This window comes from Hemiscyllium ocellatum, chromosome 3 (assembly GCF_020745735.1).
Source record: "Hemiscyllium ocellatum isolate sHemOce1 chromosome 3, sHemOce1.pat.X.cur, whole genome shotgun sequence".
NCBI lineage: Eukaryota > Metazoa > Chordata > Chondrichthyes > Orectolobiformes > Hemiscylliidae > Hemiscyllium > Hemiscyllium ocellatum.
The window spans coordinates 135,896,234-136,040,412 of NC_083403.1; positions in this window are offsets into that span (position 1 = coordinate 135,896,234).

Genomic DNA, 144,179 nt, shown 5'->3' on the forward strand with positions numbered 1-144,179 from the left:
GGTTCATAGTTTCTTAAAAGTAGAGTCGCGGGTAGATAGGATAGTGAAGAAGGTGTTTGGTATGCTTTTCTTTATTGTTCAGAGCATTGAGTTTAGGAGTTGGGTGGTCATGTTGTGCCTGTACAGGACATTGAGTAGGCCACTTTTGGAATACAGTCAGCAATACTGGTCTTCCTGCTAAAAGGAAGGATGTTGTGATACTTGAAAGGGTTCAGACAGGATTTACGAGGATGTTGCCAGGGTTGGAGGATTTCAGCTATAGGGAGAGGCTGAATAGGTTGGGGCTGTTGGCCCTATCCACAATTGATATCCTTCACTATCCTATTAAGGACCATATCACTGCCTCCACTTACCAATCTGGGATTGCAACATAGAAAGCTAAATGAAATATGTTGCAAAATCTATGCATATAAAGATTTTCCAGTGCAGACATTTTAAGCAGTATCGAACATTGCTATTCTGGTATAACTGTTGGGCAGTGAAAGGATGTAGTCGATGTGTCTGAATTTTCTCACATTCACATCTGTTTTTCTGGCAGATTGCTAAGTTAAAAATGGAAACTGAGTCACAGTACCACGTAAATCACAACATAAAGCTGAAAGAAATATAGTCTTTTAAAATGGTCTGGACTGGCAACACATCAACAAGTTAGCTTTCAAAATTAAGTTCAATTGCAATGTTCCAGACTGGTTATTTTTATTTCACCGGTGACCTTAGCTATGAAAATATCATGGAAAATAACACTCATTTCAAATTGATTTTCAAGGAATCTTTTCAGAATCACATTTCAGTATTTTCAAAAGCTGCTTGTTTCCCTTTAAGCAAAATAACATTTTCAACAGTACTGCTGACAAATATTGTGCCAGTATTTTGTATAAAACTATCAAATGGAACATAATAGAAAAATATATTCATATAGAATATGGTTGGAAGGTTGTTTTTAAAAAATCAATCTATTTTAACATTATGAAACTCAGCACAATGCCTGAATTATCTGACGTCCTGACTTTAGTGAAATGCCTCCATCAATGTAATTTTCAAGGAGAGAAGATTAAAAGCATTGATGGACAAGAAAGATAAATTAGTAAGTCTGTATTCAAGTGTTTCATTCCTCTGCAGTTTGCCAATGTGCAGTGGGTGATATAAAGTTGTACGTACAGTGAGAAAACTATATGCAGGTTCTTTGTTTACCACTGTACTGGCTTCACAGCACAGGTCAGACCAGACACTGGAAAAGTTTAGCCAATAAGCTTCATCTTTTTTAAAAAATCCACTTGTGATTATCATTGCTAGACAATCCTGAATTGTTATGTACTTTTAATTTAGCAAACTACATTTGCTGTGTCTTAAATGGGAAATTGATTGACCAGAAACAAAATCAGAAATTGCTGGAAAAACTCAACGAGCCTGGCATCACCTGTGGAGAGAAAGCGGCATTAATGTTTCGGGTCCTGTGAACCTTCTTCAGAAGTACCTGTAGCTGGGAAAAGGTAGTATGTATGCTAGAGAAGATGTGAGAGGCAGGGGAAGGAGGAGATGGTGGATGGAGATGAAGGTGGAGCTGAGAGATAGTAAAACAACTGGGTAGACAAAAGAATAAGTAAGGGTGAACCTGAGAGAATGAATAGCTGCTAATGGGGACCATTAGTGGATGTAGGTTTGCTCACTGAGCTGGAAGATTCATTTTCAGCCATTTCGTCACCATACTAGGTAACATCTTTAGTGAGCTTCCAGACGCTGATTAGTGGCTGACAATTGCTTGTCCCATCAGACCTAACATAATTATCACAGACATTAACCTGAGTGATTACCTCCGCTGTTGTGATTTCTGTCAATAAATTCATTTTCTTTGTGAGAGCAGAAATTTTTGGCAGTTTTAGAGAGTGTGAATCCTCGCGTCAATGGCGTAATAGAGTCATAGAGTCATAGAGATGTACAGCATGAGAACAGATCCTTCGGTCCAATCCGTCCATGCCGACCAGATATCCCAACCCAATCTAGTCCCACCTGCCAGCACCCGGCCCATATCCCTTCAAACCCTTCCTATTCATATACCCATCCAAATGCCTCCTAAATGTTGCAATTGTACCAGCCTCCACCATATCCTCTAGCAGCTCATTCCATACACGTACCACCCTCTGTGTGAAAAGGTTGCCCCTTAGGTGTCTCTTTTATATCTTTCCCCTCTCATCCTAAACCTATGCCCTCTAGTTCTGGACTCCCCGACCCCAGGGAAAAGACTTTGTCTATTTATCCTATCCATGCCCCTCATAATTTTGTAAATCTCTATAAGGTCACCCCTCAGCCTCCGACGCTCCAGGGGAAACAGCCCCAGCCTGTTCAGCCTCTCCCTGTAGCTCAGATTCTCCAACCCTGGCAACATCCTTGTAAATCTTTTCTGAATCCTTTCAAGTTTCACAACATCTTTCCGATAGGAAGGAGACCAGAATTGCACACAATATTCCAACCAATGTCCTGTACAGCCGCAACATGACCTCCCAACTCCTGTACTCAATACTCTGACCAATAAGATTAGTTTCATATTTCTTTGGAAAGAAGAGGTAGTATGGACATGATAGGCTGACTGTCCTTGTTCTATGCTGTAAAATCTGATGATTCCTTGGCCCAAGTTTACCTACATGGAGGTCCTGGGCCTCCTTCACCGCCACTCCCTCACCACCAGACACCTGGAGGAAGAACGCCTCATCTTCCGCCTCTGAACCCTTCAACCCCAGGGCATCAATGTGGACTTCAACAGTTTCCTCGTTTCCCCTTCCCCCACCTCATCCTAGTTTCAAACTTCCAGCTCAGCACTGTCCCCATGACTTGTCTGGAATTGTCTGACCTGCCTAGCTCCTTTTCCACATATCCACTCCACCCTCTCCTCCCTGACCTATCACCTTCCTCTCCTCCCCCACTCACCTATTGTACTCTATGCTACTCTCTCCCCAGCTCCACCCTCCTCTAGCTTATCTCTCCACGCTTCAGGCTCACTGCCTTTATTCCTGATGAAGGGCTTTTGCACGAAATGTTGATTTCGCTGCTCGTTGGATGCTGCCTGAACTGCTGTGCTCTTCCAGCACCACTGATCCAGAATTTGGTTTCCAGCATCTGCAGTCATTGTTTTTACCTATGTGAAAACCTCCCCACTTAAGGAATTGGTAAAGAGAGACATTTAAAACTAGTACTCAAAGCCTCTCCAGAATCAACCTAAAATTTTAAAATGATATTTCAAATTTGATCTTGATCAAATGGGCCAGTGGACTGAGGATAAGCAGATGGAGTTCCATTTTGATAAATGCGAGGTGCTGCATTTTGGAAAAGCAAATCAGAGCAGGACTTAAATACTTAATGGTAAGGTCCTGGCAAGTGTAGCTGAACAAAGAGACTTTGGAGTGCTGATTCATAGTTCCTTGAAAGTAGAGTCGCAGGTAGATAGGATAGTCAAGAAGGCATTTGGTATGCTTTCCTTTACTGGTCAGAGTATTGAGTATAGGAGTTGGGAGAGCATGTTGCAGCTATACAGCACATTAGTTAGGCCACCTTTGGATTATTGTGTGGAATTCTGGTCTCCCTCCTATTGGAAAGATGTTGTGAAACTTGCAAGGGTTCAGAAAATATTTTCAAGGATGTTGCCAGGGTTGGAGGATTTGAGCTATAGGGAGAGGCTGAATAGGCTGGGGCGATTCTCCGTGGAGCATCAGAGGCTGAGGTGACCTTATAGAGGTTTATAAAGTCATGAAGGGCATGGATAGGCTAAACAGACAATGTCTTTTCACTGGGGTGGGGAACTAAAGGGCATAGATATAGAGTGAGAGGAGAAAAATAAGGAACCTAAGGGGCAGCTTTTCACGCAGAGGGTGGTACGTATATGGAATGAGCTGTAAGAGGAAGTGGTGGAGGCTTGTACAATTGCAACATTTAAAAGGCATCTAGATGGGTAAATGAATAGGAAGGGTTTGGAAGGATATCTGGTCAGTATGGATGAGTTGAACCAAAGGGTCTCTTTCTGTGCTGTACAGCTCTATGACTGTGTGACTATGTCTCTGCCATTGAGAGCTCTAATGCAGATGTCACTGGGAGATTTCACAGGCTCCTTGCTAGTCTGTGATACAAACACCCATCAGCTGTTACTGTTCAAGTGGAATAATGCCCTTTTTTTATTCTGTTACCCAGCTCTTGTAGATTATTGAGGACAGATACAAACACATGGTTTAGCTCACTGGAGGGTCAAGTGCGAAGGATGGTGAGTCAGACTACTTGTCAGAGTAATATGGTTCAAAATGGTGACAGCACTGTAGCTTTGATTATCATTCCAGCTAAGGTGGACTCAGGGACCTGTCTCATTGTCCTGCCCTGAGAGTGGAAGACAATAATCCAATATCGTTTCCACTGATACCTTAAAACAGCATGACCAGCCAGCTAACAAAGGACCTGTCTTTAGGAACCGTGCATGTGAATAAGTGGAAGACAGAAACGGTGAGGTGTGAATCTTTACACACTGCAACTGGGCTGAATGCTCGTCCTTCATTAGTTGCTCTTACTGATGCTCTACACTGTACATTGTGATTCACTGTGTTGCACATTCTTAACCCTGCAATCCACGTTCACCAGCATATTTATAACAGTGCTGGTGTAATTATGATCTTCTCACTTGCTTGGAGCTAACAGCTGTCTGTGTTCCCTACGTTCACAGCACCAAATGCTTAGGTTCCCACCTGTCTGGAATAATGTCCCCATTCCTTTCCTCCATTCTTCAAGGAAGCCTGATCAATTTGGCTTCCCTCTGCCTGGCTGATATATGCAACTCTGGGTGGCACAGTGGCTTAGTGGTTAGCGTGGCTGCCTCACAGCATCAGGGTCCTGGGCTCAATTCCACTCTCAGGCAACTGACTGTGTGTGGAGTTTGCACATTTTCACAGTGCTTGTGTGAGTTTCCTCCCACAGTCCAAAGATGTGCAGGTTAGGGTGGACTGGCTAAATTGCCCATAGTGTCCAGGGGTGTACAGGCTCTGTGGATTAGCTATGGGGAATCCAGGGTTACAGGGAGATGATAGGGGGTTGAGTCGATGTGGAATGCCCTTCAGAGGGTTGGTGTGGACTTGATGGGCTGAATAGCCTTCTTCCGCACTGTAGGGATTCTATGATTGTGCCTTTACAGATTCCTCATCATTCCCTTTTAATAAGGCCTTGTCTGAGGGAATTGATATGGTTCCTCAATGGATGGACCACTGTGGGTGTTTTAACAGGATTGCCAAAGAAGTGAAATTAGATGTTAAAGCACGTTTTATGCAGCTCTCAGTAAGAAGTGGGACATTAAGTCAATCCTTCAGTAGCACAGCAATAACAATTTCTCAGACCCTATCTATCTTTCGCAGAGCAGATCCCTGCTTATCAGTAATGGTGATGCAATTTTTCGATTAAAGGCTCAGTTATGAAGCCCCTTCTGGAATGTGTAATTCGTGTGATGCCAAAGAATTTAACTATCTAACTCTAGTTTATTGGTTACATATCCCTGTATTGAGTTTCTGTTCGTGCTATTCAACATTTATTTTAAATGAACAATGACTGCGTTAAAATAATGCAGACAGACATACAAAGCAAATGCATTAATCAATGCAGTAAAAATGTCATGCAGAGGAAGCAAATCCTGTGAAATGTAAGTCTCTGTCTGCAAACGTCATTGTGAGTCTTCGCTTTACAACACCTCCAGAAGTAATATCGCCCGTAGTTCAGCCTCAAGCACGCATGGCCATTCATTTCCAGAATTGCAGAAATGGGATGTATTAAATATATTTGTTTCATTGTCATACTCCAAAAATACTCTGATATCTGCAATACAAATAGAAGTTGATGGAGGAATTCAGCAGGTCTGGCAGGATCTGCGGAGAGAAAACAGAGTTAACGTTTCCAGTTTCTTGTTCGGAACTCAAAGAAGGATCACTAGACTGGAAATGTTAATTCTGTTTCCCTCTCCACAGATGCTGCCAGACTTAATGAGTTTCTCCTAGGAGAAAGTGAGGACTGCAGATGCTACAGAGTCAGAGTTGATGAAGTATGGTGCTGGAAAAGGTACAGAAGGTCAGGGAAGCATCTGAGGAGCAGGAGAGTCAATGTTTCAGGCATAAACCTTCTTCAGGACTGGTGAGTTTTTTCAAGTAGTGAGTTTCTCAAGCAATTTCTGTTTTTGCTTCAGATTTCCAGCATCCACAGTTTTTTGTTTTACTCTAATATCTGCAATTTCTGGTGTATCTAATTAAGTGGGAATTTCAAGCTTTATGGACTTGACAACATTAATGTTAAGCTCTGTAATCAAAAACAAGTTAGTTTCATTAATCTTTCTGCTAAACATGGCAAAAATATTTCTGGAAACTCTCCATATTATCCTGCCCGCACAATGTTTTGTGACTGTTTTGTAACCAGGCTCTATTATTGGTAGCATGACTTTCCGTTTATTATAGGTACTTTTATTGAAAGATAAAAATAATTTTTTTTAGCATTTTTTACAAAATTACAAAATAATACAAACAAGTATAAACACTAATATACAATTAAATGTATATATAAAATGAGAAATAAATAATAACCAAAACACAATAAAAGAAAAAAAGGAGAGAAAAAAAACCTCAGGTAACTACTAATCTTTCTTACAAACAACCAAAGCATAAAGTAGGATATCACACATTACTAGTGAAAAATAACAGAATAATTAAGTACATACTCTGATTAAGTACATAGTCATCATAAAACCTGTATTTATATGGGATTCTACTTCCCGGGGGGCCAGAACCACTACCACAGCTAGACAAAAGCCCTTGACAATATGGCCAAAATATCTGTGTCTATATAGTTCAGAAAGGGCTGCCATATTTTATAGAATAATTCAGTTTTTTGGTGCGCCATAATTGTGAGGAAGTCAAGGGGATATATTCCATGATTAATCTGTGCCAGGTGTAAAGAGTGGCTGATGTCACCTGGAGTAAAGGACTAACAGAAATCTGCTCCTCTGCATGTTGTCAGTAACTGTTGTAAATATTGAAATCCTGATGACAACGCCTAGAATCCAACTAGAAATCCTCAAGGAATAAAATGAATGGTTCACTGGTTTACAATTTACCTAAATGTTTGGGCAATCTGACAGCATCATGTTACATGGAAGAAAATGATACCTTTTGGATGGGGGAGAATGGAAGAAGGCTCTCAGCAGCAGAGTGCTGGTGAATTTAAAATGAAGAGGGAACAAAGTGCTGCTATGAACTGGGATTGCTGAACACGATAGAGAAGTCCTGCTGAATTTTTCTGATCATCTGTAGTAATACTGGTTGGAGAACTGCAAAAAAAATGCAATAAAGTATATCATCTAATGAATCTTTCATTGATGTTACAGTTTTCAAGTGGGAGAACTTGTAGTAATTCAATCCCAGTGTTGCCGAGGTCTGGACTAACAAATCTGATTACATTTTTTGAGGAGGTGATCAAGTGTGTGGATGAGGTTAGAGCAGTTGATGTAGTCTACATGGATTTCAACAAGACCTTTGACAAAGTTCCACATGGGAAACTGAAAGAAAGTAAAAGCTTATTCCTTTTTTCCATTCTTCAAGGAAGCCTGACCAATTTGGCTTCCCCCTGCCTGGCTGATATATACATCTGTGGGCGGCACACTGGCTTAGTGGTTAGCTTGGCTGGGTTCAGAATTGGTTTAGTAGTAAGAGACAGGGTAGTAATAGAAGGCTGTTTATGTGACTGGAACCACAGGAATCAGTAATGGATCTCTTATTGTTTGTGATTTATAAATGACATCAATGACAATGTGGGAGCGATGATGAGTAAGTTTGCATATGACACAAAGATTGGCCAGATGATTGACTGTGAGGACAAAGGTTTCAGAAGGAATTAACTGGGTTGGTCAGATGAACAGATCAATGGCAGATGGCATGTAACCCTGATAACTGTGAGGTGATGCACTTTCGAAGAAGCAAAAAGACAAAGGAGTACTCAATGAATGATCTTGAGGAAATTTGATAGAATTTGTTCATGATTAAATATGCATGGTTAAGAGAGGTATATGGGGATATGTGGAACATGTGTTTAAGCTATGTTAGGTAACATGTAGGGTTCTAGAAAAAGGCTTCTTTTACAATCCCTTATATACAGTTATATTTAACAAAGAGCGCAAATGTTCACTTACCTGAGTGTAGATCTGATCTTACTGCAATTATTTAAAACACAGAGCCATATCTTCAGTTAGCTGCTCCCTGGGGATTTTTTGTGACAGCTTTTTTGAAGCAGATGGTGAACTTTTGCTCGTTTCTAACTTGGCTTTTGGAAATTTTCCTTTTCTCCTGGTTAAATTATTACTTTATTGTGAGGATGGCTATGGAAGATTTTCCTGCAGCCAACATTAATACCTTGTTATTGAGCAATTTGCTACATTATTTCTACTTCATGAATATTCCTATTAGCTTCAGCAACTTTTTTTTTGTTTGTGGAAGTGAATCCTTCACACCAATCCGTTCTTTATCATCCCCTCCCCCCTTATTGTTTCCCATCTCTGGGTCTTTCATTCATATTTATATTGATCAATTAAAACGGTGATTGAAACTAAACTATCAAAGGGTATTGATTAGATTAGATTCCCTACAGTATGGAAACAGGCCCTTCGCCCAACAAGTCCACACCAACCCTCCAAAGAGTAACCCATCCAGACCCATTACTTATCCCTGATTAATGCTCCTAACACTATGGGCAATGGGCATAGCCAATTCACCTGAACTGCACATCTTTGGATTGTGAGAGAAAACTGGAACGCTTGGAGGAAACCCATGTAGACACTGGGAGAATGTGCAAACTCCACATAGGCAGGAATTCTACCCGCATCCCTGGCACTGTGAGGCTGCAGTGTTAACCACTGCATAGCCACTGTACCACCCGTTTAGTCTGTCTGTCTATCAGGTTAATGTTCTGGCATACTGAAGCTGAATATAGAATTGATGATGTATATCAATTGTATAATAATCATTTATAAAAGTGCCCTAGGACAACAGTAACAACAGAAATTGTGAAAGAAACTCAGAGGACTGGCAGAATCTGTGGAGAGAAAGCAGTTAACATCTCAAGTTCAGTGACCCTAACCTCAGGGTTAAACTGTTGCATTTCAGATTTCTGGCATTCACAGTTATTGTGTATTCTTGGGAAATAAACCACAGCTCCTGCATTTAAAAGAGAATAAAATTGAAGGGTATCTTTTTATTCATTGTCATGAAGACCAATAATGCCAGTTGTGCCCGAAGATCTTTGAAGAATGGAATGATGGGTGGGATAAATCTAGAAGAATTTCACTGGGACTAAAAGCCAATGGACCTGGACTGATTGGACACACTTTGTCAGTACATGCAGAGGCAATCTAACAGATCATGGGGTTAGATTCACCAACACTTAACTCATTGTTAGATGAGCATCCTGGGAAAAAGTTGTAGAAGGGCAAATCATTAAATCAGCTCCACAACCCATTGAACTTCTGCCAGTACAGCTCACATGAAATACAATTTAATCATTTACAGAATGGTTTATGGCTGTTTGTTAGAAATTAAACTTGGAAATAAACCAGAACATTTAAAAAACACTTTCCCAGCTTCAGATCACTGCTGTTACCTTTAATTATTTATTCTGACCCAGATATTTAATTACATTTCAGAACAGAACTGTAATAAAAAAAACAATGCTCTCAAGATGGTAAATAAAAAAATTGAAGAAAGAAAATTGGTTCAACTTCTCCACAACAATAATAAACTTTAATTTTAAAAAGCTGTCATCATAAAAAGAAACATCTCAGGGAGTTTTATCCCACAGAGAAATAAAAGCATGGAAACAAATGGGTGATAAACCTTCATAGGCTTTTGCAGATCTTTCAGTAGAACCATAGAGTCAGATTGTACAGAAAGCAGCCATTCGGCCCATTACTATAGCCCATGCTATCTCTTTGAAGAAGATTTCCAATTAATTTAATTCTCCTTCACTTTCCCATTCAAACCCTGCAAATCTTCCCTTTCCAGGTAAAAGATAATTTAAGTATTTGCCAAAAGAAAAAGAGGCCAAATCAGAAGCAAAGTGAAAGCATAGTTGTGGGAAAGGATTATTTAAAAAGTGCTTGAAAGAGGGGGCAAAGTTAAAAATCACACAACAGCAGGTAGCTCTCCAGAAAACTAAAAAGGGAGTGCAAACGCCCACACCCAATATACACATGGTCCACGGGATCCATGGACTCCACAGAACAAGCAGTTGGGCTGGGAGTCCGTGAACGCCCGCTATCTGTGGTTGCAGGGGACCGCTGCATGCAGCACCCTTCACCCCAGATCCCCGAGAGAAAGGGGGAGGACGCCCGGGTAGTGAGCCCTCCACTGGGGATCCCCACCACCCAGTGGCAAATGGGCACACCAAGGCATGTCAGGGTAGTGGATGACAGTGAAGAGGTGGACGGTGTGCAGCAGCAGTCGATACAGGGCCCGCAGTGATATGTCCCTGAAGGGGACAAAACTAAAGTTCCAGAGGTGGCACAGGTTGTGGGGCACAGGCTCCCGCGGGAAGTACGGGACTTTGGGGCCAATGTGAAATTCCGACCAGGTAGGGGTGAGCGCGGACGGGATTCCACCGCACACCTGAGCATCCTCCAACTGGTGCACTATCTCGGGACCGAGCAACGCTGTGCTAAAGCGTCGAATGGCAGTGGCCACGTACCGGACGTCTACCGCTGCCCTGCTCGCTATGTCCTGTGGCAGCGTCCAGCACAGGCCCCCAGCACCCAGCACGTCCCCGACCCTGGTCACCCTCAACGCCGCAATCCTCCCCTCCGACAGCCACTTGAACTCGCAGTACGGAGATGTGGATTCCTGAGCAACGGCTCCCTGACGACAGCTGCTACTCCTGCCGGAGGGTAGGCGTGACGCGATTCGACCATGATCCAGACAGTAATCAGTCCTAGTGAAAGACAGGCAGCATCTTGAGGGCGACCTCCAAACTGTCACGGTCGACGAACAGGAGCTGCGTGTTGGAGTTGAGGTTTGCACCTGATGGAAAAAATACGTTGCCAGGGCGCAACACCTAGGAGGAGGCTCGATGTAAAGGTATCGGTGAAAGGTCTGAAGGTAGATGTCGCGACCTGGGTGCGGACGCACACGAGCGACTGACCGCCCTCCTCAATAGGGAGACTCAGGATCTGCGCAGCGACCCAGTGCATCTTTTTGTCCCAGAAGAAGTGAACCAACGTTCTCTGGATGTCAGCGACAAAGCCAGCAGGAGGACCAAAGGGAACAGCCGATACCACAGCATGACAGCCACCAGCTGGTTTATGACCAACACTCGACTCCTGTAAGATAGCACTCAGGGCAGTCCTGTCCAGTGGCCTAGGCGAGCCAAGACCTTGGCCTCTAGCTCCTGCCAGTTCTCCAGCCAGGAATCCTCAGCTGGACAGAGGTAGACCCCCAGGTAGAGGAGATGGGTGGTACTCCAGCCGAACCCCTGTGACTCCTCCGGCAGAAAGTCCATCCACCACTGACCGACCAGTCGTCTGGAACATTTGGCCCAGTTGATCCTGATTGGACCAGGTTAACAAACCCAATCAAAGACCATGAGGTCTGGATAGTCCCAATGTGGTTTCACTGGGAATAGCACACATAAATTTGGAGAAATAAAGATTTATCACACAATACTGCAAGTTCAGTCCATATCAGTATTTCAAAGACTCTCTAACAATGTTTAAGGAGCTCGAGAGGAGTAGAATATTCAGCAGAAACAGCAAGTGAAGAATTGCTAATTTGTCAGGCAGTGTTGCACTAAGCCCTTATTGTAGGGTTGACCACCGGAGAGCTCATCAGATATGGACACAATGGCAACTTTCCCCTTAAAGAAGTGAGGGCTGTCAGACGTACACAATCACAGAATCTCAGAGACATTATGATGCAGAAGGAGGCCATTTGGCCCATCATGCCTGCGCCGGTCCATTAATTGAGCATCATTACTTCGTGTCAATCTCCTACCTTCTCCCTTACCCCTGCACACAATTTCTATCCAAATCACCATCCAATGCCCCTCTTAAATGTACCAAGAAAAACCGGCCTCCACCACATTTCCAGGCAGTGCTAACCATACCCCTACCAATCACTGATGGAAAAAGTCTTTATTCCCTTAATTATTGCTTCTTTTGCACGCTTTAAATCGATGGCCTTTTTTCTCTGTCCTTTTATGAGCCAGAATATTTTCTCCTCATCTACTCTACTCAACCTGTTCATAATTTTGAAAACCTCTATCAGATCTCATCCTAGTCTTTCGCCCTCCGAGGAGAACATTCCCAACCTCTTTGATCTATCCTCATCACCGAAGTTCCTTATCACTGAGTCCATTCTTGTAAACTTCTTCTGCACTCTCTCCAAGGTGTTTGCATTTTTTTGTATAATGTGGCACCCAGATCTGTACATTATACTCCAGTTGAGGTCTATCAAGTGTCAAACGAATTCAATAACATCTGCTTGCTCTTGTAATCGATGTCCCTGTTAATAAAGCTGAAGGTATTGAATGTGGTGCTGGAAAAGCACAGCAGGTCAGGCAGCATTCAAGTAGCAGACAGCATCTCCTGCTCCTCGGATGCTGCATGACCTGTTGTGCTTTCTAGCACCACACTCTCTACTCTGAGCTCCAGAATCTGCAGTCCTCACTTTCTCCTAAAGATATTGAATGCCCTACTTAGTGCTCACTCTACTTGTTCTACCACTTTCAATAATTTGTGCAGATATTTACCCAGGTCCCTCTGAACCTGTATCCCCTGTTTTATATTGTCTTTCAATGTCCTTCACATCAAAATGTATTGACTCATACTTCTCTCCGTTAACAGTATTCTGCCAGCCATTTGCCCACTCCAACAATTTGTTTTTACCTTTTGGGAGTTCTCCACTGTTCTCCTCGTTGGTTACAATTCTTTAAGTCTTGTGTCTTCTGAAACCTTTGAAATTGCCCCCTGAACACCAAAGTCCAGAGTATTAATATTTATCAAGAAAAGCAAAAATCCATGTATTGACCTCTGGAACTCCACTGCAAGCCCTCCTCCAGCCCCAAAAAATATCCACTGGCCATTACTATCTGTTTCTTAGCACTCAGTCAATTCTGTATTTATGTTGTTGCTGACCCTTTTATTCAAAAACCTATAATTTCTATCAAATCTGCTGTGCATTAATTGTCTTCTGAAAACAATTGGGCAGTTTGCAAAATAGTAACCTTGTTCGGTTGATTGATTTGATGAGCAAATGCTGCAGTTTTATTATGGGGAAGCGGTCTGATTTACCCAATATTTGGAGGGTCATGCTGGAACAGTTTGCAAAGATGATTCCAGGGTATAGACTCTCTTGCTACTTCCTCAGGGATTGGTATTCCTCACTTTGTACACAGAATAAGCTTTTAGGATCACTATTTCGGAATCTCAATGCAAGAACACTTTCACTACAGGACAGAAAATTAAGGCTAAAGATGTCATTGTACTTAAGAGTCTTTACACTCCCTGGATTTTTCATTGGAATTTGAACAGAATTTCCTGTATTCCACCATTATAATTCTGAAATAATTATGAGGAGATCCAGTTTATCCACACTGGATGGGGTTCAGTTAACATCTTTGGCAAACTATGTCAGTATTGTGACAGAATCTCTGCTTTTTGGGCTTACTCTACTTATCTTGCTTCCCACTTCAGAAACATTGCAATGACTGAGAAATTTGTGATTGGTGTGCCTATCAGACAGACCTCCACAAGCATACCCAAAGCTCAGAATCATACTTCCCTCCCAACCTGCCCAACAAATCAACATTGTGTGGCATTTGTGTTGTATTCCTTCAACAGTGAGTTCATCCTGTATTTGGTTGGGATGGAGGTACCACTGCTACATTAATAGACAGGCATTCTAGAATGAGACTGAAAGAAGATTGAATTGGAAAATCTCAAGCAACAGTGGAGATTTTGATGTGTGATTCACTCAGTGAAATGCAGACAACATAACATCTCAACAAACAAAAAACAAAGAACTGCAGATGATGAAAATCAGAAACAAAAACAGAAATTGCTGGAAAAACTCAGCAGGTCTTCCAGCATTTTTGCAGAGAAGGCAGTGTTAATGTTTCAGGCTCCAGTGACACTTCTTCAGAATTAAGTGTTCTGCTAGACATGTTCTAGATTTCCCCACAAGAGGAAACATCCTCTCAGCATCTACAAGTGCCTTTAGAACAGAATATGACTCTATAGCTCATGTCTTGTCCTCGAAATTCCAATGAGTATCAATGATATCCTCCTCAGTGAAGGGCAGATGTCCCAACCATTAGTTTTTTCTGAGGTTCAGCTGGAAGAAATGCTCCCTGAGTAGTCTGGGCATCTATTAACTCCTGCTAAGAGCCATTCTTGACCCTCACTAACCACCCTTTCTATGCACTCTGTTTATTTTTCCAATACAAAGGAGAGGGCTTATTCATGCAACCAAGTCTGGGAACATATGGTTTGTTTCAGAAGTCTCAAAAACAGTAAATAGTCTTCCATCCCTTTGCACTTTTGAAACAACTTTGGGAAGCATCGTAGGTGTGTAGAATTGTAGCAACAGCCAGAATAAATCAACCAGTGTTTTTTTAAATATAAGTATATAACAAACTGCTTTATTCACATTGATTGAGGTCATAGAAGTGTTCTTCATACTGTTTCCTTTCCATTTGTTCTTGGGATGTGGCTGTTGCTGAGTAGGCCAGCACTTCTTGCCCATCCCTAACTGCCTTTTGTACATAACTGTGCAAGACTAAAAGAGAGTATTGACTAAGGACTGGGGCTCAAACATAACGTCAAATTACCAATCATTATACAGTGATTAATGGTACAATGTCATTCCTGATGAAGGGCTTTTGCCCAAAATGTCGATTTTCCTGCTCCTCGGATGCTGCTTGACCAGCTGTGCTTTCCCAAGACTGGACACTCGACTCTGATCTCCAGCATCTGCAGTCCTCATTTTTGCCTGATGGTACGAAGTGCCCACTCTACAAAAATCTGGCCAATGTCACCTGTCCCCTTTTACCAATGTGCTGTTTGGTATCATTCCTGTCAGAATCTTGAACACATTTCTGATCCTACCAGTGGGTGTAAGCCCAAAATCCTACATTTCAATTTCCTGAATTAATATTGATGTCCAAAATGAGCTAGAATGGAATGTTTGCATTTTATCTTTTTCTAATCAGACTGAAGTTTTCCTTGTGCCTCTCTCACGACCTCTTTCATGTGGCTTGGTGGCTTTGTGCAAGTGTGGGTTTGTCAGAATAAACGCGCAGTACAAGGTGGATGTACCAGTGAGGTTTTTCTGTACGTTGAATCTGCATGTTTCTCTCACACTTTGTATCAATGCTGCTGAGGCCCTGTTTGAGAAAATCGAACAAAATTCAGCATCCTCGTTACATTAGTTCCGCTGGAAGCTGGATGCACTGGAAATGCAGGATGGCTACATCTTGTCAGACTCCCAATGAATAATTTATGTGGTTTAAATGTAGTAAAAGCGCACGAACACAGAATGTTTTCATGCCTTTTGTGATGAATATTGGCAAAGGGATTAAGGATGATTCTACAACAGAGCAATTGTTTATCAGAAACTTGCTTACCAGAGAGTATCTGCTTTAAGGGAATATAGGACTGGGAATTTCTTTTCTTGTTGTTAGTTAGTGGGAATTAGTGGGAGGACTGATGATACATGTACTCTGCTGCTAAAACCATACAGTGTTTCATCTGGATTTACTAACTTTATGTGTGGTGAAGAATGACCATGCCACTCAATGGGAATTAAGAGAAAAGAACATTGATTTAAAACACTGTAGTGATTTAGAGATGGGTATGCATTTCAGGAAAGCAGATGCCAGAATGTCTGTAGGAACATCATCAGAAAAAGCTTACTGCGTTTCAGATACATTAACAGAAGCCTTACTGGCTGAGGTAAGGATAGGAAGGAATATCTGTTGATGACTGAGCAGAATGTCTCACAGGAGGTTGAATGTGGAGAGGATGCTGTAATTGCAAATTCTACCAGCCCTAGTCATTCAACAGCTTCACAAAATAGCCTATATGATGAAGCATTGTTCCTAATATATGTTTTGGGTTTCACACAATACCTTAGCTCTTTGGCTTTTTCTATGTCACCACCTAATTGTCCAGGAAAGTCAACAATGCAAAGAACATCACTGGTGGTGAGCCATATTACCCCCAAGCACTTCAATTGCTTCAAGCATTCTGGTAGCCTTGAGGGTTAGTTGATTGACAGAACAATGTGTTTGCCAGTTAAATCATCATGGAATAACACATTCATGTGAGTTAAGAGGTTTCACACTTAACAGCAAAGAAGGTTACCTCAGATTACAACAGGATCTTGACCAGGTGGGCCACTGAGCCGAGCAGTAGCAGATAGAGTTTAATTCAGATAAATGAGAGGTGCTGCATTTTGGGAAAGCAAATCTTAGCAGGAATTATACACTTAATGGTAAGGTCGTAGAGAGTGTTGCTGAACAAAGAGACCTTGGAGTGCAGGTTCATAGCTCCTTGAAAATGGAGTCGCAGGTAGATAGGATAGTGAAGATGGTGTTTCGTATTCTTTCTTTTATTGGTCAGAGTATTGAGTACAGGAGTTGAGAGATCATGTTGTGGTTGTACAGGACATTGGTTAGATCACTGTTGGAATATTGCGTGCAATTCTGGTCTCCTTCCTATCAGAAAAATGTTGTGAAACTTGAAAGGTTTCAGAAAAGATTTACCAGGATGTTGCCAGGGTTGGAGGATTTGAGCTGTAGGGAGAGGCTGAACAGGCTGGGGCTGTTTTCCCTGGAGCAGAGGCTGAGAGTGTAATAGATGGATGGAGGTGGGGGTAAAGGTGATAGATTGGAGTGCTTAAATGGGAAGGAAGATGGACAGGTCTGACAGGTCATGAGGACAGTGCTGAACTGGAAGGTTGGAACTGGGGTTAGGTGAGGGGAGGGGAAATGAGGAAACTGTTAAAATCCACATTGATGCCATGGGGTTGGAGAGTCCCGAGGTGTCAGGTAGTGAGGGAGTGACAATGGAGGAGGCCCAGGACTTGCATGTCCTTGGCGGAGTGGGAGGGGGGAGTTGAAGTGTTCAGCCACAGGGCAGTGAGGTTGATTGGTGCGGGTGTCTCATGGATGTTCTCTGAAGCGCTCTGCGAGGAGATGTCCTGTCTCCCCAATATAGAGGAAACTGTATCAGGAGCAACAGGTACAGGAAATGACATGTCAGTACAAATCATAACACAACTGGCATTCGTTGAACATTATCTTCTGTCCCAGCAAATGAAAAGGCCATTGATAACCAACACTACAATAATACAACTGGAGGAGAATCATTATCACTGAAAATCCTGAGGCCGGTATGTCAAAAGCTGAGCAAGAAATAGGCAAGCAGAAATAATGAGGTGTAGGTGATGATAAGGCAGTGACAAGGTAAGATTGATAAAAGCTGGAGATGGCTCATCAATGGAAGAATCAGCTCTCCTTCTGCCTGACTTCTCCATTTCAGCTTCTCGAGCACGCTCCTCCTCTTTATCCCTATATATATATATGTATCATAGAATCTATCACAGCCCACAAGTCTGCGCCAACTATCCAAATAGCATCCCAACTCCCCATCCCTGCAATCCCACATTTTCCATGGCTAATCCATCTAGAGTGCACATCCTAGCCACATATCTTGGAATTCCCTAACTCAATCCCTGTTCTTTTATATCTCTCCTTAATATCTACCTTCCTGACTCACTCCTTCAATATCTTCTATTTTAACATAGTATCTTTTCCTTACAATTGTATAGGTTTATTTGAGATATTTTCTCTGTGTAAATCCAAGTCATTGTCATTTGGTGTTTCTTGGAGCCCTTATACTCAGGCTTCTTTATTTCAACGGGAACCGTCCCATCATGTGTATACCTGTAAAGCTACATAACTTCTGCTGCTAACCAATATGAAATGGAATAGTATTTGCTAATACCAATCGAGAGCATTGAATGGGATTTTGACCAGAATACCAGGAGTTGGGTGACAGACGGGAATCTTAATCTCTTTTTAAAAATCTATTTTGATTTTTTTTTATTGAGCACTTAAATGAAATTGAATGCTCCAATTCGAAATTTCGCCCATGCTTAAGCAGGGGTTTATAAACTCTCTGCCGGAGGGAAAGTGATGTTCGTTAATTGAGGAAAGTAGCTGAAACTGAACTTTTCTGTATTTGGGACTGAGATACTTGATAACAGAATAATACTGGCATTTCAGTGTGACTCAGCACTGAGCGTGACTTTGGCAAAATTGTTGGCAAATGGGTGAATAAAGGAGTGAGGGGAAGAAGGAAGGAGGTATTCCTTACTTTTTGGTAACACTTTCACCTTGCAGGAACTATATATTTAAAAAATCAAACTAGAAATTAAAACAAAAAAGGCAAAAATTAAAAGTCCTGTACCTGAGCACACATTGCATTCAGAGTAAACAAAATCACAGAAGTGTTGCAGCAGAAAGGAGGCCATTCAGTCCATTGGCTATACTAGCTATCCGAATGAGCATCATTACTGAGTTGTCCATAACCATACCATTGCACATTGCTTCCATTTAATCTAATGGTCTCATGAATGGCTCAAGTGAACCTCCTTTGGTGAAACCATACCTGGGGTACTGTGTACAGTATTGGCCTCTTTATTTTAGCAAGGATATAATTGCGCTGGAAACAGTTCAGAGGAGGTTTGCTAGTCTAATATCTTGAATAGACAGGTTGTCTTCTGAGGAACAGTTGGACAGGCCATGTTTGGATCTAGTAGAGTTTATTGGGGTTTGAGATGACTTGATTGAAAGCATACAAGGTTGTAGACTACTAGATCCTTGGGTGGGTGTGGAAAAATCATTTCCTTATGAGAGATAATTAGAACTAGACGTCACAGTTTAAAAATAAGAGGTCACTCATTTAACACAGAAAGAATTTTTAGTTCCCATAGAAGGTTATAAGTTTTTTGAATTTTCTTCTTCAAAGGCTATGGAAGCGGAATCTATGAATAATTTTAAGGCGAAGTTGATAGATTCTTAATAAGCAAGGGTGTGAAAGATGAATGGAGAAAATATTAACTCAGATGGCAATACCAGGCTCAGTCTTGAGAAGAGCAATGTTTCAGCAGCACATGGAGATAGTGGAGGTGATGAGTAAACTTATCAGGGAGATAATATGGAACGGGGAGCAGTCCACCCTGCTGAACACATTCCAGCCACATTCACATGACCTGCAAAACTCCCAGGATGGAGTCAGGAGATTTATTCAGCACCAAGGCACCAGGGAAAACTGGGAGGGACAAGTTAGCTTTTGAAGGGTCATCTATCATAGATCTATTGAATGCTTTTCGGGGTCTGCCTGAACGTGACATCTCCACAGAATTCCCAAGACTTGCTTGGATTCAATAACATTTGTGTGGCAATAACATTTAAGGTGGCAAGGTGGCTCAGTGGTTAGCAGTGCTGTCTCATAGTGCCAGGGACCTGGGTTCGATTCCTGCCTTGGGTGACTGTCTGTGTGGAGTTTGCACATTCTCCCCGTGTCTGTGTGGGTTTCCTCCAGGTGCTCTGGTTTCCTCTCACAATCCAAAGATGCCTAGGTCAGGTGAATTGGCCGTGCTAAATTGCCAATAGTGTTCAGTGCATTTAGTCAGGGGTATAGGGAGAGGGTATGGCTCTGAGTCTAGGGTAGGTATCAAAGGAGGTTTCTTTGTGGGCAGGGTGGTGGCACAGTGGTCAGCACTGCTGCCTCACAGCGCCAGAGACCCGGGTTCAATTCCCGCCTCAGGCAACTGTCTGTGTGGAGTTTGCACGTTCTCTTTGTGTTTGCCTCCGGGTGCTCCGGTTTTGTCCCACAGTCCAAAGATATGCTGGTCAGGTGAATTGGCCATGCTAAATTGCCCATAGTGTTAGATGAAGGATAAATGTAGGGGAATGGGTCGGGGTTGCGCTTCAGCGAGTCGGTGTGGACTTGTTGGGCCGAAGGGCCTGTTTCCACACTGTAAGTAATCTAATCTAATCTAAAATCTATAACACTGGCATTACCAAACATGAGGGAACTGCACAGATCGGTTATGGGTGCTGCTGTCTTGCTGGAGAACATAAGCCTGCTTCCTTAAGGTCTTCACCAGGTAATGGAGTTTTAAAAGCACTGACTCTTCAAAACCAGTACCCATGGCAGTTTGAGTACCCAACTGTGCCATGTCCTCAGTGACTGGCAAGCCCAGTCATGACTGCCACCTCCCTTTTCAAAGGACCCCCTTGGGACCTTTGTCCCTGGAGCATCGGAGATTGAGGTATGACCTCATAGAAGTTTATAAAATCATGAGGGGCATAGATAAGGTGAATTGCCAAGGTCCTTTTCTCAGGGTAGGGGAGGCAAAATCTAGGGGGCATAGGTTTACAGTGAGAGGGGAACAACTTAAAAAGGGCATGAGGAGCAACGTTTTCACACAGCGGGTGGTGGGTAAATGGAATGAGCTGCCAGAGGAAGTGATGGAGGCTGGTACAATTCCAACATTCACAGTCTGCAAATTAAATATGCTTGACCTTTGCTTTTCATATTTTGCTGTTCACACCAACCAGAGAAAGCTTCATATTCATTTTGGCTACTCATCATTATTTACCAAGGAGAGAGTATCTCTTCTGGTTAGTTGTCCCCAGTGGTAAATTAAGGTTCATATACATAGCACTCTACACTGACATTAAGTCATTGAACTTACTGTCACAGAATAGTGAATCAAGGATAAATAAAATGGCAAGAGAAGGACAGGAGAGAATTCATTTTACTTTCAATGCCAATTACTAGCCTTGCGGGCATCTAATCACTGAAACAAAGAGTTACGATACTCCCAGCTCAGAAAGGAACAGCAGGAAATTGAAGCATGTTTGATCCCAGGAATTCTGACAACATCAGTCTGGGGTTCAGTGGGTGTGATAAATCACAGAAACGTATAGGTGTCGCAGGAACTCATTTAGCCCTTGGTCTGTGTGTTCTGCTCCAATAACAGAGCTGTTTGCCTATACCAGGGTGGCTCAATAGTTAGTACTGCTGCCTCACAGTAGTAGGGACCCAGGTTCGATCCCACCCTCGCATGACTGTCTATGCAGAGTTTTCCCCAAGTCTGCGTGGGGTTGCTCTAGTTTCCTTTCAGGGTCGAAAGATGTGCAGGTTAAGTGGGTTGGCCTTCCTAAATTGCCCATTGTGTCCAACAAACTGCAGGCTAGGGGATTAGCCATGGGAAGTGCAGGGATAGTGTGGAGCTTGGGTCTTGGAAGGTCAATGGGCTGAATGGCCTGCTTCCGCACTGTAGGGATTCTATGATACCTTGGCTGGAATTTTGGGACTGCCATTTATTTTTCCCTGATACATGGATGATTTCTGGGTGCCAGCTCTGTAATAGCAATGCTAATTTTAAATGTAAAACACATCATTGGCCTAGTGGTGAATTTGGACCCTGATCAGCCATGCCAAGGGGGTCCTTTGAAAAGAGAGGTGGCAGTCATGACTGGGCTTGCCAGTCACTGAGCACGTGACACAGTTGGTTACTCAAACTGGCGTGGGTGCAGATTTTGAAGATCCAGCCTCTCCTTATAACTCAAATCTTCCAGTCTTGGGAACATCTTTGTAATTCCTTTTTGCATCCTTTCCATTTTAATAGCATCCTCCCTATAAGCAAGGTGACCAGAATCAGATGCAGTATTCCAAAAGTGGTCTTACCAATGTCCTGTACAGCCACAACATGACATCCCAATACTCAATGCACCGACCAATGAAAGCAAGCGTACCAAGCGTCTTCAACAACACTCTGTCTATGTGCGACTCCACTTTAAAGGAACTATGTACTGTACCCCTTAGTCTCTCTGTTTGACACTATTCCCCAGGGCCCTACCATGAACTGTGTAAGTTCTGCCCAAAATGCAACACCTTGCACTTATCTGAACTAAACTCCATCTGACGTTGCTTGACTCACTGATCCAATTGATCGAGATCCTATTGTACTCCTGGACAACCTTCTTCACTGTCCACTATCCCACCAATTTTGGTGTTTTCTGCAAACTTATTAACCATTCCTCTTGCCTTCTCATCCAAGTTATTTATATAAATGACGAACAACAGTGCACCCAACACTGATCCTTGCAGCACACTGCTGGTCACAGGCCTCCAGTCTGAAAAACAACCCTGTACCACCTTCTGTCTTCTACTGTCGAGTTAATTTTGTATCCACTTGTTTAACTCTCCCCGGATTCCATGGCATCTAACCTTGCTGACCAGTCTACCACGCAGAACATTGTCAAAGGCCTTACTAAAGTGCATGTAGACAATGTCTACTGTTCTTTCATCATCTATATTCTTCATCACCTCTTCAAAAACTCAATCAAATTATATTGAAATACATGAGTGTTCAGTTAGTACAAACATAAGCCTTATAATTCATGTATCTTTTTGTAATGTTTGTGTAATCCTGGGTTGAAATTATACTTTTACACAATTTGGAATTATAAAATAATCAATAGATGTTTTCTAACAAACCTAGTCAGAACAAACCTGGAGCAAGTGTGACTTGAACCCAGACCTCCTGGTTCAGAGGGAGGAACATTACTGCTACATACAAGAGCTCCAAATCAGAATAAGAATACACTTCTTAATATCAAGAACCAATCAATCCACCACTCTCCTACTCTAGATGATTTGGCAGGATTCAAGCGCAGGTTCCCAGTGCATTACCTGGGTCACTGGATAAATAGCAATGTAAAACAGAAATTGCTGGAGAAATTCAGCAGGTCTGGCAGTATTGGGGGTGGGGGGGGGGGAACGGAGTTAACAGAACTAGTTCTGAAGGAGGGCTACTGGACTTGAAACGTTAACTCTATTTCTCTCTCCAATGATGTTTCCAGACCTGCTGGTTTTTTCCATTAATTTCTGTTTTTCTTTGTTTCAGATTTCCAGCATCCGTGACTTATTGTTTTTAATCTCTGGTTCAGTAGTCGTATAATAATTCCACCAGGCCATCTCCTCCCAAGAGATATTAGAAAGTAAATGTGAATTCTGATCATATGGAGCCCTAATATTGAGTCAATTGACTTTTTAATCTCCCCTCTTGATATTCTATTTGCAGCACGCACATTTGAGTCTATAAAAACATCATTTTATTTGTACATTTCATTACACCAAGCTTCTATCCATATTGCAATTAAAAATGTCCTTGAACTAAATCATTACAGCCAGGAATACCAGCACCAGTGTAGGATGTTCATCTCCTCATAAAATATATTCATTTCTTGTGCTGAAAGCATTGTTTAGTTTTTACAATTATACCTTTTGAGTGCTCATGGATTGGTTGTTCCAGTGTCTGTTGGCTATTGAGATCAGTTACAGAGTTTACAAAAGGCAGTGGGTTACACTGCAGCCATCTGCAATCCCGGCCACATTCTTAATTCAACAGAAATCTCAGACCAAATTTCAAATGCACTAGCTATTTTTGTATGTGTGCACAAGGTTCACCCATTTAAACATGGGCAGGTTTTCTGTCACTAGTGATCCCAATATAACTGAATTAAAGATTACAGCCTGCACTTGGCTTGGCAAAAGGTAATGAAAGCTTTTATTTGAAAATTGAAAATCATATGCTGAAGTTTTGAAGCTCTCTGAGATTTAAGTCATCAATCTATTCTGCAAGGAGCTGTGTCAGTTCCTGGTCAGGCTACAAGGCGGACAGCTTCACCTTACTCTTCAAAGACACTCAGGACCTCTCCCTGAAAATTTCCTGCACAGCTGCCTGTGGAATGCAAAATTGTGAAATGGTCTTCACAAAATGAATGGCACAAAATCTACTTTACACTCTCTCCGTAATTTGTCAAGGTCTACCTGGGACTGTGGCTAAGTCTTTGTCTTCAACAGAGGAAGAAAGAGAGAGACAGAGAGAGAGAGAGAGAAATGGTTATAGATTGGAGCATCACTCTGAATCAAATGTAGTTGACCTGGAATCTCTTTCTGTCTGCCATGGGCAATTTGAAAGGATTATTGGCTTAGTATCCAAGCATCATGTATACGCTGGTCAACAGGATGTGGAACTGCCGGTGTTACTCACTGAATCACAAGTCCTTCCCATGTGTTATAGTATCAGAGAGAAAACAGCAGTATGGTGCAAAGCATGCATCTTTCAGAATCACTGACAATGATTTCAAGCCTGAGACGAAGATTTGTGAAGAGTATCTTGTTTAGGAAATTCCTTTCCCTTTCGTTCTTCAGAAGGTTATTTGAGAAGGTGACTAAGGAAGTGGATGAGGGTAAAGCAGTAGATGTTGTGTATATGGATTTTAGTAAGGCGTTCGATAAGGTTCCCCATGGTAGGCTAATGCTAAAACTACGGAGGTATGGCATTGAGGATACATTAGAGGTTTGGATTAGGAATTGGCTGGCTGGAAGGAGACAGAGGGTAGTAGTTGATGGACTAAGTTCATCTTGGAGTGCAGTTACTAGTGGTGTACCACAAGGATCTGTTTTGGGACCATTGCTTTTTGTTATCTTTATAAATGATCTAGAGGAAGGGCTTGAAAGCTGGGTAAGCAAGTTTGCGGATGACACAAAAGTCGGTGGAGTTGTGGATAGTGAGGAAGGAAGTGGTAGGTTACAGCGGGATATAGATAAGTTGCAGAGCTGGGCAGAAAGGTGGCAAATGGAATTCAATGTAGCTAAGAGTGAAGTCATTCACTTTGGTAGGAGTAACAAGATGATGGATTACTGGGCTAATGGTAGGCTACTTGGTAGTGTGGATGAGCAGAGGGATCTTGGTGTCCATGTACACAGATCTCTGAAAGTTGCCACACAGGTAAATAGTGCTGTGAGGAAGGCATATGGTGTACTGGGCTTTATTGGTAGAGGAATTGAGTTCCGGAGTCCTGAGGTCATGTTGCAACTGTATAAGACTCTTGTGCGGCCTCATCTGGAGTATTGTGTGCAGTTTTGGTCGCCATACTATAGGAAGGATGTGGAGGCATTGGAACGAGTGCAGAGGAGGTTTACCAGGATGTTGCCTGGAATGGTAGGAAAATCTTATGAGGAAAGGCTGAGGCACTTGGGGCTGTTCTCATTGGAGAAGAGAAGGTTTAGGGGAGATTTGATAGAGGTGTATAAGATGATTAGGGGTTTAGATAGGGTCGACACTGAGAACCTTTTACCGCTAATGGAGTCAGGTGTTACTAGGGGACACAGCTTTAAATTAAGGGGTGGTAGGTATAGGACAGATGTTAGGGGTAGATTCTTTACACAGCGGGTTGTGAGTTCATGGAATGCCCTGCCAGTAGCAGTGGTGAACTCTCCTTCTTTATGGTCATTTAAGCGGGCATTGGATAGGCATTTGGAAGTTATTGGGCTAGTGTAGGTTAGGTAGGATTCGGTCGGCGCAACATCGAGGGCCGAAGGGCCTGTACTGCGCTGTATCTTTCTATGTTCTATGTTCTATGTTATTTACAACCTTCAATAAACAATTTTAATATTGAATCACAAACTTACTTTATTTTGTCTGGACTGTTAGAAGTTATAGCAATTTAAAAAAAACAGGTTTAGGAATATTACATTCCCCTCAATACTGTGGATAAAGAACCTATTTGACTGGGTGCCTCAGGCAATCTCACTATTTATCTGAATGAAAATCAGCTTTTATAAGCTCAAAACTGCCCAGTTAATAATGAAATCCATAATATTAGGACACTATAGTCATTTTAAACCTGATTAAATAGCCATTGAACATATTTTAGCATCTGACCTATGGCTCTTTGTCACTGTAAATATGACTATGTTCATTATTCTTGGTGCTTTTATAAATAACTTTGAGCCCATCTCCCTGTTTGCCTTTCATGAGAGATTGACGAAGCCAACATTGATTGTCCAATCTAATTGCCCTTGAAGTGATTGGCTTGCTAAGCCACTCAGAGGGCAGTTAAGAGTGAACCGCATTGCCGTTGGGTTTTGAATCACATGTATGTCAGCTCATGTCAGAATGGAATCTTAGAATCCCTACAGTGCAAGAGCAGGTCATTCAACCCTCAGTGGAGCATCCCAATCCCATACCCTATCTCCTTGTAATCTTGCATTCCCCATGACCCATCCACATAACCTACATATCCCTGCACACTCTGGGCAATTTAGCATGGCCAATCCACCTAACCTGCACATCTTTGGACTGTGGCGGGATGCCGGAGCAAACCCGCACAGACATAAGGAGATTGTGCAAATTCCACAGTTGCCCAAGGCTGGAATCGAACCCAGGTCCATGGTGCTGTGAGGCAGCAGTGCTAACCACTGAGTCACCATGCAGTGCTGTTTAGTAAACCAAAAGGCTTTTTAGAACAATCAATGGTAGTATGTCATGATTACCATTACTGAGTCTAGCTTTTAATTCCAGCCTTATTAATATAATTTAAATTCCATTTGCTGCCATAGCAACAGAACGTTAGTCTCTGTTTCCAGAGCGCGAGTTTGGTATTCAGATTTTGAGTCTGGTGATGTTACCACTGTTACACCATCTTCCTAAATTCCTTAGTGTGTTATAATAAATGGGTTAAAGCTTTAGTTAACGGTGATCGTGATGAAATTTGATGAATGGGTTAACCAATTTGTTAAAAATAAGATATTGGGTATTGGGAGTCTTAAGCTAAGAGTCGACATAAGATGTGTGTGTTTATGTACATATGATCGTGCACACAATAAAAAAAGTGTGGCTGTTTAATAGAAGGCATTGGGAATTTCTCTTGTTTGTAATATCCACCTTCCCAGATGGGAAATTTCAGGTACTTATATGCTGCAAAACACAGAACAAAATATGTTTTCACTTCATTCATATTTTCCCAGGACAGACGAGTCCTCTGACATTTTACTGTTATGGGTGTCTGCTAACAGCCTGTGCTCTTCAATGCAGAGCTTCTGGATAGAAATCTCGACAGATTTAAATTTCACTGCAACATTCCCATTTCCTTTCTGTGTGTTATTAGAACTAATTCGCTGACAATAAGGAATCTCAGCAAGACTTCTTTATTAACTGCTGTTTCCAGCACAATATCTGTTAATCACTCCAGTTGACTCTGTCAGAACTGTTTTAATCTTCCATGTTTTGAACGCCTCTTGCATGAACACAACTTTGTTCCAACTGAGCTTCAGTTCATCATCAAATTTCTCTCTATTCCCAATGCTGAAACTCTTCATAGCTTGTTATATTCAGGGTTCCAAGTGCCCTGAAGCTAACAGGTTTGAAAATGCTTAGTAACAAAGCAGTTTGGTTTTGGTACAATGCATTGACTCTGCTGGCAATATGAAAATAGCATCATCCAAGTTAGATTAATGTCTAAAATAAAGACAGAACTGGTAGATAGGGCTACACCCTAGCAGTAGCCTGAAAACACCTCAGGCCTTTAATTCAGGATTGCAATAGAAATGACAGTTCTCAAGACTTGCAATGGTGTTTATGTTGCTTGTTAACCCACTCATTATAGTCTGCTTGCAATCCCACACAAACTTACTTGTCAGTATATATCCACATAATGATACAAGTTTCAATGGTGTATGGCAGCAAAACAATGTGACTTAGCGCAAACTAATTGCTGGTTGGGCAATAGGATAAATGCAAAATATAGAGCAAAAATCATATCCTTCTTCCTCCTTGTCTCCTTTGGGGGACTAGCTGAAGATTATGCTCCACGATCTGACCTGTACAACTGAACGTTAATTCCAAAAGGATTGATAGACAATTGGAGATTTTCTCATTCTGGGTTCGAGGTGGTTGAGTTACAGTGCAGCCACCAGTCTCTACTGAGGGAGGATCTGGCTAACTACTTGTTTGAGAGGATAAAGCACAAATAAGTCTGAATATGAAGAAGTCACAAAGATGTGAAGGTCAGGTGAACTGGCCATGTTAAATTGCCCATAGTGTTAAGTGCATTAGTCAGAGGGAGTTGGTCTGGGTGGGGTGCTCTTCAGAAGGTTGGTGTGGACTGGTTGGGCTGAAGGCTCTGTTTCCACACTGTAGGGAATCTAATCTAATCTAAAGTTATTGATTTAAATAATAAAAGGCCATTTGTTGCATTATAACAGTAGGTTCAAGTTACATTGACAAGGCACAATAATTAAGGTTATCAGGAGACAGGTTTGTCACTCTTGACTCCATTGGTATTTTGCACAAGATTGTCTTTGAGTTGAAAATCAGGCAATCTATTGACAATACTGCACATTAATGAAACTTCAACAGTAACTTTTTCAGAATCACGACCATAAATATCTCCCCCTCATTTTTAAAAAAAATAACCTTAACAGCATTTATGTATATATGCATATGGTTTTCTTAATATTTGCCTCTACCCCATCTCTCCTCAAGTGTCTAGTTCCAAAAGTTCAGGTGGTCTGAATGTGTCAAAATGCGTTCTCTTTGAATGTGGAGGATTGGCACATTTTTGGCTTGAGAACTTTAATACTTTAATAGGGCGGCATGGTGGCACAGTGGTTAGCACTGCTGCCTCACAGCGCCAGGGACCTGGGTTCAATTCCCGCCTCAGGCGACTGACTGTGTGGAGTTTGCACGTTCTCCCCGTGTCTGCGTGGGTTTCCTCCGGGTGCTCCGGTTTCCTCCCACAGTCCAAACATGTGCAGGTCAGGTGAATTGGCCATGCTAAATTGCCTGTAGTGTTAGGTAAGGGGTAAATGTAGGGGTATGGGTGGGTTGCGGGTCGGTGTGGACTTGTTGGGCCGAAGGGCCTGTTTCCACACTGTAAGTAATCTAATCAAAATTAACCTTGATTTTCATCTTGACTGTGATTGACCTGCAAACCATTAACGTCATGACGTTCTACATCGAGTTCATTCCAGTCATGGATAAGTGGACAGATTGCTGTATGAGTCAATGACTCTAAGAATCTTGAGGTTCTTCCATACATCTCTTTCAACAGCCTGGACTCTATATGGTCACTGCTTGTTTACTGACTTTTGGATGACTGTACCATTCCTGTTGAGGTCCCTTGTCTGTAGTTGTTGATCTTGGTCCATGCATGGCAGTTGTCATGCTCGGTTGTGTTTATTATAATGATTACCTTCCCAATAAGACTACACTTTTTTTTATAGTTGCATGGACTCAACTATGGAGCCAACCTCTTTGGAAGAACAGGGAGTTGAGTCTTTGGTTTTCAGATGGGCAGCAATTTTGATGGCAACATATCATATTGGAGTAGAGTGGACCAGTAACAGGATTCTAAAACAGTCAATTTTTTTTTCAGAAGAGTTGTAACAATTTGAACTCCACACTCAGTCCTCCATTTGACTGTGTGTATCTCTGTGAACTGGCCACCTGTTAAAATTTGTAAGTGATCACAGATTGGCTGAGAGACATGTTAGCAGACTGTGGTCCATTGTCCAACACAAGCACATCTGTGATACCATGTATAGGGAACATTTCATGTAACAGCACAACTACATCTGTGGTGATGCTTCTCTACCCACTTTGAAAAATAGTTTATAGTGATAAGGTATGACCAAAGTTTGTGAGAAGATTTGTAGCTTGGGTGCTTGTTGTTGTGGTTCTGTTCGCCGAGCTGGGAATTTGTGTTGCAGACATTTCGTCTCCTGTCTCGGTGACATCCTCAGTGCTTGGGAGCCTCCTGTGAAGCACTTCTGTGATCTTTCCTCCGCCATTTGTAGTGGTTTGAATCTGCCGCTTCCGGTTGTCAGTTCTAGCTGTCCGCTGAAGTGGTCGGTATATTGGATCCAGGTCGATGTGCTTATTGATTGAATCTGTGGATGAGTGCCATGCCTCTAGGAATTCCTTGGCTGTTCTCTGTTTGGCTTGTCCGATAATAGTAATGTTGTCCCAGTCAAATTCATGTTGCTTGTTATCTGCGTGTGTGGCTACTAAGGATACTAAGGACAACACCACTATTATAGGGCAAGCCAAACAGAGAACAGCCAAGGAATTCCTAGAGGCATGGCACTCATCCACAGATTCAATCAATAAGCCCATCGACCTGGACCCAGTATACCGGCCACTGCAGCGGACAGCTGGAACTGACAACCGGAAGCGGCAGATTCAAATCACTATAAATGCCGGAGGAAAGATCACAGAAGCACTTCACAGGAGGCTCCCAAACACTGAGGATGTCACCTAGACAGGAGACGAAATGTCTGCAACACAAATTCCCAGCTTGGCGAACAGAACAACAACAATAAGGTAAGACCATCCATCAAACACGCTGAGATCAGCAGGATTCCTATGGTCAGCTGGGGAAACTAGGGGGGATCAGTGTTCTCTCTGTTCAAGTCTGTGAATAGAACAAGTTTCATAGTCAGACACAGGGTCCTCCATTTCCTTTGAGTTCCCAGGCCACTACACTGAACTACATCCTGTCGCTGCACATGGTCATTCCCAAGTGATCATGTTTAGAATGTTATTCTGCAGTGAAGTTGGAATGAAAAAGCTTTACTGAAGCACCAGAAAGTTGTCTGTAGCAACGAAATACTGTCAGTTGTTGGAAAGGTTCTTTGTAGCCACACTTTGAGCTTTTATCTGGCCACTGTTCAATACAAAACTAATTAACAGGGAGTCATTTTTCATTTCCGTCTGATGCAGCTGAGCGGGATGTGTTTGCTGGCTTCCATGGCCCAAGTACATGATTCCGTTTCACCAACAGGTTGCTCTTCATTTGTAACATTATCACAGGTCATTTCAGAGAGCACACCTACCATTGTTTGTAGCCTCCTCTATACATTTTTAGACTTGAATGCTAACCTTATAAGCCAGAATAAAGACTTCTGTATCAGTAGAGGCATCCGTGCTTTCTCATCTAATAGTGAGACCAACAGGTTATGGTTTGCTATTTTTGAGAAGATTTGTAGCTCAGGTTGAGATTCCATTTGTGGATTTGCTCGCTGAGTTGGTAGGTTTGTTGTCAGATGTTTCATCATCATGCGAGGTGACATCATCAGTGAGCCTCCGATGAAGCGCTGGTGTACTGTCCTGCTTTCTAGTTATGTGTCTGGGTCTGTTAAGGTGGATATCATTTCCGGTTCTTTTTTTCAGAAGTGGTAAATGGGGTTCAAATCGATGTGTTTATTGGTGGAGTTCCGGTTTGAATGCCAGGCCTCTAGGAATTCCTCTGTATGTCTCTGTTTAGCCTGTCCTAGGATAGATGTGTTGTCCCAGTCAAAGTAGTGTCCTTCTTTGGCTGTGTGTAACGATACTAATGTTAGCTGGTCATGTCTTTTGGTGGCTAGTTGGTGCTCATGTATCCTGGTGCCTAGTTTCTGCCTGTCTGTCCAATGTAGTGTTGGTTGCAGTCCTTGCATGGTATTTTGTGTATGACATTCGATTTGCTGTTGTTGGTATAAGGTTCTTTCGGTTCATCAGTAGCTGTTTCAGTGTGTTGCCAGGTTTGTAGACTACCATGATGCCAAGGGGTCAGAGTAGCCTGGTAGTCATCTTCGAGATGATATCTAGGAAGGGGAGTCTGTTATTGTTCTCAGATGTCACAGTGGAACGAACAGTCAAAGAAGGACTGTAGACAAGCATCTACAGGAAAGCAACACACATAATCCAGATATTCAACTACAGGAGCAATCATCCCAATACCCACAAATGGACTGCATCAGGACATTATTTAAATGATCAACAATACACTGCAGCAGTCAGGACCCACGAGCAGCAGAAGAAAAATAACAGTGTATTCAAGAACAGCAGGTGCCCGATATCACAGTCTGCTGATTCTTACACAACAAACCCAAACAAGAAGACCAACATGCCTAGAGACACTAGATCCCATTTACCAACCTCTGAGAAAAAGAACCAGAAATGATATGCCTCACTTTAACAGGCCAAGACACATAAATAGGAAGTGGGACATAATACCAGCACTCCATTGGTGGCTCATGGGTGATGTCACCTAGCACGGTGATGGAATGCCTGAGAACAAACCTACCAGCTCAGCGAGCAAACTTACAACCTGAGGGTATGGCTTGTTTTTGTGAGGACTTTGATGCCAGGTATGCACTCTGAAAGCTCTCACATGTTTATGTGAATGAGAGAACCTTTGACTATGACTGTGAAATGAGTCTCCAAGTTTAACAAAGGCCTGGTCACATAAAACATTGGTTTCTTCCACCATCTCATGCCTAGGACTGAAGCAACCTTAATTCCAATAGTTGGAAAGAATGGACTGCTGTGGGCATCAGCATGTTCTTGATTTTTTGGAATAGCGTACTCTTGAAGTAGGACCCGTGACCATCCTTGCATCTTCCTAAGTAATTGTCTCAAGGGTTTAGACATTGAGGGCTTATGCCTGAAGAAGGGCTTATGCCCGAAACGTCGATTCTCCTGTTACTTGGATGCTGCCTGACCTGCTGAGCTTTTCCAGCAACACATTTTCAGTTTAGACATTGTTGCCAATTGAGGCAAAAGGTCCACTAACTGGATTACTATGCTGAAAAATCTTTGCAAGTCATCAACAGAGCTTGGAGTTGGGAAATATCTGATCTTCAGTGTGTCTGACCTTCTCCCATCTTTTTCAATGCATCCCAAGAAGTAAAAGGATTCCTTGGAAGATTCATACCAAAGCCTGTAGGCATTTAGAAACTATATAGACCTTTTAGCTGTGTTCCTTCATTGTCTTCTTGTCTATCATATGCTATCCACGTGACATATGATACCTTCTAACATTTGGACCACATCAGACATGATCTAGCAAACATCTCTGTGGCCAAGGCAATCCAGAATGGAAGGGCTTATGCCCGAAACGTCGAATTTCCTATTCCTTGGATGCTGCCTAACCTGCTGTGCTTTAACCAGCAACACATTTTCAACTGTGATCTCCAGCATCTGCAGACCTCACTTTTTAATCCAGAATGGCAGCCTATTAATGCAATATCTCCAAAATTGGTTAATAAAGGTAAGCAGTTTTGACTCTCCGTCTAATGGCAGAACCTACCAGTGGCAAAAATGCTTGGAAAATATTCCATATTTAGGCAACTTGGTTGAATTCCCATCGTCTGTAGACCTGGGGTGGGGGATCTCCCTTTCTACCATTTTGCTGAGCTGTTTGAGGTCATTGGATATTCTGACAGATCCCTTGAGTTTTGATAGAGTAACATTTCCTGAAAACTGCTCAGTTAGTTTTATCACCAGAGGAATGATGTGAGTTCTGGTTACTCCCTCGAGCTGCTCCTACTGGACTTGATGCATTAACTGATGTGGAATCCTCCTGTGTGTATGGAGATGTAATGGCTTGCCATCCTTCTAGTACAAGATGCTATAATCAGTATTGAGTTTCCTTAAAATTCATTTATGAGATGTGGGCGTTGCTGACTGGTCAGCATTTATTGTCCATTGCTAGTTGCCCTTAAGAAGGTGGTGATGGCTTTGCATAATTCTCTGACTAATTTGATGTATCCCCTCTCAAAGGTACGTGCACTCCTGTGTTGGAGAACCTTATGTAGATGCACACTCTGGGCTGAATTTAGTACCCATGATTATGGGACAGTACAATAGTTGGAAAGCCACAGGAAACTTCAATATAACAATTTCTGGGAGTTTCGATCGGATTCAATCTCAAATGGGCACTCAGTTGCCTGCCGTTGGGATTCCTAAGTCTTTGGAAGTGAAGATGCTGTCTTCACAAGCTGACAGATAATTATGTGATTGACAGCTCTTCAGTTTGAGTCGGACCACACGAAGCATTGACCACAGCGAGTAGGCAGAAGACTGGGACCAGTGCTGGAAGCCAAGGGTAAAGTTAAATAGGGATGGCTTTCCAGAGCTGAACTGTTGATACAACAGAAGTCAGTTAACGGTGCTGATAAGGTTGACCAGTAAGGATACCTAGCCCCTCTGAAGATACACACTTGGCATTGGCTCTGGTTCATGGACATCGAAATACCTGTAAGCATCAATATCTGTAGTTATTGATGAGGTATAAATGAAGCAAATAATTTGTGTTTGCACAGTTCAGTCGGGTACAGAAGCAATGGAAGATTTTATCCCAATAATTCAAAAGTTCAATGAAATATTACGTCTCAATATTAAGACTACTTATGCATTAATAAAAGTGCTGAAAGCAAGGATCAGGAATATAGAAACTAAGTAAAATATTTTGTATATGTTGCTAATACAAAACCTAATTTCAACTTGGCTGAAGGCAAATGTCATTTTACTTAAATTTGGCTCAGTTCCAGTAAACCATCACTGTTCCATTTAGAAGCAGCTCAACACAGATTACTATCTAATGAACTGTTAAATTAATTGAAAATGTTTGTAGAGTAGTGCAATTATCCACAGAGTAATGACAGTCTTATGCTTTAGTTGCATCGGAATATCAGCACACGAGGAGACAATTTGACCTGTTGAGCCTGTTTGTTTCATTTATCTATTTATTCATTTTAGTGGGATCTGGGTGTCACGTCCTGGGCCAGCATTTATTGCCCATCCTTAGTTTCCCCTTGAGAACGTGGGGTTGAGCTGCCTTTTTGACCTACAATACTCTTAGGGGGGAAATTCCAGGATATTGGCCCAGCAGCGGTGAAGGAACAGCGATATATTTCCAAGTCAGGATATTGAGTAGCTTGGAGGGGAAATTGAAGGTGGTGATGTTCCAATGTATCTGCTGCCCTTACCCTTCTAGATGGAAGTGGTCATGGGTTTGGAACGTGCTGTCTGAGGATCTTTGGTGACCAATACAATTGTGGTTGATCATGTATTTCAATGCCTTTATTCCACACTAACCCCAACTAATTTTTGTCAGTGGTATTTAGAAATCTATCAGTCTCCATTTCAGATGCATTCACCGGATTGACTTGTACAGCCCTCTGGGATAAATAATCCAAGGTTCTTAACCCACTGAGTAAAATAATAATTCTTCTCATCTCGCTCTTACTCTGTTTGTGAAATTCTATCCCCGGCTCTAGACTGCACAACCAGGAGAAACATTAAACCTTCGCACATGGAGTCATAAGGACGTACTGTACAGAAACAAACCCTTTGATCCAACTCATCCAAGCTGACCAGATATTCAAAATAAATCTAATCCCATTTGCCAGCCTATGGCCACATCCCTCTCATCCTTCCTATTCGTATGCCCATCCAAATGCTTTTTAGGTTGTTGTAATTGCATCAGCCTCTACCACTTCCTCTGGTGGATCATTTTGTACATGCACCACACTTTGCATGAAAACGGTGCTCCTTAGGTCCATTTTAAATCTTTCCCCTCCCACTTTGAGCCTAACCCTCCTATTTTGGATTCCCCCAACCCCAGGGAAAAGACCTTGTCTACTAACCAATTATTTTATAAACCTCTATAAAGTCACCCCTCAGCCTCCAATGCTCCAGGGAAAATAGCTCCAGCCTATCCATCCATTGCAGTAGTTTGTAGCTTTGAGTACGGCCACCTCTCATGCTTCAAAGCTGTAAACAACATAGTTCTGAGGAAGGTCGGGTCACTCGACCCAAAACGTTAACTCTGATTTCTCTCCACAGATACTGCCCGACCTGCCGAGCCTTTCCAGCAATTTTGTTTTGTTTCTGTAAAGAATACATTTCTACTTTCTCAAATCTCTCTCCATTAAACAGCCCTGTCATCCCAGGAAGAAGTCTGGTAAACCTTTGTTGCATTTCTTCTGTGGAAACAATGTCCTTCTTAAGATAAGGATCCTAAGCTAACTGCACACAGTACTTCGGGTGTGATCTCACCAGGTTCAATAAAATTGAAGCAGGATTTTGTGACTTCTGTATTCAAATCCTCTTGCGATTAAGACTAACCTACTGTTAGCCTTCCTGATTGTCTGCTGCTTCTGCATGTTAGTCTTCAGTGATATTTTAACAAAGACATCTAGGCCCCTTTGTGCATTTATAACTCATCAAAGGCCTTTTGAAAATTCAAGTATATTGCATCAACTAACTAATTTTAATCAACTTTTTTATTAACACCCTCCAAAATTACCAACATAAATTTTTGCATTTACAAATCCAGGCTGACCATGTCCAATCAGATTAATTTTATCTAAGTATCCATTTATCACATATTTTAGATGACATTGCAGTTATTTCTCGATGACTAATGTATGGCTAACAGGTCCATAGTCCTCTGTTTTAGCTCACCTTCACTTTTCAAACAGTGGTGTGCCATTTGCTATCTTCCCGCCTGCAGAATCTAATTCAGAATCCATAGGGTTTCAGAAGGTGAACCCCAATGCCTCCATTATTGCTATCACTCTTCTTTCAACTCTCTGGGATGTGGAACACTAGCTCCTGATGGCTTTATCTACCAGGACCTTCTTGCTAATTTAGTTCTTAACTTATAATCTTTAACTGTCTTTGTTAGTCAGAGTTGATTGACATTGTTTTGGGTTTTTTTGTCTTGAGGGAATGATTAGTTGTTGTTGACTGTGTAATAATTCGTTAAACACTATCATTGACCTATCTATCATTAGGCTTTCTAAGGTATTTTCTCAATCCAGCTCAGCCAATTTGCTCTCATAGGTTCATAATTTCCTTTGTTCAAATTGAAACAGCATACTTCAGATTGAAGTACCTCGCGTTCAAGCCTAATATAAAATTCTATCATATCATGGTCAGTCATCTGGAAAGGTCCTTTAAGGCAAGATTATTCATGTTTTCTCTGACATAATATAAAATAGCCTATTCTGTTGTCGATTTCTCCACATACTGTTCCATAAACTATCCCTGACACATTCTAGAAAAAATGTCCTCTGCATTAGTGCTCATTAGATTTACCCATTCTATGTGGAGATTGAAGTCACCAGTGATTACTGTATGATCCATGCTCCTGATTAACACCATGTCCCACATTACCATGCCTGGAACAACTCCTACTCATATTTGCTGCTCATTTGTTCATTCTTATTTCTTTGCTCCATCCAAGTAGCTTCAACATTTTGCTTTTCATACTTGAGATCCTTCCTTGCTAATGGATATTCAATTCATAGTCCTGGTCACCTTCCAACCATGTTTCCACATTGGCACTGATTTCCTGCATGGTTACCTCTGTGTGTGCCTTTACATGTTGATCTTGTTGCGAATGCTTAAAGCTGTCCTTAATTTGTCTTTTTCACGTTATTTTGCATTGGTTGATTGGTTGACAAAATTGGTTAATTTTGTCTGCCTTTGGATTTTACTTGCCACTTTTCTACTTCCTGTTACTAGTGGTAAGTCCTATCAGTTTGAGCTACTCCCTGGGTTCCCACCTCCTGACAATCTAATTGAAACCCTACCCAACAGCACCAGCACCAGCACATCTCTCTGAGGAAATATCTGTTCCTGTCCTGTTAAGGTGCGAATGACCCAGCTTTTATAAGTCATATTTGCCCTAAAACTGACCCATTGTCTCAGAAATCTAATGCCCTCCCTATTATAGCAATTCTGAGCCTGTGATCACTAATGTGTTGCACTGGGAGTAATCATGAGGAGTTGATCTTCAGGATCTGATTTTTATTTTTTTCCTAACTCCCTAAGTAATGCTTTCAGGATGTCATCCCTGTTCCTGTCTGTGTTGCACCAATGTTGGTAGCCGTCCCCTACATGGATCTTCTCCAGTTGTCCTGTGACATCCTGTGAATTAAGAAGCAACGTATCATCTTGGAACTACTTCTATAAACACTGAAGTGACTGACCGAACCCCTGATGATGGAATTCCCCATCACTTCAATTCTTCTTCCTTCTTCCCCCGATAGCTGTTGGCATAAACCTGACTCTGGTTGCAGTTCTCTGAGGAACTATATCATAACTAAAATGGAAAATTTGAGGGAGAGGGGAAGGAAGTAGTTCCTTTCCACGTTTTAAGAACTCCAGTGATTTTGATTTAAAGAAGCTGATTAGCGATTGATCGCTTAGCTATTGCACCTACTCTGATTATAAGAAACTGTTTCTCAGGCTTCAGCTCAGGAGTGGTTACGTCACAAGTTTGGAGAGTACAGGTGCCAAGGGAATGGACAACCAGAAAGCAGTCGAAGAAAATAAGGCAGGCACTGTCGGACCCCCAAGTGAGGCTTCTTTTTAATCAATTTTCCATTTTAGTTAACAGACACACTGTGCACCCAAAATAGTATTCATTGTAGATGAGGAAGTATGAAAAAAGGTCACTTTTTATGCTCCCTGATAAATTGACTCTGAAAAGCCACTTAAACTAGCCACATCATTAACTCATTGCAGCTAATCTCAGAAAGCTCATATACCCCTAGTTTAAAGCTGAAATAAAACTTAATGTCTCTTACATTAAAGAATAATTTTTAGTTAATTACTGAGTTAAGGTAGAAAATCTAGACTGGAATCAGACCTGGACCCTGGTGCTGTGAGGCAGCAGTGCTAACCACTGAGCCACTGTGCCATCCCCTAGATTAGATTCCCTACAGTGTGGAAACACGCCTTTTGGCCCAACAAGTCCACACCGACCCTCCGAAGAGCAACCCACCCAGACTCGTTTCCCTCTGACTAATGCACCTAACTATGGGCACTTTAGCATGGCCGATTCACCTGAGCTGCACATCTTTGTGATGGTCGGAGCAAACCCACGCAGACACGGGGAAAACGTGCAAACTCCACAGACAGTCACCCGAGGCTGGAATTGAACCTGGGACCCTGGTGCTGTGAGGCTGCAGTGCTAATCATCGTGCTACCCCAATGCTCGGGAAACATCTATTCCTGAAATCTTTTGTGGACTTCACTTGGAATAAATGGATGCAACATTCTTCCTGCTTGTCATTGTAGGTGGTTGCTACCTACCATAATCATAGAATCCTTACAGTACAGAAAGAGACCATTCAGTCCATCAGGTCTGCACCAACTCTCCAAAGACCATCCCAATCAGGCCCATCACCCACCATATCCCTGTAATCCTGCATTTCCCATGGTTAATCCATCTAGCCTACATAAGCCTAGGTATTGCAGGGTAATTTAGCGTGACCAATCTATCTAACCTGCACATCATTTTTGACTGTGAGAGTAAGCCAGAGCACCCAGCGCAAACCCACGCAGACACGGGGAGAATGTGCAAACTCCACACAGACAGTAACCCAAGGCTGGAATCGAACCTGGATCCCTGGCGCTGTGAGGTAGCAGTGCTAACCACTGAGCCACCATGCCACTCAGAAGAAGGTGTGATCTGTCGTGGACCTGGTGGCTGTACTTTTCAATAGCTGTCAAAGGATCAGAACTTTGCCAAAGACATTTCCAGAATTTCCCAGTCAGCAGTGTGCAGGATTATACAATGGGAGACTGGCAGTTGTGTGAACCATACCTGAGATAATGTCAGTCATGGCTCTGTTTGGCTTCCCATACATGGAGAGTGTCATTAACTGCACTCGCCTGTTAATATGTGTTGCCGCAGATCAGTCATGAACTGAAACGGTTTCAGCTCCATTGGTGCACAACAGATATTTCTGCAGACACACTCAAGAGTCCCAGGAGGCTCTCATTCTGCAACAGTCCTTCTGAAAAGGTGAAGTTAATCCTTTGTTCCATCTTAGAGCAGATGAGACTCAGGTTTCCTTGTTAAAACATTTATTCATGCATGCGTGGGTGATGTACAAATCAAGACATGCTGTACAACTCAAATCTTTATTACAGATAATAAACTTCCTATCATCTATTTCTATATAATTTCCAATAACAAATAATTTTGAATGAAAAGATTGCACATTTACTCACCTGTATCTCTAACAGTGTACACATAATCTCCATTCCAGGTGAGTATGTATGACTATTTTATCCAATCATATTCAAACTAATACACGTGATTTTGTTATCCAGTCATATCAAAATATGTTCACATCTTTTAGCTGGAAGCTGAAAATCTACACTGTATATTTTTTCCCCTTTCACTCTATTCCCTGCTCCCTGGACCTGCAAACAGACTTAGAGTTTGCTGCTAGGACAGTCAACAGACAACCTCTTCAAACCTGGCTGGTGACACTCATCAGAAATCCAACCAGCAAAACCCAACATTACTACAATAAATGCCATATGGCCACCAGGTGTGCGATCAGTATATTGAAGATAAGGGTGTTTCAGGGGCTCTGGAAGTGTCCAACGGTCCGAAGGGTCGTGTTGTACTCTGCTCTGTGCTATATTGGACAGCATCAATCAGCAGGGAGAATAAGACGGAGAGCAATCAAAGATTTTTGGACAATCTTGAGGAGGAAGGCAAGGAAGAAGGAAGGCAAGCTGCAAATGCAACACCTTCTGAAGATTTTGTGTTTAATGCTTGTTGCTAACTTGAGTTAGAGAGCTTGTGGGTACCTAGATTGTTTTTATTTTTAACAGGTCAATGAAAGCATTGAATTTATTTTTAATCAAGGCGTTTCTTGTGGTCACATGGTTTATGATCGCTGTCTATTTACTGGAGACCAGGAGAAGGTGAGGACTGCAGGTGCTGGAGGGTCAGAGTCGAAAAGTGTGGCGCTGGAAAAGCACAGCAGGTCAGGCAGCATCCGAGGGGTAGGAGAGTCGACATTTCGGGCATAAGCCCTTTATCGGGAATGACCTGATGAAGGGCTTATGCCTGAAATGTTGACTTTCCAGCTCCTCGGATGCTGCCTGACCTGCTGTGCTTTTCCAGCGCCACACCTTTTGACTATTCACTGGAGATCCCACCCTGGGTTTATGACTGTCAGGTTGCTGTGTCAGTTGGATATTGTTTGGAGAGGTTAGCAATCAGCTTGAGCATCCCAGTGTAACTCTCTTTGTTGTGGTTCCACCTGAAGCCCTGAGCCAGCTGCCCTGGCATGTAAAGCCTCTGAATGAGTTTGTCAGTATTTCCTAGGTTACTGGATCTGCAAAGGTCCCCGACCACAGCATTCATTCAGCAACATCACCGGAAGGGCAGACTGACAGCTCTGTAAATATCTTAAGCCTTATCCTTCCTGTTTTTAAGAACAATGACTTATTGGCCAAGTACTATTTTTTCCGAAGCGAGTCTCTGCAAAGAAATCCTGTTGAAACACAGAAACAATAAGAGGCCATTTGACCCTTCAAGCCTGTTCTAGCATTTGACATCATCATGGCTGATCACCTTGTGTGATCTTATGGGTAAATGTGGCCATACAGTCGACAGTTGAAACTCAACAAGCATGATGGGAAATTATGCTAACTTCACATAAACACTAGATCAGCTTGCAGTGCAAGGAAGAAATAAAACCAGATCGTTGACTGAGTAAATGGTTGAAGCTAAAAGTTATTTGAGTTCTGTTATCACAAGAAGGGATGAAATAAGACTGATAATAGGAATGATGGAAACAAATATCTCTTGTTTACACAACTCTTGGACAAATGAGCTCAGAACCATGAGAGTCCTGAACAAGGGAGTATGAGATCAAGCAATCTGGGAGAAAACAGGCAAAAGAAGGCACACTGAAGACTTCTTTGGTGATAACTCGAGACCAACCATTGCAAAGAGATTATGTTATTCAGTCATATCAAAATATGTTCACATCTTTTAGGTGGAAGCAGAAATGGGTGGCATGGTGTCTCAGTGGTTAGAGCTGAAAATGTGTTGTTGGAAAAGCGCAGCAGGTCAGGCAGCATCCAAGGAACAGGAAATTCGACGTTTCGGGCATAAGCCCTTCATCAGGCTTATGTCCGAAACATTGAATTTCCTGTTCCTTGGATACTGCCTGACCTGCTGCGCTTTTCCAGCAACACATTTTCAGCTCTAATACTCCAGCATCTGTAGACCTTAGTTTCTCCTGTCTCAGTGGTTAGCACCTCTGTCTGACAGCGCCAGGGACCCGGGTTCGATTCCAGCCTCAAACGACTGTCTGTGTGGAGTTTGCACTTTCTCCTCGTGTCTGCGTGGGTTTCCTCCTGGTGCTCCAGTTTTCACCCACAATTCAAAGATGTGCAGGTTAGGTGAATTGGCCACGTTAAAATTGTCCATAGTGTTAGGTGCATTAGCCAGGGGTAAATATGGAGAATGGGTCTGATTGGGTTACTCTTCGGAGGATCAGTGTGGACTAGTTGGGCTGAAGGGCCTGTTTCCACACTGTATGGAATCTAATCTGTACGTTACTTTCCCCTTTTTGGAACTCAGAGAAGTATAGGCTTGTTGGAAAGAACCTGCCCAGTTTGCCACGAAGAACAAAGAAAAGAAAGAACAAAGAAAATTTACAGCTCAGGAACAGGGCCTTTGGCCCTCCAAGCCTGTGCTGATCCAAGTCCACTGTCTAAACCTATCATCCAATTCCTAAGATTCTCTATCCCTCTGTTCCCCACGGACTCATGCATTTGTCCAGATGCACCTTAAATGAATCTACGGTGCCTGCCTCTACTACTTCCTCTGCTGGTAATGCATTCCAGGCACCTACTGCCCTCTGTGTAAAGTACTTTCTGTGTGTATTCCCCTTAAACTTTCACCTCTTACCTTGAAGGTGTGACCTCTCGTTATTGAATCCCTCACCTGGGAAAAAGCTTATTTCTATCCACCCTATTATACCCTTCATGATTTTGTAAACCACAATCAGGTCCCCCCTTGATCTCCTTTTTTCTAATGAAAACAATCCTAACGTACTCAACCTCTCTTCATAGCTAGCACCTTCCATACCAGGCAACCTTCTCTGCACCCTCTCTAAAGCATCCACATCCTTTTGGTAATGTGGCGACCAGAACTGTACACAGTATTCTAAATGTGGCTGAACCAAAGTCTTGTACAATTTTAACATGACCTGCCAGCTCTTATACTCAATACCCTGTCCTGTGAAGGCAAGCATACCATATACTTTCTTGACCACTCTATCCACCTGTGCAGCCACCTTCAGGGTACAATGGACCTGAATTCTCAGATCTCTCTGCTCATCAACTTTCCCCAAAGCTCTTCTGTTTACAGTATAGTTCGTTTTAGAATTAGACCTCCCAAAATGCATCACCTCACATTTGCCTGGATTGAACTCCATCTGCCACTTCTCTGCACAACTCTACAGTCTATTTATATCCTCCTGTATTCTCTGACAGTCCGCTATGCTTCCTGCTACTCCACCAATCTTCATGTAATCTGCAAACTTATTGATCAGACCAACAGTGCCCTCTTCTAGATCATTTATGTATATCACAAACAACAGTGGCCCCAGCACTGATTCCTGTGGAACACCACTGATCACCTTTCTCCACTTCAAGAAACTCCCTTCAACTACTACTCTCTGCCTCCTGTTGCTCAACCAGTTCTTTATCCACCCAGCGAGAACACCCTGCACACCATGTGACTTCACTTTCTCCATTAGTTTACCATGGGGAATCTTATCATATGCCTTACTAAAATCCATGTATATGACATCTAAAGCCCTTCCTTCATCTATCAATTTGGTCACTCCCTCAAATAACTCTATTAAGTTGGTAAGGCATGATCTCCCCCGCACAAAATCATGCTGCCTATCACTGATAAGCCCATTCTTTTCCAAATATAAATAGATTTTATCCCTCAGTACCTTCTCCAGCAATTTTTCCACCATGACGTCAGGCTCACTGGTCTGTAGTTACCTGCAATATCCTTACTACCCTTCTTATACAGGGGGATAATATTAGCAACCCTCCAGTCCTCTGGCACTTCACCTGTGTTTGAAAGATGCTTCAAAGATATCTCTCACAAAATTCGAGACCTTCATGGAAAAGGGGTCAAAACCTAGTCCCGCTGTTGTCCCATAGCTTTTGATCCCTTTAGCCCCCAGCTCTAGATCTAGTCCCTTCTTGAAACCACTCAATATTTTGGCCTTAACTGATTTTTGTGAGAAAATTCCACAGGCTCCCCACTCCATGCGTGGAGAAATTTCTCCTCATCTCAGTCCCAAGTGATCAATCCGGTATCCTTAGAGTGTGATACCTAGTCTGAACTCTCTGGTCATTGAGAACATCCTTCCTGTGTTTGCCCTGTGAAGTCCTTTTAAGATTTTACTGGTTTCCAAGAGATCTCTTTCTTCCCTTTACCTGTTATACATGGGGGTGTTTTTGTGTGTGTTTTGAAATATTTAGCATTTATGCTTTCATATTTCAAGTTGTGTGTTAATTAGCTTTATATATTTGGCAAATAAAACTTACTTTAAATAATTCTGTGGTTTATTAACCAAACCCACTGAATGGATTTTTAAAATTCTACATGGAAAATAAATAGAACATTTAATTGGTCATGTCAAAAACCAGGTCATAAAAACCAAATTAATGTTGAGATCTGAGGAGAATAGAGACAGTAGAGGAAGAGAGTGCACTCCTACAGCTCCAGACATAACAATTACAGCTGATTAGATTGTTTCTCAAAATGCCAAGCATGCTTTTATTAAATCAAGATTTATTTATGGTGCATTAGGGGAACTATATCAGATGCTAAAGTAAAGAACACATTTATGGAGGCTCATACTATATTCTTATTGTTTGAGAACTAGGGTTCTAAGGGTAGAGAAAAAAGTGCTTTTCTGATTTTTTCCTCAGTTCTATGAAGATAGTCATTTTAAATATTGAACTCATAAGAGCATTTGCAAGATATTATGTAATTTCAGCTACCTGACCAGCAATTCATCTGGGGAGGGAATTGTTAGAGTGTTTGCTGACCTTAGTTGAATGATCTTCAGGAAGCGATAGAAGCAGAGGTAAAGGATTCATAGCAGCGAAGGTGCCATTTCCTGCAATCTCCAAATAGCAAGGGCTGGGGAGATGTCCAGAGACGTTTCAAAGTTGGTGAAAAGAAAGCTCCACAACAAAAGGTTGAGGAAATGTTTGAGAGCAAGACATTAGAGAGCGAGGCTATTACTGACATGAGTTCAGGGAACTCTTATTAAGTAATCTGTGAGCTGAATTAACAATTTGTCCACGTTTTCTTGGGGAGAGTCTCTAGCTTAAGAAAAGATGAGGAGAAATTTCTTCACCCAGAGAGTGGGGAGTCTGTGGAATTCTCAGCCACAGAAATCAGTTGAGGTCAAAGTATTGAATGTTTTCAAGAAGGAGCTAGATATAATGGTTAGGGCTAAAGGGAGTGCACAGAAATAGTTTATTTTTTGTTTTGTGCAATACGTTTTTATGTGCAACTGTGCATACGTTTCCTGACTAGGTCTTATTGTTAAAATGCTTCCTTGCTGAAACCATGAGTGTGCCAGAATGGTCCTGATACTGATTTTCTTCATCCATGCTTTCTTATAGATTAGATTAGATTCCTTACAGTGTGGAAACAGGCCCTTCAGCCCAACATGTCCACACTGACCCTCCGAAGAGTAATCCACCCAAGCCCATTTCCCTCTGACTAATGCACCTAACACTACAGACAATTCACCTAACTGCATATCTTTGGACTGTGGGAGGAAACCGGAGCAAACCCACGCAGACACGTGGAGAATGTGCAAACTCCACACAGACAGTCATCCAAGGCTGGCATCGAAGCTGGGACCCTGGCGCCGTGAGGCAGCAATGCTAACCACTGAGCCACCATGCCACATAGTGACAGTGGCCGGTTTCTGTTGGCCTTCTCTAAAGAAGGGTATCTCTCCTAGACCCAGTTGTATGTTAGTCATTGAAATGGGCTTTGAGAACCTTGAATTGATTGTGAAATTTTGCATCCAACTCCAAACTCCTCCAGATGTTACCTTCAGATTGGCCCTTTATTTATTTGACCTGAGATCACACTGGTCCCCATCAATCAACACCAAACCCAGAGTAAAAAGATAGTGAGATATTTGTGTTAAAATGCCACAGATATGTAGAATGCCATTTCTAACATGCCTCTACACCAAGGTCTTAATATTTCTGTCACTTGGAAACATTGGTGATGGTGAAAACTAATATGAAATATATTTTGTGCTATCTGTAGTGATGTACTGATGTAACATAAACTGAACACCCCCAATAATGTACTGCGTCAGCTTTAGTACTGCCAAAATGTGACGTGTCCTGGAATTCCACTTCATTTTCTGTAAACATCCAGTCATATCAGGTAAATTAATATCAGTTAATCTAAATTACCTGCTAAGTATATCTATATGCAGAAGCTGACAATAACTTTAAATGCTTCAGGAGTTCAACTTATCCATTATTCTAGCACTATTTTATATAAAGCCCAGTGTGTTCCACCATAAACAGCAATAGCCAGTAGATGTTTGAGTTGTCGTTTTCAGAATATCTTAACTGTTCTCAAACACTCACAGGGTAGTTATTTTTATATAACTAATGAATTGAGTAAAGGATGTTTTGTTTCTTTTCATATTGCAGCTCATACCACAGCAGGATACAGACAGACAGAACTATTTTAATGATGTTTATCCTCATACCCTTTCACATAACACCGTGATGTTTCGCAGTAAAAGCCAATAGATGTTACTTATAATTACTCATCTGAACCAATCCCTTTATTAAAAAAAAATCTCCACTCCATGGACCAGAGGTCATTCCTGTCATTGAGAAGGTGAGATGAAAATCATTAGTTAGGAGATAATTAGGAGGAAATAGCTACAGGCAGAGTAGACACGATAAGAGATTTGAGGCACTAAATTAAACAGCTAAGTTATTTGATTGTTTCAGTTTAATAACCTTGCTGCACTTAAGTACTTAGACAGCTACACAAGAGCAATACGAGAAAAGGAAGGTGGAAGTCATGGATGGAAAGAGATACAGGACTCGAAATTAGACTTCATTGCACTGTTGGAGCTGGCGCTATGGAAACGAACTATTTCCTTCAACCATACTGTGCCCCATGTTGGGAAAGGATGCTAATGTGGTGGTGACACGCATGCATTAGGAGCATTCTAAAAGGCCAGATCACACAGGTGCACCAACTGCTTCGATAGAGGATATACAGACATGGAAACATTGATCCACTCACATATTCACTGGTTGTATTTGAGAACATTCATTCAGCTGAGTGAGTGGTCCATTACTAGCGGTATTTGAAGGAACAGGTACCCAGCTTAATAAAAGCAAACTACTGAGGATGCTGGAATCTGAAACCAAAAGAGAAAATGCTGGAAAATCTCAGCAGGTCTGGCAGCATCTGTAAGGAGAGAAAAGAGCTGACGCTTCGAGTCCAACTGACCCTTTGTCAAAGCTCAGGTACCCAGCTTGCCTTCAATGGGATTAAGACCAACATCTGCTGTTGCAAATGTTTGGAACTGCTTTCGAGTGTTGGTGAAGTTGTTGTGATGTGTTGCTGGGTTTGGCAACATGCTCTGTCTCATCCTCACAGAAAGTGGGGACGGCTTGGTGACCTGTCTCGAAAGGAGACTGCAGCAGCTATGAGCTGCAGTGTGTCTGGCTCTACACATGGCAGACAGAGATGGAGCAGAGGCTGTGGAGAGGGATGGAGTCCTCTGCTAAAGGGGAACCAGGTCATTGACATAGGAGAGAGTCTGGCAGGTCTGCCATGAACCCAGTATTTGATGTAACTCCTTATCAGTGTCCTCTTTCATGCTGTTCCACTGAAATTTCCACTGAGTTCCTTGTTACGATATAGATTTGTCTGAATCCTCACTCTAATAGTTGACACTCAACTATGCTTTCCAGCTGGATTGAGCACAATGTGCTGATCGCAACTCTACATTAGCCTCTGATAGGTCTGTGTATCTCCAGTGGAGGTTGTAAGTATCAGATCAGGTTGTGGGATCTCCTCAGAGGTCGCAGAGATGTTCTTGCGGATCGTTTCAGAGAACATTTCTGGGACACCCGAATGAAACAACCCACCACCCCGTGGCTGAACACTTTAATTCCTCCTCCCACTCTGCCAAGGACATGCAAGTCCTGGGCCTCCTCCATCACCAAACCCTAACCACCTGATGCCTGGCAGAAGAACGCCTCATCTTCCGCCTTAGAACCTTCCAACCACACGGAATCAATGTGGATTTCACTAGTTTCCTCATTTTCCCCTCCCCCCCCACCTTATCCCAGCTCCAACTTTCCAACTCGCCGCCACCCTCATGACCTGTCCCATCAGTCCATCTTCCTTCCCATCTATCCGCTCCACCCACCTCTCTGACATATCACCTTTACTCCCACCTTCATCTACCTATCACATTCTCAGCTACCTTCCCCCCAGCCCCACCGCGTCCCATTTACCTCTCAGCCCCTTGGGCCACCTGAAGGGTTTATGCTCGAAATGTCGATTCTCCTGCTTCTCGAATGCTGCCTAACTGGCTGTGCTTTTCCAGCACCACACTCTTTGACACTGCAAGTTTAGTTCTTTTTCACAATTTAAGTGAAATGAGTGTAGAGAATTGTAAAAAAATGGGAAATGAAATCATAAATTTGATGTATGATAATGGAAAAAAATGGATTAAATATGTTTTCACAAGTTGCATATTTATAATTTTATTAAAAATAACATACAGAGCAAAGTATTGTGGCCAGGAAATAAAGCAAGAGCAATAAACTTGTTGGTAACAGAATACTTGAGCTTCACTGTTCTTGGGGTAATTAAATCTGATCTCTGCACAGAAGACAAAGCAAAAGATAATAAAATTAATGTACCAGATTTTACGAGAGCTAATTTTAAGGCAATTAAGCAAATTAGCCTGATATTATGAAATAAAAGTGGTTATAAATGATAATAGTTATGACAGGTAGCTATGACTAAAGGAATACTCCGGGTTGGTTGAGAAGACCTCAATAATTCATAGCACCTGATGTTTTTCAAGATATTACAAGCAGAGCAGTTGTATTTGACAATGACACGTCACTGGGTGGGGGACACGATGGTTAAAATGAGACTATAATCAAGTCTAAAGAAATTGTCTTGTTAATATTTGTGGTAAAAACATAAACACATATAACAATGGATTTGTTTCTTATAATTGGACAGAAATGAGGCAGATTCTCAAATGGATGGGCAATCTATTAACCTTGTGTTGTAAGAATGACAATTACCTCAAAGATTTGTAATTGCATTTTGAACAGATGTGAAAATGTATTGGTCTTGTGGGAGTGGGGTGTGGAATGCTCGGTGGGGTGTGAGAACAGTCATAGTCGTTTCATCATGCAGTACAGCTAAGGATAGGGTGAAAAGGAAACGAAAATAGGAGATATTTAGAGAATGTTAAGTAAGATCCAACTATTTGACTTGAGTAGATAGACTTGAAAGGTTTGAAGTTTACGCATGTCTATTTCCTAATGACTGAGGGAAATAAACAGTGATTAATTAGAGAATTGGAGTTGTTAGGGAAGAGAGGTATAATCTTCCAGGTCTGCCTGGAGCCTTCAGTACAGGCAGACAACCTTCATTGGGTGGAAGGCCCAGCACCAGTTTCCTGATGATGGGTTAAAGATTTGATGTTAAGTTTTTGGAACCCTACAGGTGGGTGCTGTGAAGTGAAAGGTGAGCAAATGCCCCTTGACTAAATTGACCAGTTTGCAGTAATCTGTTTTAAATCAGTTGAGTTATCCTATGAGACAGACCAAGGGGACAAGACTCTGAGAACTTTATTGGACCAGTTATCAAGGAAAAACAATATTTATCTGACTCTACTATTGTTCTTTAATTACACTGTATCAACCCTAACAATCTCTTCACATTCAGTAAAATATCTTAAATCTGTAAACAGTCTGAACTTTACACTAGCTATCTACTTCTGAAATGCTTCCATGATTCACTACATCCCATCCACCAGCCCCTCCTGCTGTAGTTGAACTGCTTGTCAGAAAGAACTGGCTATGTCCATTCAATAAGGCTGGGACAAGCTGTCATAGAGTCATAGGATCATACAGCATGGTTCAACACATCTGTCCAGACCAGATATCCCAATCTGATCTAATCCCATCTGACAGCATTTGGCCCATATCTCTTTAAACCCTCCCTATTAATGTACCCGACCAGATGCTTTTTAAATGTTGCAATTGTACCAGCCTCCACCACTTCCTCTGGCAGCTCATTCCATACATGTACCACCCTCTGTGTGAAAAGGTTGCTCCTTAGGTCCCTTTTATATCTTTCCACTCTCACCCAAAACTTATGCTCTCTGGTTCTGGATTCCCTCACCCCAGGGAGAAGACCTTGTCTATTTATCCTATCCATGACCCTCGTGATTTTATAAACCTCTATAAGGTCACCTCTCAGCCTCCGCACCAGGGAAAACAGCCCCCGTTTATTCAACCTCTCTCAGTCTTTGAGGGTTGGCTGATGTTTCAGGGTCTGCAGTTATTGATTTCGGCTGTCCCTCTCGTTCTTGGTCTGGTCATCAGATTATCTCTGGGTCTAGTCAGTCTGATGATAGTCCATAAGGTTCAAGATGCTGGAGATGCTGTGAAACTCGGCTGCCACTAGGAGGTGCTCTATGGGGATGCTGTTGAATATAGTGAAAAGATAGTGAAAAAGCAGAGTGATTGGAGGGTCCAGGCTGCTCATATTATCCAGCTCTTTGCACTCTTTTGTGGCTGTCTTCAATACTGCCATCAGGAGGGTCATGAAGATCCAATGAGGTCACTACTTGCCATATTTAGAAGTCACAGAACATAGTTTTGAACCTTCAACAGTTAAGTAGTATCCTTGTCCTTCCATGCCTTTGGCCTCCTTCTGAGCTCGGAGCCATTACGTCTGTGTAATGTTCTTCCAACAAAGCAGCTTCACTGCAAATATAAACAATGGTTTGTTCTGAAACAATATGGCCTTTAGCACCTGGTCAAGCAGTTCCCAGGTTTCTCTGATTACGACAGGAAGTTGATTGTCAAAAGGCTGGCCGCAGAAATGCTGCCTGTTCTAGCTCTGAAGTTTGCAAATTGTAACATCTGGCTAGGTTTAATCTTGGTTTCCACAATTGAAAAAGAATTCTCATGGAAAATTGTCAATATTTCTGGAAAATCCTGGAGGTCATGGGTTACCTGACCACATGGGCCAGCTTTCTGGATATTTTGTATTCATTAGGAGAAAGTGAGGACTGCAGATGCTGGAGTACCAGAGTTGAAAAATGTGGTGCTGGAAAAACACAGCAAGCCAGGCAGCATCCGAGGAGCAGGAGAATCGACGTTTCGAGCATAAGCCCTTCTTCAGGAGTGAGGCTGGTGTGCCAAGTGGCTGAGATAAAAGGTAGGGGGGAGGGAATTTGGGGGAGGGGCATTGGGAATACGATAGGTGGAAGGAGGTTAAGGTGAGGGTGATAGGCCGGAGAGGGGGTGAGGCGGAGAGGTTGGGAAGAAGATTGCAGGTCAAGAGGGTGGTGCTGAATCCGAGGGTTGGGGCTGAGATAAGATGGTGGGAGGGGAAATGAGGAAGCTGGAGAAATCTACATTCATCCCGTGTGATTGGAAGGTCCTATGCGGGAGAGGAGGCGCTCTTCCTTCAGGCGTTGTATAGTCAGGGTCTGGCGATGGAGGAGTCCAAGGATCTGCATGTCCTTGGCGGAGTGGAAGGGGGAATTGAAGTGTTCAGCCACAGGGCGGTTGGGTTGGTTGGTCTGGGTGTCCCAGAGGAGTTCTCTGAAATGTTCGGCAAGTAGGCGGCCTGTCTCCCCAATGTAGAGGAGACACACATCGGGTGCAGCGGATACAGTAAATGATGTGTGTGGAGGTGCAGGTGAATTTGTGACGGATATGGAAGGATCCATTGGGGCCCCTTGCATGCAAGGAATACTCTTAACACCTGACTCATGGGATATATGTTCACAGGTGCAAACTTATCGTGAAAAAGTAGGAAGTACGTTCGTTCAAAAACCCAGAAGATTTATGAGGCATGTACCAGATGGGGTTGACTTCTTCCTCCAAGCTCCAGTGAGTAAAAATTTTTTCATTAACTTGGCTTCTTTATAACCAACATATTTCTTTGAGATACATTTTCAAAGGAAGTAGTGAAGCCTGACTGGGTCACTTGATAAACATTTTGCCATCAGCAGGATATCTTTCCTTGGTGTGGCAATTCTTGATGTGGGACTGGAAAAGCTAGAGGTGGGAAGCATGTTCCTGATGTTGGAGGAGTCCAAAACTCGTGGTCACAGTCTAAGAATAAGGAGGAAGAATTTCTTCACTCAGAGAGATGTGAACCTGTGGAAGCCTCTCCCACAGGAAGCTGTTGGGACTAGTTCATTAGATAGATTCAAGAGGGCGTGGCCCTTGCGGCTAAAGGGATCAAGAGGTTTGGAGAGAAACTGGGAATGGGATGCTGAGATTGTGTGATCAGTCGTGATCATATTGAATGGTGGGCTGAATGGCCTACTCCTGCACCTATTTTCTATGTTTCTATTTGCGATTATCACAGCCTTAGCAATGCAGTTGACTATTAACTTTCCAATGAAATAACTTAACAAAATGCCTAGTTTAAGGGCAATTCACAGATGCTGACCTTGCCAGCAATGCTCACATCCAATGAATGAGACAAAAATACAATTATTTGAACAAGTATATAAAGTTCACCATTATTACTTCTCCCCACTTGTCTCTGACTTTCCAAATGTAATCATTCTGGAATTTTTTTTCAGAATGTCTTATTGTTGGAGTCAGAGAATTGGTTTGATAATGATTGACTCAAATTTTGATCCCAGCCTGGAGATGATTGTGAACAATTGTCATCTTAATGTTCATCCCTGGGCTTATTGTATTGCAGCAATAAGGCACAATGGTTGTTCAATGATACAAGGTTTCTACATTTTCCACATAGACTCCCTCTGATGTGCAGGCAAGGTATCAATGTTGCTAGACTGTTAAGTCATTGAAGTATCATTTCTGTTGAGATCTCCTATTTGTATTGGTTGAGCTCAGTTCAATCTTGCAAACTGTTCAGTGTAGTGATGTTCTGGTTGTCTTGATGCTGTTGATAATGCTCTTGTTTGCAGTAAACATTCTTATAGTCTTTGGGATTCAGCTGGAGTCAAATGTTTTGGAAGACTGTGAACTATCTTTCCCCTGCTTTGGGCCAGAACAGACCCCCAGCAAATATTTTTAAGAAGTAACCTAGAACCTAATTCTTTCTTATTTTTAAGGCAAATGTGAAGTGCTGTGTTCCAGATGCAATTCCACTGGACCCACTACTCGACTTTAAGCAAAACATAATTTATTCAAACACTACAGGTAAAATACAACAAAAGAAAGAGAAATTTCGAATACATTGGCTCTACTGGAAAACTGAACAGAATAAAAGATACAGTAACTATTACGAATTAGCTGTTCCAGTATTGTAACACCCCGCGGCATAAAGGCAAATTCAGATATCAATTTTTCTTACATGCAACACCTGCAGTCGAAAGAGAAACTCCAGCTTCTAGATGTAACTGACAGAAAGGGGAAAAATAGCTAACATCTGAATCTGAGAGTTAAAAAAAGGATTAAAGATCCTGGTCTATGAGAGCTGGCCACACCCACTCAAGTTGCTTCTATTGTTCCAATTTTTTTAAAAAACCCAAAGTCTCACAAGTTGCTTACCTTACCCTCGGCAGTTCAGGGCATCTTGTTCAATTTCTCTCTTAAAAGAAACCAGGACAAAATACACCTCTTAAAGCCATCCAACCCCCAGATATTAATTCTGATGGTGATGCCTGGAGCAGAGTGCATCATTATTTAGCAAAGATTTGCAGAAGTCAGAATTCCTTTCCAAGAGGATTTGAACAGTTTGTACCCCTGGAGTGGTGCCTCATTTGACTCTCAGTATCTCAATGAGCTGGCTATGTGTTGAAATCCAGAAACGGTTGCAAACTTGTGTTAGACATGTCAATTATCTTGATTCACCACCGAATATGGCTTGTAGGCAGTCAATTAATGGCCATTTAAAGGTGTCAGCTCACCTTCCCCCTAATTACCTGACTCGCTGACTGGAAAGAAAGGTGGTGGCTTCCCATATTGAAAGAACTGCAGTGATCTGCTAATCAAGTTAGGAAAAGGGCTCCCACATTCGAGTCTGCAGGCAATTGGTGAAACAATTGGCTGGGAAGCAGGTGGCATTAGAATAATACCCAGTCTTACTCCTGACTCCCTCAAATCTCTCTCCCTGTGACTCTCATCTAGTGAGAAGATGTTATAAAAGCTTACCTTTGCATTGCTAGATCCCCAAAGGTTTAGATCTCAATGAGCAAAGATTAAAACCCAGAAGCTGGCTTCTGATGCTCTAATCACAAGAGTGAAGGTCACCAGAAGGTGAGACACTCAGCTTTGCTCGCATTTCAGCTCTTAATAAGCTGATTTGTGGACTATTGTGTGCGTAACCTTCCTGGTTGGGTTGATGTGTTCGTCACCATCTGACATGCCTGCCCCACTTTACAAACAGACTGTGCAAAAAGCTGACAATCAAATGTTAGATTGTGCAGAATTTGAGAAAAAGCTCCATGGCAATTGTCACCGAGTTAACTTAGCTGGGTCCTACTTTATTCAGCAAGCCTTGTTCCAGAGACATATGAGCATTCTGAGCTGCCAGTATCACAAATAAGATGAATTTGTTTACATACATTCAGATGCAATAGTCATAGATCTGTCACACTATTTGCAACAGAAGATGGAATGTGTGCGATATTCAGAATCCACATTATTCTATCTTTCTTATTTGACAAACGCTAATAATTGAAAATATTTATCAATACTTGAGATGTTTTATTTGTCAGCTTCACGCTCTCTAATTTCCTAATCAATTTTCTGCATTGCTTTATATGAAATGAGCTAATTCAAATTAAGTATCATTATTAATGGGATCATATTAACTTTTTTACTGTATAATATTGGTTTCACTCAATTCAATTTTCTTTTATGATGCTAAACCCCCTTTTATGGTTTCTGAAGCCATTAGTTTTTATAAACTGCCTGAAAAATGTATTGCTTCTATCAGTAGTCTTCCTTCTGGGATGTTACTATAGTAAGTTAAATAAATAATTGATAAGCATCTCATTTATCCATTTTGTACTAATCTTGCTAGCTAACAAATCTTGTTTAATTAATTTGTTCTGCATTTGGTGCTGGGAACTAGGAGTGGAACAATACTGATCATGGCAATTGAATTAACAGTAATCACAATACTCCCACATCTAAGCCAGTTTCACACAGCTGTCACTTCCCTGAAATGTCGATTTCGCTGCTCGTTGGATGCTGCCTGAACTGCTGTGCTCTTCTAGCACCACTGATCCAGAATCTGGTTTCCAGCATCTGCAGTCATTGTTTTTACCACTTAGACTTATAAAGTTATGCCTGACAGTGGAGGGTTTACTGTTGCAAGTGTAATTTGACACTCACTGCTACTCTTTTAAAAGTTAGTGTCATGATGTTTAAACAATTAAGACCTTGAAGAAACCACTTCTGCACCCAGGATTTTTAATTTTCTTGGTTGTCATGCCATTTCTCTGCAGCTGATTCAATCTATGAAACTTCTTCCAGTTTTTAAACACTCCTTTCTCTAACATAACATTGCAACTGCCCTGAAGCTATATGCACAGCAAATATATTTTGTTGTTTTGAGACTATATGTGAGGCTGGGCGTCAATGTATGAGCTACTTCTTTTAGCTACAGCTTCGGTTTTGGAGACATTTAGTCATACAGCCCAGAAGGCCCTTCAGCCCAACTCGTCCATGCTAACCAGGTTTCCTGAACTGAACTCATCCTATTTGCCTGCATTTCACCCATATCCCTTTAAATCCTTCCTATCCATGCACCTGTCCAAATATTTTTAAAATGTTGTAATTATACTCTTCTCTACCACCTTCTCTGGCAGTTCTTTCCATTGATGTACTACCCTCTGTGTGAAAAAGTTACCCCTCAGATCTGCTTTAAATCTTGCCCCTATCTCCTGAAACCTATGCCCTCTAGTATTGGATTCTCTTACCCTGGGGGAAAGACCTTCACTTGGAATTGGTTACACTCACAGATTGTAGGCTCGGCTCCTATTTGGGAGCTCTGTAACTATTTACTCAGCCTGAGCACCGTGCTTTCTGTCAGTTCACCTTGAATATCTGGCTTGTTGCTAAATGGGTGAAGAATCAGGTGAACTCCATAGATAAAGTTAAAAATCACGCAACACCAGGGTATAGTCCGACAGGTTTATTTGGAAGCACTAGCTTTCGGAGCGCTGTTCCTTCATCAGATGCTAGTGGAGTATAAGATATTGCACAACCATCTGATGAAGGAGCGATGCTCCGAAAGCTAGTGCTTCCAAATTAACCTGTTGGCCTATAACTTGGTGTTGTGGGATTTTTTAACTTTGTCCACCCCAGTCCAACACCAGCATCTCCAAATCATGACTCCAGAGATAATGCATGTCCTAAGTGCTGAGTTGCTTAGCATTATGATGAGCAAATTAATTGATTTCCTGATTGCACATCCTGCTGTTTCTCTACTTTTACTTCCTTACAAACAGCCGAATATGCAGTAGGTAAATTAGCGATTGTACTGGCCCAACACTGAAAGAGTCTTCTTAAACCTGCCAATCTTGCTTTAGAGCTAATTTAATGACATTTTCACATTGAAGAATTACAAAGAGTATTTGAATGTTAATTGGTTAGCATCTCAAGTTTCACATTAAATTCATTTTTTTGGCTCACTTTATCTATTCAAACCATTCCAACAATAAACAGAAAGCGACTTAATGGGTTTCTCCCTGTATTTCAGATTCAGGACTGGAATCTTCCTGTATTACTGCCCAGCTCTGATTCAGGACAAACCATGCACTCCCATCCCTTCCCTTCGTACACTCCTGCTCTGACCCCCACTTACAATTCTGCCTCGGTAAAGCTATTGCCCCATTCCAGATTCTAGCCTTTCTCTGTATCAACCATTTTCCCCTCACATCACCTCTTGCTCTTTTGCCAAACATTATAAATCTGTATCTTCTGCTTGTTGATCTTTCAGCTAATGGGTAGAATTGGCTACAAGCCCAGACTTTTATAAAAAGGGTTATAAGCATAGAACAGTACAGTATATGAACAGGCCATTCGGTCCACCATGACTGTGCCAACCAAGATGCCATTCTAACCTAATGCCCTCTGCCTGCACATAGTCTGGACCCCTCTATTCCCTAGGTGAAAATGAGGACTGCAGATGCTGGAGATTAGAGTTGAGAGTGTGGTGCTGGAAAAGCGCAGGGAGCTGCTGCCTGACCTGCTGTGCTTTTCCAGCACCACACTCCCTATATTCCCCACCTGTTCATGTGTCTGTCTAAAAGCCTCTTCAATGTTGCTATTGTATCTGCTTCTCTCACCTCCCCTGGAAACATGTTCCAGGCACCTACCACCCTCTGTGTGAAAGATCTGTCGCATATATCTCCTTCAAACTTTCCCCCTCTCGCCCCAACTTCGTATTTAACAATGCCACCCCGGGAAAAAGACAATAATTATCATCTGAGTGAGTTTGGTTACACATGTTGAGAAAAGTACAGATTTTACTTTGTTAACATCTCATATGTTTATATTACTTGTTCTATGACCTGTTTTGTCAATGTCCAAAAGCTCATCTGCCCAAGGTTAAGATGTGTCATGTGATTAAGGCTTCTCTTATTGAGACTTTTATATGGGGCTGTTAGCACACCAGTTTTTTTCTCCAGAAAAGTTATGAATGTAATTTTATTTTTCTGAGCAGGTTCACATATGCCACTATTACTACAAGTTTCCTTAATTCCATATGCTAGATGTACTGGATAAATGGCATTGAAATGCTATGAGGAGCATGGAAGGTATGGGGGAAACATGAAGGGTGTTTGGGGATCATAAATGGAAATCAAACTAGGACTGTGGTTTATAGCGCTGGAGTTTGAAAGGTAAGGGTCAAAGGGCCTAAAATGTCATCAAAGAATTGAACGAAGTCCAAGAGAACTGAGGGAGGTCTTTTATTTAGCCGGTTTTGCCTATTGGGATGGTAGGCCCAACTCTACCCTGTCTCCCCCTTCCTGGAGGGAACACAAACAAAGTGCCTCAGTAAAAGGGGAGGGGGGGAGTTCTGCTGAATTTGGAAATATCCCTGAAATAACTCTACAGAGGCTGGTATCCCATCACCGTCACCCTTTATTTACACTCAGAGAGTCCTTGACACTGATCCAGCTCCCTCAGAGCCAGCTCTCAGAGTGAGAGGATGTCTGACACTCCTGTTTATTTCTTTTTTCTTTCTTTCCTTTTTTTTTACAGAACCTCTGACACTCCTGTTTATTTTTTGTCTTTTTTTTTCCTTACCCCCACACTACCGCCTAACTGCGGTAGTGCTTATTTTTCCCCAGCACCCATGTTGTGTGTGCGCAGGTGTGAGACACAGCGAAAGACACAAGGTGCACAAATCTTTATTCATTTTCCACCACCAGGAAGAAAGGAAACACCCGAGTGGCCAGTGACAAGCAATACCCTTCTCATCAAAGGGCAATGCTGTGTGAACACTCCTGTTTATATCTGTCAGCCCGGGCTCTCCAATTGAACCAGATTAACAGCCCCAATCAGGGAGTTATATTCTATGAAGTCCACCTGGCTGACCTCATTACAATCCCAGCAATCCCATCGTCAGCAACCTACCTTGGTAGCAAAAATACAGCCCAGAAAGTCTGTCCACAATTAACCCAGCTGCTTTGAGCTTATTTCAGGTGTGAAACTTATGCAATTTTCTCTCAATCACTCTCATCTAGCCCTGCACCCCTCATCCCCATGGCAACAAAACTATCCAGGGGTGTTATCAAGACAAACAGGTTGCATGACCCTCTCCAGTCTGCCGTTTTACCTTAACTTAAAGACGTGTTTTTAAAGATAGACTCTTGTAAAACCTCTTATTCATAACAATGGTCAGTTATAACTGTATCAGAGTGATTGATGAGAATGGGGTCAAGGCAGTATTGTCCTCTTGTTAGTTCCCTCACCATTTAACACAAACTTAGCCTTTGTGATTGGAGCCAACCCAATCATCATTTGTGCTCCCAAGCCACTCAGTGATGGTCTGAGTTCCTTATCCAGAACACATGCTCTGCTCTCATCAGCCCCAGTATCCTCACTCCCCAAGTGGTGCTCAGCTTGGACGAACACCACTCATCAGCTGAAGGAGTGAGGGGAGGGGTGCTTTTGTTTTGCAGGTGGTTGACCTAATACCATGACAGTCCCTGGACATGTTGAGAACTCTCATGGCCAACCCTCCTAACTGGGCAGACACCTTTGGTAGGTCTGTGGTGTTGTTGGGGCCAGGACATAACCAGAAATGGTGATGGAGGATTCCGGAACTTAAGCTGTAAAGGCATGATTATGCCAGGATTATGCAGCTCACCAAATTTTAGTGAAGTCCCCAAATGTTAGTGAGGAGGACTTTGCAGAGTCAAGTGGACAGGCTGTGCTTTATTTGTCTCTAGTGCCTGAGCTGGGGTTGAGTATTCCCTCTGTTTCTATTCTAGTTCACCAAGTGGCTTTGGGGGTCATTTCAGAAGGCAGTAAACAGACAATCACATTGCAAAAAGTGTGGAAAAACACCTAGGCTCAGATGAGAGGGCAAGGACAATATTCTTCCCTGAAGGAAATTTGTGAGTAGATAGTTTTCAGGTCAGGGAATGTGGAGGTTTAATTGGTAACTTGTTGGGCCTGGAAATGCATGTTTAATTCTCCCAACCCATATCATAGAATCCCTAATCTGTGAAAGCAGGCCATTCAGCCCATCAAGTCCACATCGACCTTCCAAACAGCATCCAACCCAGACACACCCCACCTACTCTATCCCTGTAACCTTGCAATTCTGATGGCTAATCCACCTAGCCTGCACATCCCTGGACACCATGGACAATCTTTGGGCAATGGGAGGAAACCGGAGCACCCAGAGGAAACACATGCGGACGCAGGACAAATATGCAAATACCATACAGACAGTTGCCCAAGGGTGGAATCAAACCTGTCTCCCTGGTGCTGTGAGGCAGCAGTGCTAACCACTGAGCCACCGTGCTACACAATGAGAGTCTGTAAAGACCATTACCCCAAAATTAAGTTTTCCCATTGTTTTTAAGACACTGGGTTTCCCAAAGCCCATGAAACCCAACAACCTGGTGTCAAAATCAGATTGAATATTGAAAGTAAGACACACATCTTCATTCCAATAACAATATAGCCAACTTGCATCTCCAATTGACCTTTTCCAGCCTCCATTAAGACCAGAATAGGGAAGGTTCAAGATGGATTGGGTTCCTGGCTCAGGCTTCTTCCATTTAACTTGTGATATAATCTGATCCACCCATTCATTGGAGTCAAAATTTAATCCATCAAGGAAAAGGGGGTTAAAAAATGTAAGATGTGGTAGGAGAGGGGGAAAGAACAAAAAGGCAGAGGTGTACAAGGCAAAATTGTGGGGGAGAAGCAGAGAGGTAATTACTCAATTTTTAATTTTACTTTTGACTGTGAAAGGCCACAAGAGATCAACCAGCATATAAAATAAATGCAGAGGAAATGATCTGCATTAAATTAGCTCCTTGTGGAAATAAAGCAGTATATCCCAGAAGACTGCAAAGTAAATACAATCGTGTTAGGAAGAAGTCTACTACAATCATATTGTTAACATAAACCAGTTTGCTGCTCTCTATGGACTCCCTACAAGTTGTATTGGATTATGTTAAAATATTGATAATAAAACCTTTAATAAGAACTATTTAGCTGGTCCAGGAAGAATTTTAATATTCAGAATGTTACACAATGCAAAGTAGATGCAAGAATTCTATTTCAATTATTTTATGATAATATTAAAGTTCTCACATCAATACAATTACGATTCAAATTGTGAGCATGTAAATAATTGAGAAAATTAAAGTAATACCAATGATCAGAGGTTAATTATAATTGAAATCTTGTAGTAGTAATTAAACTCTCAGTCCATTTTATGTGTTCCAATTGATAGGAATGCTATTTTAGTAGAATCTTTGCTTTGCATATTTACAAAATTATAGGTTTTAATGGTTGAAAAATTATCAGGAAAAGATGACTTTCATTATTTGTCTTTCTCTCTCTCTCTCTCTTTCTCTCTTCTCTCCCCCCCTCTCTCTCTCCCCACCTCCCTCTCTTTCTCTCTCTCTCTCATCATCTCTTTGAGCCTGAACACTATGGGTCCAAGCACGAAAGTCGAAACCAGAGCTTAAAATCTGGATTGTCTTATTTTTTTGTAGGACACAGTGTTAAAACTAATTTTTTTTAGCAATAACACATGTTATGTTTTGTGGTTATGAAAGGTGACAGATGCAGGTCTTTCTTTCTGGTGTGAATTTCTGTTAAACTATTTCTCTAGGGTTAAATTGTGCCAGCCCTGAATGATGTGAGCCATGGTGAGAAAGTTGGAAAATTCACTTGAGATGGCTAATGAGGCCACTTGATGTCAAGAGTAAATATTCCCATTATTTAACCAGATTTTGAACAGAGAGACATGCCTTTCAATGGTGAAGAAGGGCTTATGCCCGAAACGTCGATTCTCCTGCTCCTTGGATGCTGCCTGACCTGCTGCGCTTTTCCAGCAACACATTTTTCAGCGCTGATCTCCAGCATCTGCAGTCCTCACTTTCTCCTTTCAATGGTGAGTGGATGGACGTCAATTTGCATGTATTATAATCTCATTATTACCTAATTTCATCTCCTTATTATTGCCTTTTCACAAACTGTTGGATAGAACCAAGATTGTGACAGTTCCCCCAGGCGAGTCAATGCAGGGACCTGGTGACCCGATGGCTGTGAAGCAACAGCAATGTATCTCCAAGTCAGGATGTTGAGTGGCTTGGAGTTGAATTTGCAGGTGCTGGTATTCCAATGTAACTGCTGCCCTTGTCCTTCTAAAATGAAGTGGTCGTGAGGTTGGAAGGTGCTGTCCAAAGACTTTTGGTGAATTTCTGCAGTGCATCTTTTAGATAGCATACATACTGCTCCTGAGCGTCGATGGTGGAGGCAGGGAGTGGATGAACGAAGGACCCAATACCCAGCATGAGCAAAACCAATGTAGCGTACAAAATCCCATGCACGGACTGCACAAAACACTATATAGGACAAACAGGAAGACAGTTAACGATCCGCATCCATGAACATCAACTAGCCACGAAACGACACGACCAGCTATCCTTAGTAGCCACACACGCAGATGACAAGTAACATGAATTCGACTGGGACAACACTACTATTATAGGACAAGCCAAACAGAGAACACCCAGGGAATTCCTACAGGCATGGCACTCATCCACAGATTCCATCAATAAGCACATTGACCTGGACCCAATATACCGACCACTGCAGCGGACAGCTGGAACTGACAACCGGAAGTGGCAGATTCAAACCACTACAAATGCTGGAGGAAAGATCACAGAAGCGCTTCACAGGAGGCTCCCAAGCACTGAGGATGTCACCTAGACAGGAGACGAAATGTCTGCAACACAAATTCCCAGCTGGGCGAACAGAACCACAACAACGAGCACCTGAGCTACAAATCTTCTCCCAAACTTTGAACTTCCATTAGTTTACTCATGATCAGGAATAGGCTGATGAGACGGTAATTGGCCAGGTTGGATTTATCCTGCTTTTTGTATACAGGACATACCTGGGAAATTCTCCACATTGTCATGTTGTAACTGTACTGGAAGAGTTTGGGCTAGGAGAGCTGCAAGTTCTAGAGCACAGGTCTTCAGTGCCATCACAGGAATATTGTCAGGGCCCATAGCCTTTGCAGTATCTAGTGCCTCCAAATATTTCCTGATATCATGCGGAGTGAATTGAATTGGTTGAAGACTGATCACTGTAATGCTGGGGACCACTGGAGGAAGGCAAGATGGATCACCAACTGAGAATGCTTCAGCCTTACCTTTTGCACTGAAATGTCAGGTTCTTCCATCATTGGGGATGGGGATACTTGTGGAGCTTCCTCCTCCTCCTCCTCCTCCTCCTCCAGTGAGTTGCTTAACTCATGGTAGGGCTGCAGATCTTAGATTGGATCCATTGGTTGTGGGATCATTTGCTGCTTATGCTGCCTGGTATGCAAGTAGTACTGTTTGGATCTGTGTGGAGTTTACACATTTTCCCCGTGTCCGTGTGGGTTTGCTCTGATTTTCTCCCACAGTCCAAAGGTATGCAGGTTAGGTGAATTTGCCATGCTTAATTGCCCGTAGTGTTCAGGGATATGGAGGGTAGATGCATTAGTCAGGAGTAAATGTTGTGTAATAGGGTAGGGGAATGGGTTTGAATGGGATACTCTTCGGAGTGTCGGAGTAGACTTATTGGGCCAACGGGCCAGTTTCAACGCTGTAGGGACTCTATAATTCTATTCTGTTTGGTAGCTTCACCAGGATGACACCTCACTTTTAAGTATGTCTTGTACCACCTGTATTTAAGCAGATTTATTTCTTCAAGCCCTTTTCGCCAACCAAGGCTTTTCCTTTGTCATTTGTAACAAAGTAGTTGGGTGGAATCTTGTCTGAAGAGCATGTGCTGTGGCAAGAAATCTGGTAGAATTGCATGAGAGACCTGGAGAGACCTGCAACAAACTCATTGAATTTTTCAACTGAGATGGTGAGGTGACATTCTCACCAAATGAGTTCCCCATTGAGGAGCTTATTGCTTGTCAATGACCCTATTAACTGCAAGTCTTGCCTCATTAATATACAGCTTTCTATCAGAAATTCCACCAGGAGCAAGCAACATATTGAGATTTCTTGACACAGAAGTTGGAATGGGTACCCGATGATTTCCAAATTGCTACTTCTCCAAAGAACTTCCGTGCTGGACACCAGGCACCAACATTTCAGGGCACTCTCCATGGGCACTGACCACATGCGTCTCAAATCCACAATCATTGGCATCTGACATGTGCTAGGAGTGAGATTTTAAAGAATCTGTGTGAGCCCTCGTAGTTGAGCTGTATAAGGTGCTAGCTAGGCCACAGCTGGAATATTGTGTGCTGTTCTGGTTACCACATGAGAGGAAGGATGTGATTGCAGTAGAGAATCTGCAGAAGACATTCATGTCGAGCCCATTTGGCTCCCACTGAACAAGACTGCTGGTCCGATGCTTGCTGGCGTATCTGTTCCTCCACAGTCAACAAACCTGTGTTGGGGGAATCATAGGAAGCAGGACTGGTCCTTACTAATGTGAGCAGGGAACATTTTCATTGCCACACATCATGGTTTGACATACTCCTACAGACGGTGGGACATGGAGCACCCTGACCAGGGAATGCACCTACCTGGTGCTTTAACATTGGACCTTATTCCATTGAATGCAGCACAAGTAATGTCACAGTGAGACTGTTGAAGATAGTCAGTGCTGCATGAACATGGAGAACTCGTGCTCCACACTGCACATCACCCTAGGAAGGCATGAATGCATGTCGCAGAATAGTGACCATTCCTGGTGGGAGGAATCAGTCCTGTACCCGTTTGCAAGCTGTAAGGTCATGGATTATCTTTGTGAATTGGAGATTGTAGGTACCACTTTTAATGTGAGCTGTGATTACTGCTGCTTCAAAGAGATGACTATCTCCAATTTCCAATGACCAAGGACATGGTTAAGATTGTTTGTGGCCAACATCTGCACTTCATGCACTCGGACCCTCCATGAACATCATGTGCAAAATGCTATGAATACATCAACCTGCCCTCTGCAAATGTATTATTGAGGCAATCGTCCCTTGAAGAGGCTCCTGTCACTCAGTGGTCAAGCCTGGGACAAAAAAGGTGTACTGACTCCATCCATTCTGGATGTGAATGCGGCCACACTCTGCATTTGGGAGTTGAGTGAATGTGGAAGGCAACACCAGTCATACTGGACCACCATGAGTTGCACTCTCAGACTGGTAATCAAGGGATCCTCCCCCAAACCTGCATGGCCCTTTCTTTCTGGTACTCGTTAGACCCAGCACTGAGTTTCCACCTCTTTAACCTGCTTTCTTTTGAGGAGCAAGTGCTGGATATCTTGAAATGCGTAAAAGTGTAAAAATCCCCGGGACCTGATCAGGTGTACTCTCGAACTCTGTGGGAAGCTAGCAAAGTGATTGCTGGGCCTCTTACTGAGATATTTGTATCATCGATAGTCACAGGTGAGGTGCCGGAAGACTGGAGGTTGGCTAACGTGGTGCCACTGTTTAAGAAAGGTGGTAAGGACAAGCCAGGGAACTATAGACCAGTGAGCCTGATATTGATGGTGGGCAAGTTGTTGGAGAGAACCCTGAGGGACAGGATGTACATGTATTTGGAAAGGCAAGGACTGACTTGCTGTACAGGACTTTGGTTCGGCCACGCTTGGAATATTACATGCAATTCTGGTCTCCTTCCTATCGGAAGGATGTTTTGAAACTTAAAAGGGTTCAGAAAAGATTTACAAGAATGTTGCCAGGGTTGGAGAATTTGAGCTACAGGAGAGGCTGAACAGGCTGGGGCTGTTTTCCCTGCAACACTGGAGGCTGAGGGGTGACCTTATAGAGGTTTGTAAAATCATGAGGGGCATGGATAGGATAAAGAGACAAAGTATTTTCCCTGGGGTAGGGGAATCTAGAACTCGAGGCCATAGGTTTAAGGTGAGAGGGGAAAGATATCAAAGAAACCTAAGGGGCACTTTTTCACGCAGAGTTTGATACGTATATGGATTGAGCTGCCAGAGGAAGTGGAGGAGGTTGGTACAATCGCAAATGTGTTGCTGGTCAAAGCACAGCAGGTTAGGCAGCATCTCAGGAATAGAGAATTCGACGTTTCGAGCATGAGCCCTTCATACTCGAGGTTGGTACAATTGCAACATTTAAAAGGTAATTGGATGGTATATGAATAGGAAGGGTTTGGAGGGATATGGCCTGGATGCTGGTAGGTGGGACTAGATTAGGTTGAGATATATGGTTGGCATGGATGGCTTGGACAGAAGGCTCTGTTTCCATACTGTACGTCTCTATGACTGTATGACTATAACCTCTTTACTGTAGCAGTGTGTTCTGACGATTCACCTTGGCTTTCCTTCTCCTGACCCTCAGTACTAACCTTACCCCTACTCCTCAAGAGATATGTACAGATAGCCCTGACTGATTGCTGACTAAACCTCTGATCTCTGCGCACCTCCATGTATTATTTCTCACAAAACCCTGAAATGTTTACACTGTAAATTGCAGGACTGAGAGTGGCCCCATCCTTGGAATATAGTGACACAGACCTCCTAATCCTGAATGACCCAAGCGCTTGACTGTCTATGCCCAAGATTTAGATTATGATCAGATGCTGCCCTTGAATCACTGCACTGGGACACCTTTATGAAAGCAGCCTCCCCTCCCACCCCCCACCCCCACCCATCCCCCCCAACTCTCACACCACCCCCCCCAACCCTCACCCCTTGACTTGACTGAGGTCTGTTTCCTTAGATCTTGAGACATTGTGTGTACGTCAGCCAACTGACAATGTGTTTAGCAGTAGGTTATTGGTTTATGTTATAGCTGTGAGATTAACACAGCCCTGTGCTGTTCAACTACACAGTAACCCCCCACCCCCCACCCCGCCACTGACTGATGTCTGCTGACAGCCATAACAAGCTTAGAGCTAATAAAAAAACTGCAGATGCTGGAATCCAAGGAAGACAAGCAGGAGGCTGGAAGAACACAGCAGGCCAGGCAGCATCAGGAGGTGGAAAAGTCAATACTTCGGGCGCAACCATTACAAGCTGCCAGGCATAAACACAGAGATTGCTGGAGAAACTCAGCAAGTCTGGCAGCATCTGTGGAAGGAGAAACAGAATTAACATTTCAAATCCGGCATGACTACTCTTCAGAACCAGATTTCTTCAAAACGGACTCGAAATGTTCACTCTGTTTCTCTCTTCACATATCCTGCCTGTCCTGCTGAGTTTCTCCAGCATTCTCAGTGTTTATTTCAGGTTGCCAGCATCCACAGTATTTTGCCTTTGAGCTGACTGGTATTGTGTCTGTGCTAAGCAGCACAGTTAGACAGAAGTACTTTGAGTCTCTGAGGTGTGGCTGATCGGGTAAAGTGCTAAAAGGCAAGGAAAGGATATCGTAAGCAATGAAGTAGGTACAAAGTGAGTGAGCATTAAAAGAATTAGCAAAGATCCTTGAGATGCTGCCTGGTCAAATCCATGAGGGGAGTGTGCAGTGATTGGAACCAGGTGGATCTCATTGACTGTGATATACTTGATTGAGGTTTTAACCTGGGCTAATCAGGGAGCCCTGGCTGACAGGGATAGACAGGACTTTTCCCAGTTCCTTTCACTGTTTGATCACACAGCATTGCCCTTTGATGTGAAGGGTCCTGCTTGTCACTGGCCACTCGGGTGTTTCCTTTTTTCCTGGTGGTGGAAACTGAATAAAGATTCATGCACCTTGTGTGTTTCACTGTGTCTCACACCTGACACACACACACACACACACACACACACACAATGGGTGGTGGGGAAAACATAAGCACTACCGCAGTTAGGCGGTAGTGTGGGGGGTTAAAAAGAAATTGAAAAAAAACAGGAGTGTCAGAAGCTAAAAATAAGAAGAAAAATAAACAGGACTTTCTACACCTGTTGTTCTTAACTGTGTCCTACACCTGCACACAGGGAAAAAAGACAAAAACATTAAAGAAAATAAACAGGACTTTCCTGGAGTCTCCTGATTTTGGGACTGACTCTGAGCTGGCCAGTCTCAGACAGTTTACTGTGCACATGTAAATAAAGGGTGATTTGGTGACAGGATACTGGCCTCCACGCAGCTATTTCAGAGTGTCTATGTGCAAAGTGTCTTGGCAGCAGCTTTGCAATGAAAGGTGACAATGCATGCCAAAGTGCAGCATTGAAGTGCTGAAGCATATCATCGGTGGATCAATGTGTCAGCTGATATGGAGAGGATGGAATGTGTTGGATGCCAGTATCTATAGTTTTGGGGTGCATGTGGTCACTGCTCATGGAGTGTGCCCTAAGACAGAAGAATACCCTCTCTAACAGCATTATGGGTCAAATCCACAGCAGGTGGGCTGCAGCAGTTCAAGAAGGCAGCTCACCATCACCTTCTCAAGGGGCAACTGGGAATGGGCAATAAATGCTTGCCCAGACAAAGGCACCTACGTTCCACAAGTGAATTAAAGCTGAGATTAATTTCAGAGAAGTGGCAGTGGCTAAAAGCACGAATAACTGTCATGAGAGAGTAGCTAATAATAAAGTTTACAAACATGTAAAGCAACCTCTTGCAAATACCGTCACACCAATTTGTGTAATAGTCTCTGTTCACAAAGGAAATAAACAATTTCACAGAGAATATCATACCTTACTAAATGTCATCAATTAAAATAGCAGTTCATTTAAATCTACACAAAAGCAAGAAAGCATTTCTGCTTAATTTTCACGTGGAAGCCATGCAATTGAGTGGGTGGTATGTGGCGGCTTCACCTGCACAATTACACAGGGCTGGATGTCTCTCGCTCAGGCTTCAGGCGAACCAGTCTAATGAGCTGACGATGCTAAATGTGTTGATACTGTAGAAAATTCCACAGTGCTGGTGTTCAAATTGGGCCTACAATAGCTTTTTTAAAAGGGACAGTTAGAACCTGATGGCAAGGTGGAATAGATTTCAGCAGAGAAATTGAACTCTGCAGAAGGGTATAGGTGTGTTGCTAGTGATTACAGGCCATCCAGTTTAACAGATTGTGGGTAAGTTATTAGAAACAATGATCAGGGAAAAGGTTAATGACTACTTGGAGACATTTATGCTAATTAAAGAGAACCAGAGAAACTTGTAAACTGCAATTCAGCTTTCACAAATCTCGTTCAAGGTTTTGATTGTGCAACATAGAAAGTTGGTGATGGGGGATCTGTTGGTGGTGTCCCTCCCTCTGAACAAAGAGTCCGAGATTCGTGTCCCACCTGCTACAGAGGTGAACAGACATAGGATCACTGCAGTGCAGAAGCAAGCCATTCAGCCCATCAAGTCCACATGCCGCCTCAAAGAATATCCCACCTAGACCTACCCCCCTACTCTATCCTTGTAACCCGACATTTCTCACTGCCAATTCACCCAAACTCCACATCCATGGACACTGTGGGCAATTTAGTATGGTCAATCCACCTTACCTATATGTGTAATAATATCTCTGAACTGACTGAATAGATCATATCTAGAAAACTGGTGTGGGGAATGCTGTGGATATTGCCTGAGAGCCTTTCACAAAATACTACACAAAAGACTGGTTAATAAAATTAAGTTTCATGAAGTATGAGGGTCATTGCCAGCTTTAATAAAAAATTGCTTACAAACAGAAAAAAAGAGAAGATATTGTAAATAGTAGTTTTTAATCCTAGAGAATGATAGGCAGTTGTGTTCCCCAGGGATCTGTGCAAAAAATTCTTGTTTTTTGGTTTATAGAAATTACTTAGACTTTAGAAGACTGAGTAAAATTGCAAAATGTACTCACAGATTCCCTACAGTGTGGAAACCGACCATTTGGCCCAACAAGTCCACACTGACCCTCCGAGGAGTAACCCACCCAGACCCATTCCCTTACCCTATTACTCTACATTTCCCATTGACCAATGCACCTAATCTACACATCCCTGAACAGTATGCGCAATTTAGCACGGACAATTCATCTAACCTGCACATGTTTGGATTGTGGGAGGAACCCCACACAGACACAGGGAGAATGTACAAACTCTGCACAGACAGTTGCCTGAGACTGAAAATAAAACCTGGGTCCCTCGTGCTGTGAGGCAGCAGTGTCAACCACTGAGCCACCGTGGTGATGATACTGTGTAGTGAAGATATCAAAATCAGACTAATGGAAAACAGTGAGAATGATGCAAATTAACTCCAACAAGACATAGATCAGCAAGCAGTATGGACAGGAAAATGGCAGGTGGAATTTAAAACAGAAAAATGTGAAATGATGCATTTTGGCAGAAGGAATAAGAAGAGACAATCTAGATTTAATTGCACTGTTCTAAAGAGTACATAGGGACCAACACACTTAGGAATAATGTGCATAGTTCTTTGGATGTGGTAGGAAAACATTAAGGGACTGAATAATTAGCAAAGCTTATGAAATCTTAGAGTTCAAAAATAGAACTAGTCAACTAGTTATCTGGTCGTACTGCAAAGTCTATGGGCCTTGATAACATTCTGGTAATGGTACTGAAGACTGGCTCTCCAGAGTTTAGCTGAAAAAGGATACATTTTGTTGAAGTTTTCCGTCTAGCAATCAGTCTGACAATCACAAGAAAAATCAATGTGAGAAGAAAAACCAACATTTAAAGCGTATGAAAGGTTGGCAAGTGAACTCTGGTTGGCATTTTGCTGTAGAGAAAACACTCAGAAGATGATGACTGATAATTAGTTGACAGTCTTTGTTTAAATGTTAAACTGTGCAGTTTAAATTTGATTGATTAAGGCCTTGTACTGAGAAGTGAACTGATATTAGCTGTCACCTGTTTTGCTGAGTTGAAACAGGTCCATGATGTAGAGAATATCTACAAAGATCAGGTGCCTCTGTGACATTGTACCTACGTACAATGCGGGTAACTAGTTGTCAACATAAAGTTAGCACAGTTTGAATTTTTTCAAGAAGTTTGGCTGATTGCAGGATCCACCTAAATTTGGCCGCTGTTGTTAAATTAGAATTTAGAACTGAGTTGAGTTCTATAAGCATGAGTTCACTGGATACAGTTTGTATCTTGCCTGTTGTGTACAGCCAAAGGGATGATTACTATATCATTCATCAATCTTTGGGAAATATGGCCAACATGCCCAGCAGTGAAATTGAGATTTCTGCATTATTCATTTGTGTGATAGGCAGAGTGCCTTTTTGGCTTGACAGCAGCAGCCTGTTAATGATGAACACTACTCATGTTGTTACTGCATCATAGCAATGTGAAATGGCTAACTTTACCCGCAGCGCAAACCTTCGAAATACCTTACCCCTCCAGGTGATGCAAGGGAGACTGGGCACATCTCCTTTACATGAGGTGCATGATATATAATAAGGCTGTCCATACTCATATACTATGCAATAGTAAATACCACAACATGTATATTGGCCAATACATTCAACCTACAGCTGAATTTTTAACTAGGACTGCCCTTTAAAGGGAATTCATTCAACTGGTGCACTTCAAACATCAATTTGAGTTAACCAGGGAGCATCAAAACCATCTTACAGAACAATAGCAAACCCTGATAGGATAATCTCTCACTCTATCTCCTACAAACTCATAAATGGGCTTATGGCTGTCACTTTCAGTCCAGGGAAGGACCCAGAGTACCAGCATACCCAAAGGTTTGAGCAAAAAAAAGCAATGCTGATGGTTTTCATCATTAATAAAATGATGCTGCTAAGGTAAAAAAATACACTGTCTAGCACACAAGTGAGTAATGTGGTGTATGATGTTCAGTGGCGGTGTGATGCTAGATATGTAGTTAAGAATCACACGACACCAGGTTATAGTCCAACAGGTTTATTTGGAAACGCAAGCTTTCTGAGACTTAACAATAATCTAGGTTTGTTCACTCTATTGCGTTGGTATGACACTATGATCTTTTGCTATAACTCCTGTGTCCGATGATCCTGCCCCACTAGCTACCTGATGTAGAATCACTGCTCAAAAACTAGTACTTCCAAATGTCGTCGTGTGGTTTTTAACTTTGTCCACACCAGTCCAACACTGGCACCTCCACATGATGGCTAGGTATGTAGTCCGATCTCTCTCATCACAGATTTTAGTCTTCAATTAATTTGATTTACTCCATGTGATATTATGAACTTGCGCAATGCATTGGATATTGCAAAGTCTATGGGCCTTGAGAACAAACTGGAAGTGGTACAAAATGACTTGTGCTTCAGGACTAGCCAGGCTCTCTGCCAAGCTGTGGCAGTCAACTACAACATTGATACCTATCCTTCCAAGTCCAATGTTGAAAAGTAGCCAGAAAAGAAAATATAATCCAACTTGGCCAATTCCTTTTTCATCAGTTCATTCTCAATAACCAGTAAAGTGATGAAAAGGGTCATCAATAGTGCTATCCAGCAGCACATGCTCAACCATAGCCTGCTTACTGATGCCCAGATGGTGTTCCACAAGGTGGAGGGGGTGGGGGGGGAGGGGTGGGGGGTGCGGTGGTGTGCTCAGTCCACTGACCTCATGATAGCCTGGTCCAAAATTACACAAAAGAGCTGAATTTCTGGAGATAAGGTGGAATGACTGCCCTTGATTTAATGGCAATATATGGCACTAAGGAGCCCTAATGAAACTGTAATCAATAGGGCGTCAGGGGAAAAATCTCTGAAGTATTCCCTAGCTCAAAGGAAGATAGTGGTGGTTATTGAAAGTCAGTCATCCCATCTCCAGGACATCCAGGAGTTCCTTAAGGTAGTATTCTAGACCCAACCATCTTCAATGGCTTCATCAATGACCTCCCCTCCATCATAAGGTCAGAAGTAGGGACGTATTCATTATCTGTGAGTCCCCAGATATTGAAGCAGTTCATTCCCAAATGCTGCAAAACTGGGGCAACACATAGGTTTGGGCTGACAAGTGGACAGTAACATTTGCACCAAACAAGTGTCATACAATGATCATTTCCAACATGTGAGAATCTAACCATTGTGGGTATGAGAGCAGGTCAGAGGCTGGGAATCCTGCAGTGAGAATCTTACCTCCTGACTTCCCAAAGCTTATCTACCATTTACAATGCACAACTTAGCGATGTGTTGGTATATTCTCCGTTTATTTAGATTTTATGGATCCAACAACAGTCAAGAAGCTTGACACCATCCAGGACAAAACAGACTACTTGTACGGGATTTAGCCACCCAGCTATCTAACATATTCACTTCCTTCATATTGGCGCACATTAGCAGCAGTGTGTACCATCCACCAGATGTCATGCAGTAACTCACCAAGTTTCCTTCAGTAGTATGAACCTAAACTGCAACATCTCCTATGTAACAGGACTAAGGACAGAGATGCAGGGCAGTAATCTGCATCCTGACTTGGAACTACATTATGTTCCTTCACAGTTGGTTCAGCTCCAACCCAAGCAGTGCAAGAAGGCAGATTGTCACACATCCTTGAGGAGAATTAGGGATTGGCACTAAATTCTGGCTGAGCCAGTAAAGCCCACATTCAGTGAATGAATGAAAGAAAAATGTAGAGTCTAAATACCACTTACTGACAGAACATATTAAATAACACGATACCTTTAGCTGTTACAACAGACAAGGTACTGAGAATGTCTGACCAATGTTAGCTATGATTCTGCAATTGGACAACAGTTTCTAAATACTAAGAATGACACTTTTGGATTACAATTTATGATTGTCACTAGGTCCTGGAAGCTACATATATCATATATCATAAACAGGAAGTTGGAGTTAATCTCTTCAGAGAAAAGAAATTGAAGGAAGATCAGATAGGTCGAGGCTTGGCCAAGGAGAAGGATTCTGGGTAATCCAAGATGGAGAACAGGAAAAATTGTGACTGTAAGAGCTGCTCCTTTTTTGAGTTATTTTAGGTGTTGGAGATGATTTCCTCGGGGGCAGCCATTACTAATTACAAGCTATTGCATCATTTTGGAACTTTGGGGAAAGAAGATCAAAACAACGGCACTTTTAAAAGGAGGAAGACAGACAAAAGGCACCGACTACATGGTCAGTGAGGGAGAGAAAGAAACCTACACTTCTAACTGACACAGCAGTGAATCTGCACAGTTACTGCCTTTGCTGTTTGAGTTTATGTATCTCAGGACATCGGAGTGCATCGAGGAAAAATGACTAAACAGCGAAATACACAGTTGACCTTGGAGTACTTGTGTGGGAGAGCTCATGGCACAAGAGCAGGTAAGTGCATAGTTTTTTTGAGTAACCTTGCTGTAAGTCTGCAATAGTCAGTAGAGTGGGTTCTTTCTTGATTATATGTTTTATTGAGGTCTGTCTCTTTATTAAATTTTTAAAATATAAACCATAAGTATGAAGATAACCCAGAACATTGCTTTTTTTAGAGTAAAAGGACGGTGCTATTTTCTGGGCTATTGATTGTGAAGGAGCAAAGATGGCCTTTAGTAGAGTGATGTGCTCTTCCTGTCGGATGTGGGAGATTAGGGAGAGTTTCCACGTTACTGATGATTATGTCTGCAGGAAGTGTCTTTGGTTGTGAATCCTATCAAATTGCATGGATCGCTTGGAGTTGCAGTTAGAGGCAATGAGGAATTTACAGGAGCTGGGGGTGTGATGGATGGCAGCTATAGGAAGGGAGAAAAGCCAAGATACACTCAGGTAGATGGGTCACCTCTGGGAAAGGTAGGAGAGGGAGGTAGGTAGTGCAGGAGTCTCCTGTGACAAATATGCTGTTTTGGAAAATGTAGGGGTGTTGGACTCTCAGGGGAATGTAGCATGCACGGCCAAGTTTCTGCTACTGAGAATGGCTCTAACGTAGTGAGGGGTACATTGGGTTACATGCAATTGATTGTGATAAGGGACTCTCCAGTCAGAGGCACAGGCAGACATATCTGCAGCCAGTAGGGAAAAATTAGAATGGTATGTTGCCTTCCGGTGCCAGGATCAAGAATACCTCATGAAGGTGCAGAATGTTCTCAAAGGGGAGAGGGATCAGCAGGGGGTCATTGTAAACATTGGAACTAATGGCATAGGAAGGGAAAAGGATGAGATTCTGAAAGGAGAATATAGAAAGTTAGGCAGGAATTTAAAAATGAGGCCCTCGAGGGTAGTAATATCTGGACTACTCCTGTTGCTATGAGCTAGTGAGGGTAGGAATAGGAGGATAGAGCAGATGTATGCTTGGTTGAGGAGCTGGTGTATGGGAGAAGGATTCACATTTTTGGATCATTGGAATCTTTTCTAGGGTAGGTGTGACCTGGACGAGAAGAACAGGTTATGTCTGAATTGGAAGGAGACTAATAAACTGGCAGGGAGATTTTCTACAGCTGCTCCAGCTGCTACAGCTAGTAAGGTGGGGGGTGGGACCCCAGGGCGATAGTGAGGAAAGAGATCGATCTGAGACGGGTACAATTGGGAAAAAAACAAAGTCAAACAGTCAGAGCAGGCAGGAACAAAGCAGAGAACAAGGTAGGACTGACAAATTAAACTGCACTTACTTCAATGGAAGAGGCCTAACTGGGAAGGCAGATGAACTCAGGGTATGATTAGGAACGTGAGACTGGGATATCACAGCAATTACAGAAACATGGCTCAGGGATGGACTGGACTGGCAGCTTAATAGCACGTCTGCAGACATAATCATCAGTAACATGGATACAAATGCTATAGGAAGGATAGGTGTGGGGGTTGGGGGGGAGGTACAAGACAAGCCAGGGAGTGGAGTTTTTGATAAGGGATAATATTACTGTTGTACTTAGGGAGGATAATCCTGGGAATACATCCAGGGAAGTTATTTGGGTGGAATTGAGAAATAAGAAAGGAATGATCACCTTATTGGGATTGTATTATTGACCCCCCCCCAATAGTCAGTGGGAAATTGAGAAACAAATTTGTAAGGAGCTTTCAGTTATTTGTGAGAATAATAGGGTGGTTATGGTAGGGGATTTTGACTTTCCAAATATAGACTGGGACCACCAGAGTGTTAATGGTTTAGATGGAGAGAAATTTGTTAAGTGTGTCCAAGAAAATTTCTGATTCAGTATGTGGATGTACCGAGGACAGAAGGTGCAAAACTTGACCTACAATTGGGAAATAAGACAGGACAGGTGACTGATGTGTCAGTGGGAGAGCACTTTGGGGCCAGTGACCAAAATTGTATTAGTTTTAAAATAGTGATAGAAAAGGATAGACCAGATCTAAAAGTTTAAGTTTTAAATTGGAGGAAGGCCAATTTTGACAGTATTATGCAAAAACCTTCAAAAGCTGATTGGGGGCAGATGATCGCAGATAAATGGATTACTGGAAAATGGGAAGCCTTCAGAAATGAGATAAAGAGAGTCCAGAGAAAGTATATTCCTGTTGGGGTGAAAGGGAAGGCTGGTAGGTGTAGGGAATGCTGGATGACTAAAGAAATTGAGGTTTTGTTGAAGAAAATGAAGGAAGCATATGTCAGGTCAAGTGAATCCTTAGAAGAGCTTAAAGGCAATAGGAGTATACTTAAGAGGGAAATCAGGAGGGCAAAAAGGGGACATGATGTAGCTTTGACAAATAGGGTTAAGGAGAATCCAAAGGGATTTCATAAATAAATTAAGGACAAAAGGGTAACTAGGGAGAGAATAGGGCCCCTCAAAGATCAGCAAGGCAACCTTTATGTGGAGCCACAGGAGATGGGGGAGATACTAAACAAGTATTTTGCATCAGTATTTATTGTGGAAAAGGATATGGAAGATATAGAATGTAGGGAAATAGATGGTGACATCTTGAAAGTGTCCATATTACGGAGGAGGAAATGCTGGATATCTTGAAACACATAAAAGTGGATAAATCCACAGGACCCTATGACCCTAGATGTACTCTAGAACTCTATGGGAAGCTAGGGAAGTGATTGATGGACACCTTGCTAAGATATCTGGATCATTGAAACTCACAGGTGAGGTGCCAGAAGACTGGAGGATGGTGCCACTGTATAAGAATGATGGTAAGGAAAAGCCAGGTAACTAGAGATTGGCGAGCCTGAAGTCGATAGTGGGCAAGTTATTGGAGGGAATTCTGAGGGACAGGATTTACGTGTGTTTGGAAAGGCAAGGACCGGATAGGGATAATCAGCATGGCCTTGTGAATGAGAAATAATGTCTCATTGATTGAGTTTTTGAAGAAGTAACAAAGAGGATTGTTGAGGGCAGAGCAGTAGATGTGATCTATAGGGACTTCAGTAAGGTGTTTGACAAGGCTCCTCATGGGAGATTGGTTAGCAAGGTTAGATCTCATGGAATACAGGGAGAACTAGCCATTTAGATACAGAACTGGCTCAAAGGTAGAAGACAGAGGGTGGCAGTAGAGGGTTGTTTTTCAGACTGGAGGCATGTGACCAGTGGAGTGCCACAAGGATTGGTGTTGGGTCCACTACTTTTTGTCATTTACATAAATGATTTGGATATGAACGTAGGAGGTACAGTTAGTAAGTTTGCAGATGACACCAAAATTGGAAGTGTAGTGGACAGTGAAGATGGTTACCTCAGAGTACAATGGGATCTTGATCAAATGGTCCAGGGATTGGCAGATGGAGTTTAATTTTGTGCAGGACATTGGTTAGGCCACTTTTGGAATATTGAGTGAAATTCTGGTCTCCTTCCTAGTGGAAGGATGTACAGAAACTTGAAAGGGTTCAGAAAAGATTTAGAAGCATGTTGCCAGGGTTAGAGCATTTGCGCTCGAGGGTAAGGCTGAATAGGCTGGGGATGTTTTCCCTGGATCATCAGAGGCTGAGGTGTGAACTTATAGTGGTTTGTAAGATCGTGAGGGGCATGAATATGACAAATAGACAAGGTCTTTTCTCTGGAGTAGGGGAATCCAGAGCTAAAGGGCATAGGTTTAGGGTGAGAGGGGAAAGATATCAAAGCGACCTAAGGGGCAACTGTTTCACACAGAGGGTGGTACGTGTATGGAATGAGCTGCCAGAGGAAGTGGTGGAGGCTGGTACAATTGCAGCATTTAAAAGGCATCTGGTTGGGTATATGAATAGAAAGGGTTTAGAGGGTTATGAGCCAAGTGCTGGCAAATGGAACTAGATTAATTTAGGATATCTGGTCGGCATGGACAAATTGAACCAAAGAGTCTGTTTCTGTGCTGTACTTCACTATGACTATGACTCTAAGACATGAAGAAGAACAATTTTTAAACTGAGTGGTAAGGACTTGGAGCTGCTTGTCTATGAGGGTGGTAGAATTGAGTTATTTCTAGAGGAAATTAGGCACTTGAGGGAAATAAACTTGAGGCAGTACATAAGGCTGACTGGAGTGCTGTACATAGAGAAAGCAGGGGCTTGATAGACCAAACTGATTCCCTATTCCATGACTATCACCCAAGGCATCAATGGTAGCAAAGCCTTAACCATTCAGAACACTCAGGAAACTGAAAGTGATTACTTAATATTTCATCTGGTCCACTGGCTATAGCAATGATCCCTTTACATCGTGCTGTAATGGTTACGCCTTGACCCGTTCTGCCCCTTGCTTGTGGTGGTTTCAGATGATGGAGGTGATACTGATTGACACAACAGGCCTTGCAGGTAATTTGACCTCTATCTAAATATACTGTACTTCAAGGTAACAAGGCTGTTTCCACTCTTGTTGACCTGAGATTTCCAGCAGTGAATTGATTTGCGTTCTATACATATTTCTTTTACAGATATAAACTGGGCAGCAGGGAGACATTAATTGGCCCAAGCATCATTGAGGGGAAAAGATATTTTTGCAGTTCAGCTACACTTTCAGAAATTGTATGTAGCATCAGTTCATGTCAGACAAGTTAATAAACATCCCCTTTCGAAGCTCAGAACTGTTACAGTACAAAAAACGGCAATTTAGCTCATAGACCTTTATAAAATCATAAGGGGCACGGATAAGGGTGAACAGTCAAGGTTTTTTCCCCCAAGGTAAGGGAGTCCAAAACCAGAGGGCATAGGTTTAAGTGAGAAGGGAAAAATTTACAGGGGACCTTAGGGGCAACCTTTTCATACAGAGGATGGTGCGTGTATGGAATGAGCTGTGAGAGGAAGTGACTGAGGCTGGTAAAATGACATTTAAAAGGCATCTGGATTGTTATATAAATAGGAAAGGTTTGGGCGGATTTGACTAAGTGCTGGCAAATGGGATGAGGTTAAGTTAAAGTACCTGGTCAGCATGAACATGTTGGATCAAAGGGTCTGTTTCCATGCTGTACATCTGTATGATTCTATGACTCTATGTCTGCATCTGTTTTCCAAGACCATTAGTGCCATTTTCCAGCTTTCTTCCTGTAACCCTGCTTATTATTTTTGTCAAATAATTTTTTAATATCCTCATGACCGCCTTCATTGATATTGCCTTCACCACACTTCCAGGTGGTACATTATCTGTGCTCACTATATGAGAAAGCTTTTTCATGTGCCACATTGCTCCTTTTTCCAGACTACTTTAAATCTGTGCTGACTCAACCTCAACACTTTTATGACCAGGGACAGTTTATCCCTAGCTATTCTGTTCAGACTCCTCATGACTTTGAAATATTTTCGCCACATCTTCTCTTAGTCATCTCCTTTTGAACAGTCCCAATTTCTCCAATTTATCTGCATGTTTCTCATCCCTGGAACCATTCTGTAAGCCTTGTCTGTACCCTTCCAATGTGTTATCATCCAATTGTGGTGCCCAGAACTATACACAGTACTTCGGAAGTGTCTTTTACAAGTTCAGTATCACCTGCATGTTATTGTACTCCATCTCCAATTGATAAAGCCTACAATAATGTGACTTTTATATTAACTGCTCCTCATCTCTTCTTCTACCTTTAATAACTTTTGCAAATATACAGACCATGTCTTCCTGCTCCTGCACAACATTTAGAGTTGTACCTAATAGTTTATTCATGTTCTTTCTACAAAAATAACTCACATTTCTCCACATTGTATTTCATCTGCCGCCTATCTGCCCATTCCCCCAGCTTGTTAATGTCTTTTTGATGTTCTATGTTGTCCTCCTCAATTTATAGCTGAAAATGTGTTGCTGGTTAAAGCACAGCAGGTTAGGCAGCATCCAAGGAACAGGAAATTCGACGTTTCGGGCCAGAGCCCTTCATCAGGAAGGGCTCTGGCCCGAAACGCCGAATTTCCTGTTCCTTGGATGCTGCCTAACCTGCTGTGCTTTAACCAGCAACACATTTTCAGCTCTGATCTCCAGCATCTGCAGACCTCACTTTTTACTCCTCAATTTATATACATATCAGGAAAAGCAAGGGTCCTAATACCAGCCCTGGAAAACTCCACTCTGAACCATCCTCCAGCCTGAAAAATATCCATAACCTCTCTGTTTCTTTACCAGTTTTGTATCTGCTGTCCATTTTATTCCAAGAACTTTAACTGTGCTTATAAATCTGTTACCAGGCATTGCATCAATCACCTTTTGGAAGTCCATGAACACTATAATAACAGCATTAGCCTAAATGAAATCTCTCTGATACCTCATCATAAAACTCCAGCAAGTTATTGAAACATGATTTCCACTTTAAAAAAAAATGCTGCTGTCCACGTGACTATTAATTCTACTCCTAGTTCTTTCTCAAAGTTGTTTCCCAACCACTGAAGTTAAACTGATTGCTGATTGCTAGCTGTTATGTTTGCTGTATTCTGGTACCATTACTGAGGTTAAAGAAGATTGGAAAATTACTACCAGTGCTTCCACAAATTACAATTTCCTTTCTCACGGTAACGTTGAATGCATATCATTTTGTCCTGATGCCTTGTCAACTTTAAACACTGACAGCTTATCCAATTCCTCCCTTTTGCCAGTTTCCATCCCTTCTACTGACTGAATGTGCCCTTCTGTTGCAGCTGTCTCAGAGGTGAGACATCGGGTAAAAAATGAGGTCTGCAGATGCTGGAGATGACAGCTGCAAATGTGTTGCTGGTTAAAGCACAGCAGGTTAGGCAGCATCCAAGGAATAGGAAATTCGACGTTTCGGGCATAAGCCCTTCATCAGGATTCCTGATGAAGGGCTTATGCCCGAAACGTCGAATTTCCTATTCCTTGGATGCTGCCTAACCTGCTGTGCTTTAACCAGCAACACATTTGCAGCAGAGGTGAGACAGAAATGTATATCTCATTTCTGGTCCTTAATTGACTCTACTCCTTCTTTGACCATTCTCTTACTGTTTGTGTCCAATGAAAACTTTTTATGAGAGTTGATAGTCTCTTGAAAATATCCCTTTTTGATTCTTTTTTTTTCACTTTCCTTCTGAACTTCCAATATTCAGCCTTGTTCTTAATTGTTCTTTCCAACTGACACCTGCATTTCCCAGAATCAAGTCTAGCAGAATCTCCTATTTTGTTGGACTAGACAGTTTCTGCAGTAGAAATTATCCTGAACATAGTCTCAGAACACTTAGCTGTCTCTGTCCTTTACACTACCACTGCCATACTACATTTGGATAATTAAAGTCTCCTATTATAAATATTGCATAATATCTGCACCTCTCAATGCTTTTAGAGTCATACAGCATGGATACAGACCCTTTGGTCCGATGAATCCATGGTGACCATGTTCCCAAACTAGACTAGTCCTACCTGCATGTACTTGGCCCAGATCCCTCCAAACATTTGCTATTCATGAACTTATCCAAATGTATTTTAACTGTTGTAACTGAACCTGCGTCCACCGCTTTCTCTGGTGGTTCAGTCCACGCACAAACCACTCTTGTGTAAGAACATTGCCCGTTATGTTCTCTTTAAATTTTCCTCTTCTTGCCTTAAAAACATGCCCCTTAGTCTTGAAATGCCCAACCCTATGGAAAAGACACCTGCCATTCACCTTATCTATGCCTTTAGTGATCTTACAAGCCTCTATAAGAACACCACTCAACCTCCTCAGCTTCAGTGAAAAACGTCCCATCCAGTCCAGGCTTTTCCTTAAAACTCAAACCCTCCAGTCCTGGCAACATCCTGGTAAATCTTTTCTGAACCCTCTCCAGTTTAATAATGGCCTTCCTATGACAAGGCGACCAGAACTGCACACAGTACTCCAGAAGAGGCCTCGCCAACATCCTGTACAACCTCAACATGATCTTCCAATTCCTGTACTCAAAGGTCTGAGCAATGAAGGCAAGTGTGCTAAAAGCTGTCTTAACCACCCCTTCTACTTGTGATGCAAATTTCAAAGTGCTATGCACCCAAAACCCTAGGTCTCTATTCTAGAATATTACACAGGGTCCTACCATTAACTGTACAAGTTCTGCTCTTGTTTATTTTAACCAACATGCAACACCTTGCATTTATCCAAATTAAACTCCATGTGCACTCTTCAGCCCATTGACCCAATTGATCAAGATCTCTTTGTATTCTTAGATAATCTTCTTCACTGTCCTTTTCTTTCAGATTTATTCCTCTACATCCTTCCTACTGGTTGGTGGCTGGAAGAATACATGTAATTGCATCATTTCTGTTTCTTAGCTCTGGCTGCATCTACGGTTAAAAAATGAGGTCTGCAGATGCTGGAGATCACAGCTGAAAATGTGTTGCTGGTTGAAGCACAGCAGGTTAGGTAGCATCCAAGGAACAGGAAATTCGACGTTTTGGGCATAAGCCTGATGAAGGGCTCTGGCCCGAAATGTCGAATTTCTTGTTCCTTGGATGCTGCCTAACCTGCTGTGCTTTAACCAGCAACACATTTTCAGCTCTGGCTGCATCTACTCTGCCCTTGAACGCATTGAGACATTCCAATTCTCGAACTGCAATGCTCTCCTTAATTCAAAAGCACCATTAAGTTTTCATTTCCTCTTTCCTAGCTGTTCCCCTAACTCAGATTTCTCTATCACTGCTGCTCTTTCACTTGTCTTCGCTCCCTCCTGTAAAGTTGAGCCACCTGTGGTGTGATGTACTTGGCTCTTGAGGCATTCCTCTGAGGATTCATTGCCCTTACCAGTAACTGGAACTACAAGGTCAATAGTGAGCGATATCACCTTGGGGACTCCTGAACTACTTACCCAGTTCCCTTAGATTGCCTGTCAGTCACTCCATTCCCTATCCACCAATCCATGCCTATCATTTGGTAACCACCTCCCTATAAATATTTTGTACATAACCCTCAGCAAATGCACCACAGTGATCCCAGCCATCTCTCCAGCTCTAAAAACCAGAGCTCAGGTTTCTGTAACTATTGGAACTTCCTGCACATGTGCTCTTCTTGTTTACAACAATGTTTACAACTTTCTACATGCCACAGGATGAACATTCCACACGACTGAACTGCCCTGCCATACCTTAAGTGTACTTTTGGGATATAAACTACAAAACAGAGTCCAAAAAGTGCAATTATGTGCCCTTACTCAAATCAGCACCTATTTGTGTGCCTTAAAATTGGGTACTTATGGGCACAAGTAAGAACCATTTCTAATAGGATGGAAATGTTAGAGATAACAGTTAAATGCAGAGGACCATCTCTTTCTCTGACTCACTTAACTCCCTCAACTCAATAAACTCCCTCTTCAAGCCACACAGAAATGTTGTAGGCTGTGAGATTGAAAAAAAGTTATCTGGGCTCCAATTACAGAAAAACAAGTTCAAACAAGTTTCCTTAATTAACTGCAATAAAGCCGCTCCACTGTGGATTGAATGTACTGTATAAGTCCCCCAGCTCCTGAATTTGACCAGCAACTTTAAATTAAATCTTATGTGAAAGGCTTAATGCAAACAAATTTAGATTTTGGATTAAGATTCCTTCCACATATTAAAGTCCCAGCACTTTTTTCAAACCTCATTATGTTTGCTGCAGAGATCATTTATGAACCAAGTTTAGGGCAGTCTCAAAGATTACACCCTGTCTTACAAGTGGACAAACTTTCTACTCAGACAAGCCTAAAAAATGCACACTGAGGCTATGAGAAAGTTTGGACTGATATGGTAGTTTTGTGATTATTTGAGTAAAATAGAGGGATCCTCAGTCTTATGTTGAAAGTGCTGCATCAGACCTGGAGTTGTTAAAGGTGGAGTGGAAATGTAAATTCATCAATCCCACCTCCCCACTTGAGAAATGTTGTTGACGAACATGTCATTTTGATGGGCAGTTACGATTAGTGAATTTACCCTTGTGTCAAAAGAGGAAATGTTTTCCATTGTTGTTTTTAATATGTTTTTATCACCAACATAATTCAAACTTTTAAAATATAATTTAATACAGATAATGCTGAAGAAACATAAAGGGAAACCGAAGCCAATGATGGAGAGATATCAGAGTGGGAATTGAGAAAATACCACAAATTTGTAGAGTAAAAGTATGGCATGTTGAATCACCCTTATTTTGACTTGGAACGTATATTTTTTTTTAGATTACTTACAGTGTGGAAACAGGCCCTTTGGCCCAACAAGTCCACACCGACACGCCGAAGCGCAACCCACCCATACCCCTACATTTGCCCCTTACCTAACACTACGTACAATTTAGCATGGCCAATTCACCTGACCCGCACATCTTTGGACTGTGGGAGGAAACCGGAGCACCCGGAGGAAACCCACGCAGACACGGGGAGAACGTGCAAACTCCACACAGTCAGTTGCCTGAGTCGGGAATTGAACCTGGGTCTCAGGCGCTGTGAGACAGCAGTGCTAACCACTGTGCCACCGTGCCGCCCACTGTGCCACCTTTTTGCTTAAACTGGGAAAAATAGTTCTTGATGCCTTAATGTACAGGAGGATGAAGTGATACAGTCAGGTTGGACAATTATTTGATTGGATGGTAATCTACCATTGAAAAATCAACACTTTAATAACAATTTATCATCACTTACCATAGCTGGAAGTTTATTTTGAAGTCCACATTCTGAAAAGTACTCATGTCTGCCTTCATTCACTTTGATATGGATTGCAGGAGGAAGAGATTTAGGAATCTTCAGTTTGTGTGGAAAACCATGAGAGGAAGCTGCTCCTCAAATGATAAGTGTCAGGAGGCAGCTGTTGATACTTATGTCAGTGTTAGTTCTAGCGATTGTATTCTTATTATGTATTAATGTCTTATTACCTCTGTAATGAATCCATTATTATCAGCCATCAGACAAAAGACTCCTGCTGGGTACTTCAAGGATGCATTGCATATATTAGTAGTGTGCCTAGATAATGGTTAATTGCCCTTATATTCATGAATGGCATATTGCTACTGTCCAGGCACATGTAGAACAAGGACTGAGCCAGCATCGTTCTAGGAATGTGCTCTCCCAACTAACTCTCCATATAGTGTTTATGGTTAATAAAATACTTGAATTTATTGGTATGAAAGCAGACTTATCTACTTCTGTGTAATCTCAATATGACCTCACAACAGTATGCTTCCACCTTCATTGCAATGTGTCTCAGTTAATTAAGCAGCAACTCATCACTATGACTCCTTGAAGTAGAAAAATAATTTGGATTAGAGGAATTACTTGTCTTAGAACAAATAAAGCATGCTAATGTTCTGAAAATTTATGGAAAGAGTGAAATTGCCAGTCAATGCAAAGCAAGTAATAGGTATTGATTCCAGTTTTCACTGGAAGAATTGGTTAGTGAAGCCTTCACATATATGTGAGCCCTGACAGGAATATTTTGTGACAGTTACTGCATGCTGTCATCACCTTGGTCTTTCATGGCATATTACTACTGCCCCTTCAAGGTGACAGTGAAACCTGTGCCTGGGATGGGATCGTTTCAGTCTTTAATGTTATGTGAAAGGTTCAGCTATATAAGATTCTGCAGGAAAAGTCATCTCTGATAAATGCAAAGTCAGAGATGAAATTTTGCTAAACAGGTGAACAGTGTGGAATGAAATAAGATTAGATTAGATTCCCCACAGTGTGGAAACAGGCCTCTCAGCCCAACAAGTCCACACTGACCCTCCAAAGAGCAACCCAGCCAGACTCATGCCCTTACATTTACCCCTGATAATGCACCTAACACAATGGGTAATTTAAGCTGGCCAATTCACCTAACCTGCACATCTTTGGACTGTGGGAGGAAACCGGAGCACCTGGAGGAAGCCCACGCAGGCATGGGGAGAACGTGCAAACTCCACACAGAGAGTTGCCCGAGGCGGGAATTGAACCCAGGTCCCTGGCACTGTGAGGCAGCAGTGCTAACCACTGAGCCACCATACTGTGACAAAAGTCACATATTTTGTCGGGAAAAATTGCACAAAGATATATGTGTAAATACATTACTTTTTAGTTTAGAAACATGATGTACATCAAGCATTTTATAAACTGTGTACACAATAATACATAGACTATTCAGCTATTCTACTTGAGGTCAAATGTTTTTATATTTGAACTCAATCATTAATTTACTACACTTCAGTTAGAAGATTGTCCTTAAGGTTAGAATACTTGGTTTCTATTGCTTTTCATTTTGAGTGAGTGCATAAGTAAACTTCATTTTTGAATCAATCATTGACTCAAGTGAGAAAACAATTGAAGGCTGTTTTGCTGGTGACTGCACAACTTCATGAGTTTGAATTATGATTTGACGTCTACGAATGAAAGACTGCCTGCCACTGCTGAGGTTTTGCTTTTTCAATGGGAATTAAATTCCTTTGCCTCTTAGGGACGATTTTCAATTAATTGCAAAGTCTTGTGAGTAGTTGTCAACCCAGCAAATAAAATTTAAACAGGCAACTTATTATATTCCAGTCTTACTCAGGTGAACTAACACTTCATCGGGAGGTCAAATGGAATGAGCAATGAGTAATCCTCTGGTACAGCTGCATTTCACGATTTATTTTATCTGATTGCAAGAGACGCAAACCTCCCATAAGCTTTGCAATCATAACTGCTGTTTAGTCTAGGAAGGGAATTCTCTGTCAAGGGTTTGATTGTATCATATCATAATTCAAGGGAATGGAATTCAATGGGTCTTTATTGAAATTATTGATCTCTCTGTTTCTTACCTTAAGAAAGTAGAATGTTGGTACAGTACATGCATTGTTCTACATGTTAAATGCTTGTTGAATGTTAAGGAAGGAAATATTCAGCAAAGTCTGGCCACCTTCCATTTTGTGGAGGTGCTGGTGTTGGACTGGGCTGGACAAAGTCAGAAGTCACGTGGCACCAGGTTACAGTCCAGTAGATTTATTTGAAATCACAAGCTTTTGGAGCGCTGCTCCTTCATCAGGTCTCCCGGCAAGCTCCACAAACTTGTGATCTCAAATAAACCTGTTGGACTATAACTTGGTGTGGTGTGGATTCTGCTGAAAATGTGTTGCTGGTTAAAGCACAGCAGGTTAGGCAGCATCTCAGGAATAGGGAATTCGACATTTCGAGCATAAGCCCTTCATCAGGAAAGAGAGAGAGTAGCCAAGCAGGCTAAGATAAAAGGTAGGGAGGAGGGACTTGGGGGAGGGGCGATGGAAGTGGGATAGGTGGAAGGAGGTCAAGGTGAGGGTGATAGGCCGGAGTGGGGTGGGGGCGGAGAGGTCAGTAAGGAGATTGCAGGTTAGAAGGGCGGTGCTGAGTTGAGGGAACCGACTGAGACAAGGTGGGGGGAGGGGAAATGAGGAAACTGGAGAAATCTGAATTCATACCTTGTGGTTGGAGGGTTCCCAGGCGGAAGATGAGGCGCTCCTCCTCCAGTCGTCGTGTTGTTATGTTCTGCCGGTGGAGGAGTCCAAGGACCTGCATGTCCTCGGTGGAGTGGGAGGGAGAGTTAAAGTGTTGAGCCACGGGGTGGTTGGGTTGGTTGGTCCGGGCGGCCCAGAGGTGTTCTCTGAAGCGTTCCGCAAGTAAGCGGCCTGTCTCCCCAGTATAGAGGAGGCCACATCGGGTGCAGCGGATGCAATAGATGATGTGTGTGGAGGTACAGGTGAACTTGTGGCGGATATGGAAGGATCCCTTGGGGCCTTGGAGGGAAGTGAGTGTGGAGGTGTGAGCGCAAGTTTTACATTTCCTGCGGTTGCAGGGGAAGGTGCCGGGGGTGGAGGTTGGGTAGGTGGGGGGTGTGGATCTGATGAGGGAGTCACGAAGGGAGTGGTCCTTGCGGAACGCTGATAGGGGAGGGGAGGGAAATATATCCTTGGTGGTGGGGTCCGTTTGGAGGTGGCGGAAATGACGGCGGATGATACGTTGTATGCGGAGGTTGGTGGGGTGGTAGGTGAGAACCAGTGGGGTTCTGTCTTGGTGGCGGTTGGAGGAGCGGGGCTCAAGGTCGGAGGAGCGGGAAGTGGAGGAGATGCGGTGGAGGGCATCGTCGATCACGTCTGGGGGGAATCTGCGGTCCTTGAAGAAGGAGGCCATCTGGGCTGTGCGGTGTTGGAACTGGTCCTCCTGGGAGCAGATGCAGCGGAGACGAAGGAATTGCGAATATGGGATGGAGTTTTTGCAGGGGGCAGGGTGGGAGGAGGTGTAGTCCAGGTAGCTGTGGGAGTCAGTCGATTTATAGTAGATGTCTGTGTTGAGTCGGTCGCCCGAGATAGAGATGGAAAGGTCTAGGAAGGGGAGGGAGGAGTCTGAGACAGTCCAGGTGAATTTCAGGTTGGGATGGAAGGTGTTAGTAAAGTTGATGAACTGTTCAACCTCTTCGTGGGAGCACGAGGCAGCGCCGATACAGTCATCTTCAACCTCCTCGTGGGAGCACGAGGCAGCGCCGATACACCGATTCTGACTTTATCCACCTTCCATCGGTCATTCTATTGGCACATCTTTTTCCAGATATGAAAATTGTGCAAATTAGTGATAAAGATGAAATGGAAAATTGAGCAAAAGATCAGTTTCATTGAATTTTTAAAAGTAGTTGAATAAAAATGAATAGTGGGATCAGGAAACATTAACAGTAATGAAGTGCTGAAGAAATTACACACTTGGAATGATAGGGAACACACTGTCATAGAGCGAAAGCACACCCAATTAGTTGTTCACTGCTATCAAACGTTCAGAAAGACGTCACAGGGCATCTGCCAATGACTTTCATCACCTGCTTGGCTTTGACCTTGATCTTGTGTTCACATTTGGATTAATGTCCCACTCACAATTAAAGCAAACGATCACAATTATCTATTCTCTGCCCACATTACTGGGCTCAATGTGAGGTTCACAAATATGTTCCAGGTGCTTATGTTTCCTTAGTGCCACTCACCATCAAATCCGTTTATATCAGAAACAACAAGTAAAGCAGTTAATAGGCTGGATCTTCCCATCTCTGAATAGTTAAATGCTAGGTGACCTCTCAAGGAAATATTCCAGGACCCCTTGGAATTCCCAATGCATTGACTTCAAGGGATTTCCTGGGAAGGCTAAACTTTCACTAGCTCCCTGGTTAACCTGCCTGAACTTCTCTGATTCTACCTCAGAGAGATCCTTCTTCCTTGCCTGGATAGTTACCCAGATAACATTAAACTATATGTAACTTCTGGGTAACCATTTAAATGACATCCCCAACTTTATATTGTTTCCCAATGACCTTCCCCACCACAGACTCTCTCTGGAGGTTCCAGTCCACATTGACCACATCGTTCCGTCGGACCTCTTTAATCTGCAGGGATTTCCTCCAAATCTTCCCAATACTTGGACACATTCTGACCCTCATTGACCTTTTGACTCCCTCCCCTGATCTCCTGGACCCTTCAACCTCCCACCCGATGCTCAAACCCTGTCCACCGACTCCACATCCCATACTTGGCCATCCTAGCCTAAGTGGTACCATTTCCAGTCTCCTCCCCTGTGACCCTTCCATCCTCACATGCCATCTATGCTGTCATCCTAGCATCCTGCCATCTTACTCACAACACCACCTACCACTCTGCCACCCCTTCCAGTCATTCTACCCAAGCGACCCATTTAACTCACACACTCATTCACCAAAAAATTATTTAACTTTTTACAGTGTGCCAGTGAATAAAGACTTATCGGAACATGGCAAATATAAGAAAGAGCATGGCTTGTGTCCTCCATATCAGTCTTGCTTGACAAACAAAGATCACACTTCATATATTGGGCAGACTGACATTGGGAGATCCTGGACAGAAATGAGGAGCTTCATCATTGGGTTCAAACATTAAATAAAAGAGATGAAAATTCACGCAGTGTTCTGTTGCATGGACTACTTCGATGGTGCCTTTGTAATGCTTTAGAAGTACTGACAAAATAACTGTGGTCCACCAATGTATTTTGTACACTTGGCTTGCATAAGGAGTAGAAACGAGAGTTGAGATATGACAATAAGTGTACAATCAGGCAAAAGTGAGGACTGTAGATGCTGGAAACTAGAGTTTAGATCAGAGTGGTGTTGGAAAAGCACAGCAGGTCAGGCAGCATCCGAGGAGCAGGAAAATCGATGTTTCGGGCAAAAGCCCTGATGAAGGGCTTTTGCCTGAAACGTCGAGTTTTCTGCTCCTTGGATGTTGCCTGACCTGCTGTGCTTTTCCAGAACCACTCTCATCTAAACATAAGTGTACAGTCAACCAGAAGACCATTAATTAATAACAAGGAAGAGTTTGTATGTCTTACAGTGAATTATAGCCGACACAGGACATCGAGGAGAAAGAGAGGTCTGCAGATGCTGGAGTATCAGAGCTGAAAATGTGTTGCTGGAAAAGTGCAGCAGGTCAGGCAGCATCCAAGGAACAGGAAATTCGACGTTTCGGGCATAAGCCCTTCATCAGGAATGGATGCTCATCAGCCTGAAACGTCGAATTTCCTGCTCCTTGGATGCTGCTGCGCTTTTCCAGCAACACATTTTCAACACAGGACGTCATAAGGTTCATCATCTGAACCATTGAATTCATTTTGTTTGTGGCTCTTTGTTTCTAGTGAAGCATCTTCTAATGCAGAAAGACTATTTCTTGTGAAGACCTCCACACTAAAAATATAAATTTTAAACAAAATAGATGCTAAAAAAATAAATAATTGACTGCTCCCTGAATGAATATTGTGCATGTGAAGTGAAATGATTATAAATGCCGTGATACAATGAGCCACAGTGTCCTTTTAATGGAAAATGTAAACTGTGTGTCTCTATGTCTTTGAAATCCTGCTGGTGCTTAGCGTTGGTGTCAGTCTTGCTGAGTCTTTCTGGAAGGGTTCTTGCAGTGAAGCCTAATGAGATCTCTCACCAAATCTTACAAACTCACCTCGTTAGCTACCTGCTCACCACTAAGGTGCCCATTTTGCACAATTCTAACTCCATCCTACCATGCATTGTCCCAGAAAAACTTCCCATTGCTGGGAAATCCTGGAACTCACCGGCATTCCGGGCACTGGCACCAGGTTTAGAGGCCATTGCACTGTTGGTTAAACACTGTCATTCCAGAGCTTTGGAGAGCCATGTGATGTTTGCTAATCTCAGCTGGGAAGTGTCACATGCTCATGGAAAAAGAATGCAGTGATGGCGGAGGTCATATTACTTTACCCACCCTTGAGGAACAGGGCTTGAGAAAGTGACAAATTCCCCTGTTCTTCTTGAAATTAACCAGAAAGCTTAAACGTTGAATGTTGATGATGGCCTTAACTTTAGGGGTGGTTCAGTGGTTATCACTGCTGCCTTACAGAGCCAGGGACCCGGGTTTGATTCCAGCCTTGGGTGACTGTCTGTGTAGATTTTGCACTCTCTGTGTCTGCGTGGGTTTCCTCCGGATTCTCTGGTTTCCTCCCAGAGTCTAAATATGTGCAGGTCAGGTGAATTAGCCATGCTAAGTTGTCCATAGCATTCAGGGATGTATAGGTTAGGTGCAGTAGTTAGGGGTAAATGTAGAGTAGTTGAAGAGGGGAATGGGTCTGGGTGGGATACTCTTCAGAGGGTTGATGTGGACACGTTGTTGCTCATTGGATGCTGCCTGAACTGCTGTGCTCTTGTAGCACCACTGATCCAGAATCTGGTTTCAAGCATCTGCAGTCATTGTTTTTACCTTGTTGTGTCAAAGGGCCTGTTTCCACACTGTAAAGATTTTATGATCTGTAGCTACTATCCTGTGCTTTATATTGTTTTTTATTAACATTTACTATTTTTACTCAAATTAGTGAAGAGAGTCAAAGAATCATAGAGTCATACAGCATGGAAACAGACCCTTCAGCCCAACCAGTTCATACCGACCACGTTCCCAAACTAGATTAGTCCCACCTGCCTACTCCTGTTCCACATCCTTGCAAAATTGTCTTATTATCCAAATGTCTTTTAAATGTTGTAACTGTGCCTTCCTCAGGAAGTTCATTCCACACGTGAACCACCCTCTGTGTAAAAACATTGCCCTTTGTGTTTTTTTTTAATCTCTCTCCTCTCACCTTAAAAATATGACCCCAAACTTGAAATCCCCCATCCTAGGGAAAAGACACCTATCTATATCCCTCATGATTTTATAATGATAATCTTTAGAATTTCATTTCTGTGTAACTTTGTGTCATTTGTTTAATGGCTACTCCAAACTAAGGTGAAAACTAGTTCCAGGAGAAGTCACATGATTATGGCAAGCCGCAGTTGAGCTGGGTACAAATGCATTTTTCCAAACTATGCGAGTAAAGAATCATATTTTAAGTTTTTTTTTAAACTCACTGGTCTCTGGATGTATGGTGTGACTTGGACTATAATAAGAAAAATGGCTGAATCAAAGACAAGTCAATCAATATTATGCAGACCGTTTACTTTGTATATTTATTCAGCTGCAGGCTACATATTAATAGGTTTTAGCAAATATGGGAGGTTTCATTTAAAGTGCTGAAGAACAGATAGACGTGTAGACAATAAAATCTGCTTTAAATTTCTGGGGGATGACAGATAAATTAGTGATGTCCTTCATTCAATGCTAAAGTTTCTCAAAAGTCTCAGTCTCCAGAATGGAGTTCTGCTCCAAATTTTTGTTCCGATCAAGGTATTCCATGAGTATCGGAAAAGAATAAGTGGTTGGCTGATGAGAGAACTTGAATGGGAAATATGATAGATTCACTAACCTATTCCATTATTTTTCTAAGATACCTCTGACTGCAGGCAAAACAAAGCAGGTTTTGGCAGGAAATCAGGACTCTTCTATGCTAATTTTATCAAATGCCTCAGAGCATGTTTAAATTATTTCACAGCTCACAGAATGATGTTTCTGCCTCTTTGAATGAGCAGAATTTTGATGCTATCATTAAGATTTATTACATATTTCACATAAGCTCAATTTTACATTGTGAAAATGAAAGGAATAGTTTCCAAGAAAATTTAAGAAATTCCCCAAATGGGCTGTAGAATTCAACAGTCCTTGACCGATATAATTGTTTTACATTATAGCACTGCTAACATCAAAAATGCCATAGCACTAAGTTATGGAAATGAGAATATAAACAAGAAGGATGACATAAACATATTAACAAAAGTAGGGAAAATTTTACATTTAATATTAATTGGAACTCTTGTTAGAAATAAATCATTACTCACTGTTATTTAGTACACATTTCTAACTGAAAGTGAGCAAATTCAATTGACAGGAATCAAACACTGTCTGTCCATATCTGGCCTCATTAGAACAATAATGGGACAAGACAGTTATTTATTTATATATTAGTTACGTAAATGAATACAAGTAGGCACTATGTCCTGACTGAGGCTTATATTGAGATTTATTTCATTTCTTGGGGTTTACAGATGAAACGAAGCGAAGTTCAGTTGAGAACAATGCCAAGCTGAAGTCACACAACACCAGGTTATTGTCCAACATGTTTATTTGGAATCACAAGCTTTCAGCGCACTGCTCCTTCATCACTTCACCTCATTAACATCAGTCTAGCCAAAGAAACACCTTCCACAATGCTAAATGACCACCAGACAGCACAACTCCTTCAGCAAGGATCACATCCTGAATCTAGTCGACCTGTGCCTCACAACCCACTTCACGTTCAATGACAAGACCTACAAACAAATCAACAGCACTCCTATGGGATCACCAATATCAAGATTCTTGGCAGAAGCAGTGAAGCAGAGGGTGGAGGGAGCAGTCCTCCCCACAATCCGACCCAAGCTTTGGGTCCACTACATGGATGATGCCTTTGTCATCATGAAACGGAACAAATTAGAAGAAGCTCACAAACACATAAACAACATCCTTACTGGTGTCAAGTTCACCAATGAAGAAGAGAACAATAACAGTCTCCCCTTCTGAGATGTCACAGGAGAACAAAGAGTGAATGGAGAGCTGCAGACCAGTGACTACAGGACAGCAAAACACACAGACCAGATACTCAACCACAGGAGCAATCATCCCAACACCCACAAACGGAGCTGCACCAGCACATTATTTAAACGAGCCACAACACACTGCAGCACCCAGGAAGTGGGAGGTGCTGAAGAAAAACACCAATACAACACATTCAGGATCAATGCATACCCAATAAGCACAGTCTGCCGATTCTTATACAACAAGCCCAAACAAGAAGACACAACATGCCCAGAGACTATAGCCACACTACCATACATTAAAGAAATGTCAGAGATGATGACCAGACTACTCTGGCCCCTTGGCATCATGGTAGTCCACAATTCTACCAACACACTGAAACAGCCCTTGACGAATCTAAAGGACTCAGTACCAACAACCAGCAGAATGGGCATCATACACAAAATACCCTGCAGGGATTGCAACAAGCACTACATCAGACAGACAGGCAGGAAACTAGCCACCAGAATACACATACACCAACCAGCCACCAAAAGATGTAGAGTCATAGAGGTGTACAGCACGGAAACAGACCCTTCGGTCCAACTCTTCCATGCCGACCAGATATCCCAACCCAATCTAGTCCCATCTGCCAGCACCTGGCCTATATCCCTCCAAACCCTTCCTATACATACACCCATCCAGGTACCTCTTAAATGCTGTAATTGTTCCAGCGTCCACCACTTCCTCTGGCAGACCATTCTACACATGCACCATTGACTGCGTGAAAATGTTGCTCCTGAAATCTCTTGTATATCTTTCCCCTCTTACCCTCATCTTATGCCCTTTAGTTCTGAGCTCCCCCACCCAAGAATTGCACGCAGTATTCCAAATGTGGCCGAACCAATATCCTGTACAGCCGCAACATGACCTCCCAACTCCTATATCCAATGCTCTGACAAATAAAGGAAAGCATACCAAATGCCTTCTTCTCTATCCTATCTACCTGCAATTCTACTTTGAAGGAACTATGAACCTGGACTCCAAGGTGTCTTTGTTCAGCGACACTCCCTCGGACCTTACCATTAAGTGTATAAGTCCTGCTAAGATTTGCTTTCCCAAAATGCAGCACCTTGTATTTATCTAAATTAAACTCCATCAGCCTGACCAACTGGTATCCTTACACACAGACAATGAGGGACACCAGTTCGCCTGGTTTCCATCCTGGGACAGGCTAAACTGAGACACGAATTGGAATTCCGAGAGGCCTGGCATTCAAACCAGAACTCTATCAACAAAGTTAAAAATCACACAACACCAGGTTATAGCCCATCAGGTTGCCTGGTGTTTATTGATTTTTATCTTCGTTCACTGGCCCCTGCAAATCACTTCCGTCAACAAACATCGATTTGGACCCCATTTCCCAACCTCTCAGAGAAGGAACCGGAAGTGACATCACCCACCACAACAGACAGACACAGAAATAGATAGCAGGACAGAACACCAGTGCTTCACCAGAGGCTCACTGATGATGTTATCTAGCATGGTGACAAAACATCTGGGAACAAATCTTCCAGCTCAACAAGCAAACTTACAAGCTGAGCTTCTGACTTTGTCCACCCCAGCCCAACACTGGCACCTCCACATTTTGATAAAAACTGGACGATATATTTTTTGTAAATTATGAAATAAACAAAGTGGATGAACAAATCTAAAATAGAAATTGCTGAAACCACACTACTGATCAGTAGTAAGAGGTGTTGGTAGGCATGGTAGTAATTTCACTTCAGGAGAAAGTGAGGTCTGCAGATGCTGGAGATCATAGCTGAAAATGTGTTGCTGGAAAAGCGCAACAGGTCAGGCAGCATCCAAGGAACAGGAAATTCGACGTTTCGGGCAAAACCTTCCTGGAGAAGGGTTTATGCCCGAAACGTCGAATTTCCTGTTCCTTGGATGCTGCCTGACTGCTGCGCTTTTCCAGCAACACATTTTCAGTAATTTCACTTGACCAAAGGTCCAGTTCTGGTAAAAAGTGAGGTCTGCAGATGCTGGAGATTAGAGCTGAAAATGTGTTTCTGGTTAAAGCACAACAGGTTAGGCAGCATCCGAGGAACAGGAAATTCAACGTTTCAGGCCAGAGCCCTTCATCAGGAATTGGGCCCTTCATCACGTTTCGGGCAAAACCTTCCTGATGAAGGGCTCTGGCCTGAAACGTCGAATTTCCTGTTCCTTGGATGCTGCCTGACCTGCTGTGCTTTAACCAGCAACACATTTTCAGCAACAGTCCAGTTCTGGCAAACTTAATTCATAAGTCTGGAACATGAAGCAAGTCTCAGTCATGGTGATCATGCCAACTGGCATTGAGGATTATTAAACTGCTCTGGTTCACTAATGTCCCTCAGGGAAGGAAAGCTGCCATCTTTAGCTGGTCTGATCTACCTTTGATCCCAGCAATGTGGTCTACTCCTAACTTGCTCTGAAATGGTCTAGCAAGCCACTCAGTTCAAAGACAACCAGGGATGAGTGCAACTGCTGGTCTTGATGGCAATGTTGACGTCTCACAGAGGAATAGAGGGGGGAAACATATTTGTAGCTTATTCATGCAGTCAGCTTGTTAAAAGTTGTTCAATGTGTTCGATGAGTGACATGCTTTGGCTAGTAAATCCACAAGGATGGCAGCACATCGTTACACTGGAATGCAGCTGTAGAACATGTAATGAGAGGTAATACTTTGTGTGCATTTGTAGTTTTGATATTTTAAATGAATTGGACTATAATGTTTCAAACAAACTACCCTTACAAAGTTTTGGCATCCAAATTAAAATTCCTCATCAGAACAGACATTTATTTTTACTCACTTAACTCTTCCATTGTTGATGTTATCACTTTCAGTATGTTGCTAGGTTCTTTAGTAGCACATTTAACAATAACGATAACGAATACCAAAATTGATATCATTTATTGGTCTATAAGCATAATAAAATTCATATTAATAGAATGCTCACCTACCACGAATAAGACAAATTACATTATATTTTCAGGCAAATAGTTGGAGCAAAGTCTATTATTTGCAGGTAGTGTGTTATACTTCATATAGCTAATTGGTGAAGGAAGAATCCAGAGCAGTCTTTGTTTCGGAATAGATTTGTTTACAGTGTGAAATACAGATATAACTATCTTCCATCCATTTGTATGTGAGTGACAAACAACATTAAGAAATAGGAGCAAAAGTACGCCATTTGGCTCCCTGAGCCTGACCTGCCATTCAATATGATCACGGACGATCAGTTTATGTTTCAAATTGAACATTCAGATCTACCACCCGTAGTCCTCGATTCCCCTGCCAAACAAGAATCTATCCATCTCTGTCTTGCTCAGGCACAGTTCCAAAGTCACACAAACATGAGAGAGAAAAAAAAACTACCTTCATCTCGGTGCTGAGTGGATCGACCTGAATTCTAAAACAGGGTCTGTACTGAACTTAGTTTCAGAATCCAGAACAGATCTACTACATTGTTTATTATTGACAGAATATATATTTTTGAACCCTTTGAAATAAAAGACCAAAACTGCGCCGCCTAGTTCTGGCCTGAACCACAAGTGGAAACATGCTTACCACGTCAGTGTTGTCAAGACCACTTCGGATCCAATGCACTTCAATCAAGTCCCCCCTCAAGCTTTGAACCTTTCTGTGAAACGTGCCCAGCCAATCTAACTGAAATACTCCTTCTACTCTTTTGAATAAATCAAATAAGCTAAGTAATTAGTTAATTAAAGGACCACCTCTTAAAGAGGTATTGTAACAAAAACAAAACCATGAATTTATCAATTTTAAATTAAAATATCATTTTGGAGGAAATAATGTACCTAACCTCTTGTGGTAGACACTCATCCTGGAAGTTCTCAAGCTTGATGGTAGATCCATATGCTCCCACTCCAGGACTGCCCAGGCAGTGACTTAACCATAGAAGGAAGCAGATAGTCAGATCTAAAGACCTTCTTCACAGCCCACTGTGTGGATGTATTCTTCATGACCACCCTGGCCAGCCCAGAAGCAGATCCACAAGGAAACACACCTTTAAAAAAACAGAGTATTTTTTAATTAACCAGCTCAGAAATCCTATAACCCCTCCAGAACAGGTGTACCTGAAACAACTTTCTGGTCCAGAGTTAGGGATATTACCAATACAGCAGTAGAGTCCCTTAAATTATATATATTCAATTAAGTATTCAATAAGTGCCCAACACTTGTTTATACTTAATCTTAAATCATATAATATTGAACCCTTGTATAACTTAGCCACTATCTTTACCAATCATGGCCTCTCTTTGTTATTTCACACAGCAATGTTCTGAGTTTCCCAAAGGTCTGTCATGGGGCCTTTTTTCTTATGTTATCCCCATTTATCATGATCTGAAGTTGTGCACACCTTCCTTCTGAATCGGACCTTGCCCCTGCTTCAATCTTATCTGACACCCTGAAAGCCTATAGTCTCAGCTCCCAGTGCAAACTCTGTCTTCTTACCATCAATTCATTTGCTTCCCTGGCTGGTTAAGAATCATACAAACCATTCACAGTCTTAGCTGCCTGTCACCTCAAGCTGAGCTTCTGAACCCATGTCCACAGTATCATAAAGGCTACCATCTTCATGCGTGTTCATTTGCTACTCAGACATGTCATTGTCATTTCCAGGCTCAACTATTTCCCTCTTCGTTCCCTAAGACATCCAATGCAAAGTTCTCATCCTTATGTTTATATCCATTTATGCCTTGTCCTTATCTATCTGTAACTTCATTCAGCCCTGCAATAGAGCTAATCATTGTGTTCCTGTATGGCAGATCTCAGATTTATGTCCCCTTTCCTGTGCTTCACCATTTGTGGCCATGCGTTTATTTACGAGGTTTGAAACTCTGAAATTCTCTCTCTAATGTTCATTTTTTAAAAAATCATTTGTGAGATGTGGGTGTCGCTGGCTGACCAGCATTTATTGCCCCTGTCCCTAGTTGCCCCTTGAGAAGGTGGTGGTGAGCTGCCTTCTTGAACTACTGCAGTCCACCTGCTGTGGGTTGACCCATAGTGCCATTATGGAGGGAATTCTATGATATTACCCAGCAACAGTGAAAGAACGCTGATATATTTCCAAGCCAATATGGTGAGTGGCTTGGAGGGAAACTTGAAGGTAGTGGTTTTCCTGTGTATCTGCTGCCCTTGTCCTTCTCGTTGGAAATGGTCATGGGTTTGGAAGGTGCTGTTTGAGGCTCGTTGCCATGCATGTCTCTTTTTTTTATAACTCTCCTTAAAACATACCTTTTTGGTCATCCCTTACACTCAATCTTTGTTTCCTTCACCATCCTTTTTTTGTTACTATGGTTTTTCGGATATTTTTCTTTTAATATCACACTAAATGTTTCACAGTGAGGAAGTAACTGAAAATAATCATTAGTTATTAATATCAATATGATTTCAATTTTCAATCATAGTGTTTGTGTTGAAAGTGACAAACAGAACAATAACTGTTTAGTCTGATTTGCCCTTTTTTCGGGTAATGAAATATATGAGCTGCTCTCTTCCAACCTCAAAACCAAAGTGAGAAGTTTGGAGTGTGACTTGTAATGATGGATAACTAACTAGAGATGGGAAGTAACAGCTAAAACAAATCTGAATGTAAAGTAATTGCTCTTTTATAATCTTAAATATTCTTTATGAAAATTCTGACAAAAAAACTAAATGTTTCTCCAATTTTGCTCCAGATGGGGGTGCATTAATTTAGCATTAGCCAGCTGTCTTCCCCTTAAAATATAACTGTTTTTTAAAAGAGCTGGATTATTTTCCCTGTCTAATTCCTTTCACATTTCAGCTCCTGTGATTTTGTTTTCAGTAGCACAGCATATTACACTTGGGCTGTGTGCTGGTGTATTGTCTGCATAAGTAAATAAATCAGCATTATACTTCACAATTTCAAGTTCTTTAACAGATTGTGAGATACAAAATGTTAGATATTCAGAACCTTTTAGAAATGGTTCTTTTCTTTCCCAGGACAAAGTATAAATTTAACAATTTGTTGCATTATGTAGAATTAGAATTCAAAATAGCTTTATATGTACTCAAATGACCACGGTGTAAAGGATATAAGTCACCATTTCCAGGGCCATCTTAGGTGCAAGGTTACTTCGGTACAGCTTTTTCAGTTGTTTCCATTAAAGAAATATCCCTTGGATATGATTTATGCCTGCATGTTATATGGGAGATTTCATCATCATTTGAATTTATTAAATACAATTGAGGTATTGGGACTCATGCAAAGAGTTAAAGCAACATTGGGAATGTGAGTCACTAATGTCCTTTAGGGAAGGAAATCTGCCATCCTTCTCTGGTCTGGCTTGTACATAACATTGCCAGATCTGCAGTAGTGTGGTTGACTCTCAATTGCTCTTTGGCCAGTTAGGATAGGCCATAAATGCTGAGCCTAATCAGTGAAACAAACCTCCAATAAATGAATATAAGGAGCAACAGTGGTCAGAGCAGTTGTGCTGACTGATGTCGGTTCTTGGTTTCCAGTGAAATCTGTGTAATTTGAAGCAAGATTGGAGATGAAAGTCTAGTGAATAGCTATTAGCATTTCTATTCGCCTATCATATAATTTGCATTGTTGCTTGTGATTGGAACCCCATGGACCTCCTTGACTATGAGATCCATGATTAGGATTGTTAACCTGGGCCAATCAGGAGATGCTGACTGATCAACATTAACAAAAGACTTATTGCCCTTTGATGTGAAGAGCACTGCTTGTCACAGGCCACTTGGGTGTTTCCTTTCTTTCTGGTGGTGGAAATTTGAATAAAGATTCATGCACCTTGTGTCTTTCACTGTGTCTCACACCTGCACACACACAACATGGGTGCTGGGGAAAAAATAAGCACTACCGCAGTTAGGCAGTGGTGTGGGGCTGGGAAAAAAAACAGGAGTGTCAGACATAACACAAAAAAAATCGAAAAAAAAGAAAAAAAAGAAAAAAATTAACATAAGACTTCACACAACATGGGTGCTGGGGAAAACATAAGCACTACCACAGTTAGGCGGTAGTGTGGGGAAAAAAGAAAAAAAAAGAACAAAAAGAACAGGAGTGTCAGAAAAAGAAAAAAAAACAAAATAAGCACGAGTGTCAGGGAAAATGAAATAACAAAAGACTTCACTCGGGTGTTTCCTTTCTTCCTGGTAGTGGAATATAAACAAAGATTTACACAATTGTTGTTTCTCACTGTGTCCAACACCTGTGCACACATGCCATGGGTGCCGGAGAAAAATAAGCACTTCTGCTGTCAGGTGGTAGTGTGGGAGGAAAATTTAAAAAAAGAAAAATAAACAAAGATTTTGAATCTCTTCAATCCAGGGGACTGACTCCTAACTGACTGGCCACAGCTGGTGTATTGTGCACATGTAAATAAAGGGTGACTCGCTGTTGGGGTGGGGGTGGGGGTGGGGTTGGGGGTTGGGGGGTGGGGTGGGTGGAGACTGGCCTTTGTGCTGTTATTTCAGGATTTGAAAAGGCAAGAGTCCATATCAAGTCATTTGTAACATTGTGTTACATGGATTCTAAGATATCCCTGTAACTCACATGTTTAAGTCATTCTATCTGAGAGATAGAAAGCAAAAGATGAAGGCAACTAATCCTGCTGGAGAGAAAATGCTGATTCAGTTGTTTGCCACTTAGAATGTAGGTGGGAATTTATAACGATATTGAAGAGTCCAACTCCTTGGAATTTAATGGAAGCTGGAAGATTTGCCGAGCTTAGACAACAGGGAAAGGATTTCCAGGATAACTTCACAGCGAAAGTCAGTTTGAAGTTAGTTGTTTAGGAAGAGATTGCCCTCTCGAACTGTCCCACTGTCCATCTTGTTTCCCACCTGTCCTCTCCACCCTCTGTTCCGACCTAGCACTACCACTCCCTACCTTCATCCACCTCTCGCCTTCCCAGCTACCTTCCCTTCTCCCAGTCCCATCCTCCTGCTCCCATTTATCTCTCAGCCCCCTTCCTGATGAAGGGCTTATGCCCAAAACATTGACTCACCTGCTCCTTGGATGCTGCCTGACCTGCTGCGCTTTTCCAGTGTCACCTTTTTGGACAAGAGAGAAAAGAAGCAAATCGTTGGAAGCTGAGACTAACCAGAGAATGAAGTGGCTGCATAAGGAACACAGTAATGTGTAAACACAGTAGAAGATTTCCAAGTGGTTTTTGTGGTTTAGAGTAGAATTTTGGGGACAAAATAGTGCTTAGCTAATATAATTTTGGGATTGCTTGTTACAATAGAAATTTTTAAATTTGGAATCTTGACAAAGAATTCATTCAGTCAATCATTGGAAATCCTAATACCCGTTTAAAAGTTTGTAGACTCTATTGGGATTGTATCGATTAGATTACTTACAGTGTGGAAACAGGCCCTTCGGCCCAACAAGTCCACACCGACCCGCCGAAGCACAACCCACCCATTCCCCTACATTTACCCCTTTACCTAACACTATGGGCAATTTAGCATGGACATTCTTTGGACTGTGGGTGGAAACCGAAGCACCCCCACGCAGACACGGAGGGAATGTGCAAACTCCACACAGTCGCCTGAGTCGGGAATTGAACCCGGGTCTCTGGCGCTGTGAGGCAGCAGTGCTAACCACTGTGCCACCGTGTCGCCCATGAGGAGATATTCTCCCCATGGTTTATCCACAAACATTGGTGTAAACCAGAATAAAATTGGTGCAAGCACTCAATCTGGTCAAAACATTAAAGCAACTCTTTAAATTCGTTTCTCATTCTGCACAATACTGTGGACAAATTGGTCAAACAGAGACACAGTTTGTTTATCATTCCATTCTAATGAAGGGTCACTGAACTTGAAGGGTTGACTCTGTTTTCTCTCCACAGGTGCTGCTGGCTCTACTGAGTTTCACCAGCAATTTCTGTTTTTATTTGCTTTTCATTTCTCTCTCAATTACTTACTGCCATGAACATAATTATATTTAGACAGAGTATTGAAACTGGCAATAGAACTAACTCTCTAACTCTCAGAACCATAAGCCTGTGTCACAAGATGTTCCACATCCTCAGCGGGTATGCAAGAAACAGACTGTGACCTCTCTATTTATTTTTCTTGTCTAACCTGGGAATGAGAACACTCTTTATTCTCTTAAAATAACATTTCCACAACTAACCCTTCACAGCGCTCTTTGGCTGCTACTTGGCACCATGCAGTGCAGCCAATCAACTTGTCATGTGGACGTCGTCTTCAGGCACAATTCAAAATCTCTTTCCTCCATTTCAATAGCCTCAAATCTCCACATCTTGTGCTTTTTGGCACACACTCATTGACTGCTGGCTTTGTCCCCAGTTATTTTAATGCCTTACAATTGCACAGCAATATTTGTTCATGAGCAGCATTAATTGTGGGTAAGGGCTGCTGGGGTGGGATTGTCCAGACATTCAGTGGGTGCTGAATTGCAGAAAGAAGCAAGTACAAATGTCTGATGGCAAAATTTAAATAAAACTTCAAACGTGATATCTCTTGCTTTCAGAAACCTTAATTAAGATGACTTGTAGATTACTCTCTGCAGGAATTCCATATTTTCATCCATGTCGACAGATTCTGACAGTGGCTGCATCTTATACAACTCTTATGTCATTCCCCCTTTGTGGAAAAGCAGAGTAATGTAAGAAAATCCAATCCACAACAGTATTGCCTTAATATTAGCTGTTTGGAAGTGAGACTGACCATTGGTAACTGATGGTGGAGCAACATTTCATGGAACATGTATAGATTAACTAAGTAACCTCAGATTAAGAGGACCCCATTAATGGTATGCAAGTGTTGGATAACACTGGTAAACAAGTTTCCTCACTGGAAAAACATTCCTACTCCATTCCAACACTGCTTACACCCTAGCTGGGACAAGGAAACCTACCTCCTGTTATCTTCTCAGTTGCCAGTGTGTCACACTTCTCACGAATTTATACAGTGGTAACAAAGCATCACTCATTCTCCCACACTGCTCGGCTTTCCAACACACTGAGGGATCTCAGGTACATTCACATAACATTATACGGGCCTGTTGAAAGCAAATTGATTTATATTAACAGAGAGGACGTCAATTCTTTGAATGTGCAGGTGGCATGTGATTACTCAAATGTCCTCAAGACTCAGGGTGCCAATCTTCCTGATTGTATCCACATTTATCTGTGCCAAATTAAAATTAGCCAGCAGGTTTTTTTGGAGAAGGAATTGATTGGTGATTAGTGGCTGTCTGCTAGGTAAAGCGCCATCTGTATTAGTAATTGCATCTACATTCAATTGAATGAAAATATGCACTACCACAGTTTTGGCATTTCAATACCTTTAGACTGAGGAAGCATTTTGTTAGAATTGGCTAAGTGCAAATGTAATCACTGTCTGGGGCTTCTAATCAACGTTATTCTACCTTTACAAATATAAAATATTTTAAAATTATTCTCCAGTCTACTTTGAAAAATAACATTTCATTTCCCTTGGTCTTACCTCTTTTTATCTTATACAGAGTTTTATATTTCAATACAAATAATGGATACTGCAAGCATTAGGCTACACCACACATCATCTCACAAATGTTTGGGAGTGTTTGAAACTTACTTAATTCACTTGAAATGTTCTTCCATGTCGTGATAATCCTTGTTTCTTCCATACAATGATATCCTGCTCTGATCTTCCTCCTGTCACCTTCTGCTTTACTAAATACTATTAATCTGTCATGTTATTCACCAAACTTGGTCATCCCTTCTTTGCTGTTTCCTAACTCCTTGATTATCTTTGGCATCTTTACCATCTGTCTGCACTATCGGACAGAATTTTAATTGTTTGGAAGTGAGATGGAGCTTAAAGTGAAGCTAAAAATAGCATTGACCAGGAACTCAATGTGGGTCAAGAGTGTGGTGCTGGGAAAGCACAGCAGGTCAGGCAGCATCCGAGGAGCAGGAGAATCGACGTTTCGGACATAAGCCCTTCGTTAGGAAAGAAAGGGCTCAGCCCTGAAATGTTGATTCTCTTGCTCCTCGGATGCTGCCTGACCTGCTGTGCTTTTCCAGCACCACACTCTCGACTCTGATCTCCAGCATCTGCAGTCCTCACTTTCTGCCAGTAGCTAATGTGGCCCAGACCCCTTTTGGGTAGAGGGCAAGTCATTAAAATATGCAACCAGTCTATTAACTCAGGGTGTTAAGGGTCTGTTTCTGTGCTGTACATCTCTATGACTCTATAAATAGTTACCACCTCACCAATGTGAAAGACTGTTGCCCTCTGTGTTTCTGACAATGTGCTTACCTCTTGACAAGTGATTGCCAGCTTCATAGAAGTCAGTTTACCTGATGTGAACTTCAGTCACCTGGATCTTCACTTCCTTGTTTGTCAGCCTTCCCTGTGGTACTGACGCAGTTGTGCACTTAATATTGCACCTGATGATAGACAATGACAGGCAGCAATACTACTACTGGCAGAACAGGGAAAATGGAAAATCATTAGTGGCAGCACCAGATTTCATCTTCTCATCTTCCTGCTGCCCTGAAGGACAATGGAGTGAACACAAAGATCTAGCTGGAACTAGATGGAAGCCAAACACAGCCAGGGTATCCGCTCCTTAGACATGTTTGAGCACCAGTGCCTTAGAAAGCTTGGACTGTCACATCAAGTCAGTGTTGACACCTTCCGCCTCCTGGGTCCAGGCTTCCTTTCCATTTGAAGCATTGCTAGTGGCAGTTAAGATGGCCACCAATGGAGGGGTTTCTGTCTGGGTCTCCTCTTCTCCTGGGGAGCTCCCCTCAGCTAGGAAAGAGAACAACATCAAATTGTGTTTGTTATGGCTTTGTGCAAAGGTGGGAACATTTGTAGAGGATATATAGGAAACAGGGTGGGAGAGGAGAGGTTGGGAGTAAGGTGCCTGGTAAGGGAAGATGATAGGTGGAGCTAAAGGTGATTGTTCTGGGAATGCTGTGGGGGTGAAACTGGACAAGTCAGATGGAGCACTTGAAATTTGAGCTCTCTCTCCTGCCCTCCTGTCTGTCTGTAGGATTGAGGGACTATTATCCCTCTTCTTATCTCACTGTCCTATTCAGCCATGTTTGTTTGATTAGAGAGGCTGGTCTCCTCTGGTCAATATTGGGGAAAATTTACCTCCATTCAGTCTCTTGAGTACAGCAGCAGAACATGCAGTTCAGAGTGAGAGATCGGTGGTAGATTTCCCAGATCCTCTTTGCAGTTCTGTGGTTGCTGAAGCCACTGTTTAATTTAGCCATTCTAATTCCTGGTTGGAGTCTCTTTAACTAGACGTCCTTCCATTAATGCATTCAGCACATCATCCCACCCATCTTAATTGATTAGTCATAAAACCAGGAAGCAGGATGCTAATTTGCAGCTATATTAGAATATTTCAACTAGATATATGTTGCAGCTGTACAAAACTCTGGTGTGGCCGCACTTGGATTTGTGCTTACAGTTCTGGTCACTGCATTATAGGAAGGATGTGGAAGCTTTGGAGAGGGTTCAAAGGAGATTTACAAAGATGTTGCCAAGTGTGAAGGGAAGGTCTTATGAGGAAAGGCTGAGGGACTTGAGGCTGTTTTCATTAGAGAGAAAGTTGAGAGGTGACTTAATTGAGACATAAGATAATCAGAGGGTTAGATAGGGTGGACAGTGAGAGCCTTTTTCCTTGGATAGTAATGGCTAGCACAAGGGGACATAGCTTTAATTTGAGGGGTGATAGATATAGGACAGATGGCAGAGTAGTTTCTTTACTCAGTGAGTAGTCGGGGATGTGAAATGCCCGGCCTACAACAGTAGTAGACTCACCAACTTTACGGGCATTTAAATAGTCATTGGGTAGATATATGGATGAAAAATATAGGTTAGATAGGCTTCAGATTGGTTTCACAGGTCAGCGCAACATCGAGGGCTGAAGGGCCTGTACTGCGCTGTAATGTTCTATATTCTATGTTCTAAAAGCCTGTTTCAATTGCAAACAGGTTTCTCCTGATCTGTTACCAGCCTCCCTATCGCATGCAGATCTGTTTAAAGTCTACGTTTCTATATGTTTCACACTCCTTCACCAAAAACCCAGACCATGACAGTCTTCTGTTTATCAGCAACTCTGTTCAATGTGACTGCTTTACCCTTCAATTTACCTGAATCAATTCTGAACTGGAGAAAGGTCACTGCACCTGAATTGTTTGAAACAACTCCACAGAGACTGGTGTCCCATTACCGAATCACCTTTTCTTTACACGTGGAGAATCCTTGACACTGATCCAGCTCTCAGAGTAAACAAAACATGCCTGTTTATGTCTGTCAGCCAGGGCTCCCTGATTGGACTTGGTTAACAGACCCAACTAGAGTCCACCTGGCTGACCTCACTACAATTTCTACAATGCTAATGCTGTTTTTCTCCCCATGGATACCGCCAGACCTGCTGAGTTTCTCCAGCAATTTCTGTTTTGTACTGATCATTTATTTTTCACTTGCAGCTCATTTTAATCATTGACATCACCTACAATGCTGTCTGTTCAACTAGGACAACCTGGTCTATTACATCCATTCAGGTTGGCTGGGTGTTTTGACACGTAGTCCTTTGGTAGTCAACAGGATCTCCTTGGTCTCCATCATCCTGCCCACCAGCCCCTCAAGTTCTTCCTAATGAAGTGAGGATTGACCTATTCTTTCTGGGTTATGTGCTCATGAATGTGAGGTATAGTTCCTGCCTTCCAGTAGCAGCAGTACCATGGAGCTGGGGTTTAATTATCTGGGTGCCGGGGGTAAGAAAAATTGCAAAGTCCCAACAGCAACGGGCACCTCCCACCTCTCCTGCCACACAGTTCCACAAGATGAGAACCAAAGAGACCATTTTCATGATGAATGATTTAATGAGTAGAAGATGCTTAAGAAAATTTGACATGGGTCACTCTAGACCAGTTTTTGAAGGTTTCCCACTGAAACACGTGGCCAAAAAAGGGGAAAGTTTCAATCCCAAAGCTTTTCACTGTGCCTCGGTACATGTGACAAAAAATTCAATTCAATTCAATTCAATTCAATTCCCATGTTTCTGTTCACAGGGCTGCCTGACCTGCTACATAAACATTTTTATTGCAGATTTGTACAACCACAGTATTTTCTTTTTTGTGTTTGCTGGACGTCATTATGATCAGACCAAATGTTTCTATTACTGTTCGAACTGCAGGGTATTTGCTGGGTAGTTCTAGATGTAAATGTCTCTCTATATCATGGGTTGGAAGGACAATAAAGCTCCTTTTTCAACAATGTAGCTTCATGCTATTTGTGGAATGGTATCAGTTCAGCTTCTCTCATTTTCTACATTAGCCATTCATACAGCTTGCCTGAATGAAATTGCTAATTTGCATTTAATAATGAGCAGAGTTGTGCTGTGAGCCCACAGCTGCAAAGAAGTGAATTGAGACAACCCAATCTCATTTCACTTTAGGCTCTGATTGCTTGCAAAGGACAGAGATTTTCATCTTATGCTTGGCCAGATTGAACTTATTAGAGTGCAAAACGAAAGCATTGGAACCCTGCGGTGTTTCCTCTCTCCCCTTCGAGAGCTCCTCTTCATTGCATAGCAGAAACCTCATCTTCCTTCGGTAATTATACTTGTGCTTTTGGATCCGCGGTCCTTGGTAGTCAGGTCTATAATGACTCCAAACAGATGCCAGCGCAAAATGGTAAATTCATTTTCAGGGCTCATTAGAATAAATTATTTGATCAGTGGGTGCCATCCAATTCGAGTCATAGAGTCATAGAGATGTACAGCACGGAAACAGACCCTTTGGTCTGACTCATCCATGATGACCAGATATCCCAACCCAATCTAGTCCCACCTGCCAGCACCAGCCCACATCCTTCCAAAGCCTTCCTATTCATATACCCAACCAGATGCGTTTTAAATGTTGCAATTGTACCAGCCCCCATCACTTCCTCTGGCAGCTCATTCCATACATGTACCACCCTCTGCGTGAAAAAGTTGCCTTTTATGTCTCTTTTATATCTTTCCCCTCTCACCCTAAGCCTATGCCCTCTAGTTCTGGACTCCCCTACTCCAGGGAAAAGACTTTGCCTATTTATTCTATCCATGCCCCTCATAATTTTATAAACCTCCATAAGGTCACCCCTCAGCCTCCGATACTCCAGTTGGTACAGGTTGGCTAGGGTTGGGTGACGAGGCACCTGAAGAGTGCCTGGACGGTGGATGATAGTAGCAGCTACTGTGAGTGGTAACAGAGGGTAATGTTAAAGGCCAGATAATCATATTGTTAAGGTTTGATGATGTCTTGTAAAAGAAACAATTGGTTGATCCTAATTGCCTTTGAACAGATAAGAACAGGGAGAATGACAATGGGGAGGAGGGTAGTGAGAGAGGATAAGACTGAGCAAGTCAATAAACTCTATTGACAAAGAAAACACATTTGCTTTGGTTTCTACCTCACCAATCAGTTTGTAATCTATGAACAGCTGACTATGGTCCATAAGAATTTTGCCCCATCCTGTCACACAAATATGTGCATTTTTAAAGCTTTTTGAATCCATACTGAGTGACATCACGACTGCGAGTAAGCTGCTGAAGGCTCAGAAATGCCTGTTCAAGTTTGTGCATCACAAATTCCAACACACGGATACACGGAATGAGTGTGAGAGGTGTACAGGAGCCTCAATTAAATATTGAGATAAAGCCCGTGCTTCGTTTCCCATGCTGACTCTGAGCAAACCCCCACCCACTAAAAATGTCTGGAAGTATTCTGCACAGCATACTCCTTTTGCTTTTAAAGACTTTTGATTACGTATGCGATATTCAACAAACACCAATCAGATGAAAGAATAAAAATCTTTTATTCAGGGTACAGGGTGAGAAAATGATACTAGTCCAGGATTTCAGGAGAACATCTGAGCTCTTTACAGCCATCTGAACTCAACAGTGAGCTTCAGATCATAATCTCAGCATCATTTTGTTTCCTTTGCTTTACTTGTTTGGATTTTGTTTTGGTATTTTTGCTCGCAGTCAACAGTACTGCCTTGGGCACAATTATTGTTTATTTATTTCTTTTCTAGCCCCGTTACCATTTTGTTAGGCCCTGGAAGACTGACATTCAAGCTCTCTTGTATCACCCCATCACCTTTCTTTTGAATTTGTCTGAACCTCCTCTTGGTTGAAACATATTACATATCAATGTCTTCAAGGTTCTGATGTAAGGCTATTGACTTGAAACATTACTGTTGTTTCTCTCTGTGTGGATCTTCCTAACATGTTGAGTATATCCAGGAAAGGAAGTGAGGTCTGCAGATGCTGGAGATCAGATCTGAAAATGTGTTGCTGAAAAAACGCAGCAGGTCAGGCAGCATTCAGGGAACAGGAGATTCAATGTTTCGGGCATAAGCCCTTCTTGAAGAAGGGCTTATGCCCGAAATGTCGAATCTCCTGTTCCCTGGATGCTGCCTGACCTGCTGCGCTTTTTCAGCAACACATTTTCAGCTCTATATCCAGGAAATTTTGTTTTGAATTGCAGGATCTATACTGATCTTAATGCTGACTCACATGACTGAAACTTTAAATCACTTCTGGTGGTTGAAGCATGTATCATTTATCAGTCCAGTTTTTTCCTAAGTTTGGAGTTGGGTGAGAGTGGTAATCTATTCATTCACTGATATGATAGAAAGTTACTTCTGTTGCTGTTATATCTTTGTTGCAGACTGCAGGGTCTCTTGCCTGAGAGATAACCAATTTATATGGACTGAACATTCTTTAATAGCTTTCTTAATGAAGCCGAGACATTTTGGGTTATTTTCATCCAATTAAATCTCGGGGTCTCTCATGATAAAACCACAGCTATCTAAACCCTGAGGTGGCAATTAAAACCACAATGAATAAAGATTATGTATTTCTAGTAATTGCTTTCACTGCAATTTTTATCTCATTTGCAGATTCATTATCTCAACGCTATTGCAAAAATGAATATTTGGAGTAACTGGCACATCTGTATCAATCTGCAAACAAAGCAAAAAGAAGGACAATATATTGAACTTATATAATGGGTGGAACAATGCAGTGCTATAATAAACACACCGGTGATAAAATATTTACGCATTTAGCCTAGTTAAGGGAATGTGAAGTACAATTTATTTTGAGCTAATTCCATTGTGCAGACTAACATCATGTTCGTTTCATTATATAGAATTCCCAACGCAAACATAACGGTTAAAATGAGCATTATGCTTGGAGCTCAAAATGCTGCTGGATTATTTGCCATTTCTTTGTGCAGTTCAGTGAATATCGCAGGTCATACTTGGGCTCCTATAACATATCTGCAAAAGACCATCGAGTGTTATACTTTAAATTCGACTGCTATATTGCATAGCACATACAAAAAATAGGTTTCTTCACTATAAAAAAGGATCTAATTATAACACTCGTATAAGTATATTATTTCATCCAAATATTTGGATAATGATGTTCCATCAAATTTTTTGAATAGTTGACAAAAATGTTCTTATCAGAAGTGTTGAAAGAAATGAAAAACTAAGATTTAGTTTGATATTTTGTGTCACCTTTGTTTTCTTCCCCTTAGCAATAAGGAAGTGGCTTTGAATGCTGCACAGTGATCAGAGATATTTTCTAACCAACCTGTTCAGGGATATTATTGCACACCTCTGACCAGGTGAGACTTGAATCCAGGTCATCTACTCTTGAGATAGGGATCCTATAACTGTGCCACAAGAGCCCAAACAGTGATTATAATATCGGTGGATTAAAATGAATCAGCTAGTGTAGCATTCCTCATCCACTATTTTAATGGAGGCATTAAACATTGCAAAATAATGTGCTTCCATATTGGTTTTTAAATTTCACTTATTAGGGGTTAATTTTCTGAATGCTCATAGTTAGCAAAGAAGCTCTCTCGACTGCTGTGTATATTATAATATTACAGGCAGTGCAGTTATAGAGTCATAGAGATGTACAGCATGGAAACAGACCCTTCGGCCCAACTCGTCCATGCCAACCAGATATCCTAAATAGATTTGCCAGCACTTGGTCCATATCCTCTAAACCCCTCGTTTCAATGTTGCAAAGTTATTTATTGAGATGCTGGTGTGCAAGGTTTCTGTCACTGATACAGACTTGGGAAATGAACTGTGATTACTCGAACTTTCTCAGGAATCTTTATGCAGTACCTTTTCTATCTGAATGCTATTGATGTGGGGCTCCGATGCCAAGTAGGCATCTTGCCACATTACACTTATTTGTAAAATTTTGATTCCTTAACAGTTGGTTGATAATCGGCAACGTGTGTGAGTTTATGATTGGCACTTCTGGTTGATAAAGCTACATGCTGGTAGCCAACAAGCAGAAAATTCTGCTTGTTCATACAGCTGATGCACACATTTTAGAAAAGGGGAAAAAAAAATTTTAAACCGATCCACAATCCTACTTGCAAAATAGTCATTACTTTTCCCTTTTTAAAGCTCATGGCTTCTCCAGGTTCATCCAAAACGTTTTTTTTCAAAATGATGAACACGAACACCATTACTTTGCAGCTATCTGTAAAATCTGGGCCTTTTTCTTTGCAAATAGGTTGGCTTCAAGGTTGGCAAAGCTGCTGAAATAGTTGGAAACAATTTCTTTTCACATCAAATATTTTCTTCGTAACTATTGCCAGTTTCTTCATTCCAAAAAGCATTTTGCGATTCAGGAGACTGAAGGAAGGGTGAAGATTGGAACATGGCATGAACAAAAACAGAATGGTATTTCCCAAAGTCTCCCATAATGCAGGATTAAATTTGGACTGTGGATGAGCAGTTCTAGATTGTTCTAGAACCATGAGACCTGAAGGCAGCTAAGGTTAACTAGGGATGGGAGATAAATGCCAACCCAACCAACGGCACACAGGTTCCATGAGTGAATTATTTTGAATTGCTGCTACAGTGAATTTAGTCCATTACACTTTTTTCTACATGAGTCAATAAAATTGGCAACTTTTTTAAAGATACTTCTGTTATACAAAGGTAGCTTTGTCAGAGATGTGATAGGTTCCCGACTTAAGCAGATACAAATAGGTTCCATAGAGCATCCAGAAAATTCATGGTCATAAAGCAGGAGTTGGTTTGAGGGTAGCTAGCTCCTTTGTTCTGAAGCAATACCATATACAAAAATAAATAATTTTGGATTTACTGACTTAAAAACCATAACGTTTAAAAAAAAGACTACAAATAACATTCCAGAAATTTGGCATCAAATTTGACTAGCCAACTGCACCACAGTAGTCTCTACCCTTCAACCCTATTGAAATGTAGGAACCTGCTGATAAAGAATTACCTAACAAGTCTTTACTCATGATCACCAGAAACCTCAAGACAATCACCTGGATACCTGATTGAGCGAAGATCAACCAATAGATGTAGTTACTTGGACAATGGGGATTTTTGAAAGGGGTGTGCTCAGGCATGGTTTTCTCAGGTAATTGGAAGACACGTACTGTGACTATGTTTGTGCTACACCAGCTGTTTGAGTATTTAAGTGCCAGCCTTTCCTCAGGACAATCTCATGAAATACTGAAGATTGAAGCTCCTTGTATGAGTCTTCCTCTCTTTCTCTGGCTCTCTCCAGACAACTGCAAGTTTTAAATCTGATTTGCTGATTTTGGCTATTGAGGTGCAGCTGACCAAAATCTTTTAAAATCAGCCAATGGGTAAGTCATGGCCCTGGAGAAACATAAGAAGCATCCATCTACATCCTTAAACGGTCTCGATTCTGAAACAAGTGGGCTTGGTCAGAAGGCAAATTGCAAACCTTAAAGAATCATATAATTGTTATATTTTCCCTGCGCTGTTATCCTTTTGCTTGAGATTGAATTTTGAGTGCCTGTATATGAAATGCTAAGGGCAGAATTGTCACATCGCCTGAGTGACATTGGAATGCTGGGAAATTTGGGAAGACTGCCCGAGATATCCAGAGAGGATTTCTGGACTTCAGAACCAAAAGATCTCATTTTCCAAAGAAGTATTAAATGTGATCCTCGCAAATAAGCTGTGAGAGGCCTGTTAGCATGAATTATGGCTCATTTGATGACCATGTAGGTATTATTGATTCAAAGGAGCTTAGTTGGAAGAGCTAGTAAGGTATTTGCATCACTATCAGAGGAGGTATCCGGGGAGTATGAGGAGGTGGGAAAGCCATCTTAAGTGCATATGAGCTTGTGACAGAAGACGACAGACAATGTTTCAGCAATCTCAAGAGGGACCCTGGTCAAACATACATAAAGTTTGAAGGTTGAAACACAATAATTTTGATACATGAATGTGTCCATTGAAAAGTGATCACACATATCTTAGAAAGATGATTATTTTGGACGAGTTCAAAAATTCACTTCCTGAGGTCGTGAAAACTCATGTGGAAGAGCAGAGCATTAAAGCGGTAAGATTTTAGCAGTGAAAATGGCAAATGATTATGAGCTGGTTCACAAATCAAAGTTTGTCTCGTGACAATGATTTCAATCTGTGAAGAATAGAAATTGTGGAGAAGAGAAATCCTCAGGAGGTAAAGGAAAAGGAGAGCTCACTGAAGATAGCGAAGATAGTTTATTTCAGGGTAAAAAAGAAACCCGTGAGGGGTGAAAGGGAAGTTAAAAAGCTCAGTTATTTTCACTGTATTTAAATCAGCCACATGAAGTCACCATGTTGGTGGTTTAGGATATGCACTGGGAAAACGGATGTGGGAAAACAGGATAAGCCAATAAGATTTGTTCAAGTGGTAAAGGAAAGCACATTGGAAGCTAAAAGCTGCAAAAGAAGGTCCAACCTGGTCAAGTGTTGGTTGAGAAGAAAGTGTCAGATCGTGTTAAAGAATTTACTAGCACAGGTAAGCTTTACTCATATATGCCATGTGGAGCAGGTATAGAAATTAAATTTTAAGAGATACAGGAGTAGGCCAGTCTTTGATGGTGAGAGAAGAGGAGATATGTAATTTAGAAGGAGTATTTTGGTAATTTAAATGTGCAGCTTTTTATTACCACCTTGTTAAATAATGGTAAAACTGAGAGTAAGCTTTTGTTTTGAAATTACCCTTACCAAACCTATTGATGTTGAAGATTTTCCATAATCTTTTCTTATTTATACCCAAGCCCTGAAAGGTTGCTCCCAAAGTTAACTGTTCGCTTTCAAAAGTTATAATTTCTCAAAACTCTCATTGTCACTGTAGGTCAAAGTTCCTTGAGACAACAGTGTTGAATTTGTGCTATATCTTTTCATTGCTGTTGTATCATAGTTTGAGACATATTACATGCAAGTTACAACACATAAGCAAGTTGATTCATCCAACTGTTCAGTGCCAGTGTTTATCCTTCAAATGTACAGAAGTCCATATCCCAAAGCCTTTTTTCTATTTATCCTCTGACTATCAGTCAATGTAATATTAAGTACCTACTTGGGCTGAACTTTTCTAGCCCTTTAGAGACAGAGTTGGAGGATGGCAGGTGGGGACAGTTCATCTCTAACTTGATGTGGAGGTGCTGGTATTGGACTGAGTTGGACAAAGTCAAAAATCACACAATACCAGGTTATAGTCCAATGTGTCTATTTGAAATTACTAGCTTTTGGAACGCTGCTCCTTTATCAGATGTTAGTGAGAATGGAAGACCTTAGACACAGAGTTTATAAAGAAAAGGTCAAAGGGTCATGTAACTCATACAAACGAATTGAACACACCTAAGATGGCTCTTAAATCTTTAATCAGTTAGGACCCATCTTATGTGCGTTCAATTCGTTTGCATGTGTTGTATGACCCTTTGACCTTTTCCTTATAGATTCTGTGTCTAAGGCCTTCCACTCTCACTAACATCTGATAAAGGAGCAGCGTTCCGAAAGCTAGTAATTTCAAATAGACACATTGGACTATAACCTGGTATTGTGTGATTTTTGACTTTGTCCAACTCAGTCCAATACCAGCACCTCCACATCAAGTTAGAGATGAACTGTCCCCACCTGCCATCCTCCAACTCTGTCTCTAAAGGGCTAGAAAAGTTCAGCCCAAGTAGGTACTTAATATTACATTGACTGATGAAGAACAACACTCTGAAAGCTACTGTTTTCAAATAAACTCGTTGGACTATAATCTGGTGTCATGTGATTTTTGACCTTCTGCAAACTTGCCAAGGCATATTACCTCTGCTGGAGGACCACCCACTTGGTGAATAGCTGAGTTACTTTATTGCCTAATTAAGGGTCTCTTCTTGCCTCCAGTAGTATGTTACCCACATCAAATTGAATTGCATTGATTATCATGTGTCTGGATCAGTGGTGCTGGAAAAGCACAGCAGTTCAGGCAGCATCCAAGGAGCAGCGAAATCGACGTTTCGGGCAAAAGCCCTTCATCAGGAATAAAGTATTCCTTTTGAAGGGCTTTTGCCCGAAACGTCGACGCTTTATTCCTGATGAAGGGCTTTTGCACAAAACATCGATTTCGCTGCTCCTCGGATGCTGCCCGAACTGCTGTGCTCTTCCAGCACCACTAACCCAGAATCTGGTTTCCAGCATCTGCAGTCATTGTTTTTACCTCGTTGATTATCATGTGTACCAAGGCACAGTGAAAAGCTTTGTCTCGCGAGCAATACAGGTAGATCACAGAGTTAAATAGCATAGGTAGTAAATAATAAGTAAACAGCAACATGAACAAAAACACAGGGACAGGCAAATGTTAAGAGTTTGTGAGTGCATTCAGTATTCTAACACCAGTAGGATAGAGACTGTTACAAAACCGGTTGGTGCGTGTGTTCAGGCTTCTGTACCTTCTCCCTGCTGGTCGAGGTTGTAGAAAAACATTGCCAGGATGGGATGGATCTTTAAGAATGCTGGTGGCTTTTTCTTGACAACGGGCCTGGAAGGTGGATTCTATAGATTGGTGGTTGGCTTTTGTGATTGTCTGGGATGAGTTCACCACACTCTGTAACCATCTCCGATCTTGAATGGGAACGTCCATTGCTAACTGGGTTACTGCCAGAAGAACAATTACATTCTCCCAAAGCATTGCCAGAAGGGTCCCTCATCTACCATCACTCCAGGGTGCAGACAGGGTCCTTCCAGCAACTATGGCCATCCTTGCAGTTCCACCACAACAAAAAAACAACCCTCCCACTCCCTGCACCTGCCTGAATAACCGCAAATTTTCCAAAGTAACTTACGGACTCTTTGATGACATTTGAGCATTGAGGCTGCCTCTTCCTGGTATTGCAGGAAGCTGTCCCTCTGCTCTGGGGTTGGACAGAGGAAGGAGCATGAGAAATGACCAGTGACCTAACGATGGGTGACCTGCCTCAGAGACCTACGACCCTCCAGAGTGTTGTTTTTTCCCAAGTTTAGCCCAAGCGGTGGGTTTTGATTCTCCTACAAAAAAAAAATCTACCGTAAGTTGTGGTTCAACCACTAACTCTGAGAGTTCATTCTACTGTGAATTCTCTGCTCACTGTCCTAAATCTCATTTCTTGATCCTGTATTCCCTTGTTGTAAAACTCTCAAACACAGGAAACAGTCTATTTATAGTAACTGGGTCTCTTCATCCTTGCGAGCCTGTCTGTGATTTTGTAATCCCTGTTCTGGCAAAAACCAGTCCCATTTTTGTAAGTCCTCCTTTTAGGTTGATACTTCCATAAATAATGGCTTTACTCATCTGAGCTGAATCATTGCCTGAACTTGTTCAGTTTCATTTCTATGATTTCATTTCAGCTAGTGGAAAAATATTGATAATTTAGAAAAAAGGTTTGTTACAACTTCCCAATTGTTTCCTCATGTTTTTTCTTATGTCTAATTCTCTGATAATCTTAGCCTATAGAGGAAAGTGTAGTTTTCAATTCATAATTTATGCTTTACATGAGCATTATACTGTGACTTTGGAAATTCTTTGTTCTGTTTACTATGCACCAAGAGTACATGATAAATAGTTTTTAGCTGTTGGATTTATACTAAAGCACATTGATTCCTGGTTACAGGTTTCCTGATAACACAATGTGGAACGTTTCAAATAATGTACCTGCTGACAATCCATTTTCACTCCCATTGACAAGGTGAATTGTGACTATCTAGCTGTTTCTTGGACATTTCTTGCTTGGCAGATACTCGATTCCAGTTTCTACATGCTTAGTTTATTTATTCATGTCTTCATGGATGGTTGCCTTGCTGACTAGGCCAACTTCTGCTGCTCATTCCTAATTTCCCTTGGTCTGGGTGGCTTTCCACACAGCGTCAGAGTGGAGTTAACAGTCAACCGCATTAGTATGGCTTTGGTGTTGGTATGTAGCCCTGATCAGAGTAGGACACTCATACTGCAACTCTACAAGGTGCTGGTTAGTATGCTGAAAATGTGTTGCTGGAAAAGCGCAGTAGGTCAGGCAGCAGCCAAGGAGCAGGAGAACCGAAGTTTCGGGCATGAAGAAGGGCTCATGCCCGAAATGTCGATTTTCCTGCTCCTTGGATGCTGCCTGACCTGCTGCGCTTTTCCAGCAACACATTTTCAGCTCTGATCTCCAGCATCTGCAGTCTTCACTTTCTCCTAGCTGATTAGCATGGCGTTGGTGTTGGATGTAGGCCAGATCAGAGTAGGGCACTCATACTGCAACTGTACAAAGTGTTGATTAGTATGGCTTTGGTGTTGGTATGTAGGCCAGATCAGAGTAGGGCACTCATACTGCAACTGTACAAGGGGCTGATGAGACCACATCTGGGACGCTGTGAGCAGATTTGGTCCCCTTATTTAAAGAAAGCTATTATTTCATTGGAGACAGTGCAGAAAAGGTTCACTAGGATGATCCCGAGTATGGAGAGGTTGTCTCATGTGTAAAGATTAAACAGGTTGGGGCTCAATTCGCTGGAGTTTAGAATAATGAGAGGTGATCACGTTGAAACATATTGGATTCTTAAGAGGTTTGACAGGGTAAATGGTATCATTTCACCTCATGGGAGAGTCCAGGACCAGACGGCACAGTCTCAGAGTAAAGGGGCACCCATTTAGGACTGAAATAAGAAGGAATATCTTCTCTGAGGGTTGTGTGTCTTTGAAACTCCTTGCCACAGAGGGCTTTGGGAGTTGTGCATATTTCAGGCTGAGATAGATTTATGATCAGAAGGGATATCAAAGGTAATAGGAAAAGGGCAGGAAGGTTAAGCCACTCAGACCAAGGACAATTAGGAACGAGCAGCAGAAGTTGGCCTAGTCAGCAAGGCAACCATCCATGACGACATGAATAAAATAAAAAGCATGCAGAAACTGGAATCGAGTATCTGCCAAGCAAGAAATGCCCAAGAAACAGCTAGATAGTCACAATTCACCTTGTCATTGTGGAACAGCCATAATCCTATTGAATGGCAGACCAAGCTCAAGGGCCACTCACTATGACTGTTTCTATTTCTTTTGGCCATATTGATCAAGTATGGTCGGCAGATCTTTGTTGGCAGATGGATCATAGTGAACCAGATGGGCTTTGACACCCAATCCATGGTAGTTTCCTGATCACTATCACGAGGTGACCTTTTGAATTCCAGATTCGTTTCCAGAACTGGGGCTACAGTCTCAGGACAGAGGGTAGACTGAGATAGGGAGAAATGTCTTCAACCAGGGAACGGTGAGGCTGTGAAATTCTGTACCTCAGAAAACCTTTGAGGCCAAAATATTGAATATATTCATGAAAGAGTTGGACTTTATTGTTAGTCTATAGGGTAAATGGGCAGAGAGAAAATGTAAGAACAAGGTACTGAGCTAGATGTTGATGGAACTGGAGCGTTTGAGCTATTGAAAGGCTGGGGCCCTTTCTCCCTGGACAGTCGGACGCTGAGGGGTGACCTAATAAAGGTTTACAAGATCCTCAGGGGTATGGATAGGGTGAATATCCAAGGTCTTTTTCCTAGGGTGAAGGGGGTGTAAAACTAGAGGGCATAGGTTTAAGGTAAGTGGGGAAAGATTTCAAAAGGAGGTCAGGGGCAACGTTTTCACACAGACGATGGTGTGTGTATGGATTGAGTTGCCAGAAGAAGTGGTGGAGGCTGGTCCAATTAAAACATTTAAAAGGCATCTGGACGTGCATATGAATAGGAAGGGTTTAGAGGGATATGGGCCAAATGCTGGCAAATGCGACTAGATCAGATTGGGATATCTGGTTGGTGCGGATGGATTAGACTGAAAAGTCTGTTTCCAAGCTGCATGACTCTATGACTTTATGGATGGCGGAGCAGGTTTGAGGGGCTGAATGGCCTACTCCTGCTCCTATCTTCTTTGTTTCCATGTTGATTGAATTCGCTGGCTTCAATGGGAGGATGTAAACAATTATAAGTTGTGCAGTCCATTCCCTTTCCAAGGTTTACACAAAGTTTGTCCAAATGATGTCCCAACAAATAGAGAACCCGCTTGTGAATATGCAGTTAGTGATGGTTGTTACTATAACATCCAGTGCCACATCAGACGTCCAATTTGTGTTGAACCTCCCAGTTTTGGGAATGTGATACAAATGAGTCTCCAATTTTGCACTCAAAAATGGATCATTATCATAACTCCGCAATGTCAGTATTTTTAAAAATCTTAAATGCATTCCTGGTTAAACTTTTATTCGGCTGCCTCGTTTTAAAAACTATCGTTTTATTTATGTAAAAATGAATTAATGAAAAGCTCAAGAGGGTAAAAATTGTTAAAGTTAATGAATCATGTTCCCTTAGTACAGCTCATGTATCCTGGGAAATTAGATACATTGGACATGTTTAGACCAGGTATTTCAAATTCTGCTCAGAGAGGCAAAGGTCTGGGAATAGGATCAAATATAAGTCCTGGCTTTTGAGAGAGACTGAAATCAATGGAAATGAAAGCTTGGAGAGGTATATGATGAGCAGATATTTCAAAATTGACTGTTTTACAATGTCATCCAAAGCCAAAATTACCCCCACTCACTTTCCATAGAATCCCCACAGTGTGGAAACAGGCTCTTCAGCCCAACTCGCCCACACTGACCCTCTGACGAATAACGCGCCCAGACTCATTCCGCAACTACTCTACATTTACCCCAAACGAATGCACACAACTGACGCATCCCTGAACACTATGGGTAATTTAGCATGGCCAATTCACCTGACCTGCACACCTTTGGATTGTGGGAAGAAACCGGAGCACCAGGAGGAAACCCACGCAGATACGGGGAGAATGTACAAATCCACGCAGGTCAGGAGACTGACAAAGGAGCAGCTCCAAAAGGTAGTACTTCGAAATAAACTTGTTGGATATAACCTGGTGTTGTGTGATTTTTAACTTTGTCTACCCCAGTCCAACATCGGTTCCTCCTCACTGTATCTGATCCGGTCAGCTGGCCAGCAGTTGGCTTAGGTTAAAATTAGCCCAATGTTTCAGGATGATGGTGATTTATTCAATTTTGACCAGTATGTGATTGTCACAAATTCTTCATCAAATTTGACTTTCCCTAAAGATATCTGGAACTAAATGAGGTGGCAGCAATATATAGGAGGCTCAGTGCTAAATACTTCACAAAATGGTGACGACTCTTCTTTCTGAAATATTTGGGGTTTTATTAAAGCGTAGTCTTTTCATCTTATTTTAAGTAACTGCCCTAGACAACTGCTCTTCGCCATGACCTGACAACTGAAGTAAAGATAAAAGATGAGAGTGCTTTAACGATGCAGTGAGACTGCTTTGTCCTTGCAAAGCAGCTGACTGCTTCTATAGCCTATTGTTTGCGACAAATATATGTCCTTCTGCAGCACTAATGGACGCTAATCAACCATGAACAATATTAAACTTTCATCATTAATTATTGGCTGCTTTTCTGACATTCTGTAAGATAAAGGAACATTTTTGTTCCATACATTTTATTGGTTCAATTATATAGGCTGAATCTTGTTGTTAAATGTTTAGTCTGGAACGGTTAATTCAGGTGCATTACAAGGGGGTAGAGTTGAACGCACAATTGTCTCCATTGTGAAATGGCCGATACAAATGTGTAGAGTAAAAAGTGAGGTCTGCAGATGCTGGAGATCAGAGCTGAAAATGTATTGCTGGTTAAAGCACAGCAGGTCAGGCAGCATCCAAGGAACAGGAAATTTGATGTTTCGGGCATAAGCAAATTGGGAAGCCCTTCCTGATGAAGGGCTTATGCCCGAAACATCGAATTTCCTGTTCCTTGGATGCTGCCTGACCTGCTGTGCTTTAACCAGCAACACATTTTCAACACAAATGTGTAACTGAGCATATTGTCCTGAGGTCTGTGGTGCGTTTAGCTTTGAGCCTGATTTGTATGAAACAGTAAACCAGGCTAGTGCCCTCAGGGATTAGAGTTTCCCAAAAAAGCACAGCTGGTCAGGCAGCATCTGAGGAGCAGGAAAATCGATGTTTCGGACAAAAGCCATTCCTGATCTCCAGCATTTGCAGTCCTGACTTTTGTCTAGTACCCCTCAGTGAGCTCACTGGTTGGGGTTTTAGGAAATGGATCTGATTCTGTGCGAATCCGTTCCACAGCAAAGGGCCTGACTTCTTTGGGCGTCCATCTATTTGACACGCAACAATGTTTGCTTTCCTTGTCGATGTAGTTTGTAGGAGTTCCTGCCAGTAAGGCAGCTGAAGTCTTAACCTGATACATGCTGAAACTTTGCATAACTGTCCCAAATCTGGTGGTAGGTTTACATATTCAACGTGACCTGAAAATGTGTTGCTGGTTAAAGCGCAGCAGGTCAGGCAGCATCCAAGGAACAGGAAATTCGACATTTCGGGCACAAGCCCTTCATCAGGAACTCTTACATATTCAAAGTGCCATTCATAGATTGCTGGCTTCCAATTTCAGGGTCGACCCAGTACAAGTAACTTGTGACCTATATTTTGTTCTTCCAAATGTAATATTTTTATCTAAAATATGCACTTTTAAATCCCCATTGATAGGCTGAGTGAGCCACTCAGTTGTATCAAATGACTAGGTAAAAACAATGACTGCGGATGCTATAATCCAGATTCTGGATTAGTGGTGCTGGAAAAGCACAGCAGTTCACGCAGCATCCGAGGAGCAGTAAAATTGACGTTTCGGGCAAAAGCCCTTCATCAGGAATACAGGTTATTCATTACAAATAAGGGATAACTGACATCAAAATGTCAAATGCTACTTTAATCTCATCAAACACCGCCCCTGTAACTTGTTTAACCTGCTCACAAACCACAGGTATTACAAATTGGGAGGCATGAACATTCTTTGAGCTGTTTGAAAGGATCCTGATGACCTGTATTCCTGATGAAGGGCTTTTGCCCAAAACGTCGATTTTACTGCTCCTCGGATGCTGCCTGAACTGCTGTGCTCTTCCAGCACCACTAATCCATGTATCAAATGCCTGCCAAGTCAAAACGACTGGAAACAGACAGACCATTTGACATTGACCCAAAACACCTAAAATGGCAGTGGCCCTCCCAGCCCAATCAACTTCGTGAATTCCCCCTTCCTAATATCTAGGGGCCAGCTCACAGATGACTCTTGACTGCGAAGAGGACAAAGGAAACTTTTCAAAGCCCACCTCAAGGATCCCCACAAGAAATGCAGCACAGATGTCAATGCATGAGAGACCCTCACTGAGAAGAAAGTGACTTGGGAGGAAATGCTTTGAGGAGACCCGTTGGCAGGAGATAGTACGGAAAGGAATACCGGTGATTCAAGGCCAAGGACCAATTCCACCACCAAGAAACACTTCAGGGAACACCTCCCAGAAACACCTGCCAAGACTATGGCTGAAGATGTGTCCCTAGGAAGGCAGCTTCCATAATCTCCTTTACTTTTAACACTCTCAATTCGAGAGCTCAGCTTCCTTAGCGGAAACTGTGCGGTCATCCATGCGTTTCTCTTTGCGTTCTCCCATTTAATCATATTACTGTGTAGCTGCCCTTCCTCAACAGCCTCTCACTACACAGCTGCCTCATCTGTTTAGGTCCTGTGTGTGCTGATGATAAAAATTAGCACATGTGGCAAAATCCCCCTCGGGTTGGCTTCCCAATGAGCTCATGTGCAATCAAATCACATACTAAACCCATTACAAGTTGGAAACGACATACAGTGTTTGAAGATGTGCTCTTCCCAGCAGGCTGCCATTTTCTCTCAGATTTTGTCTCCTAAACATTGTGCAGAACGTCAACATGTTGGTATCCAAGATGCTTGTTTCTAAACTCACCTGCAATTCTGTGGCAAAATTCAGCCAATTTCTGCCCATCTTTGTACCCCCTGGTTGAGGAAGAATGTCAAGGAGATAAGGAAGGCACAGAAATGATTGACTGCATTGCCAATGGGATTGAGAGGTTCCCCTTCCAAGATGAGGCTGGGACTTTGTCAAAAGAATACAACACACACACAAACACACACGTTCAGAAAATGGAGATGTTCAAAATTAAGAGGAGTTTAATTGGGTAAAAAGCAGAAAATCATTTTCACTCGCAATTGAAGACATCATTTTTAAGTTCACCTTCAAAAGCATGAAAGAAGAAGTTAGCAGATTTTCTATTACAGCAGAAGATTAGGAACAGAATAGTCTACAGAGAAAGAAAAATCACTGGTGGATACAGTATCTATTTATGCTTTATTCGATAAGTATTTAAAATGCCAACACTTTAGGAATCTATGATTGGTGAGTGAGTTTAGACTTCATGATGTGAGTTGGATCTATGGAAAAGTTCAGATGTACTGGCATGGAAGATTCACTGAATGGTGAATAGATATGAATAAGAATTTTTCAGACCTGCTTCCCAGTGGTGGACTTTTCCTGGCACAGGTTGTTGGATTTTGAATTGTTCAATCTGCAAAAGACCCACTGAGAATTAATAAATTACTGTTTAATATGACTGAAGATTTGTATAGTTTATGTGTTTGATTTCTATCTGTGTAGAGGTAATGAGTTGTACAATCAAGCATGAATTTTGTTTCAGACAATAACCATAATCTTTCTAGTCTTCAACCAGTTGTATCAAATAAAATGAAATAGGCAACTAAAGATTTAACATATTGAACATTAAGATCAGATCCCAGGCATTGTGAAATATACACATGCCAAGTCACGCTAAGCTCCTTCCATTCCTATATTTCATTTGGGATGGATGCACAAGCCTTCATGTGCAATCAAATCACATACAAAACCCTTTACAAGTTGCAAACGGCATAAAATGGTTGTGTTCATGTTTGACAAGTTTATTAGAGTTTTTATGACAATGTGACAAGCAGGTTGAATAAAGTAGATGATGTGTATTTTAATTTTCAAAAGACATTTCAATAAGATGGTGGGGAGGGGGGTGGTGGGAAGGCGAGACAGTGACTCAGTGGTTATCACTGCTGCCTCACAGTGCCAGGGACCCAGGTTCAATTCCAGCCTCAGGTCACTGCACATTCGCCCTGTGTCTGCGTTGGTTTCCTCTGGGTGCTCAAGTTTCCTTCCACCATCCAAAGATTTGGAGGCTAGGTAAATTGACCATGCTAAATTGCCCATAATGTTCAGCGATGTGTAGATTAATTGCATTAGGCAGGGGTAAAATGTCGAGTGGTAGGGGAATGGGTCTGGGTGGGTTACTCTTTGGAGGGTCAGTGTGGACTTGTTGGGCTGAAGGACCTGTTTCCAGACTGTAGGGAATCTATGATTCTTTCTAAGATGCCACATAAAAGGAAAGGTTATTGCATAAGCTAAGAGATCATGGAGTTGGGAATAATGAGGGCATGGATAGAGAATTGGCTGATGGGAAGAAATCAGTTGGAATGAATGGGTAATTTTCAGTTTGGCATGCTGCAACTAGTGGAGTACCATATGGATCAGTGTTGGGACCTCAACGTTTTACAATCTGTATTAAGAATCTGGATGAAGGGACTGACTTGCAACCAAATTATCTGATGATGCAAGGATATATAGGAGATCAAGTTGCAAAGAGTTCGCAAAGGGACACGGATAGGTTAAGTAAGTCAACAAAAGTTTGAGGGATGGAATACCATGTCAGAGGTAATGGTCTTTAGTGTGAAGAAGAGAAAAGCAGAATATTATTTAAGTGGAGAGAGATTACATCGAGTAACAGACAAGTCCCATTACTTCAGAAATACTTTCTTTTGTAGGGACACACTTGGAACCAGGAACAAGTAAGGCTCCAAGAAAGCTTGCTCTTATGGATATTGTATAAATAGTTAATTAAAGGTGTTGTTCACCAGTGTAAGGTCAGACTCACCTGTCTGTACAACTCCCGCATGATCTCATTACAGATTACAAAATTCTTTGGTACAGAGAGTCCTACTGCCTTTTATATGAATCACAAAAAAGGTTAGCATGCAGGAACAGCAAGTAAATAGGAAGGCAAATTGAACGTTAATCTTGAATAAAAGTAACTTTAAATAGAAGGAAATCTTGCTTCAAACACACAGGGAATTGGTGAAGCTGAACCTGGTGTCCTGCATGCAATTTTGGTCTTTTTACCATAGATGGGATGTACTTGCATTGGAGGCAGCTGAGTAAAGGTTTCTGAGGTTGAATCTTGGGATGGAGGGACTGTCTTATTGAGTGTGTTGGGCCTGCACACATTGGAACTTAGAAAAATGAGAGGTGGTCGGAGTGAAACTGAACAGATTCTGGAGGAGGTTACTTGGAGGGTGCTGTCAGGAACAGCATTTGTAAAGTAACCAATAACTGGGGCAATAGCTGAAACCTGTGTGTTCTACAATGAAGATGAAGAGTAATTTCCTCCTGGTGTGTAAGGTCTGTTGAATTCTCTTCCTAAGAGAGTTGGCTGACACTTTGAATATACTCAAGGCTGAACTAGACAGATTTTCGATCGACGGCAAAGTCAAGTGATTTTAGGGCAGATGAGAAAGTGGAATGAAAGTCAGGTGGTCTCAGCTATGATCTTATTGCATGATGGTGCAGGCTCTAGCTGTTAGTTCTGTGTCCATTTCATATTTAAGGGGCTTTGGTGATTCTTGAGAAATTGTATCAGGTACAATCCATATCAATAATTTGGAGGCTGTTGCCATCACTGTCCTATTTTGTCCCACTTAGTAGTCCCAAATTCCACTAAGGCATGGGTGATGATAAGGGAAATCCGATCTTTCATCCATTTTACACTTTACATGATCTCATTTACATTTTTCATTTCCATAGTGATTGTACTGAGATTGGCCAGGTGGACCTCACTGAGTATCAGATCCCTGATTGAAGCTGTAAACCTCGGCCAAGTGGGGAGTCCTGATGGACAGATATAAACGGAATCTCAGAGAGTCTACTCACTTCAGGGACTGGCTCCGAGCTGGCTGCTCAAGCCCATGTACCGTGCATGTGTGAATAAAGTGTGACTTGGTGACAGGATACTGGCCTCTGTGGTGTTGTTTCACTTTCATAATGGAAATCATTACTTTATGCCACTTATAACCCAAAATAAACATAAATAAAATAAGTGTTGTAAATCCTGGGAATCCCAATAAAGTTAATACCTGTTAACCAAAATGCTGGAAATATACAAATATTTTGGAAGAGTTGTGAAATTTGTTGAAATATTAACATTTTTTTCTTTTTCAGAGGCTGGTCGCCTTTCTATACATTGCCAGAATTTTTACTTTTATTTCAGGTTACAGCTACTGTCTTTCTGTCTATTCAAGGTCAGATAACTGTTTAACACTATTACTGTGCCAGATTTCCCCATCCTCTTTAGAGTGACATTGTAATGCTGAGCTTATTTTTGAACCACTACTTCCAATAATGGTGACATTGAACAAGTTCATTTTGTTTCGAATGCAAGTTCCATGGTTTTCCATTCGGCAGGAGTGAGTTGGAGGAGTAAACAGTGGCCTGGATTCCAGCAAGATTGTAGTCAAACTCAGATCAGACTCGGTCCAGCTTTGGTAACTTGGAAACAGCCATGGTAGATGGTTGGTTGTGATTTTCACAAATGTGGCCAATCCAGAAACCCCCAGTTGGCATACCCAACTGGAGGATGGAACCGGGAAGCAGATGGTACAATTGAGGAGGCTTTGGCAACACCATTGAGAGCAGAAGATACTACTGATGCATATAGGAAGAATTGTAAAGATGTCTCAAAAGGGAGAAACATTCAGAATGAAGACGTAAGTGTAAATGTAAATGTGGTTGTAATGGAGAGGTTTAAAAAGTGACCTTATAGAGGTTTATAAAATCATGAGGGGGTATTCATAGGGTTAATGATAGTTGGCTTTTCCCTAGGATGGGGGATTTCAAGACGAAGGGCGTGTTTTTTTAAGATGAGAAGAGAATGAGGGTCAAGGTTTTACACACTTAGCATACGAAATGAATTTCCTGATGAAGTGGTGGATGTGGGTACAATGACAATGTTTAACAGGCATTTGGATAAATCCATGAACATGAAAGGTTTGGGTGCTTTTGGGCAAGGAGCAGGCAGGTGGGACTAGTTTAGTTTGGGATTATGTTCGGCATGGACTGGTTGGAGGGTCTGTTTCTGTGCTGTATGACTCTATGACTCATTTGCCTTCAAAATACTCATTTAGAACCCTACACCCATCTTCTGCAATCACACACAATTTGCCATGTGCCTCTGATAGGCTCAACACATTCCTTTGGTCACCTTCAGCCCTTCATGTACTGATAAAATATCTTGGATTTTCCAGAGCTTTACCAGCTTGTATTCTCTCTTATGATCTTTGCTTTTTTGATTTCTTTTTTTCATTTCACATTAAACATTCTAAATTTTCTGAAGTATTACTTTAGAGATTTTTTTTGATACCAATAGTGTCTGGATATTAAGCAGACTCTGGGTTTGATAGTCCTGCAATTTCTCTCAATTGGAAAATATCTACATTGACAGAAGAATTTTGCTTGGTATCTGTCTCTCTCCATCCAACCAGACATTCTCTGCAGTTCAGACTCTTTCCCTTCTCCCACGCACTATGACACTCCACCTCACCATTGTCTGCATGATCCAGCTCTTCCTCCATGCAATGTGCAGCATGGTGGCTTTTCCCCCATGCTCGTTGGCTCGAACTTCATTTGTATCATTTCAGGCTTAGGCTTATCAATTCTGGGTGGAGGCATTTTAACCATAGAATCCCTACAGGCATTTGGCCCATTGATTCCACACTGACCCTTTGTAGAGCAGCTCGCCCAAACCAAACCTTCAGCCTATTCCCTACAATCCACCTATGGACACTTTAGCATGGCCAATCCACACTAACCTGAGCATCTTTGGATTGTGGGAGGAAACCGGAGCACCCGGAGGAAACACACGCAGACACGGGGAGAATGTGCAAACTCCACACAGACAGTTGCCCGAGGTGGGAATTGAACCCAGGTCCCTGGTGCTGTGAGACAGCAGTGCTAACCATTGAGCCACCGCGCTGCACATTGCATCATGTGATCAGATGGCAGCATATAAAATTCAAGCATGTGCCATTTACCACAATATGCCTGAAAGTATTGTTGCACACAGCCTGTAAAGATTGGGTGCCTCCTAGTTGAGTGTGTTTTACTTGTGTTTTTGCAGCTGCTATACAGCAGGTTCCATGAACAGGAAGGCAGTCATGGCTGGGTGAATAATGGAAAGTGAGGGTGGTAAATAGAGAAAACCTGAGGGGTAGAAGAGGAGGAACACAGAGATCTCGTCCTACAGACTTACAAAGTAGGCCATTTGGCCCCTCAACTCTTTGTCATCCAATAAAATAATTGTCTTGTAATTGAGTTCCAAATTCAACATTTCCTTTTAACCGTGAAAAGCTTTTGTATCCCGTATCTAACGCGAATCTATCTACCTCTAGCCACACTCACATGGTTGCAGCTATTCTGGGACTGATGTCAATGGAGCGGAGTCACTCTGACACCAGCCTGTAGTGTCATGAAGCTCTGTGAGGCCTGAACACACTGAGGCAGGAAAGGCTTCCTCCTGGGCTGCTGTTCGTAACTCCAGGGGAAGAAACTTCTCCTTTCAGAAAATTTTAAATTATTTTGTGAGACTTGGGAACCCTTTCCCAGCAAAATATGGGTTTTTGTTACAAGGGGAGATGATAATCTCGTGGTATTATCTCTGGACTCATAATCCAGACACCCAGGTAATGCTCCGAGGATGTGGGTTTGAGTCCCCCATGGTAGACAGTGGAATTTGAACTCAATAGAAATCTGGAATCAAAAGTCTAATAATGATCATCAATCCACTGCTAATTATTGCACAAAACCCATCTAGGGCAGCATGGTGGCTCAGTGATTAGCACTGCTGCCTCGCAGCGTCAGGGTCCTGGGTTCAATTCCAGCCTCGTTTGACTGTATCTGTGGAGTTTGCACATTCTCTCCATATCTGTGTGGGTTTGCTCTGGTTTCCTCCCACAGTCCAAAGATGTGCAGGGTAGGTGAATTGGTGATGCTAAATTGCCCATCATGTTCAGGGATGTGCAGGTTAAGTGCATGATTCAGGGGGCATGGGCCTGGGTGGGTTACTCTTCGGAGGGTCAGTGTGGACTTGTTGAACCGAAGGGCCTGTTTCCACACTGTAGGGATTGTAATTCTAATTCACTAATGCTCCTTTAGGGAAGGAAACTGGCCTATATGTGACTCCAGACCCACAGCAATATGGTTGACTCTCAATCTCTGACCAATTAGAGATGGCTGAGCAATAAATGTTGGCCCAAACAACGATGTTGTCATGCCATGTATGAATTTTAAAAAAACAACAAATGAATGAACTCCTGCAGTTAAAGTAATCCAAGCTTTGTATCTGCCATCAACTGAATGCTGTAAGGCCTTTTTCTCATTCTTCCCAGTCACTAAACTTATTCCAAATTAAAAATGTACCCCCTTGTCAATCTCTTACAGATCATGTGCAGTGTGGTAAGATTGTTCTTAGTTCAGCCTTGAAAGAGTATGACCCATAAATAAGAGCTCACCGTTTCCCCTGTGCTGATTCTTTCCTTCTTGAGGGGTGGGGACGGAGTTTGTACTTTCAGTTCCTTTTCACTCCTTTTAGTTTATTTTCTGTCTCTTTGCCTTTCTCTAAACTCCCTTTGGGATAGTTTTGACCTTGTGTGAGTCATGTTTTCCACAAACCGGCCGGTATTGGATAAGCTCTCTCCTTTATACAAATAATGGATGGAAAGTATATTAAAGGAATGGATCAAAATAATAAATGGTGGAAAAGAAAGGCCCTAACTAAATAATCAAAACAAAGCCCCTACTGTCACTGGAACAATATATTTTGTGTCGTATAACAGATTCTGAGTTAGGTACAATCTTGAAGATGAAATCATCAGAGGATCCAAAGATGCATTAAAAAATTGAGTAAAGAATGTGTTAGTAAAATAAAGATAAACAGCTCATGCTGTAGCCATAGAAAGAGGAAATTAAGGGGACAGGAGTAAAATGTATGTATACAATTATGTCGGGTATATATAGGGTCGGCTGGAAGAAAACTTTCCCCTTGATGGAGGGATCAATGCTCAGGACATAAATTTGAAGGAAGGGGCAGAAGTTGAGAGCAGAAGTGAGGAAAAACATTTTTATCTGAATCGGCGAAAGTGGGTACTGCAGATGCTGGAGATTAGAGTCAAGATTAGAGTGGTGCTGGAAAAGCGCAGCAGGTCAGGCAGCATCCAAGGGCAGGGAAATCGACGTTTCGAGCAAAAGCCCTTCATCAGGAATGAGGCTGGGAGCCTCGGGAGTGGAGAGATAAATAGGAGGGGGGAGCTGGGGGGTGGGAGGTAGCTGAGAGTGTAATAGATGGATGGAGGTGGGGTTTGAAGGTGATAGGTTGGAGGGATAGGTGGGAAGGGAGACGGGCAGGTAGGACAGGTCATGAGGATGGCGCTGAGCTGGAAGGTTGGATCTGGGATAAAGTGGGGGAGAGGGGAAATGAAGCAACTAGTGAAGTCCACATTGATGCCATGGGGTTGGAGGGTCCTGAGGCAGAAGATGAGGCATTCTTCTCCAGACGATGTATATGTAGCATCATCTGATGACATTTCTGCCACCTACAAGCAGACCCCGCCACCAGGGATATATTTCCCTCCCCACCCCTATCCAGTTTCCATAAAGATCATTCCCTCCGTGACTACCTTGTCAGGTCCACACCCCCAACAACCCACAGTCCCCTCCCAGCACCTTTGCCTACCACCGCAAGAATTGCAAAACTTGCACCCACACCTCCCCCCTCACCTCCGTCCAAGGCTCTAATGGAGCTTTCCACATCCATCAAAGTTTCACCTGCACTTCCACTAATGTCATTTACTGTATCTGTTGCTCCTGATGCAGTCTCCTGTACATTGGGGAGACAGGATGCCTACTTGCAGACCGCTTCAGAGGACACATCCGGGACACCCGTACCATTCAACCCCACCGCCCCATGGCCGAACATTTCAACTGCCCCTCCCACTCTGCCAAGGACATGCAGGTCTTGGGTCTCCTCTATCACCACTCCCTTACCACCCGATGCCTGGAGGAAGAATCCTCATCCTCCACCTCGGGACCTTCAACCCCATGGCATCAATGTGGACTTCACCAGTTTCCTCATTTCCCTTCCCCCCATCTTACCCTAGTTCCAACCTTCCAGCTCAGCACTGTCCACGTGACCTGTCCCACCTGTCAATTTTCCTTCCCACCTATCCATTCCACCCTACTCTCGGAAATATCTGTTTCAACTTTTAAGAACTCCATATGGTCGTTACATATGATGTTTCAACTCTGAGTTGCTATGTGATGTTGAAGGCAACACTAAAATAAATCTTAGTCAAATACTAGATTCTCACCAAATAACCACTTTCTTCCCCTGTAGCAGAGTAAGAATCAATTCCTGTGACAGAAATAGTTGAAGAAAAAATGGTAACAGAACTGTTTCTTTTCCCCTTCCTCCCCTTTGCTACTGTAATCAATTAAATCCTACAATATGTTGTGAGTCAGACTCAAGTGTCCAATCACACTCAGTTGGCAAGATTGATATGCTCCTAAGAATATTTGACTGACCTTATGGATTAGTTTCAGCTGGTTTTTCATTTCAGCTGTTCGTTCAATGGAAGCCATCACCTGCAAAATTTGAAGAGTAGATTTCAGTTTAATGCCAATTACTACTAAATTAAATGTACAAAATAAAATCAAAATTAAATTTTGTTACCCAACAACTGCACAGACTCAGTCTTAGCCCAACAACCACTTGCGCTCAATGCTAGTATATAATCCTAATAGTTAAACTTGAAGGAATGTATGAAAAGGAAATACATGGTGTAGTGGACAGTGAAGATTATTTCAAAGTGTAATGGGACTTTGATTAGATGGGTCAATAGGCAGAGGAGGGGCAAATTTAGTTTAATTTAAACAAATGTGAGGTGTTGCACTTTAGTAAGGCAAACTAGGGCTGGACTCACACAGTAAATGGTAGGGCCTGGGAATGTGTTGCTGAACAGTGAGACCTAGGAGTACATACATAGTTCCTTGAATGTGGAGTCATAGGTAGACAGGCTGGTGAAGAAGACATTTGGCATTAGGCTGGGGCTATTTTCCCTGAAGTGTTGGAGGCTGAGGGGTGATGTTATAGAGGTTTATAAGATCATGAGGGACATGGATAGGGTAAATAGACAAGGTGTTTTTCCCAGGAGCGGGGAGTCCAAAACTAGAGGGCATAGGTTTAAGGTAAGAAGGGAAGGATTTACTAAGTACTTGAGGGGCAACTTTTTCACGCAGAGAGTGGTGTGTGGATAGAATGAGCTGCCAGAAGAACAATTACAATATTTAGAAGGCACATGGATGGGTATATGAATGGGAAGATCTTAGAGGGATATGGGCCAAATGCTGGCAAATGGGACTGGGTCAGATTGGGGTGTTGGGTTGACGCAGCAGAGTTGGACCGAAGGGTCTATTTCCATGTTATATGACTCTATGTCTCTATGACTTTGTGAATGGGATGTTTCAACTTTTATGACCTCCATGTGGTCTGTGTATATGATATTGCACCCCTGAATTGCTGTTCACTTGCTTTAGGTTTGCATGTCATTCACAAAGAAATTAATCAAATTGTAATATCAGCTTGCTAATTTTCGTGCATCTTACTGGTTTAAAGTGATAAATGATTGAATATGAAGCCATTTGTCATTGTGAATTCTTCAAAGAGCATGATGATCCACTGCGGTTAAATTATAATGTAGGCAGTGAAGGCAAAAAAAATCCACTAAAAGTCCGATCTCATTGTGGTATTTTCTGCATTTGAACAGCATGCCAATTCATTGTCAGGTCAATAAGAATCACTTTATGGAAGAATAAAACTGAATCCAACCATTTCCCAGCAAGGAGTCAATGCCTTCAGGATGGAAACGTAAAAAAAAGAAATCATATTTCGACTGAATTCTATCCTGTCTGTTGGATGCATATTAAAGCACTTTCGGAACTTTGAACCTCAATTACTAAAGTCATATGAGCAAATCCAGCAGCTGTTTTGTGCTTTCCAAAGTGCCATAAACAGCAATGACATGGGCTTCGAATGGTTTTTGATGTCGTTTGAAGAAGGAATTCTGGCCGAGGTGTAGAGAACTCCCCGTTCTCCTTCAAAAGAACTCATGTTGGCACGAATCATCCATCTGGACTTTTGGAAGAGACATTCAAGATTTCAATTTCACAAAATCATCTGAAGGATGTTATCTACTTCAGTGCAGTATTCACTTGTTATGAAACTGAACTATCAGATCCCAGATTAGGCTTTCAACCTGCAATATTCTAACTTTGAGCTCAGAGCACTGCAAGTAGCACAAACTCAATAAGTGCATGATGAAAAGTGGTGAATAAATTGAAAACAAACATCAAATAAAATGTATATATTTAAATAGTTAAAAATCACACAACACCAGGTTATAGTCCAACAGGTTTAATTGAAAGCACACTAGCTTTCGGAGCGACGCTCCTTCATCAGGTGGTACATTTAAATAGGTCTTGTGTTATGGTGTATCCACTTTGTTGATTTTGTTTTCCCATTTTTTATTTGAGCATATTTGTCAATGATCAACTTTGGTCTCAGTGTTCTTATCCAATGGTACAACTGCTTTATTTCTTAGTTATTTCTTCAACATATGTTGTGAAACTTGAAAGGGTTCAGAAAGGTTCGAGGAATTGAGCTACAGGGAGAAGTTGAATAGGCTGGGGCTGTTTTCCCTGGAGTGTCAGAGGCTGAGGCTAGAGGTTTATAAATCATGAGGGGCATGGATGGATAAATAGACAAAGTCTTTTTCCCTGGGGTGGGGGAGTCCAGAACAAGAGGGCATAGGTTCAGGGTGAGAGAGGAAAGATATAAAAAAAAACCCAAGGGGCAACTTTTTCATGCTAAGGATGGTTTGTATATGGTGTGAGCTGCCAGAGGAAGTGGTGGAGGTTAGTACAATTGCAACATTTAAAAGGCATCTAGATGAAAATATGAATAGGAAGGGTTTGGAGGGATATGGCTGGGTGCTGGCAAGTGGGACTAGATTGGGTTGGGATATCTGGTCGGCATGGACGGGTTGGACTGAAGGGGCATCTCTATGACTGTATGGCTCTATAAGCACAACTATTTCAATTTTCTGGACTGCAATTACCCACCAACCACAATGTAAGTGATATTATACATGCAAAGGACAATATCACAGATATTATAAATTCTACGACAGTTGGAAGTGGACATATTGTGCCAGTGGGTCAAGAAGAAGGCAGCATTCTACAGGGCAAAAGGTTAGAAAGATATTCCTGCATTCTGCTTGATTTACATATTGCAATTGGAAATCTTGCACAAAACCTTTGCAAAAACGATTATTTTCCAGTGCTCTTGAGGAATCGTGAGATTGAGGTTTTAAGTCTGCAACCTGTGAATTATATTGTGATTGTGAAGAAACAGAATATCACCACAGTGTCTAAAAGGAAAAGGAAAGTATTACAAATGCTGGAGATCTTAAATAAAAAACAGGAAGTGCTGGAGAAACTCAACAGAACTGACAGCATCTGTGGAGAGGGAAATGAGTTGACTTTTTGAGTCCAATATTTGAGTTCTGAAGAGGTATCATATTAGATTCTCTCCGCAGATGCTGCCAACAGCAGCCGAGTTTCTGTTTTTAATTATTATTATGCTTCTCCTTTTGAAATTTCAAAGACTTTTCTTTAATAATGTACTCACTTGCTATTCAACTGAGGTTAGAGTACACTTTTCCAACTAATATCCTGAGCTGACAGTGGGTTATTTTCAATTGCGTTCTTATGTAATGGTATCACAATACCATATGGCATGAATATTAACATCTCCTTCCCAGAACTCTGGATGACTGAAACACTGTTAGACTGGAATTTATCTCACCTGGCCTGACAACTCACAGACTGATCACTTAACTGCACTGCAAGCACTAGTTCAGATGTGACCTCACATTTTTAAAGGCTCTTGATGTAAGGAAACATTTTTAAGAGAAAGGAAATAGTCTACGTAGCCAGCAGCCCCATTTCTCTGAGCTGTCATGTCCCAGCATAGTATGGCCTTTCAGTCAGTTAATTTAAAAGATGGACATAGAAGGACCATTAAAATAGTGATGGCAAATAAGTGACCTTTGTCATTTTGAGTTTCAGACAGTTTCAGTGGAATACCCAAATAAATATGGACATTTTTAGCCATCTGGGGATTTCAGAGATGCCTTTAATTAAGGATGGAGAAATGCAAAAAAACCCATCAGATTCCAGCCCTCTTGTCTCTTTGCTGCCCTCTGGAATAAAAGGCTACATTAAACTCAGTATGGGTTACATAATTGTGAATGGAACCATCTCCTTTATATTAAGATAGTTTCTGTTCTTCAAACTCGATTGGATGTATCTCAGAGTATCAAAGGGCAACACTGGATGATTGGAATCAAGATGTACATTACCCCTTGTTTGGACAAAACAACTTTGAAGTTGTGTAAGTCTCATAATGAGGCAACCGCGATGTTGTTAAGTTTAGTTATATTTTACTTATAGAAAATGTGTTCCACCAAAAGCCACTGAACTTTTGCAAATCATCGAAGCAGCCAGCACAATAAAAAATAATATGTTGCAAGTGGGAGATCTTAACAGAGAGAAGAATTTCCCTCAAACTGTTGCAACTTTCAGAAGAACTGAGAACCAACTTCCTGGAAAGAAGATTATAAGAAATTTCACAATTTACCGAGAATCTGTCGTTTTACCAATGCAGTGATGATAACAAGGTCAGCCGGGTGGACCTAATAGAATATGAGTTCCCTGATTAGGGCTGTTAGCCTGGCCCAATCAAGGAATCCTGGCTGACAGATAGAAACAGGAGTGTCAGGGGTTCAGTTCGCTCTAAGAGCTGGCTCTGAGCTAGCTGGGTCAGTGTGGTGTAAATAAAGTGTGACTTGGTGACAGGATACCAGATATCATGGAATTATTTCAGCCAGACTTTCAATTAAAGGTTAAAGTATCAACCTCATTGAAGAAACCGTATGATTGAAATGAAATAAACAGACAATCCTAATCTCTTGCAGTCTACCACTCTAACCTATATCCCATCCTTGTGTGTATGACAGTTTGTGTGAATCAAATAAATGAGACTTTACATTTTAATATCTTCAGTAAGTATGTGGTAATAAATAACCTTCTTTATTTTCAAACTAACAAAATAAGTTGCAGTTGAAATGAATTTATTGAAGCATTAATTTTAAGTTTAAAAAACTGCAGATCTCTTACATCTTCTTCTCATAGGCAGCTCCTTAAAGCTAAGGATATCTACCTTCCCATTTGGAACTGTGGGCCCTGAAATGACTAAACAGTCAAATGTTGGACCCACACCCCATTGCTGCAGGTGAGGTAGGTAGTTTTTGAAAAGGTGGGAGGATAGGATGATTGGTTTCTCAAATATTCATTCCACTGTTAGCGCTTGACCTCTGCCTGGGTCTGTCAGATTTGCTTGGGGATGATTGACACAGTCTTGAGAAAGAAAGTAACATGAGTCTTACCTTCTGGGGTGAGAACAGTCAGATCTATGAAGAAGCACACGTTGGGGGCTGCAGGTCAAGAGAGGTCTTTCACTTACCTCCCAGGGGCAAGAAGCATCTGAACAGCAAGGAGGCATATGTCTGGGATTGCCTGGCTGAGTTTGGAAATAAAGGCTAGAAATCACATCTCAGGAAGATCATGAGTTGAGTGGTTGTTGAACAGTTGGTGGGAAGCTGCTTTGTGAGAAAGGGTGAAGAGTTTCTACTTCCTACTAATCTTCAGTTTGTTGTCAGAAACATGAAGTTAAAGTAAGGGAAATGAGATCATGTATTCTTGCCAAGAAAAAGCTTCAAAACCATTTTTCAGCACTTTGACAGAGGTTCCATCATTAATCGTCAAAATGCCTTTTCAGCCTCATGACAGCTTGGTTTAGGTTGTGGTGGTGGTGGGTATGTGCCATGGAATGTTGGCAAGGGCCACATCTGGGTTGTGGAGATCCTCAAAGTGCTCCTTCCACCATCCTCTGTCCTTGATGACCATCGCTCTATTCTTAGTTCTCAGTGAGGATGGTCCATTGGATGCTTGGGCATGGATAGATGGTATTGACTGTGCTAAAGAGTCCACGTACATCCGTTGACAAGATGAAGATATCACTGGCTGGACCAGCATTTATTGCTCATAGGGCAGTTCAGGTAACAGTACTGTGAGTCACTTGTCAGCCATACCAGAAAAAGATGGGTTTTTCTAACAATTGACACTTAATTCCAGATATTTATTGAATTCAAATTCCACCAGCTGCTGTTGTAGGATTTGAACTCAGATCTCCAGAACATTACTTGGGTCTCTGGATTAACAGCAACAATACCACTAAGCCATTGCCAACCCTACAGTACCTGATCAATACTGTGCCTGTTGAAGAGTTGCCGTATTTCCTGCTCTCTTCCCAACTACCATCTTTCGGTGATGAGCTCTTCTTAACTCTTGGCTTTCACTTGTTTGCAAACCTGCATTCTTTCCTTTTGAGTGCTGGTGGGTGCTCCCAAGTTCAGGAATGCTTTGCAATTCCATGGTTCCCCACTTTGTCAAGACTCATTCCACCCAAAACAGATAGAAGTTACACTTACTCAAAAAGAAAATCCGTAAAATTCAACCCATGCATCCAACCAGAACAGAATAACAGAATCTTCAAAACATATTTGCAAAAGTGAGATCCCTGTTCACTCCCACATTTTTATTAGGTTAAAAATCACACAACACCAGGTTATAGTCCAACAGGTTTAATTGGAAGCACACTAGCTTTCGGAGCGACGCTCCTTCATCAGGTGATTGTAACCTGTGTTGACCAGGTGAGCTCAAAACTGCATGAGTTTATGTAAAACCCCGTTACCTCCCTTTTTAGATTAGAATCAATCTAAACAACATGGCATAGACAGAGAACACAGGGGCCAACACCTTCATCATATTGTCTAGCTATCACCATTGTTAACAGCTAACCTGAGAATGCAACTTTTAAAAAATGGGTTTTGTGATTTATACATGAAAGAAGTGAATCTATCACTGTATTCTAACAGATGAAAGGCTGAACAGACAATCAATTTTTCAATGTATAATTTCAGTTACATCACACTGTAAATTTTTGCTATAAATTCTGTGTTACGATCGAGCCCTCCACTATCACCTGATGAAGGAGTGTCGCTCCGAAAGCTAGTGTCCTTTGTGTGGTTTTACTATCATTGGGTTATGGGACTGCCCTAAAAGCTTTGGGACAGCTGTGTTGACCAGGTCCAGGAAGTTTATTGTTAGCTTGTCTTGGGAAGTGTATTCCCTGGTCTGCAAGTGACTATGGTCATGTCTGGTTTCTCTTGTCAGCTGGTTTGGTCAATGTGGAGGCATTCTGGGTGTTTTTGGTATGGTTTGGTCAGGCTTGATTTCCTGTGTTCTGTGTGGGCATGCAATGGCTAGGCAGGGTGGCAGATCTTTTCCCACAGTTATGATGATCAGTATTGCATTGCCAGAAAGGATGATTTAAGCAGATTCCACGAGGGAGGTCAAGTGACATTTTTTTCTGTTAGAGTCTGATGGGTTTTATTTATGGTTCAGATGGGGAGGAAATGGATTAGGGATCTGTCCTGCAAAGAGGAATGATCTACTTCCTGGTACAATGTGTTATTTACCTGCCCAACATAGGAAAAACCATCTCGTATTACTTGAAAGAATTTAATTACCAAAAGGATTAAGGTCCTGGTGAATATAGTTGCAGAAGCAAAACTATTTCCTCTGCTAAATTGCAGCAGTTCTTCAGACTGGAGTTGGTGTACCCCCCACGCAAATGACAGGAATATCGTTTTCTGAGTTGGTGAGTCATAAATGTTTAATTGCCTATTAGGTTGTAGGCCTTGGTAAGTGAGTACAGTCGGTTCTGCTATAACGCGTGTTTCTTCGATGCGAATTGGCTATAACGCGATTGAAGAATTTAGGTCATTATTTGTAGAACGTGAACTTTCCTTACCTGAGTTGGCTATAACATGATTCTGCTCCAACTGGTTTAAATGGTGCTGCTATTATGCAATTTTCTTATAATGCGGGATTGCACAGGAACAGAAATATTATATTATATCAGAACAGACTATACTTGTGGGGTTGGATAACTTCTGCAATACAGTCTCTAATTTATCCACTTTCTTGCCCTTATTCTCCAGATTTTATAACATAAAATCGGCATTTTAGTATAATGCTGTCATTTGGGAACATAAATGATACAATACTTGGATTTCCTAGCGACCACCTGGGCAGGTTGGAAGTCCCTCATTACTCTATGTATGCAGTGTATGATGGGAATGCTCTACCACAAAAGCAACAAATTCATTGGATTGGGAGAGCGTCATTGTCCCATGACATACTAGGTCTTTTAAAATATGATCAACAGCAGAGAAAATAAAAAAAAATTAAGGTTTTGCAAATGGCTTAAGAAGTGAAATGTATTGCCATTGGGGAAATCAGTTTAACACTCCTCTATTTGCTCACAATTTCTATTGCAGACAATCTTTGGTGAGATATTGTTTGGATGACTCACATTGGGAAGGGTTGGGCCATGAAAAGCAACTGCTTGCCCTAGTCTCTGATCTCCCTGTACCCCCTCCCCAACAATTTCCAAACACCCCTACCTCACAACTCCCATCTCTCTCTGTCTCTCTCTCTCTCTTATCTTTGGCCAGTTTTTATAATGTGGCTTGGCTGCTGGTAGGTACAGTGGCTTCACCACTCCCCCAGCGCAGATACTAATGGGTGACTGCCAACACTTACCCACCAGCAGCTCCCAGCACTCTGCCTCCTGAGACCTTAATCACAGAAGAGGTTTGACAATGACCACCTGATTGCCTGAAGGTTCACTGATTCATTCAATCATCTCTCCATCAAGCTGACATTCCCCACTGGTTCACTGAATTGTAAGCTCGACCCCCAAAGGTCGAGCAATATCCAGTCCAATGAATCTTAAGGGCACATCGCATTAAAAATATCATAATGTTTCATGATTTTTGATTGGTTGTCTTAAAATGTAAATTTAGGAATGTCTTCACAGCATAATATTTCAGATTCTATTTTTTGTCATTACTGCCATATTAGACTGTTATATTCCACATAGTGTCCTTGAGAACCTAACTCTTTATTCACTATACACTCACCATTGGAATATTCGTGTAAACTCCAGAGCCTCTTTTATTAAACAAACTGAGCATTTTTATTTAATGCAACATATGGTGGGAATGCTCTCCCTCAACAGCAACAAACTAGTTGAATAGGAAATGTGACACTGTCCCATGACACACTTGTCCTTTTAAGATAAGACCAATAGAGAAAAAAAAATTAACAGAATCCATACAGCGTGGGAACATGCCATTTGACCCATTAAGTCCACACTGATCATCTAGACTCACTCCCTTTACCCTAGAACCCTACATTTCCTGTGGCCAATCCACCTGACCTGCACATCTTTGGATTGTGGGAGGAATCCACCTGGAGGAAACCCGTGCAGACACGGGGAGAATGTGCAAACTCCACACTGACAGTTGCCTGAGGGTGGAATCAAACCCAAGTACCCTGGCAGTGTGAGGTAGCAGTGCTGACCACCAAGCCACTGTGACACCCTCACTGAGCTACTCTACTGATGGAATTAAATTCAGTGCAGTGAATCCTAGTGGTGCGTTGCATTAAAAGTATCGTAATGTTTCATGACTTTTTCTTGGCTATGTTTAAATGTAAACATGGGGATGTCTTCACAGCAGAGTCTTGTTAGGGTTTTGCAAATGGCTTAAGAAATGAAATGAATTCCTATTGGGGGAAACCAGTTTTAAAATTCTTTGATCTGCTCACAATTTCTGTCACAGATAACTTTTGGTGAGGTATTGATGTGGAGCTCATTTCCATTCAGAATGCTTTTGCACCAGTGCTAATCTTAGACCTTCTTTGCTTGCCAAAACCTATAACAGGAAGCTCATTTAAATTATTTAAACTGACACTATGAAAGGTTTGCTGTGTGCAGCTGCCTTCGACCGTTCAGAATTAAATGGGAGGCATTTCATTTAGATCGGTTCTGTCAGAGAAATAGAAGGACGTAGTGAGTCTCAGAACATTGCATGTACATATAAATCAGAGGATTAACAGGTGAAGCAAAATAGAAGTTGGTTTTCTTTCACAAGATATTACAGAGACACAGTACTGTAAAGTTCTCTTGTTTTTCTTTGCTCACAGAGGCATCTGTTGCTTCCAACTTCTACATTTAAAACTTCTGCATTAAACTTGATGTTTTGGATTCCAGTCCAAACACCCTGACGCAGTATCATTCACCCATATGTCTACTCCAACCAGGATAGACACTATTTGACGTGTCTTTTTTTTTATGGCAATTTGCTGAGAACCACAGCAAGATGAGAAGAAATAATTTCAACTTGTCACCAATCTCCAAATCTTACATCGAGCAATGTTCTAGAAACTTCACAGTTAAATAGCTCGCTAAAGGAAACAGATGGGTACAACAGCAATTCTGTACCACTGTTAAGAAAGCTTGGAAGAGGCTAAAAGACACTCTAGTCAAATTCTGTAGGTTTTCAGCTGCAATAGAGTTCTTATTTCTTTTCATTCAGAGCCAAGTAAAATATGTAAATAATCTATAGTGCTATTTCTCTTGCACATGTAATGGAACTGTGTAAACGGAAACAACTATTGGCATACAGCTTCTCAGGATGAGTTGTGTCAAAATGATTTGGAAATTATGCCTCACAAATCAGCATAAAATAAGCACTCTTGCAGTAACTCTCCTCTGCTGCTGTCATGTCTTTTCTTCTGAGACTTAAATGCCTCAGAAGAATAACAAACATCCTAAGAGTGTCCAAAGTTGACTTCATTTTATTTGCAGCTACAAGATGTCAGTTTAATAAACTCAAGTCTTAATTGAGAAGCTGGTCTCAGGGTACAGTAATTGTCTCACCCCTGTTTTGTTCCCATTTCCCAAATAATGTACGAGTTTATTGGCTGAAGAATCGCATCAGTTGTAACCTTGCTGGCTGTTCGATAATTGGAGCAAAATGAGTGTTTTGTCACAGACTTGGCTTCATCAGCAACAGCTGAGTCGGGATTGGAGAAGAATCATCGTTGACCAGCCATCATCCCTCAGGAGGGCTTTGGAGTAAGGAAGAGCACCTCAACTTCTCCTGTTTCCACAGTTATTCAGTTTTTAGAAAATAACTATTGAAGCTTGCAGCAATTCTGTGAGGCTGTGAGTATAATAGGCCCGGTCTCTGTGCTCACCAACAGGCACGGTCTTTAAAACAAGAGTTAGCTTTCATTGACAAATCCAAAGACTATCAGAATGTCTGAAAACTGTTCAAATCCAGCATGATGCTTCAGGCTTCCTTGATCTTATCTCCATTTCCCTAGGGAAGACCGGCAAAACAAGAATCAATTTGTACTGCAAGGTGTTGAATCTATTGTCGCTCTTCTGTGATGGTCAACCCTGTCAGCTTGCAGGTTCCCCTTTAATAGCAGAAATGAAAGCCACACATTACATGTCCTCATCAACCCACTAACACTGATTTGACACAAATGTGGAAGAGAAATGACAAAGTGATACACAAAGTTTATAAGTTCATAAGAACAGAATTAGGCCATTCGGCCTATCAAGTCTGTTCCGCCATTGCATCATGGCTGATATGCTCCTCACTCCCACTCTCCTGCCTTCTCCCCAGAACCCTTCAACTCATTACCAATTAAAAATCTGTGTAACTCCTTCTCAAATTTATTCACTGTCCCAACATCCATCACACTTTGAGGTCACAAATTCCACAGATTCACAACCCTTTGGAGAAGTAGTTTCTCCTCAACTCTGTTTTAAATTTGCTACCCCTTATCCTCAGACTATGACCTCTCATCCTAGAATGCCCCACAAGAGGAAGCATCCACTCCACATGGGTGATGATATCTTTCATCACCATGAATACCTCAATTTTATTTCCCCTCATTCTTTGAGATTCCAGTGAGTATAGGCCTAATCTGTTTAATCTCTCTTCATACAGCAAGCTCCTCATCGCTAGGATC